General features: G+C 48.1%; 1 protein-coding gene across 3 annotated transcripts; it reads right to left on the bottom strand.

Annotated features, from left to right (window-relative positions):
* Positions 1 to 24,397: 24,397 nt before the first annotated feature.
* ETS1 (ETS proto-oncogene 1, transcription factor) lies at positions 24,398 to 127,404 on the bottom strand. Of its 3 annotated transcripts, none has more exons than XM_077304909.1 (10): positions 127,254 to 127,404; positions 118,663 to 118,743; positions 110,073 to 110,217; positions 45,864 to 45,983; positions 44,845 to 45,045; positions 40,020 to 40,097; positions 38,336 to 38,584; positions 36,141 to 36,401; positions 25,884 to 26,002; positions 24,398 to 25,196 (listed from the first exon to the last, which is right to left on the bottom strand). In XM_077304909.1, the coding sequence occupies exons 1-10, from the start codon at positions 127,374 to 127,376 to the stop codon at positions 24,981 to 24,983; spliced, it is 1,593 nt and encodes a 530-aa protein (XP_077161024.1). In that variant the 5' UTR covers positions 127,377 to 127,404; the 3' UTR covers positions 24,398 to 24,980. The 3 variants fall into 3 exon arrangements, with proteins under 3 accessions (XP_077161024.1, XP_077161025.1, XP_077161026.1); XM_077304910.1 differs by having other exon boundaries at positions 38,336 to 38,545; XM_077304911.1 differs by lacking the exons at positions 110,073 to 110,217; positions 118,663 to 118,743; positions 127,254 to 127,404 and adding an exon at positions 79,026 to 79,599.
* Between the last annotated feature and the right edge of the window lie 16,775 nt (positions 127,405 to 144,179).

Genomic DNA, 144,179 nt, shown 5'->3' with positions numbered 1-144,179 from the left:
AGCTTCCCCTGCCCAGACCACTTTTACGACTCAAAACAGTCCTGTGGGTGCCATCTGTCTCATTGGGGGCTACATGTAGGCTCACCAGGGCTGTATTAGAGGAGGAAAACGGCATAGGAAGAGGTTGAAGCTCCTTCCCACATGTGGCGCTTGCAATCCACATTGGACGGCCACATACTTGTTGCCCCCATTTTGTTCATTTCATTACCAAGCTGCACCTCCAGAGCAAATCCTCAAGCCATGGAGCTAAGCTCCTCTTAAGGTGGCCAGCCCTGTGGCTGCTGATTTGTGGGTGGAGCCTAGGGAAGAGGAAGTATCATGCATGCTGTGATAACATTTCCTGGTGATCACCGGAAGTGATGTCACAGCCTTCACAATGCTGTAAGAATTCTCCCATTCTCTATGGCAAAGCCCATACATTCCTAGACTGTCATGTGCATGGTAATGGCCCCCCCTTTCCCCCCCCCACTCCCACTGCTCAGTGCATTGAGGCTGAATGCAAGAAGTGAGACGTTCATCTCTTAATGGCTTCTGGGAACTAGAACCCACCAGGGTCCTGCCAAACTGACTCGCCTGCAAGAGCGGTATAAGGATTTGCAGGGCCACTAGCACCAGAACTAGTTTAAGGATTCACAAGGCCCTAGCAGAGTACAGTTGTAGCCAGAGCAGCCAGATTGCTCGTAAAGAGGGGAAAGGGTAAGGAGAGAGGCTACAATCCTGATCCATGGGGGGGGGGAGACATCTTGTGGGGCTCCTGGGAGTGTGGGGCCCATAACATGTGCTGCATGCACTAGATAAACCAGCCCTGCTTGCCTGCCACTTTCAGAGCCTTCCAACGGCAACCCTGTGCATTCTAACAAACACAAGTACCCATTCTTCTTACTTCTCTTTTCTGATGAATCCAGAGCAAGACTTGCAGGGCCTAAACAAGAAGGGAGGGGAACCTTTGCATATTTGTGCTGCCCTTTCATTGCAAAGGCAGGGTTCGAGCCCCCCCCCCCCCCCCCCCGGTCAGGGCGGGTGTGTTTGTGTGTAGGTGGAAGAGCCTCTGCGCTGCTGTTTTTAAGTATTAGTCCCATAAATCATTCCAAGCAATTCTCGGAACAAGGCGAGGGGACCTCTGAAATTCACAAGGCGACTCAAGCACGTGGGGCGGTCACAGAAGGGACAGACACAAAACTAGCCTGGAGCCCGGGAGTGGAGTAATCATTTTCCTCCGTACACAAGGAGTTATTTTTGGCAGACCTTGCCTCTGATTTTGCCAGTGGAAGGGACCTCCCATGATGCCTGGTGGAATTCTGGAAAGTTCAGGAAAGGGAAGGAGGCATGGGAGTCAGCAGCAGCTATTTGCTGTTGCTTTATTACGATAGTTTCAGATGAATGACCGAGAGTTCTTATATTCAGATTGCTTCGGATACCCTAAATGGAAAAGGAATTCTGCTGAGTAAGGAAGATGCCCTTGCTGACCTGGGCAGGCTGTCCCAGAAGGGTGTTGGTTTCTCGGGAGGGGCAGAGATGCTGACTCGGCTTTCGGGTTTGAAAAACACTGTCCTGCAGCATAACTGGTGGTGGGATCCAGGCGAATCATAGAATCATAGAATAATGGAGTTGGAAGGGACCCCCTGGGTCATCTAGTCCAACCCCCTGCACTATGCAGGACACTCACAACCCTATCGCTCATCCACTGTAACTTGGCACCCCCTTGAACCTTCACAGAATCAGGTGAAGATCAGCCCCAAGCCATGGCTTCCAAGTAAGGCTGCCAATATACTTTCTATTACAATTGAGTTCCAGATTTCCAAGGTCAGTTCCCCTGGAGAAAACGACTGGCTCAGAGGATGAATTCTTTGGCATCATATCCTACTTAGGTCCCTTCCTCCCCCAAACCCTGATCCCCCCAGGCTCCACCCCAAAAACCTCCAGGTATTTCCTAACCCAGAGCTGGCAACCCTGCTATCATGTGCAACATTCCAAAGATACCAAAAGGTCTCTGCAGAGGTTTATAAAATGATGAAATAACTAGCAGATTCAAGTGTCGAAGATGTTAAATCTGCGGGTTGGGGAGACACAGACACTGTTCTTTGAAAGCAGCTCTTATTAACTCCAACTCCAATCAGAAACACCAAGCGAGGAACAGAGGCACAACGCAAATTTATCTACAATTTGGCAAGCATATGCTGTTGAAATGTTGACCTATGGATTATACCACACCTGGGGTTCATCTTTAACTCCTCTCTGTGGAAACATGTGGTTTTGACCTTCTGCTCCTTTTGGCCTCTTTGGCCTTCTGCTCCTTTTGTACCTCCCAATTTATTCCACCCACCTATTAAGCCTTATCTCAATGTAAGCAAATTGAGGTTGTATTTACCTGCCATCACACATATAACTCATGTTGGCCATGATGGTCTATTTCTATCAGCAGTATTTCAACAGGTGTGTTTAGGTTTGCTTTAGTGAATAGACCAGACTTTCTCAATCAGGGTTTATGTCTCCTGCACAGCAACCAGGCAGCTCTAGCCAGTACTGCTGGGATGAGAATCCAAGTTTCCTTTCTTTCTCCTAAATAACCCACGTTAAGGATGCCTGTTCCATCTCCTGGGAGCACCCTCCCCATCCCTAAAGTCAACTCTCCCTGGCTACTGCCCCCAAATCTCCAGCTGGTTTCCAGGCCAGAGTTGGGAACCCCACTTGCACAAATGTTACAAGCATATGAAAATCTCACACTTGCCTTGTGGCATTCCGTTTCGCCACTCCAGAACTGCGTTGAGCAATACAGAAAAGTATTTACGCCCTCTCATTGACTAAATGCTGGCAAATGTTAATTGCTGTCCAATTTCGGCTTGACTCTAGTCATTACACCTCCTGCCCCCACTTTTCATCCTTTAGTTTCTGCTCTATAATGTCAAGGGAAGGCCTGGGGGAAGGGGTAGGGATATGGGTGGGGAGAATGAGAGAGAGGTGGTCTAAATATAGTGGAGAATCTTCTGGTCCACTGAGCCCAGGCACCCATGAGCCTTAAGAACTTAAGCAGTGGTGAAAATGGATTCTGACAGTGGGAGATTGATCGCCCAGTGGTTTGTCTCGAGGGGATGCAGACACTCCCTCAACAAAGAGCGGTGGAGCAGAGTAGAGCTGGCATGGTTGCCACACCCAGAAAGGAAATTATCGCAGTGCTCTGTCCTAAGGGATCCGAAAAGCTCTCCCTGACTGCACATCCATTGGCAGGAGCGAGAGGCACAGAGACCTGACATTACAGTCCTCTTCGGTGACCCAATCCAAATCACCACTGCTGGTTGGCCAACTTGCCTGCCTGTCCCTCAGGAGTAGTCAACCTGTGGTCCTCCAGACGTCCATGGACTACAATTCCCATGAGCCCCTGCCAGCAAACGCTGGCAGGGGCTCATGGGAATTGTAGTCCATGGACGTCTGGAGGACCACAGGTTGACTACCCCTGCCTCAAATGACCTGCTGATTCTCGCTCTTCTCCCTCACTCCCTGCTGATCTTGTTGATCTAAAGCAGGATCAGCAAGTGGGGTGAGGATGCCAAGGAGGAATGACCCAGCCATTAATTTTTGAACAAGATACACAACATCCTTCTCCTGACCTACCAGCCCACTTTCCTTGTGTGTGTGTGTGAATGCATGGAAACTGAAGCCCATGACTTCTTTGATGGAGTCAATCCCATTAGAACTTGGAATCTAAGCAAGGAAGTTCTTGGCTGGGAGACCACCAAGGAAGTCCAGGCTCAGAGGCAGGCAAGAACAAACCAGCTCCACCCATCTCTTGTCTTGAAAGCCCCAGGGGTCACCCTAAGTCAGCCATGGACTGACAGCCCTTTCCTCCATCCTGCTAAGCATTAAATACCTCTCACCTCTCATGGTCTTTCTCTCCTTTCAGGTAGGAGGAAGGGTTCTTGGTGGATTCCCATTGCTTCCCATTTCTGCCTGAATTCCCTCCTGCATTCCTGAGAGAGCCCGCACTGCCCAGTGCCTATTTTTGTCCCCCAGGGCTGGCGTTGAGATCAAAACAGCCTGGCTGGGCTGGGCCTCTCAGGCATAACAAGAGCCTCCCTCCCCTCCCCACAACACCCCAAAGGGAAGGGTGGGTGAGCTTGCGATGCCAACGGTGTTTATCATGGCAAAAGGAAGCCTGGGCCTGAGCAGAAACGGGCCATGCCAGGCAAGCTGACCTCGGCGCTTTCCCAGGGACTGGGGGGCAGCTGTGCTTATTGCTGAGTGCAGCAGTTTCCCTCCTGCCCTCTGTTTGCTTTCGAGGCCTTGCGATGAAAAATGAGCCTCCAGCGATGCTGGGCCGCTGCAGCGTTCCCAGTGATTTACCGAGAACTTTGCTCTGACAGAGTCTTTCCGCTTAACCAGACCAGGCGGAGGGGGAGGCGAGAGGACCGTAAACTGGCAGGAGGATTGGAACCAGATGTTCCCAGTGTTTGCTCAGAGGGCCAGGCGGAGCCGTTCTGCCAACGTTGGCACAACGGGTGTGCAGGGGAGGGTTCGCCCTGGCAAGGCATCCCATTGGCTACCTGTACGACTCGGACATTTTCCACTTGCCTCTGCCTCGATTTAACATTCAGGGAAGTTTCTCAGCGGGGCAGGGACTTGGATGGCTTCTGGTCATCGGGAACAAGCACAGCTGAGCCCCAGGATCTCTGACAGTCCCATATGGGTCACTTGGCACGGGTCCTTCAGCAGCTCTGATGATCAGGGGGAAGAGGTGGCTCAGAAGCAAAGCATTTGGAGGAACCCCCAGGTTCAATCTTTGACATCTCCAGTTAAGAACTGTTGGAATATGCAAGGAGAGCAGAGTGCATGATTGAGCAGAATATAAAGAGTGTCCTGCAGGGGGCATTGGAGGAGATGTATATTTAGCATATTTAAAACAGGAACTTCAAATCATCTCCTCTAGTGTCCTGATTGGCTGAACGGGAGACATTTTTCTCCTTTGAGCATCCTTTCTCTCTGCTTGCCTCCTAAACAGAATAATGACTGCAGACAACAATTAGAACAGGTAGTTAGTTCTCTCCTCTCCTCTTTCTATACATAGTCACTTGCCTTCTTAGTAAAATTATGTTATGCTTTTAAGCAGACCGGTGCTTTGCTGCTCTTGGCACATTTAAACCCCAACCCCCCCAGTCCCATCGGCCATTTTGGGAGGGGTGGGTTGGTTGACATGTCCGTATATGTTCATATCACCCGTTCAAGAATCCCTTCTATGACTGTCAAGAAACCCTAGGATTTCACAACCACCTAGATGAAAAGTCTGGTGTAGACAATCGAAGGGGCCGTGGTTCAGTGGTAGAGAATCTGCTTGGACCGCAGAAGGTCCCTGGTTCAATTCCTGGCATCTCAAAATGACCATGTAGAGGTGAGGTGAAAGACCTCTGCCTGAGGACCTAGAGAGCTGCTGCCAGTCTGAGTAGACAATACTGACATAGATGGACCCAGAGTCCAATTCAGGACAAGACACTTCCATGTGATTTGATGTGAAGACTGAACTTGATGGACCAAGAGTTTGAGTCCATTTAAAGCAGCTTTATGCACATCCGTGTGTGATGTCAGCTAACCAGTTGTGTTCTCCCAAACCGTTGCCGATTTGCGGGAGGCAGCAATGGGCAACATCATTACTTAGGATTGCCAACCTCCAGGTGGTAGCTGGAGATCGCCAGGATCAACAACTGATATCCAGGAGATAGAGATCCATTTACCTGGAGAAAATGCCTGCTTTTGAAGGGGGACGCTGAGCCATTTCACCACATGATCCCCTCCCCTCTCCAAACTCTGGCTTCTTCAGGCTCCACCCCAAATTCTGCAGGCATTTCCCAACCTGGAGCTGGCAATCCTTGGGATGTCCTTTTAATTTCCTAGTCTACCGCTGCTGTCCTACCTGACTCAATTCCAGGCACAAATCTTCATCGTAAGCCCATTATCTTTTCTTTACAGCCATGCTATTCATGACCATAATGGAGGAGAAAAAGGGGAGAGCAACTGGAGGGGGGGGACCTCTTCTTTGGTCCCTTCCAATTTGGAGTAGAAGAAAATACTCTGTCTCCTAGATTGGATCACCAATTCTTTTTCAGCGGTGTCTACATATATGTCTCTCTGGAAACTTGCAACTGTTTCTGACTGGCCTTCCTCCAGCAGCCAGATGTGCCGAAATTCAGTAGCCAAACCTTTTCCTACCGGTTAATCCCAGGCCTGTTAATCCTTCACCTGTTTAACGTCTGTGTCTGTCCGCTGCACAAGTATGGAGGCACGATGAAGACAAATAGAAAAGAGCAGGTTTTCTCTGCCCTAGGGAGTCTCAAAGGAGCTGACAATTGCTTTCTCCTCCTCTCCCCATGAAGGGCACCTGGCAAGGTAGGTGAGGCTGAGAGTGTCCTCAGACAACCAGGACTGGCCCAAGATCACCCAGAAGGCTTCATGGGGAAGAGGAGTGGGAAACCAAACCCAGTTCTCCAAATTAGAGTCCGCTGCTTTTTACCAAGAGTGACATTCTTTGATGGTTTTGATAAGGTTGCCAATCTCCAGATGGGGACTGGTGTTCTCCTGGAATTATAACTGATTTCCACACTACAGAGAAAGGTTCCCCTGAAGAAAATGGCACCTTACAAGGGCAGAGGGTGGATTCCATGGCGTCACATTCCTTCTGCACTCCCTTCCCTCCCCAAACTCTACCTTCCCCAGACCCCAGACCCAAATTTCCAGCAATTTCCTGCCAGGGAGTAGGCAGCCCTAACTAGTTTAGTCACTTGTTATACTTGCTTCTGTGCACTTAATTGCTGAAAGCCAGCTGGAAATGAAAGTGCTGGAACCTGGAGATGCAATGGATGAGAAAGAGAGAGAAAAGAGAGGAAAAGAGAGGGAAGAGAAAGAGAGAGAAACTGTGAGAGAGAGCTTCACTGGCTGAACTTCTGCCTGTCATACAGGTTTTAAAGGCCCGGGGTGGGGGAGAAGAAGAAAAAAAGGCACCACAATTCAGGTGGAAGCCACTTCCAGTTCTGAAGACGGGAGAGTCATTAATCTCAAATGTTATCTTTTTGCAAGAGCATCTATCCTGGCCTGCTGTGGGGTCCCATCGTGATACAGCTCCACTTGAAGCATATCGTAGGGCATTCTGCATGTTCTCAGGAGCTGCTCTGCCTGACCTCCGAAAAGGCACCGCTAGAACAATCTGTTCTTGGGAAAGATTAACCACCCCCCCCCCCCCAGTCTCGTCATTAGAGAGCTGTGCCTTGGGAGTCAAAGCAGGAGCTCCTCTCCCAAATGTCTGCTTTCTTATACCGTTTTAAAATAATAATATTTGCACTTCCGTCTTCAAGCTCCCGTATTTGCCCGGCAGTTCAAAGACTTCTGCATGTGAAAAGCCCAGCCGGCTTCCACTCATTCCTCATTACCAAGAGAGGTGGGAGGGAGCCAAGGGAAAGAGCTTGAGAACGACATAAATAATTAGCTGGCTAAAGGGATTGATTAGAGCAGAGTTCAGAGATGATTAAAGAAGGGCCTGGGAAGACCTTGTGGGCATTCTCTAGAGCAGGGGTAGTCAACCTGTGGTCCTCCAGATGTCCATGGACTACAATTCCCATGAGCCCCTGCCAGCAATACTGGGTCCCTCCCTGCCCCAAATCCCACCCACTCCTGGCTCTACCCCCAACGTCTCCAGGTATTTTCCAACCCAAAGCTGGCAACCCTATGGCCCTAGCACACCACCTCTGTTCAACTCTTGGCTTAAAATCCCACGAGGGGTCAACTCAATATACGTTGGCCATGGAAAATATGCCATTTTCTATCCTCACTAGCTGAGGCAAGCATTCCTTAGCAGTATGGCTGGACCATTGGATGAAATGAAGCCTTTGCCACAGTAGCTGCCCCACCACAGGGTATGCCGATGCTGGTGCTACATCCAGCAATGGCACCATCTACTCTGCAGAAGAGGCACAAAATCCTCTGTGTTTGACTCCTCCAGTCGATGAGCGATAGGGTTGTGAGTGTCCTGCATAGTGCAGGGGGTTGGACTAGATGGCCCAGGAGGTCCTTTCCCACTATGTGACTCTATGATTTCTTTGCTGTCTTTTGCCTACTCAAGTCAACGTCATCCCCTTTTACGACATTGCAAAAGATGACGCTTCTTCTTTCCCTTCAGTGGAAACGATGGTATCTCACCTTCTCTTGTCTTGTTCACTGCAACCTCCTCATTTCTGGTCTTCTACTTTGTGGGGCTAGAGTCCCCAACTTCCACTTGGGAAGTTGGACACTGGAATCCTGGAAGTTCTCCAGCCCCCATCTGGAAGATGACAAGGCTAGCTGGTCCTTGGCCATCCATCTTTCTCCAGCACTCTCCTGCCAGAACGATTGACCTCTTTTTTCTCAGTCTGACCCTGTAATACCCCTTCTTAATTCCCTACACGGTCTTCTTGTCTGCTCCCAGAACCTGCACAAAATCATCATCTTCACAACAGTCTTTGGCCTGCCCCCCCCCTCCCACGTTTTCTGTTCTATCAGCCTATGGTAGTGTTGCCAACCTCCAGGTGGCAGCCGGAAACTTCCTTGGATTACAACTGATTTCTTAACTACAAAGATCCATTCACCTGGATAAAATGCCCGATTTAGAAGGTGGATTGTATGGTATTGGACCCCACTGAAGACCCTCACCCCAACCCCCCACCCTGCTTAGGCTCCAGCCCCAAAATCTCCATGTATTTCCCAACTCTGAGCTGGCAAGACTAGCCTGTGACCCTTCTGCCCCCAGCTCTACCCCTTCCTCATTTATCTGTAGAACAGCTTCCAGTCATGAATGGCAGAGATGGTCCATGTCTGAGGCAGTGGAATGACCTGTACCACTTTGGGGGGGGGATGATGGGGTAGGGTCATACATATCACACTCTTCTATAATTTTTAAAAAATAAACACATCTCAAGTTAACAATGACTAAACCTGGCTTCAATTGTCTTGTGTTTCTAGTGTTACATTGAGAAGGAATTATGAACCGGGAGGGGGTTTGAAATATGTGCTGCCACCCCCACCGTCAACAATGGCACACCTCTGTGGAATCTCATTCCGTGGCATGTTTGCTAGGCCTGTCACTTCCTTCTGGGGTTATTGACCTCAAGGTGGGGCCTGGAGTCCGGCTGGAATTACAGCTGCTTGCCAGACTACAGAAATCAGTTCCCCTGGAGAAAACCACAGCTTCTGAAGGGAAACACAGTGGGATACTGAGCCGGCGTGACATAGTGGTTAAGAGCAGTGGCTTCTACTCTGGCGAGATGAGTTTGATTCCCCACTCCCCCACATGCAGCCAGCTGGGTGACCTTGGGCTCCCCACAGCACTGAGAAAGCTGTTCTGACCGAGCAGGAATATCAGGGCTCTCTCAGCCTCACCCACCTTACAGGGTGTCTGTTGTGGGGAGAGGAAAGGGAAGGCAATTGTGAGCCACTTTGAGACTCCTTTGGAAAAGCAGTGAAAAGCAGGGTATAAAACCAACTCTTCTTCTTCTGTACCATGTCCCCCGTTTGAGGTTGCCAATCTCCAGGTCAGGCCTGGAGATCTCCCAGAATTAATGTTCATACTACAGAGAAGCGTTCCCTCAGGGGGAATGGCTGCGTTGGAGGGTGAACCGCTGAAGCCTGGAACCTCTGCAGACTCTCTCCTTCCAGGCTTGTTCATCCCCATATCTCCAGGAATCTTCCGAAGAGGTATTGATATAAGAGAAACTGAAATTTTTAAATAGAAGCATAGTTCTAATAGGTACCCTTGTCTTCCCAGAATTTCACCCACCCCAGGTACCTTCTGCAAAAGTCCAGGAATTCCCCATGCTGGAGTTTGGCAATGCAAATGCCTTCAGATCTCTCCTCAAAATCTATCATTTCCCTTCAACCTTTGTTTGGACCTTCCGTTTTCCTCCCCTTTCTTGCTTGCTTCCCTTGTGTCGGGTTTGTGATTGTAAGATCCTCAGGGCAGGGACCCCTTGTGCCACAAAGATGAACACTGCGGTAGTAATCTAACCCTTCCCATCACCCATGAGTCAGAACTCATGTGACGATTCTTCAAGGCATGCAAGTATCTATGAAGGTTATGAAACAACCCCACCAAATTGGATTCCCTCCGCCCTTCTGCTCTTGAAGTCATTCTCGAACAGGCCTTTCAAATTTACTGTTGTTTTTCTTCTTTGCTCTGCACATTCACACACACACACACTTTTCAGCAGGGGTGGGCAAACTGTGGCCCTCCAGATGTCCACGGCCTACAATTCCCATGAGCCCCTGCTGGCAAGGGCTCATGGGAATTGTAGCCCGTGGACATCTGGAGGGCCACAGTTTGCCCACCCCTGCTTTTCAGTATCTATTGCAAAAGTTCCTCAAGAAGTTAAGACTTAATTTCTTTCTGACTGCCGAATCCACTAATTTTCTTTCTTCCTTACTGATTTCCTACAGTTCTGCTGCGAGGCGCACCGACGTTTAGACAAATCCGTTGTTCGTTCTCCACCAACGCCCCCCTTATTTTTGGCATGCCTGTTTATGAATGGAAAAGCTTTCTGGCTTGCGCCTTAGAAAAAGGGAGGGGTGGAGAGTAAAAAGCAAAGCACGGCAAATGCAAGACATGTTGGTTTTCTTTTTCAGACTATCCCCCCCCGGGGGGGGGGCGGGGGCTGCGGAGAAGAAAGTCTGGCAGAATAGTGAACAAAGTCAGATGCTGATCTCACAAATATTAGCACCCCATCATCTCCCACACATTCTGGGAATCGAGGTGTGGTTGGAGTCCAGCGGGCCTTACTCATGAGTAAGTGTGTTTAGGGTCACTGCCTTGACCATGTGGCTTGGTGGTTCCCAGTGTTCTGTGCTGAAACCCGTGATGGGGGCTCAGTCTCCGCCTTGAATGAATCATGGTTTCCGTGACGTTGTCCAGTTTGTGTGCTGGTGTATCTCATCCCGCTCGGTCGCCTTTGGGGGCACGCTGCAGCTGTCCCTGAATGGCCTGGGGTGTGACTCTTTCTTGTCACCTGCCTGGGATTTATCAGGAAAATATTTATGGTGAAAAAATGGGGAAGGATGGCCCCATTCCAAGCTTTGTGGTCTGGCCCGGAGGATGACAAAGCTTGTATCAAGAATTTAAACATGCTGGAATTGGCTGGTTGCCTGAAGAAAAATGCTTTGGCCAGAATCTTTTGCGGGTCTGGGCCATTATAAAACTTATCACAAGCTTGTCACTGGGTGAAAGATCCACGGCCTTCAGTGGAATTACACTAGGGTAAGATTAGTTGCTGAATAATCTGCCTCCCCTGATCATAGAACTTTGTGTTTGTGAGTGTGTGTGTGTGTAAGCTTTTAAAAATAGATGGGATCATTGTTTCTATTTATGCATTTGTTCATTTCAGATTTTCCCCCAGCCCCATTTTACAGATAGAGTCATAGCAAACTCATTGGGACAAGCTTAAAATCATAGAAATCTTAATCAAAATATCCCAAGATATCCTGATCTTCTATCATGACATGACTGTTGCTAAGGTGGATGGTTACAGGCAGCTTTAATGAGCCTGATGAGAATTTGTACAGAAGGACAGACCACTTGTGAGAAACCACTTGTGTAAAGTGCTATGGGCATCTGGAGAGCCACAGTTTGTAGGGTTTTTGAGGAAAGGAATCAACAGAAGTGGATTACCTTTGCCTTCCTCTGCAGAACAACTCTGGAGTCCCTTGCTGGTCACCCAGCCAAGTAGTGGCCATGGCTGACCCTGCATTCAGTGTGGGATAGTGGTTAAGAGTGGCAGCCTCTAACCAAATGCACTTTGGAAGTAGATTTTCCTGTTCTGCACAGGAAAATCCAGCTGCAAAAGCACATTGAAAGTGCATTATCCAACATGTGCACAATGGGCCCTGAAGAACCAGATTCAGCTGAGTAGCCATGTTGGTCTGAAGTAGCAAAACAAAATTCAAGTCCAACGGCAACTTTAAACCCAACAACATTTTATTAGAAGAAGAAGAAGAAGAGTTGGTTCTTATATGCCGCTTTTCCCTACCCAAAGGAGGCTCAAAGCGGCTTACAGTCGCCTTCCCATTCCTCTCCCCACAACAGACACCCTGTGGGGTGGGTGAGGCTGAGAGAGCGCTGATATCACTGCTCGGTCAGAACAGTTTTATCAGTGCCGTGGCGAGCCCAAGGTCACCCAGCTGGTTGCATGTGGGGGAGCGCAGAATCGAACCCGGCATGCCAGATTAGAAGTCCGCACTCCTAACCACTACACCAAACTGGCTCTCTTCCGAAGAGGTATTAGTGGTGTGAATTGTCATGATTATCATGCTGCAAATTTGTGGGTGCTGTTTACTAATTTACTAATATTTTACTCTCTCCTTATGACTCTTGTTCCGTTGTCTGAGGAAGTGTGCATGCACACGAAAGCTCACACCCCGAATAAAACTTTGTTGGTCTTAAAGGTGCCATTGGACTCAAATTTTGTTGTGGAGGACCGGGTTTGATTCCCCACTGCTCCTCCTCATGCAGCCAACTGGGTGTCCTTGGGCCTTTCACAGTTCTCTCAGAGTTCTCTCAGCCTCCCCTGCCCATCGGGTGTCTGTGGTGGGGAGAGGAAGGGTAGGAATCTGTAGTTAGATCTGACTGGGTAAATGTCTTTAGCAAAATTATTTTTGCTAAAGACTGTGTAAATGTCTTTAGCAAAATTATTTTTGGTTCCTTTGACATTTTTGAGACAGGCAAGAAACTCCACACGCTTCTAGTTCAGCAGTGGAATAGGCTGCCTAAGGAGGTGGTGAGCTCCCCCTCACTGGCAGTCTTCAAGCAAAGGTTGGATACACACTTTTCTTTAGGATGCTTTGGGCTGATCCTGCATTGAGCAGGGGGTTGGACTAGATGGCCTGTATGGCCCCTTCCAACTCTATGATTCTGGGCAAACTTTGGTTGCACATGTAACTTACTTTAATTGGCAATTTCACTGTTGTGGCTTGAAGCCCCCCTCCCCACTCCTGCATTCCTCCCTTGAGATAGCTGAGCATTCCTTCTAGTTTCTGGAAAGACCAACCTAACAAAGTTTTAACCTCTGATGTAGTTACTGCCCCAATGTTAAACAACCATTATATTGTGCCACTGGTTGAAAGATAAGGAATGACTTCATTTAAGGCTCCATCTAAACAACACATTCGCAAAGGGTGTTCTTGGCTTATACAAGTCAGGGCTTTAATTGGCTGCTTTAGCAAATTAAATGATTAGTCAGTGCTGCAGAATCTCCCGGCTATTTGGTCAAGGCTTCATTTGAGCCAGAGGCCGCAGGGCCAGCATCCCCAGTAATCCGACTTGTTCCCAGAAGCTGTTTCCAGTGCCAGGGCTAAGCCTGGGAACTTGTGGGAAATGAAAGCAGGGAGTCTAGATAATGGTGCAAAGCTAGTTTATTAATTATCCATCATCCTTGCATAAGTTGTGCGGCTACTACCATATACAGCCTTAAAAGGGAGTTAGACAGGTTTTATTCTACTAGCCAAGGTAACTGAAAGGATCTTCTGTGTCCAGAATAAGGGGGGCCTGTCCCTAGTGCCCCCTAGAATTATAGCTCATCTCCAGACTGAAAAGATCCATTTCCCCTGGAGAAAATAGCAGCTTTGAAGGGTCGACTCCATAGCATTATACAAATTTGGGGTCCCGCCCCACCCAAATCCAGCCCATTCCTGGTTCCACCTCCAAAGTCTCCAGGTATTTCCCAACCCAGAGCTGGGAACCCCACCAGATGCATGGCCTTTGAATACTTTTTTGGGGAGACAATATTGGGGGGGGGATATTAGCTTTATATACTGTTTCTTGGTCCACCGGGGCAACCAATGCCAGAGTGGTATAGTAGCATCAGGCAAGGATCTGGGAAACACAGGTTCGAATCCCCACTCTGCCAAGCAAGCTTGCTACATGACCTTGGGCCAGTCACACACTCTAATCCCCACCTAGCTCACAAGGAGCCTGTTGTGGGGAGAGAAAGAGATGTTGATTGTAAGACACTTTGAGACTTTTTTGGGTAAATAAAAGTGGAGTATAAAATCAGCTCTTCTCCTTTATTCAGGTGGGTCACCATGTTGGTCTGAAGTGGCAGAACAAAATTTGAATCCAGAGGCACCCTGAAGACCAACAAAGTTGTATTCAAGGTGCGAACTTTCGTATGCACACACGGATCTTCAGATAGAGCAAAACAGCAGATCCTCCACCAATACATATAGGTAGAGAGAGGGCAAATGGTTAATTGCCAGGAAGCGGTGAATTGTTCTGTGTTCTGGATCTCACTCATACATCCTATTAAACCCATGGGTTCAGACACGGACACTCAGCTCCAACAATCAAACTTCAATAGAACCAGAAATATCGAACTTCAACAATCGGAACTGTAGAACTTATATACACATTCACAACTTCCACCAAGGCACGTGATTGGCTATTAACAAAGGCCCATGATTGGTCCTTGAGTCTGTTCACTGATTGGCTGTGAACTGAGAAACGGCAAATCCCTAACAAGAGCTCTGGATCTCTGAATGTTCACAGACACAGCTTATCCCATGAAAAGGGCGCCTGTGGACCTCCAAGAAAACCAGTCTCTCTCTCACACACACACACTCACACTGCCACATGTAAACAGAGGATCACCCTGTCTCTTCCCTTGGACCTCTGTGAGAATGGCCTGCTCCCCCACATGCACCCACCCTCCCACCCACATGTCTCTTCTCCATGCTAATCCACTGACGTGCAGCCCTGAAGAACAGCTCAGCTGGAAGGCTCTGTCAGTCTCAGACAGAAATTCTCCTTGAACCAAGGGACACACGCACATACCAAAGCAAAAAAAAAATAAAATAAAAATAAGCTGCTTTGTTTGACCCGAAAGAGGCGTTTGGCACAATACCCCATTGTGCGGGAGGCTTTAATGGAGGACCAGTTGCTTTGCTACGCGTAGGACGGAGCAAAGAAGATGAAGGCAAAAAGGGGGGTGGGGTGGGGTGGGCTGGAAAGTTTCTGTTGGATGCTGTTCAGAAGCGTTTGCCCAGCAGGAGAAAACCCAGCATGGAAAGAAAACAGCGTGAGCCTTGGAAAGTGCTGATTCGGAAAGCCGACATTGGCACTGAGCAGGCAGCCAGTCACCGGAGCCACCTTGCAGCTGTAACAGCAAGCGGGCTCCTCTCCACAAGCCGGGCCATGGGAAGGCCTCTCCCACCTCCGGGCTGACGCACGAAGCACAGCAACTTTTGCTTAAGCGAGAAAAGTTTCCATAGTAACAGGAACCGGTGAAGGCCCTGCAGAAGCCCTCTCTTAGGAGAATGACACCCCAGAGAGTGTGGGGGTGGTTGCCAGCTCTGGGCTGGGAAATCCCTGGAGATTTTTTTTTTTGGGGGGGGGGGAGTCTGAGGAAGGCCAGGTTTGGGGCCTAATACCATAGAGACCAACTTCCAGAGCGGCCATTTTATGATCTCTGTTGCCTGGGAAATCCCCCATAGGGGGAGAGCTGCAGTGACCACAAGAACCCTTTTTGGGGGGTTCTGAGAAGGACGCCCTACTACTTGGCCAAATGAAGCAATCTGTGCCAATTGAAGTGATCAGTGCCACCCCAGTTTTCTAATTTTGAAGGTAACATTGGAAACGTTGAGGAGAAGAAGACCATGGGACTCCTCTGGATACCTGCAGCATGCACTGTGTTTGGCCTTGACTGTACATTTTCAACTAAATGACCCAGTCCGGTGGCCCATTTATATCCAAGATATAAGCTTTTGTGCGCATGCACACTTCTTCAGATAATTTGTTGATGGAGCCATGTTTCATTCTATGGGGTAGAGCCCCATTCTGTTGATCTTCCAGTGAGTCTAACTCACATTTGGCCCAACGCCCTTCCAGTCCAGGGGGAGGGGCATCATGACAGTGCCTCCCAACAGGAGGCAAACATAAACCAGATCTTGAAGCATCTCCATTGACTGAGGCCATTGAGTAGCCGCTGAAAGGCCACAACCCCCCCCCCCATGGGCCTTATCAGATGAAGGTGCCCTGTCTGAACTTCCACAAGAGCTTGGCCTATGTGTGAGGAATTTGTTAACATGCTCCAAGGAGAGATAAGGACATCTGGCATCGAGCTGACGATTCAAGATAGGAACCCCAGGATGGAGAAGCAAAAACTTCTAGCAACATGGGTGCAATTGGGTGAAAAGGCTGGTTGGATTCAACCCTGCGGAAAAGTCTGAATAGCCTTGTCTTGATTCTAGAAGAAAATTAGATTATTACGTTCAAACATCTTTAGTCTTCGACTATTCCATGAAGGCACGTCACCCTGGAGCGTGACGTGTTTCCAGTGTAGTCCTTAGGCAATGCTTTAAGTACCCATAATGAAGATGGTGTGGTTGTTTAGCTAGGCAGCGGTGACTCAACCTAATGATTTTCATGGCTGGATAAACAAGAAAGAGCTGGGTTTTAGGAGCTGAAGTCTCTGATTGGAGTCATGGAGGCCTGCCAGAGTTTTACAGGAGCTGTCCTATAAAATTTCGCAAGCAATTTTGTTTACAAGGCGCTGTTCCCATTTTCGGAAAAGCCGATCCTTTCGCAAACCCCTTAGCACGGACAACTAGCAAAACAACACTCATGTAAAATGGCAAGGGATGAAGGCTGCTGTGTTCCCACAAATCGGATCATGGAACTTAATAAGTGTTCTCAAAAATACAACGGACATACGAAAGGCAGAAGAAAAATAAGTTACAAGGCGAGCCTGAGAGAACCTAGAATATAAGAAAAGCCCTAGTGGTCCATCTAGTCCTGCCTCCTGTCTCACGCAGTGACCAACCAGTTCTTCTGGAGGGCCAGCAACTGGGCATGGAGGCAAGACCCTGATGTTGCCTCCTGGCTCTAGGATTCAGAGGTTTCGTGCCTCTTTATATGGAAGTCCCTCTCCGTCACTATGGCTAGTAGACACTGAAGGACTTCTCCTGTACTAATCTATCTAATCCTTTTTTCAAGCTGTTTATTCTGGCGGCCATCGCTATATCCTCTGGCAGCAAATTCCACATTTTAATCACACTGCGTAAATAAATATTTCCTTTTGTCCATCCTGAATCTACTGCCCGTCAGCTTCACTGAATGTCTGTGAGTCCTAATATTTTGGGAGAGGGAGAACTCTATCCACTCCATGCATAATTTTATAAACCTCCATCATGCCCCACATCCAGCTGTGAGCCTTAGGGGAGGGCAGTATACAAATGCAATGAATGAATGAATGAATGAATGAATGAATGAATGAATGAATGAATGAATGAATTGAAAACTTCCAGTTTTTCAGCCTATTTGTAAAAGTGCTCCTACCCCCTAATCACCTTGGCCACTCTCTTCTGTACTTTTTCCTTCATACTAACTCCATGGCTGCTATGTAATGCTAATAAGCTTACCAGCTCCAGGTTGAGAAATTCTGGGAGAACTGAGGCAGAGAGTCTCAGTTTGTGGAACAGAGAGAGCTCACCAGGGACATGATACCATATAGTACATCATCTAAAGCTACTATTTCCTTCAGGGAAACTGATCTCTATCGTCATAGAATCATAGAGTTGGGAAGGGGTCATGCAAGTTATCTAGTCCAACCCCTTGCTCAACGCACGATCAGCCTAAAGCATCCCTGATAAGTATCTGTCCAGCTGCTGTTTAAAAACCGCCAGTGAGGGGGAGCTCACCACCTCCTAAGGCAGCTGTTTCCACTGCTGAACTACTCCGACTGTGAAAATTGTTTTCCTGATATCTAGCTGGTGCCATTGTTTAAACTCATGACTGCAGGTCCTATCTTCTGCTGCCAGTGGGAAACTTTCCCTGCCATCCCCCAAGGGACAACCTTTCAAATTTTTCAAGAGAGGCATCATGTCCCCCTCTCAACCTCTGCTTCTCCCAGCTGAACATTCGCAAGTCCCTCAGCCTTTCCTCAGAGGGCTTGGTCCCCAAGCCCCAGATCATCCTTGTCGCTCTTCTCTGAACCCTCTCCATTTTGCCCACGTCCTTTTTGAAGTGAGGCCTCCAGCTGTGGTCTGACCAATACTGTATAACCTGTAGATCAGTTGTAATTCCAGGAGCTCCAGCTTTATTGGCCACCATAAAGTATAAGATCAGTGGGGCTATTTGCAAGGGAGAAGCAATAGATGAAAACCACATTTAATGCTTTCTTGATTTGCCCTGATTCTTCCTCGAATCTCCTTTGGCTGGACATTTTTTTGTTTGTTTGCTCCCTTAGCCCAAACTGGAAATTATAGCAGCTACGCTGCTTTCACCCAAAATGGCAGGCCTGTGTTCCTTCCTCTCTCCCTGACTATCCTATTATCTTACTCCCCTATCATAATGCTACTAATGCAAAATGTGCATCTTCACTCTCTGAAGCTCTTACACCATTTCATTGGCGCATGGAATTCCATAGCATGACGAAATCACAGGACATGTTTCCTGTTAAATGACTGGGAAGGAGGATGGAACGAGACACATGTCAGCGAGTTCCTCTGGCAGCCCCACATCTGTCAGAACATCTGGTTCTGGCTTGATACGGTCTCGTTCCTGCTTCGGTACAACCGAGGGCCAAGAAAAACAGACGTGACGTGTCTTTGTGAGTTTTTTTTTCTCCTTTTAATTTCAAATGGTTTAAAATACAATATGAATAAGGCTACAATATATAAAAAAAACTCTCCAGAAGAGTGATGTGCCAGCATCAGCAATTAAGAGAAATCCAGCTCCATCCCCTAATAGTCTTCAGTGTGGGAGGGGCTGGTTTGACGGCTTCTTTTCAAAACACACACACACGCAAACACACAAGACAACAGACATCGCTACATCTCTAAGCTACCTCACTTGAGCTTGGTTTTTCTTTTTCTTTTCCTGAAAAGCACCTGCTTTTTTCTTCTTTTTTTTTTAAAAAAATCCTGCTTTTAAGGTCCCCCCCCCCACTTTTATAAAATATAAATTATACGAAAATACAAGTTGGAAAATAGTTCAACAGCATAATATAACAATCTTTTTTTTTTCTTCTTCTTCTAAAATTATCAGCTTAAAAAAAACAGGTATAAAAACAGTCAAAAAAGAAATGCACACACTTTTTTTTTTTTAAGGGGGAAAAAAAAACTTATTTCACTGAGGCAGTTATTCCTGGAGATATTTCTGTGGTAACATATAGGTATACATCAGTTACTTATTCAAACGTCTTTGGAATGTAGAGAATTGTTCAATGGATCTCTATAGACCCCATCAGAAACAGTACAGGGGGAACGGATTGGCAAATTCTGCAGCGCCTTGACTGTATTAAGAGGCAGGTTGCCTCAATGAGATACATTCCAGGCAGAGTAGACCGAACACACTGCGTTTTTAGGCATACACATCAAATGGCTAAAGAGTACATCTAAAACAATCATGTGCAAATGTGGTAACAGCTATTGTACGGTTCAAAATGGGCTGCAAAGAATCATAGAGTTGGAAGGCACACTATGGGTCATCTAGTCCAACCCCCTGCACTATGCACTTCTATGGCGGGCATATACTCCATCACAAAGCCGGGTTTCATTGCTACATCATTTGTAGAACTGCTTGTATGTTTATTCTCTACAACAGTGTTATTAAAAAGAGGCAAAAGGAGGTGTCTTCTATATTTCAGACGAATCCTGGAATCATAGAATCATAGAGTTGGAAGGGGCCATACAGGCCATCTAGTCCAACCCCCTGCTCAACGCAGGATCAGCCCAAATCCTGAACGAATCCTTTACAAAGATATCTCTAGCACCCTCCCTCTCGGTTTTGTGGTTGACCCAACTGATCACAAGATAGAAGATTCCCGTATAATGCTAGTCCCACCCTGCCTAAATCTAATGTTAACAACCGCTTGATTTTTTGGGGGTAAAGAAGATATATTGCCTCATTTGTTAGATGCCTGTTTGATGCATTCTTAACTGTCATTGATGCTGGAGTTGAACATTCCCTATCAAAACTCTGTAAATTTCAAAGTCTCACAAACGCCAAGTAAATCTCAGGAATCTCAAATCCAAAAGAACCAAAAATGTGCCCCATTTTTAAGAGTGTTTTTAAAAGAACTGTTAACATTGTGAGCACAACCAAGACCGTTTATGCACTGGAGGTTTCATGCCGGGCTGCAGGCTGGAGTTTTAGTCGTGGAGGTTGTCCCACCTCTTCCTGCACCCACATGGGGGAGCATGTGGCCTGGTGCACGTTGTCCGCCCTGGATTTGTGTTCTTGCACAGGCGCTGGAGCAGTGAAGTTCCCAGTGCATAAATGGTTTAAGAGAGAACATTTCCTGCAGGAGCCAATTGGGATGAACGGCAGGAGTTAGGATCACATGAGCACAAACAGAAGTTGCCTCTAAAATTAAATCTAGGCGACCAAAGCTGTCGATATGTGCAGCAATCGTCTTCACATTTCCCTTCATAAACTCGATCTTAAACAAAACCAATGGGAAGTGTTCACCTTTTGCAAACTCCCAGTTTATAATGGGTTTGGATGGATTTGTGTCCATTTCTCATTTGAAAAGGAAGAGAAGACAGTGAGGAAAAAAGCACGTGGCTAAGGCAACAGACGCATAAACACTGATAAAAGATGAATGCCACAGATACATACTACCATGCACCACTGGTGGCATCTGGTTGGCCTTCAGGATCCCTGAGAATGCACCTCTGGACTGTGAATGCTAAGTGACCTGGACATCATTTTTGAATCATGAAAGTTGGAAGGGGACCAGCTCCTTACCTCGTGGAGCAAAAACTTGCCTAACAACAACACATGGTGGAAACCACAAGTTCTAGATCAGGGGTAGGCAAACTGTGGCCTTCCAGATGTCCATGGACTACAATTCCCATGAGCCCCTGCCTGGCAAGGGCTCATGGGGATTGTAGTCCATGGACTTCTGGAGGGCTACAGTTTGCCTACCCCTGGTCTAGACCATAACATGTCACAAGGAGACAAGGAATGATCACAGGAAGGAAAGTGTATGGCTCTGAATAACGGAAACAAAATAACCTGCTGTTTGGGGGGGGGGGAATCAACCTTGAAAATGCCCAAATATTCTCTCATCTACTTACCCACTCATATTGATATGTCACACTGAAGACCTAAGAACGAGGGCCCTTCCAACCCCAATTTTTTTTTTAAAGTTTCATTGCCTGGTCACTATCAATATTCCGGCCTTGGAAAAATAGCCAAAGCGAAAGCAGATTGGAATTTAAAAAATCTTCTCAGCTTGGTAGATCTGGAAACTAGTGCCCATTCTGCACTTATTGCATAATGCGCTTCTAATGTGCTTTTTCAGCTGGATTTTCCTGTGCAGAACTGGAAAATCTACTTCTAAAGTACATCTAAAGTGCATTACCTAATGTGTGCACAACCGGCCTAGGACTCCTAGGGGACTCCTACATGTTCCTCATTTCCCTAGGAACATGTTACCGTTTTTAATGAGGAGGCTGGGGTCTACAACAAAAAGGTAAATACAATAAAGTTCATGGGAATAGTAGGAAGATACTGGATTTTACCTTAAGACTAGACCCAAAAGTATCCTTCCATGCACAGTACTCTTTCTGTGATGGCAAGGTCATTGTTGGATCAAACCTTAGGGCTGGGATCAAACCAATGCATTTTTCTTAAGTGAACGAGGACTTGCAACAGACTGCCCTACACCGACGTAAAGTCTGAGTGAGCAAAGAGAACTAGTGAGATTTTGCTGTTTTTTTCTAGGATCACCTAGGTGGAATATTTTCCCCACCATTGAGACCATGGATGGACCTTCTTGAGTAAAGCTTTGACAAGTACGTTTTCTGGGGATCATCTTTAAAGAGAGACAACGATGTAACTTTCCAACATGATGCGTATGGGAGCTCTACAATCCACTGCATGTCACCAATGCAATGTTAGCCCTCCTCAAATGCTCCAGCCTGTGCCCTTCAAAGGATGCCCCTGGCTCATCTTAGAGTGACGCTGACTGTGAACTGCCCACCTGAATTTGTTCTTGCTGCTCATTTTCAAGGCCAGTGTGATGGCACTGACATTGTTCCTGAGCTGTGGAAATAGGAACAGTTGATGCCAACACCCCAACAATGTCAGAATTGCTTTCTGTTTCTTCTCACTCTGATTCTGGCTGTTTCAGTCCATGGTTGGGGTGGCCTGTAGACACACGTCTTCTGTACTTCAAGCTAAAACCACCATATGCTACAGAGGCTAGGCAAGAAGTCCTTTGGCTTTAGGGATACATTCTCTTCTACCTCCACCAACCTTTCTTCCGTCCTTCTCCATCCTTCCCTCCCACACTCTTCTTTGTCTCTGCTGGAATTAAATCTAGCTGAGCCCTAGGTACTGGCATCTTGACTTCTATTCCAAGAACATCTACCCAGTAACGGTTCTTGGCTCACAAATCTTCCTTCTGCCTCACCCCAGAAATACTGAAACTTGTCCCCACCAACCAAAGCCAAGATCTCCAGCCAGCATTGCATAAAAGCATGGCAGTGATTAATTGTTCACTGACACATAGTCTGATAGGTTAGCTACCAAACACCCATACTGGAAAATCTGAGGACATAGACTTATGCTGCCAAACGTAATTGGATGCAACACCTCTTTCCCATGGAACTAGGCATCGACAACAACATTTTCAGCATTGTCAATGAACGACACTTCTCAAGATTTCTTGGGCATGTTAGTTGAAATGGCACAAAACAGATACATAGATATGCTCAAAGAGGCTATTTAAATCTTTGGATCAGTAAGAAGAACGATCGAGCATAATGCCGTGAGTCTGCTTCATTATGACCAGCGGATCTCAACTTTTCAAGAATAGATTCATAACTTTGTTGGCCCACTGCCAAACTGCAGAGACCTTCTAGCTTTGCCGTATATCTATGCCTTCTGATAAGCCCACTTAGAGTGGCGACTTCAGACTGTCTCAATAGTTGAGACAGACAGCAATTTCTCTTGGCCTGTTTGTCACAAGTAGGTCAGAAGGTAAAACGTGCATTCGAATGGCATCACCACAGATCAGAGGATGACAAACTCTTCTGTCCTGACACCCTCCCTCTCCCCAAAAATATATATTCTCTACACATTAAAACATGGTTTGAGCTAGAACTAGGATGGAAATATGGGATCTGCACAGACAAAAGCCATGTGGACCAGAAGCTCCAGTAAGGAGGGGAATTGGATGAGATTCTGTGAAACAGTTGACTGGATCCAACACATTATTGGCTCCATTTACTCAAGAGTCAAGAAATACAAAGCTGAGCTTTTATCTCAGTCCTGTTTCCAATTGGGCTGATGCTTCATGGATGGAGTTCTCTTGATTCTAGCTCTTGGACTTGGGTAGCTTGCTCCAAGTTGGGAAATCCTTGGTGATTTTAGGGGTGGAGCCTGAGAAAGATAGGTTGAAAAGGGACTTCAGTGGGGTATAATGCCACAAGGTCCACCTTCCAAAATGGCCATTTTCTCCAGATGAACTGATCACTGCCTCCTGGAGATCAATTGTAATCCCAGGAGATCTCTAGTCATCAATGGTATGTGTGTGTGTTGGGAACCTATTTGGACTCTTGAAGGCCTCCATTATTATTACCCCAAACTCAAATATCATTGTGATGCTTCCAGATCATATTCTACACAATTGTGCCACTTCTGTGATTCTTCAAAGCCTGAAGAATGTTTCGGGGGTTTCTCAATAGTAAAGAAGTCAAGAAAGGCTCTAAAGTATCCTAGGAAGGACTGAGAAATGTGTAGAAAAGCTCAATAAACATCCCATTTTAGGAATGAAACTGGAGACCAAAACGGATAAGGGAAACCGCTTGACCCTTAGGCAGACAATATGGCTTTCTTGCCCAGTATCGCCCACGCGGACAGGTAGCAGCTTGCCAGAATCTCAGGCAAAACCCACCTCATGGGATTCAACAAAGAAGTTGAATCCAGGGCCTATTCTGCACACACTAGATAATGCACTTTCAATGCACTTTAGAAGTAGATTTTCCTGTTCCGCACAGGAAAATCCAGCTGCCAAAGAACACTGAAAGTGCATTATCCTATATGTGTGGGATGGGCCCAGGACTGAATGCATGCAGTGCCTGTGCTTTACCACTGAGCTACAGGCCCTTCCTCCAAATCCAGACCCACTGGGTCTAGCGATGGGCATACAGTAAAGTGCAGGAGGCCCCAAGGTTAAACAGCCATATTCTTTCATCCCCTCCTGGTTTGATCTTGATTGTCTATCAAAGCCGTTAACCTCTACCTGTTTCTGGTGGGATCTGACATCAACTCTGTTATCTTTTCCTCACAACAGATAAAACCTGCAGCTGTCGTAACGAAAACAAACACACAATATTGCAATACTGAGACCGTCTTTGAGCTTAAGACTATTTAAAAAAAATACTGGCACAAAAATTAATAAAATATTTTTTTTTTTTACAAATAATAATAAAAAAAAAGATTTGGTCCCTCCTGATGAAAATCTGCCTTTTTTTCAAAAAAACGCAAAGTTAATGAGGACCGCAGTTATTGGCTACTCCAATGAGTTTTCCCTGCAATACAGAATATTCGGTGCCCTTACGCTATCCCCCTTCACGCTCCCAAAAATCTTTCCTTGGGAGACTCTCAACCTTGTGGATTGTTGGGTAAGGATCCCAGTTTGTGGATGATCAATAAATGCATTACGTAATGGCAACAGGGTGGCTTGAAAAACAAACAAGGCTTTTAAGCACTTTTCGGTCCTCCCGACTTCTGAAATTTCAACCCTCTTTGAGAACATTCACCCGCGAAAGCCCTTTCTTGCTCCTCCCAGCCCCCATGTCACAGCTTTGTCCAAATGCTTGGCATAACCCACCCCTGTGCCACCCATGTAAATGCTGAGTTTCTCTCCAATAGAAAACCATGGCAGTGAAAGAAGGGAGGAGAAAGTCCAACAGGATTTCTAGATGGATGCACAGAATCTTCGGCAAGGGTCTCTTTTGCAGTCCCCGTCTCCCATTCATTCGTCGGCATCAGGTTTGACATCCAACATGGCGTGGAGTTCTTCGGGCGTGTATCCCAACAAGCTCTGCAGATCGCACACAAAACGGTACACGTACCGCTTCCCTGCTGTCTTGTGAATGATGTTCTTGTCATAGTAATAGCGCAATCCACGACTCAGCTTCTCGTAGTTCATTTTGGGCTTGTTTTTCCTCTTGCCCCATCTCCTCGCAACCTGGGGAAACAGAGCCCACCAGCCAGAAATGAATATACATTAATTTGGGCAGAGGAAACAGAACTTCCCTGCCTTCCTCCCTCTCGCTGCACCTAACGGACTGACCATCCCGAAATGCTGATGCCGGGAGATAGCAGGGCATGTAGGGAATGGCATGTAGGGAAAACTGGGCACATGCAGGAGAAGAGGGAAATGATGCCCCTAGCTGGAAATCTGGTCTGCATCTAGCATCACATGACGATAGTAGACCTGGAGGACTGACGATCATGGTCAGAGACATACCTTGTGATAATGCCTTCTACCCTGCTTCTTACTCCCTGGGGGAGTCTCAAAGCTGCTGGCAATCCCCTACCCTTCCTCTCCCTACAGCAGACACCCTGTGAGATAGGTGAGGCTGAGAGAGCTTGTAGATAACTGTGACTATTCCAAAGTCACTGAGCTGGCTGTATGTGGAGGAAGAGTGGGGAACCAATCTCAGATTGCCAGATTAGAGGCAAGGTACAAAATGCCCGTGGAGACCTTACACAGAAAACGAAGCTGTGCGGTTGAAGAGGGAAGCCAATGAGGTGCAAGTTAAGACATAATTTAGCTCCTTTTTAATACAGGGGGAGTCATTTCCCTTGCCCCCCCTTAATCCATGAATACAGACCACACAGAGACCCCTATCACCCCTAATACCACCCGTACCTCGTCAGGATCTGAGAGCTTGAATTCCCAACCATCGCCTGTCCAGCTGATAAAGGACTGGCAGGACTTGTCCGTGAGAAGCTCCAGCAAGAATTGCCACAGCTGAATGGGTCCACTACCTAGGAGAAGAAAAGGAGCACGAGTAAGCAAGGGAAATGTGACGGATGGCGTCTTCTACACAGGCAACCCACCCCTGCACACACACACGTATCCCTCAATTTCAATGACACAACTCCATAGGCAACTCAGAATTATCCATACCACCCATCCTGTCCTTCTTCCATGGAGTTTAAGGAAATTGCCATGGTTCTCTTTTGTTCCCCTTTCTTCTTACAATGATATCATGTCGTAGGTTAGGCTAAGCGAGAAACTGACCAACCTGGGATGTTTCATCAAAGAAGGGGATTTCAACCCATCCCCAACCCTATTCTAACTTGCACTGCTAACTACTATTCCCCCACCCCAGCTGGTCCCAGCCATGATGAAAAGCTTTGCAGAATCCCTGGCAGAATCCCTGGCAGAATCCCAGAATCATAGAGTTGGAAGGGGCCATACAGGCCATCTAGTCCAACCCCCTGCTCAACGCAGGATCATAGAATCCCAGAATCATAGAGTTGGAAGGGGCCATACAGGCCACCTAGTCCTACCCCCTGCTCAACGCAGGATCATAGAATCCCAGAATCATAGAGTTGGAAGGGGCCATACAGGCCATCTAGTCCAACCCCCCTGCTCAACGCAGGATCAGCCCCTCATTGTGCTGCTCTTTGGGATTCTGATAAGCATTCCCCCCACCCCAAAAAAAAAAGAGAGAAAAGGGACCCGAGAAACCAGAGTAAAGAGTTAAGATTTTAGAAAAAATGGGCTAGCATCCATCCAAAGTAGCTGTTAATAAACAGGAATGTTCTCCTTCCTGGAAAGAGCTCAGGGTCAAAATAGATATGGCAAGAGAAAGGAGATCGGCCCTTCAGGGTGCCCTTTAGGCTCTCTCTTCGGTAGCAGCTAATCAAATCAATCTATGATGCGAGGACAACCGTGCAGTGGAGGTGATGTGAGGCGGAGTGAGGCAACATGCAATGACGTCATGTCACATCACGCGTGGCGGGTAGGCCAGCCCGGGGGAGAGGGCATGCGAGGAGTTGAGCAAGACTGGAGTTCTTCGTGGAAACTGTAAGGGACGTTTTGCTAGCAACTTTTCAGCTCTAGTCCTCAGTCGCATAAACAGGATTCTGTTTTTGGCACTCAGGTCATGAGATGCTCCAGACATGAGAACACCGTTCCCTCCCACCTGCCAGAAAGCTCTTGGCCACAGCCTGACCCCGGGTGCGCTCCTGCCCCCACGCCTTGCCGGCTGCCTCCCCTGACCTTGACTTTTTGTTCCCTGTCTGTTTACCGAGATGTGATAAAGAGGCAGATAGGTATGAAAACCATTTGGCCTCCTTCCAGGGGCGTGTTGTTGCAGGAAGGAGCTACCAAAGCTTGCCGAGAATGAAACCTCAGGGCCGGTGAGTCAGCTCAAGGGCTATTCACAGACCCGGAGGCTGAGCCCGGTGGAGGTGGGTGTCCAGAAAGGGGACCAAAGGTGTATCACCTCACCGTGACTCAAGGACAGCATCGCCCACCTTTTCCAGTCCTTCCTTGATTTCCGCACTCACGCCAACAGCCTGCATGTTTAAGAAACATCTTCGTGCCCTTTAGTTGTCCATGTGGGGCAGGCGGCTTTTTAAAGCTCCTGTTGGCCCTTAAAATAGACCTGCGCTGCTTTTTGACATTTGAGAATTTTGAAAAAATTCAAAGTGGTTTTCTCTTCAAGTGGTCAGATGGCGTGTCTTTTGTCACTCTTCTCCACACACGCACACATCCCCCCACACACACACATCCCACACACACATTTACTGAATGTAAACCTCACAACAAGAGCTCACCAATGTTCATTTCCCTCCCCCCCCTCCCCCCAATGAGGTATCTAAACAAGCATGGCTGAACTGGTCAGAAATCATGACCAAGAATTCAACAAGAATTCCGTTTTGAGTTGCTGAAGAATTTAACTGAGGGAAAGCCAGTTTCGAGACCAACAAGATGTGGGGTGGAAGGTAAAGCTTTCCAGAGTGTGACCTAGCTGTTCCACTGTAGACTAAGGCAGCTACTTACTGAAGTTATGTACATCTGCTTGGCTTGCAGAGGATCCTGGTTTGGGCTTTTGGCTTCTTCACTTAAAAGAAAGTTGTGGCAGGTAGGGGGTGTGACAGGCCTCTGCCCCAGAACCCGAGAAGCTGCTGCCCACCAGAGTAGACAATACTGACCTTGACAGTCAGTGGAAGGGAATCTGCTTGGCGTGCAGAAGGTCCCAGGTTCAATCCCTGGCATCTCCAGCTAAAAGACCTCAGCCCGAGACCAGTCTGAACAGGAGTAATGACTTTGCTGGACCAATGGTCTGAATAACTACAAGGGAGCTTCATGCATTTATATGTGAGTGGACAAGCTGAGTGGACATGCTGCTTGATTTCTCTTTGGGATGGGTTGTTTTAACGGCTTCTTTGTGATGTTTTTATAAGGTATTGGCTTTCCTGTTATTACCCAGCCTGCATTCTGAGGGGAAAGGCAGTGCCTGCAACTGTTTCAGATAAGCAAATCGTAAACTCTCTGTTGCAATCCCTCCAAATTGCAAATCTGCCCGCCAATCTCCAGTGAAATAAAGTTTGCAAAAGGCACTTGGCAGATCAAAAGGATATCGAATGTGGCTAACGTAACGTCGGCAACAGCAGCAGCAAGCATCCCTCATTCTGCTAGCAAATGTTGTCTCCAGTGAATTTAACGAAGATTTTGCTCACCTGCTTATTTTGCGGCGTATGAGGAAAGCAACTAAATGCTTTGTTCTCTGAGCATCTAACTAAAACAGAACACGCCGTTTTAAACTGAAGTCTCAAGAGACCTTTGTCAAAAAGTTTGCACACTTCTGACTTTGACTGTGCAGCAAGCCTGGAGACTCTGCGGTTAATATTATCTTCTCTGCCTCTTTCAGACTTAAGGAAACTACAAACTCTATCAAAAGAAGAAGAGCTGTTTTTTTGTAACCTGCTTTTTACTTCCAAGGGGGCCTCAAAGCCGCTGACAATCCTCTCCCCACGACGGACACCCTGAGAGGTAGGTCAGGCTGAGCGATCTCTGAGAGAACTGTGACCGAGGTCACCCAGCTGGCTGCATGTGGAGGAGTGGAGAATTAAACCCAGATCTCCAGACTACAGTCCACCGCTCTTACCCATGCCCCCAAACTGGCTCTGCAAAGATTGCTGATTTCCCTACATGGCAGTCCAGATTCGAGGAGAGAGACACACTAAGCACAGGCTCTCGGTTTGTTCACTGTGGTGCCAAACTATGCCACAGATGGAGCCAAAAACCTGCCAGATTACCTGTATGACTGGGACCACACCTGTCTACTGCTCGGGGCAAACCTTTCCGGAAAGCTAGTGACAAACACAAGGCAGGGAGCGATTTAAAGACTGCCAGAGAAAGCCATGCAAGAAGCGGGAAGAGCATTGCTGGGCGCACCAGAACATACAGGACTGGGAACTTGCTGTGTCGTACCTCTGAAGACGTCAGCCACAGTTACTGGTGAAACGTCAGGGGCTAAAACTACCAGACCACAGGCCCAAAGCCTGGAGGACCCACCCCAGCCGATTAACTCAAGTCATGAAAGCCTTCGACAGTCAGGGGTAGTCAAACTGCGGCCCTCCAGATGTCCATGGACTACAATTCCCATGAGCCCCCTGCCAGCGAATGCTGGCAGGGGGCTCCTGGGAATTGTAGTTCATGGACATCTGGAGGGCTGCAGTTTGACTACCCCTGGTTCATATATTTGAATCCTCGATGGTAACAGACGGGGGTTTAAATTTGGATACTGTATAAGCAGCAGATCCAGCAGGAGGTTCTGGCTCTCTCCTTTTTGTTAATGGAGCTGAATTGTATAATTGATAAAAGAATGGAGTATTTAATTGTTTTAATGTATGCATTGCTCATGGTAAGTTGCGGTGAGCAGTATGCATTTCTCTTTTCTCTAATTGTTTTGTGATGGGGAAAATGTAATTACAACGAATAAATGCAATAAATCAGTTTGTTTCAATAAAGGGACAAGGATGGTACCTGGGGGCTCTAATGACCCCAACATTCATTCCTACAGAGCAGTCTTCCTCAACCAGGTTCTCGGGAAACCTTGGGGTTTCTTGACATGCCTGGCAGGGTTTCCCAAATGAGAAGGGTGTTAATTAATTTTAAATGATTTTTTTTAATTTGTTAAACATTTTTCGGGGGATAACTGCCCTCCAATGGCCAATGATGGACCTGTAAGGGATGGGAAGGGGAAGGGGCCCTGGGTGGGCATGTCCACATCTCTGCTTCCCAACCATATTCTGCCTGATCATGCCACTTCTGGGGTTTCTCGAAGCCTGAAGAATGTTCCAGGGGTTTCTCAACAGTAAAAAAAAGTTGAGAAAGGCTGCTAAAGAGACACACCACTCTGCTGATGTCTTGCTCATGCCCTTTTCAATCTGTTTGGATAAGGATTCCATATGCTAAAATCAGAGTCCAGTAGCACCTTTAAGACCCGCAAAGATTTATTCAAGGCGTGAGCTTTCGAGTGCAAGCACAAGAGTGCTTGCACTCAAAAGCTCACGCCTTGAATAAATCTTTGTGGGTCTTAAAGGTGCAACTGGACTCTGAATTTATTGTGCTACTTCAGACCAACACGGCTACTCATTTGATTCCATGTGCTGCAAGACAGGCAGAGGAGGCTCTGCAGCTCCCAGATCATAAACTGCATTTTTTGTGACGTGACCCTTGGAACCCACGGTCCTCCTCAAGAGATCTGGAGATTTTCGGTACAAGCAGAACGCACGCAGCCCACTCAGTTCAGTTTCGGAGGCAGCGGCATCTCCACCCACCGGGGCAAAAAAGCCAGTTCTGGGCTCCCCTTGAGCTCAGTCTGCTGACCTTTGGCCCGGGGAAGGAGGGAGGTTCTAAGAATAGAGCCAGTCAGAGGGGGACTCACATGCTAAATGCGATTCACAATGAGCAGCCTTGTCTTGCCTTCCTGGTAGTGAAGGGAGCCCTTCAGCAGAAGCTGGTCGCACAGCGTCACACATTAGGAATTCTCAAGCATCTCTAGGAAAATATGACTCTTACACAAACGACATCGTGACTACAGTGGGAACCCTGTTCTAGGAAAGCCCCTTTTTAGAGCTTGTGCAGGGAAGGCACACAGGACACCGGCCCATTTCCACAGTTGTATTAGCAGCCTCGTAGGCTGTTAACCAATTGCCAAATGTCCCTTCTTCCAGATACGCTTCTACCCTAGGCAGCTGTTGCATGAGAAAGGTCACCTATACCTGGTCACCTGTCCTTGGTGAAGTCCGCTCCTCTTTGTGGGGGATTCCCTTGTTAAGATTTCAGTAGCCTGAGCAACCTGTTTAGATCATCTTGCAGAGTTTATCCCTCTCCCCCCCCCCCCCCCCCCCGAGCCATATTTCTAGAAATCAAACATGTAAGGGAATCTGTAAGTCGGTATACTTTGGATCTTGTTTTGTTTGCTCGGGGTTGATCCGGCCCCCAGCCTGCTTTTCACACTCACAGCAAAGACCGTTTGGAAAAGCGCACCTTCTAAAGGTGACAACAGCAGCAGCCAACTTTTTCTCGACGCTCTCTGGGTTTGTGGTTCCAATGTGACAAAACACCAGGATGTGGATCGCAAAGACACGGCCACACGTGAAACAGCCTGCAAGGCGGGGAGTGGCAAGACGAGCTGAAGTTCTTAAGCCACAGAAAGATGCCATCACCCTACCAACCTTCACATACCTGGGATAGTAATTAGCATGCGTATCAGCGGCCGGCCTGCCAAAAACCTTCTCTAGCTGGTGATCCCCAGTCTCTATGCCCAAAATCTCCAGATATCTCCCAACCCAGAGATGGTGACCATAGACTTAGGACATCAAGAGTGCCTCTAGTTTCACGTGGTTGGTTCCTGATTACATCCACAGCTGTGCATAATTAGGAAGCAATTTCACAAAAAACTTGGTTTGAAACTTAACTATATCAGGAAGACTAAAACAAAAGGAGCCATTTTTCTCTTTGAAAGAAAAGGAGGACAGCCATTCACCAACGTGCCTAGGAGGCTTCTTTGGTGGCCGTACCTGGGAATGCATTGCTGCAACCTCATGGAGGGCCTCCCACTGCAGCTGAGTCCAATTTTCAGGCCAAGGAGAGCCAGAGAGAAAGGGCACCAAAGATCGGCTCTCCGAGGGCACAGTTTGGTAATATGATTTTGTTCACAGCTTTCTCAGATAAACCAAGGCCATTAAAAAAAAAACCCACAATAAATTGGAACACTGGCCAACCATGAACATGAACAGCTAATTTTGTTCTAATTTGCAAGTGTCTAGCAGGTGGCTGAAGTCGCTCATGCATCTCGGAGACCTGATCCTTGGCTGTCTCTGCCACCTAAAGTTCAGCGAAAATTTTATGTCGCACTTGAGTTTCAGTGCCAAATACTTCTACGGGGATCCTGTGTTAAACATCAAGGACGCCCTTGAGGTGTATAAAACAAAAACCACCCAGATGGTGACCAATGGCTGAGATGAAAATTGCAGCTCACAGTCCTCTGGAAAACTCATCAGAACCAGAGAATCTAAGAATCTGAGACCTCGGCCCATCTTTGGGTTTTCAAACAACTGATATTGTGCGCTTTTTTTTAAAAAAAAACAACCTCTTGTGGTATAACTTGGGAGGAGCCCTGGTTTTAGTCTAGCCCACACAATTATCACACTCGCACACTCGTTTCTGAGTTACTCTAGTGTGGGGGTGGCCATATGGTGGCTCTGCAGATGTCCATGGACTACGATTCCCATGACCCCCTGCCAGCATGTGCTAGCAGAGGTTCATGGGAACTGCAGTCCATGGACCTCTGGAGAGCTACTGCTTGGCCATCCCTGCTGTAGCACATGGGACTTGTCTATCCCCCTCCCCACAACATTTGTAGGGGAAGATAATGAAAAGACTGCATCCTAACATTGGCTGCTTTGGGTTAATTTCTCCTCTGCTCCAACTCCTAAAGGTCACATCAGGAAGGCCCCCTGGGCTTGTTGACAGTGTGCCAGTTTCTTCTGGTTGGCTGGGTAGGATGGAGGAAGAGGAGAATATGAGGGACAAGAACAGTCCCCTGGAAAGCTTCACTTTCTATCCTGGAGCTATTGTTTTCCTCCTAAACGGGCAGACCTCTCGCTTTGACTCCCAACTACCTGGCAATCATGATCTGGCAGCAACTGGGGAGGGGGGAGGACATGTTTGTCCCCAACAGGAGTCTGAATGTTGCCCCCGTGCTTTGTTCTGGGCCACTGGTGGGCAAAAGGGTGGGTCATTAACTTATGAGCGAATCAATGGAAACAGAGGAGGATCTGAGCAGGGTGAGGACATTTAACGTAAACACTGACTCAATCCTAGCTCAACGGTGTTTTTCAAACCTGCATGAGAGCAATCCTGAACTGGACATCCCCAGTTAGCGTGACCTCAGCAGAACTTGGAAGCTAAGCAAGGTCAGCCATGGTTAGCACTTGGAAGGGAGACCACTGAAGAAGTCCAGGCAACAGCAAAAACCACTTCTGTTCATTGCTCTCCTTGAAAACCCTACAGCAGGGGTAGTCAACCTGTGGTCCTCCAGATGTTCATGGACTACAATTCCCATGAGACCCTGCCAGCAAACGCTGTCAGGGGCTCATGGGAATTGTAGTCCATGGACATCTGGAGGACCACAGGTTGACTAGCCCTGCCCTACAGGGTTCCCTTCAGTCGGCTGCCACTTGGCAGCAATACCCATGACTGTTCATTCTGAAGGCCCAGAAAGGGCATTTACGAAGCTGTGCTGAAACCAAGGAGGAAAATTGTTCATGGAGCTGATGTGGAAACCCTGGACTCACCCAGTCTCATCTGACCTCTGAAGTTAAGCAGGGTCAGCCCTGATTAGAACTTGGATGAGAAATCACCCGGGAAGCACAGAGTTTCTCGTCTGATCCAGGCAACAGAAAAGGATCTCTGTTCCTTTCTTTCCTGGAAAACTCTGCAGGGGTCACCATCAGCCAGTTGTGACTTGATGGCCAACCCCCCCGCCCCCCCCCCCAAAAAAAATCAGCGATCCAAGCAAAGGTGCAGCCCCCTCTTTTATCTCCCCGCCCTCCCAACCCAACAAGACATCAGGCTAGTGTTCTCCAGCTGCCTGAGCTGCTAAGAGCTGCCCTCCCACCCCACTGTGTGGAAATCAGTTAAATGCTGTGAGGTGCTGTGAACCCTTGTGCAGTTAACATTCTTGCTCCACAGATAAGAGCACACACACACACACAAAAGTTGCCTCAACCTTTCTGAGCAACCATGGCAACTTGTTAAATTAGGTCAAGATGCGGGGGCAGATAAGAGAGCTCGGAAAAAGCGGCTCCTTTGTCACCCAGCGAGGGAGACATCAAAAGCCGAGCTGGTGAAAAGCATCACCTTTTTCAGCTACTTGCAAGATAGCATCGGAGAGTCTGGCCGGGGTGGGGATTATCAAAACAACAACCCCCCCCCCCCAACCATCAAAGGTTGTTTTTGCTCTCTCTCAATTCAGCGCCTCGAGATGGACCCAGGACTGTTTCAGACAACTTGACTCAGAGGGTTTTTAAGTAATAAGGGAAGGCATGGATCAGGCTTTTTGTCAACCAGGCTTTCGTGAAACCCTGGGCTTTCTTGACGGCCCTAGAGGGTTTCTCCAATGGGCGAGATTTAATTATTTTTTAAATATATTTTTAATTTGTTAAACATTTATCGGGTGATGTGACCCTATATGGTCATATTGACCTGGTCTTCCTCCCAAAATGGCCAATGATGGGCCTGGAGGGGGTGGGAAGGGCAGGGCCACAAGTGGGCATGTCCACAGCTGTGCTTCCTAACCATGTTCTGAACGATCGTACCACTTCTGGGGTTTCTCGAAGCCTGAAAAATGTTTCAGGGGTTTCTCAACGGTAAAAAAGCTGGGAAGGGCTGTCATAAATGGTTGGAAGAAGACCACTGTCTGTAATGTGGATTTCAAACTTGCCCCCTTCCAAAGGTTTGGAAAGAAGGAGGGAAAATATGACAATTTTTAATTATTTTTCCCTCAAGTCACAGATGACTCCCCAGGGTTTTGGAAGCCAGGCCAGGCGAATTTCCCGGGGGGCTGGGTCAGCCAGCAGACTCATACCCACAGAGCGAAGAGCCCTTTGGGGGGGGCATAAGGCGATAAACAGTCCCTCAGATAGGTAGATCATCTGGGCTCAGAACACAGCTGAGCAGAAAGGAATAGGTACAAGCTTTCAGATTCCCCAGAATACGTCCCAAGGCAGGTTGTTAAAAAAATAAATAAAATGTGGGGAAGAAAAAAAAATTCAGGCTCTCTCTTGTCCAGTACATTTTGTCCATTCTTTGACATCGAACACGATGAAGAGATCTGCCAAACAACAGCTTGTGTGCTGTTTGTTTTAGTAGATCCTGATACAAGTGACTGTGTGGCTTAAGTCTGGATTCCTCCCCCCCATGCCCGGACTGATTGATATTATCAATTCTAATTTCGCAAAACTTTGTATCTGCAAAAATTATATACCACCTTTCTGCCCTCAGAAGGGCCACCAAATTAAAACACAGTCAATAAAACCAGTTTTTGTAACTCCTCCAATAGAGCCTCTTGTGGCGCAGAGCGGTAAGGCAGCAGACATGCAGTCTGAAAGCTCTGCCCATGAGGCTGGGAGTTCGATCCCAGCAGCCAGCTCAAGGTTGACTCAGCCTTCCATCCTTCCTAGGTCGGTAAAATGAGTACCCAGCTTGCTGGGGGGTAAACGGTAATGACTGGGGAAGGCACTGGCAAACCACCCCTTACGCTAGAGGGCGTCACCCCAAGGGTCAGACATGACCCGGTGCTTGCACAGGGGATACCTTTACCTTTACCTTTACTTCCTCCAAAGGCATTAAAACAATAAAACCAGAGGTAAAATACATGAGAAACATTAAAATGCCCACTAAAAATACTGGGCAGGTAGGACAGATCACCAAGGGATTCTCAAAGGCAGAAGACCTGAAGCCAACAAGAAACAGCACCTTGCAATACTCAGATGCCACACACAGGTCACAATCTCAAGGGCGTGATTAACGATAGATGTCCATCAATTTCTACCAAAGAGGATTCCCAGAGTCCAACGCCCCCCAGCGATTTACCTGTGTAGCCAGCCAGGGCAGCAGCAGGGATGACTGGCTTGTCCTTGTTCATGTCAGCTCGGTCTCGCACATAGTCCTTAAAGGTGCCCTTGGGCTTGTGGTTTGGCAGGGCCACCGGGTAGTCCTCCGAATCGAAGCTGTCATAAGAGGGGACGCGCTGAAGGCTCTGGAAGGATGACTGGCTGCTCCAGGACTGCGTCAGCCGGTCGCAACTGTCGTAGCTCTCTATGCTCTCAAAGGAGTCCTGACCTCCGAGTTTACCTGTGAGACCAGAAGGAAACAGCTTGGCATCCATAGTGTCTGCAGAAACCACCGGGGGGGGGGGCTTTTAAATCTGAACTCTACTGCTTGGGCTTATAAAGCTCATGTTTCTAGTCCTTATTGTTCGGTTTTCCTGATCGGCAGGGAATACCTGCACCTGGCTGGGAAATGCAGACCCCTTTGTCCACCTCAAGGGCCGGCGTTGATCTAGAATTGCCTTCGGTCTACATGGTGGCCTTTCCACCAGTGCTTAAAGTCAGTCTCGGGTTGGTTCACGAGAAGTGTGCAGGTTTTCTGCCAGCTAATGATTATGAGGGGACATGGCTGAGTGGCAGAGTGCCTGCCTGGCATGCTGAAAGTGCCAGGTTCAATCCCAGGCAACTCCAGTTGAAAAGGCTTGGGTGATGTTTTAAAAAAAAGAAACTTCCCTGCAGTGCTGTTACCCATCTGAATAGAACTGACCGTAATGCAGGGGTAGTCAACCTGTGGTCCTCCAGATGTCCATGGACTACAATTCCCATGAGCCCCTGCCAGCATTTGCTGGCAGGGGCTCATGGGAATTGAAGTCCATGGACATCTGGAGGACCACAGGTTGACTACCCCTGACCAAAGGTCTGATTCAGTTTGTGTTCGGGTAGACTCCTCTTTGAGCACAGAACTTCAAATGGGATTTAAAAAAAAAACCCAAAAAAACACTTGCACGGCACTTTCCAAAATTCCTCAGTCAGGCTATTGCTCAACCGTTTGCTCCTTTTACTGACAGCTTAAGAGCGTAATAGGATCATTCAAGTTCACTAATTTCCCAAGCTGGGCTGTAAACAGCTGCTGGGGATTGTGTAAGACCTCCTAGAGAAGTTTCCACTGGCGGAGATGCTGGCAGCCCAAGTCCAGAGAGGCTCTCTCCAAAAGGGAATGGGGAAGGAGCTTTGCTGCCTTCGGATTTAACAACTCCCTGCAGAATACAGGTGGGGGAGGGACGGCATGCCTGAATCAGCATCTTCAAAGGCCAGAGAGCCGGGTTTTTAAATCTTGCTCATGCCAGACAATACATCCCCTGGGAGTGTAAAAGGAAGAGCCTATGTCCTAAGGAAGAGGGGTGGAGCACTCCTTTGGCACGCGGGAAGTCCCAGTGTCAATCTGCAGCAAGGTTTGTTAAAGGGAACTCTCATTTAACAAATCTGCAAAAGGCATTGTTCTTCCTGAGACCCAGAAGGGGCCAATGTTGCAACAGTATCTTAGACTAGAGGCGGGAATGCTTTTACCCCTTAATTGACTGATATCCCAAGAGACCATTCCCCTCCTCCCAAAGCTTTCCTCCGGAGTCACTCCCCCAAAATAAATAGCCACTTTCTTGGGGCTTAATGAATGTAAAAGGAAAGGACCCAGCTGGGAAGTAATGCTAATATCCCTGAAAAACCTGCTTCCTAATTTCAGAGATGTGGCAATTCCCCACTTTTCCACATAGGGCCAGCTGGGTGACCTTAGGCTAATCAGTTCTTTTACAGCTGTTCTTGCAGAGCAGTTCTCTTAGAGCTCTCCCTGACCCATCTACCTCCCAGGGTGTCTGTTGTAGGGAGAGGAAAGGAAAGGTGTTTGTAAGGGGGACCACTTGGGCATGAAATTGCGGTCGCTGTGGGTAGGCAGGTAGCTGTGAGTTCCTGCATTGTGCAGGGGGTTGGACTAGATGACCCTGGAGGCCCCTTCCAACTCTATGATTCTATAAACCATTTTGGCACTCCTTCAGGTAGCGAAAAGCGAGGTATAAAAAAACTAGCTTTTCTTCTCTTATTCTACATACGAATTAAATAAAATACATAAATAAAATTGAATTGCTTGGAGCGACTTAGATGCAGCCACAGGTTGGTCAGAAACATGCTGCTGTGGATCACATACACATGGGAGACTCAGAGCCATGGCGTCTTTTGAAACCTTACCTCGGCTGGTGCGCCCCATGCACATGTTGTCTGGTGTCACCACTTCCTGCTTGATGGTGAAGTAGTCTGTCTGCAAGGCGTCCATCTGCACGGGGTCCCGGAGGAGGATGGGCGGGTAGTCGTTCTCGTATTTGAGGGACAGGAGCTCCTCCGAGCTGATGGGATGGAGGGTCTGGTAAGACTCTGTGATGAAACTGGGCTCGGAGAACTCTGAGGGAGGAACACACTGAGCATGCTCAATACCATAACCTGCAAGCAGAACGAACGGCATGAATTAAAGGACCAATCGAGGAAGGACCGGAACGGGGGAGAAGGAAGCAGTGGCCGCAGAGAAGGATCTTCAGGGGGTGTATGCAGAAAAGCCAGAGCGGCTGACTCAGGGCTGCCCTGGTCTGAGGAATGATTATTATGACCAGAAGTAGCCATAATTCACTGCTCAGTGAGCTGGGCCCATACCCTGTTGTCTCTTTGTAGCATTTTGACAGTAAAAAAAAAATGCTATGAACGCAACATATTACACTGTGTCCCCAACATCTGACCACTCCAGAACAACTTCAGCTTCGATGGACATCTTCCTATTCTATATTGATTAGCTCATCTTAAGGATTTGATAGTTTCGTCCATTTACATCGTAAAGTAATCCCGCAAGGAAGTGGTTCGGTCCACCTAGTTGATTTCATTTATTAAAAGCGTTTCAACCAATTACAGTGGTGCCTCCTGGGTAACACATTTATTTATTAGATATTTATATCCCACCTCTTCTCCCCCCCCCAAGGAGGTTCCAATTAAGTATTTCTAACACCACTATTTTAAAACAATGATCAGCTGCAGGGTGGCAGGCTGTTTGATTAGGATCTTTGGAAGATATGGTTTGAATCTCTACTTCAACCATGGAAGCTTGCTGGGTGTACTTGGACTGGTTGCAGATGGTCACCCTAGCCTACCCCACAGGACCGTTGTGAGAAAAAGGAGGGGAGGAGAATGGTCTAAACCGCTGTCAGTCCCAACCGGGAAGAAAAGCAGATGTAAATACATAAAGACACCAAAAAGGCATTTCCATTCTTCAGTAGGAAACAGAATTGCCCCTTCCAAGCTGCTGCCTAATTCAACATATACAGGCATTAGCTAAGCCTATGTCTTTTTCTTTAAAAACATCCATTCTATTGAATCTGCAACAATTGGCACAGAACCCCGGGGTCAGCTAAAAGTTGTACAATGTGATCAATGCCAATTCCTTTCGCTGGGTGGGTGGCAACCCTGGAAGAGGCTTGTTCTCTTTGTACCGAAGGGTGAGGGTTGCTAAAGGCATTCAGGAATTTATGGCTGGATGGCCAGTTCTCAAGTCATGGTTGACCCCCCCCCCCCGCCCCCCGTGGGTGACATAGCCCCTTGTAGATTTCAAGTGGGCAGCCAGCTATTAATGGAGCAACTCCACAATACCGTTACAAATCGTTCCTGACCGTGAATACTTTTTCCCTGAATGGGAGAAAAGATTCCGGCTTGCTCTTGGAGCTGAGCTTCACGAGCCCCAAGTTCACATTCCAACCCTCGGTCCCAATGGACAGACAGACCGCACGGCTCTCGTTTCCAGTGTCCTGTCCAGGAAGCAAAACAAATCTCGCCTCCAAACTGTTGGGCACTGAACTCTGCCTACGGGTCTAAAGGAAAACAAATGCAGACTTACTGATGAAGTAATCCGATGAATAGCGGGATTCTGGATAGGTGGGGTTCACGCCGTTGGTTGGGTATGGCTTGGCCTCCTCTGCCCCAGGGGAAGAAAAAAAAAAGGCTCGTTACATGAGAATATTCACACAGTGCTTTTCAGGCCACTTCGCCGTTTCCCTCCTTTATTCTCAGAACAAACCCTGGAGGGAGGTAAACTGCAGGACTATTACAGAAGAAGACGAAGACGAAGACGAAGACGAAGACGAAGACGAAGACGAAGACGAAGAAGAAGAAGAAGAAGAAGAAGAAGAAGAAGAAGAAGAAGAAGAAGAAGAAGAAGAAGAAGAAGAAGAAGAAGAAGAAGAAGAAGAAGAAGAAGAAGAAGAAGAAGAAGAAGAAGAAGAAGAAGAAGAAGAAGAAGAAGAAGAAGAAACTGAAGAAAGTGGTTCAGGAATAATCATCTCCCTAGAAGCTAAAATGACGAAGAAGAAGAAGAAGAAGAAGAAGAAGAAGAAGAAGAAGAAGAAGAAGAAGAAGAAGAAGAAGAAGAAGAAGAAGAAGAAGAAGAAGAAGAAGAAAAGTTGGTTCTTATATGCCGCTTTTCTCTACCCGAAGGAGGCTCAAAGCGCCTTCCCTTTCCTCTCCCCACAACAGACACCCTGTGAGGTGGGTGAGGCTGAGAGAGCCCTGATATCACTGCTCGGTCAGAACAGCTTTATCAGTGCCATGGCGAGCCCAAGGTCACCCAGCTGGCTGCATGTGGGGGAGAAGAGGGGAATCAAACCCGGCTCACCAGGTTAGAAGTCTGCACTCCTAACCACTACACCAAGCTGACTCTCCATGACTAAGGGCCACTTCCAAACAAGAATTTGCTTCTTACATGGGCAGCACTGAGGCCCAAACGAGACAAGGTGGCATCCCTGGGAATGCCCCAAAGATATCCAAGTTTGACCCTCAAAAAATAGCAGGAGAGCTATGTGTGGTGGCAGCAAAAAGTGCCATCAAGTCACAATCAAATAATTGATTGATTGATTAGATTGTTATACCGCCCTCCCATACGGCTCTGGGCGGTTTACATCTACTGTCACGGGGTGATACATGGAACAACCTAAACGTATAACATAATAAAAAGTAACATCAACAATAATCCAACATTGGTTCTAAATCAACACAATATCAATGGTTTTGATCAAGACCAATAGAACTGAACAGTAACTTAGATAAGGCCCCCAGAGAGGTAAGACTGGTTCAGGCCAAGGAGTGGATGTCTGAGTGGGGACCTGTGGATATTATTGAGTTTGTTCGGTCTCAGGCAAATGCCAGGTGGAGGAGCTCCCTTTTTTGACAATCCCATTGGGTTTGCCACTGCCATTACCTGCCTCTGTGTGGCCACCCACATTGGTGGCCTCCATGCAGTAACCAGGCTGACCTTGCTCTGCTTCTGATGAGGTCAGTCTAGTCTGGCCCATCCAAGTCAAGGCGACTAATTCAGCTGTGCTCTTCGATGCTCATTTCCCAAGTTTCTCACCGTGACCCTTGAAATCTGCTTGGTCAAATTCCCCAGGAAGGATCTTTTCAGGAGCCTAAGAGCCATTTTGCCCAGAAACCAAAAGCCTGACAGTATATAGTTTTATTCTGTTCCTATTTTTGGCAGAAGTGACTCAACTTACCACAGGCTGTATAACAGGGACAAAAATGGCAGTAGATGGAGGGGGAGGGGCTCTTCACCTTCACGTATCTGGCTATTTTCGAGCTTTCTTTTCAAACTGCCTTCCCAAAATAAATCCCGCTTCCCGGCTGTCGCCGATGCCCTCTGCTTGACTGCAAGCCTTAGTGGAAAGCTGCTGAAGGCAACCTGATCGCACCCCGACCCTGTGGTTATCCACTCTGCACTTTGGCAGACCTCAGGATGAAGGAGGGGGGAGGCACAAAAGTTCCAGCTTTCTCAGTTCACACAAGACTTGGCTTGTGGTGGGTGTGCCTGTGTTTATTTCCCTTTCCTTAGTCCCTGGGAGAAGCCAACATTGAGGTACCTTGAATGAGCCTGACTTCAGCAGAAATACACATTACAGCCATTTTGTTTCCAAATGACCTCTCCAGAAAGGAAATGCAGGAAGGGAAATCATGGGAGAAGAAAGGGGCTTCCGCTGGAACCAGGAAGAAGCATCTCCATGAAAAACTGCCAAGAGCATCCCAATGGCACCTTATCAAGGGCCTGCCTTGCTCCTGAGACAATACAGCCCCCAGGAAGGCAACAAACATGGCCGGTTTATTGAGTTTCTGGTGGGATTCATTTGGTTTGGGGAGGTCAATGATACAAGCTTGGCCAAGACCTTGATGTCCTGAGCTGGATGGCCCAGTCTAGCCCAGTCTCGTCTGGTCTCAGAAGCTAAGCAGGGTCGACCCTGGTTAATACTTACATGGGAGACTACCAAGGAAGTCCAGGATCACTACAGGAAGGCTGGCAATAGCAAATGACCTCCCATTATCTCTTGCCTTAAAAACTCCTTGAAGGATCACCAGAGATTGGCTGTGACTTGATGGCACTTCCCACCACCTCCATGCCAGGGGTAGTCAAACTGCGGCCCTCCAGATGTCCATGGACTACAATTCCCATGAGCCCCAGGGCTCATGGGAATTGTAGTCCATGGACATCTGGAGGGCCGCAGTTTGACTACCCCAGCTTAGACGGACATACTGATCTTCCATTAGAAAAGCTTCAGAGATGTCCAACTCATGCCACACGAAAGTCATGATGGAGCTGTCATTGGAAGCAGATTCCCTAAGTTCGGGTCATTTCAGTGCAAAGTTTGAGAGAACACCTGAGGTGGACTGCATGACACTCAAAGTACAGGTGCTCCCGAAATCACATTCTTGACATCCTGGCCATACCTTTTTTTTTTTTCCCACTTACGAAAAATCAGTCGCCAACACTGATGGGAAAGAGATGTTTGAAACACCCAGAACGTACCACTGCCAGCCAAGCAGAAGGGAAAGACAGCTGCACTTCCCACAGCTGAACATGTTTACCTTCGGAAAGCCGCAGGTGGCGATAAAATAACATATGCCTGTCAGTGGCTTTCTGGGAAGGAACAAAATGGCCCCCTCCCTTTTCTGTTCCCCAAAACAGCACAATAAGGCTCTGTCTTTACAGACGATAGTAGCCTACAAAATGGTTGGCAAACACCTCAGCGGACGGACTCTGTTTACAGTTGGTTTGGCATGTCCTCGTTTTATTGTCTGGGCTTGAGTTTGGCTCTGTTTTTCTCCCAATGTGTCAGTGTGTGACTCAGGAATAACTGGAGGCTTCTCATGCCTCCCCCCCTCCTCACCCCCCCTTTTTTTTCTGAAAGGAAACTCAAGTAATATCCACATTCTCACACATCAAAATGTTTCAAGCACATCCACCCAAAATAGTGGGTTTTTTGAAAGGTGGCACCCCACATGTGCTCCATCAACACAATAGGACCACCCCACACCCATGATCTAGTTCAGGGGTAGTCAAACTGCGGCCCTCCAGATGTCCATGGACTACAATTCCCAGGAGCCCCCTGCCAGCGTTCGCTGGCAGGGGCTCCTGGGAATTGTAGTCCATGGACATCTGGAGGGCCGCAGTTTGACTACCCCTGATCTAGTTAGATCCTTTTGAATGATGCTTCTGGGTACTCATTATAATTTTAACTTTTAACTCAGATGACCTCAAGGGAAGAATTACGAGCATCCCCAGATTCACCTATTTCGCAGCCATATGAAAGGCTGCAGAACCCAACCAGGGCTCCCCGGCACTACAACAGCAATCAAGTTAATTGCCAGGAAGTTTGCAAGGAGGGTGTGCCGTGCTAAACTCTGAATGCCTGGAATTCAAACAACTTTTGGTTCTCAGAATGTTGGGGCTTCTTATAACGGCATGAATAACATCAGGGGAAATGCCAAGCGCTCTTGGGATGGGAAATGCTTGTAGATTTGGGAGGGTGGAGCCTAAGGAGGGCAGAGTTTGGGGAGGGACTTGATCAGGGTATAATGGAGACTTCCATGAAACTCTAGGGTTTCTTGACAGCCCTGGAAGGGTTTCCCAAATGGGTGGGGGTTAATTTTTAATATATTTTAAAATTTTATTGTTTATCGGGTTGTATGACCATATATATGTCAACAGGGACCCCCCTCCCTAAAAATGGCCAGTGATGGTCCAGGAGGGAAGGATCCCGAGACAGAGATGTGCACAGTTCTGCCTCCAACCATATTCTGCACAATTGTGCCACTTTTGAAGTTTCTTGAAGTCTGAAGAATATTTCAGGGGGTTCTCAATGATAAAAACGTTGAGATAGGCTGGTATAATGTTTTAGAGTCCCCCCTCCAAAGCAGCCATTTTCTCCAGGGGGATAGACCTTGGTCATCTGGAGATCCACTTTAATACTGGGTGACCTCCAGGTGCTGCTCTAAGGTTGGCAACCCATCCATGACCCCTTCCAATGTTTCTTAACCAGGTAGCAGAATGTTGCAGCTCCTTCCAAAACAGATTGGACACAGATTGCTCTGTTGTGTGTTGACTAGAAATCCATAGGGCAGCATTCTATTTTCCCCAGAGGCTTAATGTTCCATTCAAACAACCTTTGAAGAATCCTCTTTGTCACAGAGACTCTTTTCTGCCGCCTCTTCCAAGGTGAGAACAGCAGTAAACACTGCCAGGCTAAATCGATGCACTGCAGCATTTAGAACACTGAGTTCTAGACGTGGAGACCCCAGATTATCTCAACAGTGCTGCACAGTGCCTACCATGTCTCTAACCCAGCATTCCAGATGTTTACTTGGACCCCTTTCCCTGTACCCCAGACCTCTTGAATTACCTTTCTGCAGGATCTCCAGGTGTTCCCAGAGAATATCTCCTACAAAGTCTGGTGCCAGTTCAATGAAGCAGTCCTTTCCCAGTCCACACAAGGCAGCTCCGTTCATGCAGAACTTCTGGAAGTCCACGCCCTTCAGGCTGAACTCGTTCACTGCCCACATCACCCAGTCCCGCACGTGGCTCTCGGTCCACTGTTGAGGATCTGCACCAAGAAATCACAGAGCAAGGGATTTAAAAGGTAGATGTCCTCTTTCCCATTGAGTTCCACAGCATCTCATTTGACAAGGCTGGACTAAGAGCAGGGGTAGTCAACCTGTGGTCCTCCAGATGTTCATGGACTACAATTCCCTGCGTTTGCTGGCAGGGGCTCATGGGAATTGTAGTCCATGAACATCTGGAGGACCACAGGTTGACTACCCCTGAACTAAGTGATATATTACCCTGTGTGCACATTTTACAGAGCAGAAGAAATCCCCACCCCACCCCACCCTTCCCCCAAAAAAGTTTACACTGTAATATCTTAAATAAAGCAGAGGGCAGCAGCAAACAGGGGAAGAATAGGCAATCATTCCAGCTGCCATAGGGCAGTCATTCCAGCCCTTTTCAACCTTTTGACCATGAAGGCACGGCTGAAATATTTTTCCAGCTTCAAGGTACCAGGAAGTGATGTCAGCTGGCCATGATTTCTTGCCATGCCCCGCGGAAGTGAGAGGACAAAGGTTTAAATGACCAAGGCCCCTCCCCTTCCCACCCCTCTGGTCCTATCATTGGCCACTTTGGGAGCGGGCAGATCAACCTGCCGAAATAAGGATAGAAATCTGTCTAACTGGGACTGTAGCCAGGCCCGTCTGCATGCACAAGAAGTGCCTTCTCTCCTTCCCATGAGAGCAGCCATTACGCCAGTCTGCCGCATGACAAGCTGTTGAAGAGACAGTTTCAGAATTGCTGGGCCATGTCCCACCATCTACCCCATCTGAGACTTCTTTGAATACGGTGTTAACACACTGGTGTGTCAAATACCTTTGGGGATTCCCAAGCGTTGCTGTTCTTTCGTGAAGCCACTGAAGGTGGCTTTTAATGCCTGGGACATCATCTCTTTGCTGCTTGGAGTCAACAAAGGCACGTCCGCACATTCCATGTCTGAAGGAGGTAAGAACAAACATGCATGTAGGCAAAGTTGATTCAGAAAGGGGATGCATCAAGGAGTTTAGAAAACCAGGACAAATCAGCACGCGCATTAGGCCCTCTGCCTGGCAAAAGGTCAACACTCCAGCAGAGGGTTGAAGGAGATCATCTTCAGAATGTGATTTTTGCAATGGGATTCTTTGGTTCTGTGAAACCAAGTAGGATCCCTCCCTTTATTTTGGCAGGATATTCCTACCATCCGAATAAAATTCACCTGAGCGACCTATGCTCTACTCCAGTGGTTTCGGGAAGCTAAAATAATGGCCCTAGGTATTGGCTTCCACTAGGACTGCCAGTCTTCAGGTTGTGCCTGTAGATCTCCTGGAATTACCATGATCTTCTGACTATTGATCAGTTCCCCTGAAGGAAATGCTTTGAAGGGTGCACTCTATGGCAGGGGTAGTCAACCTGTGGTCCTCCAGATGTTAATTGACTACAATTCCCATGAGCCCCTCCCAGCAAATGCTTGGAGGGGTTCATTGGAATTGTAGTCCATGGACACCTGGAGGACCACAGGTTGACTACCCCTGCTCTATGGCATGCCCTGCTGAAGTCCCTTCCTTCCTCCAACCCCACCATCCCATAGCTCCACCCTAAACCCCCAAAGATTTCCCAAGCAGGAGTTGGCAACCCTAGCCTCCATCCACCGTGGCATTCAGGTCTAATCCGGACAAACAACATGGGGCTCTGGTCCTTGAGTCACTCTGGAATCTGCCCCCCGAGACCAACATTTTTGATTTCTAAAACCATCTCTCCATAATCTCATGCTGATTTACTGCAGGGAACATTCACATGTTCCAAATGCTTTTCGTGTTTTGAAGATGCACTTGTTTTGGGTCTGAATCTGAGTACTCCATTAGGGACAAAAATAATTCATCTGCAATGGCAGAGTTGCCAACCTCCAGGTGATGGCTGGAGAGCTCTTGGGATTACAACCGATGACCGGGCAACAGAGACCAGTTCACCTGGAGAAAATGGCAACTGGGGAAGGTGGACTCTATGGTATAATACCCCATTGAAGTCCCTCCCCCCCCCACCTCCCAAATCTCCAGGTATTTCCCAACCTAGATCTGGCGACCCTAATGTAACTGGATGAGAGTGGAATAGGCAAGGGGATGAATAAGTGTGCAGAATGTACCCTGTTGAATATATTAAGATTCAGTTTCAAAAAATGCATTTGTTAGTAATTTTGGCCTCATTATCATCAGAAATTGGAGTAGGAGAGAGATAGCAACTTCCCCACTGTTTCCAAAATGATATTTCTGAGCTTGGTCTCCCCAAGTGCCCCCATTTCAAGTCATTTACTTAAATGTTAATTAAATAAATACCTTACTGTTTTACATAGATATTGAAAAAAAATCTCAGGAATAATCAAACTAACCACTAACTGATAACCAAAGCTGGCAGGATACCTTCATAATCTGAATACAATATTGAAGGATTTGCTAGAACAGAGTCCATTAAAAAAAGAAAAGAAAAACAGGAATCTTGAGACACCTTAAAGAATAACAAGATTATATCCCAGCGTCAACTTTCATGGGCCCACATACCTGCGACAAAGCGGACTCCAGGTCACTATTACCCAGATATATAACCTTGTTATTCATTAAAACCTTGTTACTTTTTTTGCTGCCGCCAGAACAACACAGGAAGCCCTCTGGAATTATTAAAGCTGCACGCAAAAAGGCGAAAGAGTGTGGTTGTCTTTCTTCTCTTTTCCCAGGGAGAAAGAAAAGCTTGTAGAAACCGTAACCGAATAAGTAACCGATTCCAAGGCATGATTTAAAGAGCAGTCACTGAGAGAGCTGGAAGGTTTTATTAGCAGGGCTTTGGAGAAATAAACATATCCTGGAGCTATCTCTGCAATCCATCATCCCCTTTGAGATAACACCCAGAGAAAGTGGCCCACTACACCTTTCCCCTACCTAAAGCAGCTTGTTGTCGTTTGATGCTTGGCTCTGTGTGCTCAAAAGTTACATGAGACCACCCAGAAGCTGCTCAATCACTTAGGCAATCTGGTTCGAGGGCAACTGGGTGGCTATGGGAGAGTGACTTGGATGCAGCTGGGAGAGGGGGAAGGAATCTAGCCTGTTTCCATGCTTAACCAACCTTAAACAGACTTGCACATGTACAAAACAAAATGTGAGTCCAATGGCAACTTTAAGACCAACAAAGATTTATTCAAGGCGTAAGCTTCCATGTGCCAAGCTCACACCTTGAATAAATCTTTGTTGGTCTTAAAGGTGCCATTGGACTCACATTTTGTCGTGCTACTTCAGAACAACACGGCTATCCACTGGAATCGATCTTTATGTAAGGCACAAGTACAAAGCAGACCTTAAGGTTGCCAGCCTCCAGGGGGGGTCCTGGAGGTCTCCCAGAATTACAACAGATCTTCAGATAACAGAAATCAATTACCCCGGGGGGAAATAGCTGCTTTGAAGAAGAAGAAAAAGAAGAGCTGATTTTTTGCACCCCATTTTTTTAAAATTATCTGACGGAGTTTAAAATTGGCTCACAAACAACTTCCCCTTCCTCTCCCCACAACGGACACCCTGTGAGGTAGGTGAGGCTGAGAGAGCTCTGAGAGAAAGTGTCACTGGTCCAAGGTCACCCAGCTGTCTACATGTGGAGTAGGAGTTGGGGCTCAAACTCAGTTCTCCAGATTACAGGTGGCCACTGGCCGCTCTTAACCACTATACCAAACTGGCTCTATATCTTGTGAAGGTCAACGGTGGATGTGGCATTATATCCCTGTAGGGCAGGGGTAGTCAACCTGTGGTCCTCCAGATGTTCATGGACTACAATTCCCATGAGCCCCTGCTAGCAGGGGCTCATGGGAATTGTAGTCCATGAACATCTGGAGGACCACAGGTTGACTACCCCTGCTGTAGGGTTTCATTCCTCTCCAATTCCTGCCCTCCCTAGGCTCCACCTCCACCACTTTCCAGAGATTTCACCTACCCAGGGCTGAGTTCAATAGGACTTCCCACGAAATGCATGTGGGGCCATGCAGCCCGAGAAAGAAAACTGTAACCAGATGAGTGGCACGTTAAGAGCTTCACTGGCTACTCTTGCCTAGGTAGCCGCTATTAACAGGCATTATCTATTTGATTTTGGCTTTCGGATCCTCTCGGCCTGGATCCGTTTTTCCTCTTTGATCCCTTTCATCTCAGGCGCTATCAGCATGCCTCACTTCTTAGGTTTTGCAGCCCATCACTAAAAAGTAGGATCAAGCCCACGCTTGCAACGTTCCGCTTAGACCAAAGAGCTTCTTGCAGGTGAACGGTTTTATCTGCATAATCTAATAGAACTATCGAAATGAAAACAGAGACTGCACAGAGGTAAATGGATGAAGACCATGACCTGGGTGGCTGAGGATACGCTGGTTTTGCCAGATCTCAGAAGCTAAGCAGTCAGCCCCTCGGTAATACTTGGATGGGAGACCACCAAGAAAGACAGGGCTGCCTGGTGCTTCCACACTGTTGGTAGGGGAGGGGGGCACTCTCCAGGACCATCCCACCCCCCAGCACTTACCTGAACCCAGAAGAGCATCTGGTGTGCTTATGTCACCCAGAAGTGAGGGCATCAGAGACATTGAGTGTGATACGCTGGCTTTTGGGGAAACTCTACAGCAAAAAAGTGATCACAAACCATAGTTTCCCCCCAAAACCAGATCATTACCCCCTGACAACCCCAGCATGCCGACAACAATTCTGGGTGACATCAGGACATTTTTCCTGGTCCTGGTAATGGGAGCAAGGGGGGGGGGTAAGGATCACTGCAAACACAGCTGTTTTGAGGGGGATTCCCCCCTCCGCTTTCTGAAATACCACTGCAGGGGAGCCATGCCAAAGCAGGGGGTCCCCCCCCATCCCAGTGGGGATCTGACATCCCTACCAGGGTTGCTACACAAAAGCAGGCTAGGGCAAATAGCTTCTGTTAATAACACTTGCTTTGGGGTCACCACAAGTCGGCCACGAATTGGCACCAGATGGGGAAGAACCGCAGAGCACAATCCGATGCATGTCGAATGAGGTTTACCAAGCCAGAAAGCAGATTGGGGCCTTTTGCCATGCAGCAGCCTGGAGTCTGGCATCCTGATCCCAGCCACGTTTACTTAGAAGGAAACCCTATTGGTTTCAGTGGGATTCACTTCCAAGTTGGGAAATGTAGAATTGTACTGTAAAGTGCCGGGTGGTGAAGAAGGACATGGCCTTTGACAAACATGATGGACTTCAACTGGAAGGGAGGCCATATTAAAACATTTCCGCTAGTTTTACTAGCCCGCATACAACATCCAGTGCCTGAGAGTGATACTCATTCAGCTATGTGAGAATAACTCTGCATTTTATCAAAATCCACTTGGCAGTACAGCAAAAGTACATTTTAAGAATCGAGAAATCGCTATCTTGAACCCAGGACACTGCTCAAGGTAAGACTGGATAAAAGCAATTGGTAAAACCTCCGAATAGCAGCAAATTAGACTAGAGATAATAAAAGAGTTGAGCAACAGATGTGAAAACTAAGTGTGAGTCCAGGAGCAGCTGTTGTCTGAGGCAGGATCCTCAACTAGACAGAATATTGATCTGATTGGTCGGATTTCCTTGCAGGGGAGGTTTGTCTATATAAACTGTTTAAACAAATAAGAAATTTTTTACAAACAGAAAGCCATTTGACTCGAAAACATTATACCGGCTTCGACAGGATCCGCTCTGTTGCAGATCTGCTTATTTAAACAAATGAAATCGTAATCAACACACAGAGGTTAGAAAAGAGAGAGGGCGAAGACCCCCACATTCCTCCATCTAGGTTCCCCTAAAGCAGGGGTAGTCAAACTGCGGCCCTCCAGATGTCCATGGGCTACAATTCCCACAAGCCCCTGCCAGCATTCGCTGGCAGGGGCTCGTGGGAATTGTAGTCCATGGACATCTGGAGGGCCGCAGTTTGACTACCCCTGCCCTAAAGAATCAATGCCAGGAGCCATCCTTGTCGTTGGCGATCACAATTCCAACCCACATTTTCATCATCATCAGAAGCTCCTCCCGGTGCCCTTTCACATCTACCCACCATCCTGCACAGCAGTGAGGCCAAACCTGATGTCCTGATTGGTCATGGCGGAGGAGGCTGACCTTGTTAGCCCTGTCTGCTTCCCCTCCCGGTCTTCCGGATCTGATGGATGGACAGGAAGGTCAGAGACCAAGCTCACGGTTGTCTTCAGCAGGACCAAGATATCGCCCTCTTCCGCCTCCATCCCTGCCCCCACCCCAGGCTGCTCAGGAAGGCCGGCACTATCCTTATCACGAGGGCTAGAAACAAAGCCATCTGGTTGACAGGCCCTTGAAACAGCAGGAGGAGGAAGCAAGGAGCACACCGTACCGTGGGCATTTTGCCACAATCATTTATTAATTCACCATTGGGGAGACCCATACAATTGCCATGGGAAATGCCATGGGAGAGCCAGTTTGGTGTAGTGGTTAGGAGTACGGACTTCTAATCTGGCATGCCGGGTTCGATTCTGCGCTCCCCCACATGCAGCCAGCTGGGTGACCTTGGGCTCGCCACGGCACTGATAAAACTGTTCTGACCGAGCAGTGATATCAGGGCTCTCTCAGCCTCACCTACCTCACAGGGTGTCTGTTGTGGGGAGAGGAAAGGGAAGGCGACTGTAAGCCGCTTTGATCCTCCTTCGGGTAGGGAAAAGTGGCATATAAGAACCAACTCTTCTTCTTCTTCTTCTTCTTCTTCTTCTTAGTAGCCCTCCATATAAGAACTGGCTAGCTGGAACTAGAACGGCCAGCAGGTATCCACAAGTATGTTGCTGTCACGGCTAACCAGCATTGGTGGATCTAACTTCCATGAAGGCATCCAAAGAATTAAAGTGAAATCAAGGGGGGCCTGTCAGTGGACAGACTTTCAGAGTTTGGTTCCCTTTCAGTGAATGGAGATTCAAACATAAACAGCTTTGCCTCGAGCCTCCTGTGGGAACCGGTTGACTTATTACCGGCTGTTCCCTCCCCACAAGTGGGGGGCTTGCAGGATTTCTGGCCTCCAACCTGAGGCAACTTGGCTAGCCCCAGACACAGGCCTGAGAGGGAGTTGAGTTTTCCAGGTGGCAGGCTGGGGGAAAGAGGGGGTGGTGGTGGGGGAGACGACTGTTTGAGCAAATAAACCCAGCTGAGCCCCCAATTTATTTAGGTGGGATTAGCTAAAATTTGTCTGCACTTTTGAACTGTTTTCACAGAGGCCTGCCTCTCACTCCCACGCAGGAAGCAGGAGCCAAGACGGGCTTGTTCCAATTAGGACTCCCAGCATTTTGTGCATTTGGGCTGGGGAGGCAGAAGAAGGAATATCCAGATGTTGGCTGTTTTAGAAAAGGTGAGGCTGCCCCTTCTTTCACTTGTGCGGAAGTGCTAACAGCTGCATTTTCACTGGCCCTGCAGCCTGGTTTTGTTGAATCTTGTTCTTGTGCCTTTACCAGCAAGGCTAACACACACTCACACACACACACACACACACACTCACATACACAAATAGCAGGCACAGATTCTCCGGAAAGGAGATTGTGAGTGACACTATTTCAGCAGGGCCGATTTAAAGGACTTTACAGCCCTGCAAGGTAGATTATTCTTCTTCCTTTGCCCCAGAAGGGATCTGAGATGGAGAGATGACAGCCTGCATAAGAACCACCTCCTGTATTTGTGTGAGGGAGAAGATTTTAACTAGGGGACAATTCTTGCCCTTCTGATGCTTTACAAGCCAAGTGGTAAGGGGGGAAAAATCACTAGCTGCTAAATTTCCATGCAAGGCCAACAAGAAGTCCAATGCATGAACTGGAAGTGATGTCATCATGTTGCCAACATCGCAAGTACACTCTGGCATTTGGGTAAAAACTCTCTGGTAAAAATCTATCAGAGAGTTTTTGACCAAATATCAGCGTTCTTACTGATGACTTCTCTTCTGGTACATGCCAGAAGTGATGTTGATTCATCATCAGCAATGCCAGCCTAAGCCTCTCTTTGCTACCAGAAAGACCCCCTACTTGTTGCCAGGCATTACCTGGAAATCCTGAAGGCCAGCAAGAAAAGATGATAATAATCATGTTACAGTATGGCTATCATTTGTGAGTCCCCAAACCATTCAGCAAGCTGGTATGTGTGTGTGGAGGGGAAAACAGCTGGAAAAAAACTTCCACCAGCAGTATGATGTCATTTCTGGGGTAAACCCCAAAGTGATGTCACACCACTCTAGGATTCAGCGGAAACTCTATAGCCAACTCAAAGAGTATCCCCTGAATCCTAGAGCAGAATGGTTCGACCTCTAGGTTTACCCTGGAAAAGGCATCATGCTGTCAACACAATGGCACCCTCCAATTCCTTATCAAGTGACAACTACCATCTGGCAATCCTACATTCTTGGAGTGTAAGACTAATAATTGTGAATGCAGTTCATTCTATTTTGCCATATTTATGTGTCACTTTCTCTCTAATGGGAATCCAAAGTGGCTTACTCTCACAACAATGATATGGCTATCCACTTGAATCTATGCTATGTTCGGTAATTCAGAATTTTGGCCCCGCCTCTGGCATGAGAACATGCTTAATGATTAAACCTGGGAGGCGGGACCCTGCTTTTCCATTTTTATGGCCAGCACCATCCTTTCCTTGAACCTCAGATTCTGCTTGGCAAGGAGGCCGCTAACACTGGCCACCATGACAGTTCAGTCGTCTTTCACGCTCTGAGCTTTTCAAATGAGCTGTGATCAAACTGCGGTGGGTAAAGTATTGACACACCAGACAAGTTTCCTTCTGCTGCTGCAGCCTCACTTTGATCTCCAGGACAGATAGAACGGGGCTGGTGAAAAGCGGAAACTACGAAACAAGAGGAAACCGAGCCAAAACAGGGTGTGTTTTTCCGTACCTAATGAATCCTTGATGCAGCCCTTGATTCTTAACATGTGTACTAAGAAATCACAAAGAACTGAAAGGCAAATAATAACCAATGCTACTTTTAGTCACCTTCGATCTTTTTTTTTTTTTTTAACTTGATTATAAGCTTTTCTTAAAAAAAAAATCAAATAACAGGTTTGGCACTTTTAGTCTATCGGAATCCCAGAAAACATGTCAAAAAGGTCAAAGGCAGATGACAAGGATCAACGCCAAACTAACCAAATGAAGTTCATGGCTGAACAACTTAGCTGAAAGAAACCACACCAAGGGTGTGTTCAAAATTGCCTATCATAACTTGACCTCTGTTGAGAAAGCCAGAAAAACAAGGCATTAACAACTGGAAAAGATTAGCTGGAAAATGTTTCATCCATTGCATTCCCATGCACGACACACAAACCAATGGCCTCATTTTCACAAAGAGCAGAAAAAGTTGCAAACTTGGGTCTACAAGAGAATATGCACAACGGAAGACTGCAAGCCAGAAAGAAATCCTATAAAAAAAAAAATCAGGTTGAAGAAGGTTTAGTTTAGAACCCTTCTCCCAGTTGCGTTATTTTCTATTATGCTCCGCCATGGCTAGCATAAACCATGATTTGTTAGATTAATTAATCCATGTTAAGAATTCTAGTTACTTAAACCATGACAATGGATGAATTCTAAATGCTTGTGCCTTAAAGAATTAAGTAGCCTACCTCTAATTACCATCTGTAGGGGTATGTAAGAGGCAGGGATGGGCATGTGCAGAGATAAGGCGATTCGGACCGTTTTCGATTCGGCCCAAATCAACTGACACTGAATCAATTCGTCCAAATCACTGTAGTTTTGCTTCGGACAAATCAATTCAGATACAGTTGAACTGATTTGGTGCAATTGAAACAAAAGGCGCATTTCAAGTCTATGGGGATCGAATTGAGAATGCCTACTCAGGGACTACGGAATCTATGTTTTATTCACATTTCATCTTTTCTCAGTCTGTTGTATTTGCAAATGCAGTGTGTGCTTCTTATTTCCTTATTAAACTTCTTTTCATTTTAATACAGTCAGGCTGCTCTCTGTAATGCATGTTAAACTCCTGTTCAATATACACATACCACAGGTGGAAACAATAGGCCACAGGAGTTAATCTCTACTCCCCTAGTAGGTAGCAAGTACAAAAGGGGATGGAGACGCAGACAGAAACTGCAAAGTGGCAGAGAGGGCTGAATTCAAACAAGGAAATAGAACTCCACCTTGATGGTGGCGGCATTTGAGAGAAGCAGAAAGAAACAAGCCAGAGTGTCATCGCAAGAATGGTGAAACCAGAGAAATGGAAAGCTCCAAAATCGAACGTGAGAACGTGATGTCAACGCTCTGCATGTCAGAAGACGCAGAAGGTCCTGGGAGTTTGTTCTGCTTTCTAAGCCCTCAAGTGCCTGCACCATTCTGAACTGTGCTCTTGAAGAACACAGTCATCTGTTCTGTGGAATGCTTTGAAACTGCTGCATGGGCAAAACATTTATCATGACTTAACCAAATCGGGGTACCCAAAGCAGAAAATACAACAACATCCATCCAACCAAACTCCTCAAATTTCCATTTGTGGAAGTAAATTTTGCCACTTCCCTCCTCCTTTGGCACATCCCTTTTGTGGGTCTAATTGGACAATGCCTATCAAGCTATGCACAAGAGTTTTTAATTAGATACTGACGTAATTTTGGTGTGTTATTCTGACTGTATAAAAATCTGTACCCAGGGTGGCTCTGGGTGGGCATTGAATTTTAGACCTGAGTCACAGCGTCCCCATTTTTGATTCCTGCAGCTATTAAAATGGTATCTTAAAAGCATTCTCTGGTATTATGGTATTGGATCGCTTCCCACAATGGGTAAAAACGAACCTATATTCACTAACAGTGGCCGTATCACTCTTGCTTTTAAAACCAGTTAAGATTTTGGAACGGAATGGAATTCCAAACGGAAATCCCAAACTGAATATGTGATTGTTGTTGTTCGCTATGCCGTGTTTACTGCTGGCCATTGGAGATCTGCATTCGTGTCTTACTGAACCCACGATATAAGAAAGAGGTTTCCTTGGAACCTCTTATAATGATGCCTCAAGTCATTCTCCTCTGTAAAAGCTTTAAACCTCTCTCTCTCTTTTACTTTTTTCAGCAGACATCCTCCCCTGGGAGAATCAGCTCTAATCCCTGCTAACCTCTTTGCTAAATAGCTCTAATCCTTCCCAAGGATAGTCTGAAGAGGAACAGGGGGGAAGGGGTCATCCAGGCTTGTAATGGACTCCAAGACCAGAATTCAAGGGAGGGGGTAAGGTGGGAGAAGGAGCGCTGATTGGGAAAGAGGCTGCTTAATAGTCTTTGGAAGGGAATGAGGACAGCAGGGATCCCCAGCCTTTTAGAGTCTGTGACCATTTAGTATGGAAGAGGAGGAGAAGAACAAGATAAAGAAGGAGGAGGAAGAAAAGGAGAAGGAAGAGGGGTCTTTTAGACCTCGCTTTTCACTACCCAAAGAAGTCACAAAGCGATTTACAATCGCCTACTCTTCCTCTCCCTACAACAGACACTGGGTAAGGTAGGTGAAGCTGAGTGAGCTCTGGGAGAACTGTGACTGACCTCAAGTCACCCAGCTGGCTGCATGTGGAGGAGTAGGGAATCAAACCCAGGTCTCCAGATTAGAGGCTGACACTCTTAACCACTACACCAAGCTGGTGAGTGCCGATACAAAATGGCTGCCATAAAATGGCTGCCGCAGGTCAAGCCGGCTACAAAATGGCTGCCGCAGCTCAGCTTTAGTTCTTGTGCTGAGATGAGAGTGGCTGCCAAAACAACAGCCAGCATGATGTTGTGATTAAGAGTGGCTGGCCTCTAATCTGGAGAACTCAGTTTGATTACCCACTCCTCCTCCACAGGCAGTCAGTTAGGAGACCTTGGGCCAGTCAAAGTTCGCAGAGCTCCCTCAGCCCCACCTCCCTCACAGGGTGTCTGTTGTGGGGAGAGGAAGGGAAGGCGAATGTCAGCCACTTTGAGACTCCGTTGGGTAGAGAAAAGCGGCATCTAAGAACCAACCTTCTTCTTTAAAAATGTGCACAGACAATCAAATCTGCAGTGGCAAAAGCCCCACCTTGCCTTATCCACTTTCTAAGAAGACTTCGCACCAGGAAAGGAGCAGTTTGGGTGCCCTGGTGAGGATCTTGGGGCTGCAGCGTCTCCTAGTCCAGGCTTCCTCAACCAGGGGTTTATGAAACCCGAGGTTTCTTGATGGCTCCAGAAGGTTTTCCCAAATGGGTGGGAATCAATTAATTATAAATATATGTATGAAATTTGTTAAACATTTATCGGGTGTTACAGCCATATACGATCATGTTGCTTCGTCTCCCCTCCCAAAATGGCCAATGATGACAACTGAAGAAGAGTAATGAACTAGATTACCCTCATATGATTTCTGGACTCAAAACGTTACTGGAACACTGCAGGGGAAAGCCCCAACAAAGCTGATCATGTTGGAAATACTGTTTTGAAGCATTCAAGTTGTCCATTGTAATGAAGTTTTCCTTTCCCTATTGAACCTCACAATGACCCTGCGAGGTAGGTTAGCCTGGGTGCTTTGTGACTAGTCCAAGGCCATCTGGTGAGCTTCAGTGCAGTCCAGGGATTTAAGCTTTGTCTTCCAGGTGCTGACTTACAACCAAGACGCTAGACTACTCAGCCTCTCACTAATTCTTAGTCATTCTCCCCCAAAGCTAATTGCTCTTTTACCTATATATATACACACACAGCTATTCATTTGCTCGCTCGCTCACTCACTCACCCATCTGGGCATGGAAATTCCCAGCAGCAAGCTGAGTGAAAGCCAAAGATGTGTCCGTGTGTGGGGTGTGTGTCGCCCCTTCACTGAAGTGATTCGCCTCCAGCAAAGTCAGTTGTTGTGTAATGCTAGAGACACGGAAACAGCATTAAAAGGCCAAGAAATACCAGATGGAAAAGGCAGAACCTGCGAGGAGTTAGCCAAGGGTCTCCAACACGAGTGGCATTTCTGATCTTGGTGGGAGAAGAGACTGCAATGGAAGGTGGGGGGGGGAGATTCTGTTGAAGATTTAAAAGATCATTCCTATACGGCCTACCTCACAAGGGTGTTGTAAGAATAAAATGGAGAAAGGGCGAGCCGTGTGTGCCGCCCCATATTCCTTGGAGAAGGGCAGGTTAATAAATACATTGTTATTAAGTGACAATGACAGATGAACAATGATTGGATCACAGGGAAAGGAGTCATGCCAGGTGGTCTGAAGAACAGAATGGGGACTTGGTGCTCCTTACTGAGGGCCAGTTTCTTTGGCCTCGGAAATCAGCTTTTGTTTTCTGAGGCTGAGCAAAAGACCCAGATCCCCCGTTCATCTGCCAGTCTGGATCTCAGGCCCCCGGACATTCGATCTGTAGCGTTGGTTCTGCCAAGCTGCGGAGGCCGCTGAAAAATTCTGCTGCGGCCTCCGTTGGCTTTGGTCCGCCAGCGGTTGAGAAATCCAGAGTCTCGTAAAGGTTCTGACGAAGGCAAAAAATGTGTGTCTGTTTGTGTGTGTGTGTGGGGGGGGGGGGCTTCTTGACCGCCAGTCAGGCGGGCTCTTTTCGAACAAACTTTTCCAAGACATGCCGTGAGATTCCTCCGGCCCCTCCTTCCCGAGAGTTTGCTCAGCTCGGCTCCCGCTGGCTGATTCAAGAGACAGTAATGGGGCTGTTTCCTCCCAGTGAGTAACCGAACTGACACGGGGAGTGGAGCTCAAGAAAGCGGGGATAGATGAAAGGGCAGGCGGCGGGCCGGGAGGCAGAGCACCCAGTGGAATGACTCCGCATGCCTGGCGCTTGGAGTCAGAGGAGGAGACGGCCCGGATTTGGCAACCTCCTGGCCGCGGCTGCGTAACACACTGCATTAGTCACTGGATTAGCAAGATGCATTTTCACACAGGCTGGCTTGCAGCCACATCTGGGCAACAGCAGGCTCGACGCCTCATCCTCTCCCTCCCCCTCCCCCTGAGCAAAGATAAATTCCAGTTTGAAAATTCAGGCTAGCAATTGGTAGCCCTTTGAATGAGATTTGAGCGAGTCAGAGGTCATTTCCGTAATGCACAAGAGTGCTTCGTCAGGTGTTCAGTGGCGTGGAGGAGAGGGGCTGATAGAAAACCAAGATTGCCCGGCTCCAGGTGGTACCTGGAGATCTCTCATGATGGAACAGTGCCGCACTCACCTATCACTTTTGTTCATCGAGGTGCCTTCTGTACGGATGCACATTGGGAGTGTGCTTGCACAGGCCAGCCACTGGAGGTTCTCTTGCAGCTCCCTGGACATTGCTTTAACTCTCCAAGGGAAGCCCCTGACCTAAAAGCAGCTGTCAAATCAACTTGTCCCCTCCTCTGGTGCAAACTCACCAGAGGGGAGAGACCTTAGCAGGGTACAATTCTATTGAGTCTGCTTTGCAAAGTGGACATTCCCCCTCTCCCCCAAGAACTGACCTCTGCACCCGGAAGGTCAGTCATAAAAACAGGAGATCTCCAGGCCTCACCTGGAGGTTGGCAAACCTAGCTGGGATCAGACTTACTATTCCTGTGGGTGCAACACCTTCTCCTCCCCCCTCCTCCCACAGCAGCCCAAAAGGCTACCCAAAATGATGTCCCCAGGAGGGAGCGGGTTCCCTCTCTCTTCTAAGAACCAGGAGGGTGTGCATTTTGGGTGGCAGCAGAAGGAAGGAGGCAGGGAAACGTCACTCTGTGGACAGAAAAATTTGTGCCTGAGGAAGCGTCTCATTTGCATCCACTGGGTGAAGAAGAGATCACAAAACCCCCCTGGTGCCAGATCCTTTGTCCCACTCCCAGGCAGAAACCCAAGACCCTCTTGGTGGGGTCCCGTGGGAGAAGCCGAGTCACAGAGCTCCAACGCCAAGCACATCTGGGCTCTGAGCTACAGTTAAGTAAAGGCCTCGGGTTCCTCTGGAGGAGCTCTAAAACCTCTCGATGACCGATCCAAAGCAGCGCAAGAACATAAGCAAATACGACATGCAGGGATTTGCACCGGATAATTTGACATGCAAACTGGGGACAGGGCTGAGCATCAAAGGCTGCATCCTTTGGGGCATCTGATGGGGAATGTAATCGGAGAAGGTTTTGTTGAAACAAATAAAGGTCTCTGTGGATTTCGGTCCAACTTCCCACAGATCCAGGCAGTGTCCTTGTAAAAGTGTGTTCTTGACCAACTGGAGGCCCATAGGCAGGACACGCCACAAGCCACCCCTGCCTCTGCTGCCCGGCAACAGATATTAAAAGTACCCTCCTGTTCTGTAATCATGGTAGCCACTGGAAAACGCTGCCCCATCTCATTGCCTGCTGCCCAGATGCATAATTATGAACAGTCTGCTTTCTGCCACTAGCCGGAAGTCCCAGAATCAGTAGGGGATGCGCCCTGGGGGTTGCCGCCTAGGGCTGCCAACCTCCAGCCATGGCCTGGCGATCTCCCCAAATCATAACTGATCTCCAGCCAACAGAGATCTGATCTCCTGGAGGAAATGGCTGCTTTGGAGGATGGATTCTGTGACATTGTACGCTGCTGAGGTCTCTCCCTTCCCTAGCTACACCCCCAATATCTCCTGGTATTTCCCTACCCAGAACTGGCAACCCTATTGTATCTTCTCACTCCCAGAAAAGGTCCTGAGGAGAAGAAGGATCTTTCTCCTCTACCTTTCTATTCTGACAAATCTTATGAAAGGGGGAAAAAAACCCTAAATTATTTCAATTATAAAAAGATTTGTGTGTTGTCGTGTGTTGCTGCTGACCTGTAGCAAACCCAGCAAGGGGGCATTCAAAGGAGAGGAACTTTTCCTCTGCAGAGTCTTTCTTGGCAGTCTCCTATTCCAAGTACCAACTCTGCTTAGCTTCTGAGATCAGACAGGATAGGGCTATACCACGCGTCCTCCCCTCCCAGAAGCTGCAACACAAGACACAAAATCCACTGAAAAGCACTGCTGGGGAGAAGATGCTCAGTCCCTACAGTAGCCTCGTTTCCGTTTTAACTTCATCAGTGAACTTTTTCAATATAATGTGTTATTTCTTTAAAGTTGGATTCTACAAGGATGCTAACAAAATTAGTCTTCAGCAAGCAACCTGAAGACATATATCTTGATATTCAAATTCTCTTTTATACTTAACATTTAATATCTCACAGCAAAGGGTCTACTAATACCTGTGGTCCAACAAGGTAACCATCCTTTAGGAAATCTTAATGGACTTGAAGAGCTGTTGGGCCTGCAGAAATCTGCCCTGGACAGAAACGTTTCAGAGCATGCAGATCAACCAAATCCCCAGGCTAATGTCTGCAGATCCAGGTGAAACAAAATCAGAGACCAGTGGCCCCTTTAAGACCAACAAAGATTTATTCCAGGTGTGAGTGCTTGCACTCGAACGCTCATGCCTGGAAATAAATCTTTGTTGGTTTCAAAAGTGCCACTGGACACTGATTTCACTGTGCTGCTTCAGACAGGCTAACACGGCTGCCCACTTGGATCAATCCAGGTGAAAGTCACGGAAGCAGGATCTGTGTTTAGATCAGCCACAACAGCTTGGGCAGCCCTGGCTGGAAAACGCTGAAAACATCCCTAAAAGATCACCCAGGTTTTATTTATGGAATGCGCTTTTGTGTGCATGCTCCCTTTGTCAGAATCCTTAAAGGTATATGCTTTCATGCACAGGCATACTTTGTCAGCTATCTGGGAAACTGGGCATGCACACGGAAGCATATATACCTTGAATAAAATGTTGCACGTCTTAAAGATGCCCCTGGACTCAAACTTCATTCTCAAAAGGACAGCAAGTCAACTTTGGGAAGCATCCTCTACGATTGCGCAAAACCCCCAAACAAACCCCAAAACCCAGCCCCCTCAATAAATATCCAGGACATTTCATGTTTAATCATTTGACATGTTGAAAATTAAAGGAGGGGGACAAACCACTGACCCCTTTGGGCCTCCGTGATGAAGCCTACCTGGAGCCCAGCACAGTTTGCCTCTTGCCCCTAAAAGTTCTAGCGCACCTGGGAAAAATGTGAGAATCCCCTGGGATCGATAAATATTTATTACGCCGTCCACAATATTTGGACTGTGAATGTAAGCATGGCCTCGCGCCAGCCAAGTGAGAAATCTCTTGGCCTGCCTCACAGACCGATTTAACTTGATATCTGCCTGCTAAACTAAACAATGAAAGAAAGTGTGGGGAGGGGCGCACTAGGGCAGGGGGGGGGAGAGGACCAAGTAGCCAGCTCCAGGCAGCCTTGCTGGGAGAAGCGAGCCCGGGAGCAAAGACACAATGTGGACTCTGTCTGGCCCTGAAGAGATCTTTACACCTTTGCTAGTTTGATCTAAACTTGTGAAATTATACCTAGCAGCATGTGCACACATACGGTACTGAAGGAATAAGATGTGTTTGGGGGGGGGGGGCAGGGGAAAAAATAGAAATAGCATTCAGATGTTGGAGTGAGCTTTCTGTTTCTCTGCCCTCCTCTCCTCACATGGCAGGGATCAATACGCAATTTCCATTTTTTGTTTCGTTGTTCCATCTGGACTGGAAAAATGATGGGTCACACTTGCCCTTCCAATGAAGACAGAAGAAGAGTTGGTTTGTGTGCCCCATTTTTCACTGCCCAAAGGAGTCTCAGAGGCTTATAATCGCCTTCCCTTCTTCTCCCCTGTGAGGCAGGGGAGGCTGAGAGAGCTCTAACAGAACCGTTCTGTGAGAGGAGCCCTAACAGGACTGTGACTACTCCAAGATCACCCAGCTGGCTGCGTGTGGAGGAGCGGAGAATCAAACCCATCTTGGCAGATTAGAAGCCGCTGTTCTTAACCACTATACCCCGCCAGCTCCTCCAGGTAGCAAAAAGGGTTTTTCAAGGCAAGCGAGAAACAGAGGTGGATTCCCTGGCAGAATCTTCCCTCTTGTTCTTCCGTCCACGTGTCAGCCCTGCTTGGCTTCTCAGCACTGAGGGCATTTGGTTACACCTTGCCTCCTTCCCACCCCGCCCTGTGTCAACAAAAACAGTGGTTGGCAGGTTGAAAGCATTATGCAGTCCCCGTCTGCTGCTAAATTTATTTTGCTTTTTGGTTTGGGCAGTAGGTTTCACGCTATAAGGAGAGACCCTTAGATCCAAGGAGAGTCTGCCTGGTGATCAGCCAGATACCTCCAGGAAACCCTCAAGCAGGGCAAAAGAAGGACACTAGCTCTCCTTTGCTGTTGTCTCCCCACCGGGCACCAATTCAGACCTTTCCTGCCTGGGGACCTCTTAGCCACCATGGCGCTGGGCGGCTGATAGACTTCTCCTCTGTCAATTGGTCTAATCCCTTCACAAAGCCGCCTAAAGCGGTAGCCCATACCCCATTGTCTGGCAGTGAATTGCAGAGATTGTGAAGTGTGAACAAGTGCCTTCCTTAATCTCTCCTGGATCTACCGCCAAGCGATTAGGCAGCCCCGGAATTCCAGCATTATGGGGCAAGGAGAAAGAAGTTTTCTCTGTCCGCTTCTTCCACCCCATTAATTTTCCGTGGCCTCCCTTACTCATCTTTCCCTAAATAAATGTTCTTTGGATTTTTTTTTCCTAATTGGGAAGATGTTCCAAAAGCCTTGATCATTTGGGATGCTTTTCCACATTTTGTTCAGCTCTATCATTTTCCGAAACGGGGAGACGACATTCCACGTGCAAATCTTCGAGCAGGGCAGGGGTAGTCAACCAGTGGTCCTCCAGCCAGTGAGGACCACTGGTTGACTACCCCTGGAGCAGGGCATAGCTGTTGGGCTGATGATCCCTTCTCAAATAAATAGCCACAAGAGTTGACGTCGGGGGTAAAACGCCAGCTTCAAATCCCCACTTTGCCGTGGAAGCTCACTGGGGGAGCTTGGGCCAGTCATTTTCTTTTACTCTCATCTACCTTGCAGGGTTGTTGTGAGGATAAAGAGGGAAGAAGATCCTACAAGCTACTTCCTCATTGGGGAGAAAGGAAGATTAGAGATACCCATATAATCAGGCAACAGAGATCAGTTCCCCAGGAAGGACAGGTGCTTTGGAAGGTGGCCTGTAAGACACTATACCCCATTGAGGTCCCTCTCCTCCCCCTAAAATCACAAAGTCCACAGGTACTCCCTGGAGATCTGGCCCTCCCACTCTTCATCTGAGTTCCAATATAGCTCCTTGAGGAGATCTCACTTTCTAAATTCCTTTATCACAAAATTGTTCTTTTATTCTAGTATCTTTCCAAAGGTTCACTTTCCAAAAGCCAATTTCTTTCTTTCTTTCTTTCTTTCTTTCTTTCTTTCTTTCTTTCTTTCTTTCTTTCTTTCTTTCTTTCTTTCTTTCTTTCTTTCTTTCTTTCTTTCTTTCTTTCTTTCTTTCGAGTAGCCGTGTTTGCATCGGAGCTCTTGAAGAAGTCTTGCCTGCACACCAATAACTTATTCATCTTGTAACATGTCAATTAGACTTTTATCTCTTCTCCCCCATCGTTCTACAGACCCCCACCCTGGGAGGGAACTATGCAAAACAACAAAGCCCATTTCCTTCCCCCTGAAGCCCTGCTCAGCATCCCCTGCCCTCCCCCCACCTTTCCTTTTCAGAAATCCCCCGCCCTTCTCTGAGCACCTTTGAAGTTTTCATGGTGAGAAACGTGCTGAGTTCTTTGCTCTGTATTCCCCCCTACCCCTCCCTTGTTTGCCTAGTTGTTCATTTAGACATAGAGACTTCATGTTTCTTCACAACAAGACCCCCAAAGGACCTTGCAACATTGTTCTCATCTGGTCTGTTTTATCCTCACAACAACATCCCTGCGAGGTAGGCTCAAGGCCAGTCGGTGGGCTTCCAAGGCAGAGTGGAGAGTGGAACCAGGGTCTCCAAGTTCCTAGTCTCAACCTCTAACCAGTAGCCCAAACCCACTCAGTAATTTTTTTAAAGGACCTATTTGGTCATCAAAAGTGCCATCAAGATGAACTGGGGGGGGGGGGGTTTGCCATTGCCTGCCTCTGCACAGCAAACCTATACTTCCCTGGTGGTCTTCCATCCAACTACTAACGAGGGTTGACCCTGCTTAACCTATGAAATATGACAGATAAATACATACATATGTCTTTCTTCTTGTCTCCTGCCCTTCCCAGTAGCTCAGGGCATGTGACAACAGGAATTTAAACACTCAGGGTTATATAAAAACCAGCCCCATTCAGTAGAACTTGGGGGGGGGGGCTTCCAGATCTTTCTGGGAGGGGGGCAGATGAGACCAGGTTGTCCTTGGCCATCCCGGCAGGGCACAAAGGACCTGTTTACCATCAACGGAACTAAATAACACTGACTCTGAAGGAATGTTATAGAGTAGTCAGGAATGCACAAGAGCTTTATGCAGTTTGTCAGTGGTAACAATGCAGTTAAGAAACAGCTACCGGTTAAGCCTTTTCCCAGAGGTGTGACAGGTTGCAAAGTGCTTTAAGTGGTACAGGGCAAAATAATGCATTCTGTTTGAATGGGCAGCCACAGGAGCTGGTCCGACAGCCGGAGACGCCCTCCGAAGCCAAGAAGCCCCGAGCATTTTAGCAAACCACAGTCTGCGGCAAATCAGAGCACGATCCGTGTGACTGCACTGCAGTTGCATAGTGATTCCACACTTCGGTAGAGTCTTGCAAGGCCAGTCCCAGCATTGGAGAAAGCCATCAATCTCACACAGTTCGCCTGTAGATCTATGGTAATCAGATCCCACAAAAAGACAAGAGTTGCAGCACCTTTCACAGGATCTTGCAAAAAGTATTGTGATCAGTGACCTTTGTCATGGGCTAGGGCAGGGGTGGCTAAACTGTGGCTCTCCCGATGTCCATGGACTACAATTCCCATAAGCCCCTGCTAGTATGTGCTGGTTTATGGGTCACCATAAGTCGGCTGTGACACAATGACACTTTCTACCACCGCCACTACTCCAGCTTCTTGAGGTCAAACAGATACTTTTGTGAAGTCCACAAGCAAAACATAGAGGCCTTCTAGCTACCTTCAATTCGGCGGGTTCCTACAGTTGCCTAGGAACCAGGAAACCCCCTCTCCCCAGTTTTCCTTCAACAGAAGCTGGATGCAATAAAAATTGCAGGAAATGCATTTCACTCCATGGGTAGATTAGCAAGAAAGACCTGCTAACTTCTGCATAACAAGTTGTCATTAAAGATACTGGTACAGAAGTTGGGTTGTCTTTTTTTTTTTTTATAAACCCAACTTGTGGTCAGGCCTGGTTTAGAATCATCAAGGCCTCTGTGCCTCTCAGAACCTTCCTCAAAGTCCCAAGAGGAACGAGCGTAAGGGAGAGAAAAAACCCCTAGAACTCAAAAGTCTAGCTTTGCATGTGAAGCCACTATTTAAATGACACATCTAGCTAGATTTGTTTGTAGAGTCCAGAGCAGATGTTGCCTGTAGTTCTAGGAGTTTACTTATGAAGTCAAAAAACTGGTTCTCTTAAAATGAAAGCAGACCTAATCAAGATGACCCAAAAGCCACAAGAATCCATGTCGAAAGTCTGCCTTGGGGTGGGATGGTACCTTTTTCTTCCCCTTCTTCAACACCATTCACATCACAATGGTCCCCGAATCAAGAGGTCCCACTTTCTGAGCTTGGAGATGTTACTGAATTCCCACCTCTCATGTATCTGTTCAAAGGACCAGGAACGCTCCTAGGGAAAAAGGTTGTGGCAGTATCCAAAGGAGCCTTGATAGAGAACTGGGAACCTTTCATAGAATCATAGAGTTGGAAGGGACATCATAGGTCATCTAGTCCAACCCCCCTGCATTATGCAGGACAACCCTATCACTCATCCACTGTAACCTGCCACCCTCTTAAGCCTTCACAGAATCAGCCTCTCTGTCAGATGGCTACCCAGCCTCTGTTTAAACATTTCCAAAGATGGAGAACCCACCACCTCCAGAGGAAGCCTATTCCACTGAGAAACCGCTCTGTCAGGAACTTCTTCCGGATGTTCAGACAGAATTTCATGAATGCCCATCATACAGAACACATCTCAGACCCATATGGCTTAAATGTTGATTCTCTACTTCATCAGCCTGGTTTGATACTCAAATCAGCTTATCAAAAATCACACATCTTGAACTTCTGCGAGGGAGTCAATCTCAAGCAAAGTCATGACCCATAACACAAGGCACAGTTTTTACCCAGTTATCAAAAACAGAAGGCCATCCAAAACACGAAGAGACATACACAGTGGTACAGCCCTGTGAATCTCCCACATCAGAGTACTCCACAGAGCTGTTGCCCCCACGGAAAAGACCCTGTCACGTGTCACCAGACCACTAAAATTAGGAGCAAGAGCTCTGAAAATGATGTGGCATCCAGGGTGTAACCTAGGGGAGGAAGTGGTCCTTAAAGTATCTTGGTCCCAGGTACCCCAAGTCATCTGATCATAATTGATCAGAACTTCTTCATCATTTGACAAAATATGGCACAGATCCTCTTAAAGCAAGAAGGTGGCTGGCTCAGGGCTGGAGCTCCTGATATCCATGTAGGTTGACCCAAATTCAATCCCCGGCATCTCCAGCTAAAGAAACTCAGTTAGTGGTGTTGGGAAAAGCCTAAAAATCTTGGAGAGCCACTAGCAGTCTGAATACATGACAACTAGGTCAAACATGGATCAATCATTTCACTGGATGTCAGACAGCTTCCCATCTTCAGTCCCACAGGATTCCCATGGCAATTCTGCAGATGACAGTGGCCACGCCATAAATACAGGCTTACAAATTGCACAACCTGTGATCAATTTAAGCTGGATGCATGTTCCAGGGGGGAATGACAACCCTACTACTCACTGCTCCCTAAACAGACATCTTGGACATTGTAAGGACAAGCTCTTACAAAGCTTCCCTCTATATGGATTTGGGGAGGGGGAGTTCTTTAGAGATGCAAAGTGGCTATGCAGTTGCTGGGGGCTTCCCCTTTACTTGCAAATACCCTGAACGATTTGGCTGGGAGGCCCAATTGCTTTGACACTAAAGGACATGGAGTGCAACCAAAGGAAATGACCTGGCCACGGAGGTGCAGAGTGTTAATTAATGACCCACGCTGAAACCAGTCAAGACAGCTCACCATATAAGGTATGATAAAATCAAAGTCCAGTGGCACCTTTAAGACCAACAAAGATTTATTCAAGGCGTGAGCTTTTGAGTGCAAGCACTCTTCTACTGGACTCTTGATTGTATTGTGCTACTTCAGACCAACATGGCTACTCATTTGAATCTATCCATATAAGGTATGGTTTCTGTTGTTCTTGGGGATGGTCAAAGGATGGGGTGGCGGGCAGGCTTACTCCCAATGTCCCCCAAAACACAGGGTCATCAACAAGTGGCATTTCTTTGATACAAAGAACATGATATGGCTGGGTGCAATCTGGAAGGAGATGATGGTGATGCCGAAAACAATTTAAGAGAGCTGCTTTGCTGGCTCCGGTTGGGAACTGGAAGCAGGATTCATGCACCCTTTTGGGAGGAGGAGGGGGAGAGGGGGGGCCTTGAGCCCTGGGGGAGGGAAAGAGGAGTGTGCTGGTGAGAGAAGCCAGGTAACCAGCAGCCCAGCATGCAGCCCCTTAAGAAAATCCCCTTAAGAAAATCTGCCCCTTAAGAAAATCCCCACCCCAAACAGCAAAAATAATCTGGTTACAGGGCAGGGGAAGGGGAAGAATTCAGACCTATGATCACAGTGTATTGTTTATTTACGAACAGCCTCATGTGGGATTCTACCTTGTAGTCCGATGGTGGCCCAGCTGTGGCTCTCCAGAAGTCCCCAGAGGACAATAACTATGAACTCCTGGCAGCCTATGTGTAGGGCAGTACCATCGCTTCCACCACCCAACTGAGCCCTGGCAAGCGGCATCCCTTCCCCACCCCAGAATTTAAATGCTTTGTTGTGTTTCCCTTGCATTTTTTCCCTGTGGGAAACCCCAGTGACGTCAAGCCCCGTTTGGGAGAAATTTCTCTCCCAGCGGCTCCGAGTCCCAATTACGCCTCCCTACGAGCTCACCCTCTGCCAGAGCTCTCTTTTTTTGTGCAACCACAGAGACCAGCCTGATCCTGGCAGAGACAAGACACGTGGATTTTACTCAGGCCTTCCACTGGTTTGGGGAAGGTAGTTTTGCATACATTCCAGCCATCTCGATTTCTTTGGGATGGTCTTTAAAAAAAAAAAAAAAGCAACCCAAAACAGGAGAAGACTTGCAACGCCACTGCAGACAGAATGAGGCCTGCAGCACTATGCAAACCGGGGGAGATTCTTGGTGTACATTATTGTGTAAACCGCTACACCACGAGAGCCAGTGTGGTGTAGTGGTTAAGAGAGGTGGACTCAAAACTGGAGAACTGGGCTTGATTCCCCCATTCCTTCCCATGCAGCCAGTTGGGTGCCCTTGGACCAGTCACAGTTCTCTTAAGGCTGTTTTTGCAGATCAGTTCTGTCAGAGCTCCCTTCACCCCACCTACTTCACAGGGTGTATACTGAGGGGAGAGAAAGGGAAAGGTGTTTGTAAGCCACTTCCTTCAGGTAGTGAAAAGCAAGGTATTAAAAAAAAAAAGCTCTTTTTCTTCTTCTCTAAGGTGCTGGTAAGCCACAACCAACTACAGTTTTCAAGACAAGACACAAAACAGGTTGTGTGCTGTTCTCCACCTTTGTGTGGATTCTACAGCACTGTACCTCACTGAGGTCTCTGTCTACCCAGGCTCCATCCCCAAATCTCCAGGGGCTTCCAAGCCTGCATCTAGACACCCTAGTCCCCCGTTCCCTGCCGGTGGCCCAGAGGGACTTGAGAAATCTAAGCACTGACTTCATGGCTAGTCTTCTTTCTCTGGGTTAGACCTCCCTCCCTGGAGGACATTGGCCTCCTGATCCCAAAGTGGCAGTTGGCGCTTCCCAGTCGGCATGCAAGAAAGGGCCGCAAGAACCCAGAGCCAACCTGATCCCTTCCATCTGCCCAATTCTCAATCTGCCCCATTTCACAGAACCGGCATCTCTATCTAGCCTCTGTTTCAAAACTTCCAGAGGAGAAGCCACCACCTCCAGAGAGTTGGTAGACCTACTGTTTCCTCTCTGGGGGGTGTGACCAGACAGAAGGACACACAGTGATGAATCCCCAAAAGATGCAGCAACTGTGAGAAGCATCTAAGTGTTCTTTCCAAAATGAACTGGGGGGAAAGGGATTTAACCCCCCCGCCTTGTGGCACAGAGTGGTAAGGCAGCAGACATGCTGTCTGAAAGCTCTGCCCATGAGGCTGGAAGTTCAATCCCAGCAGCCGGCTCAAGGTTGACTCAGTCTTCCATCCTTCCGAGGTCGGTAAAATGAGTACCCAGCTTGCTGCTGGGGGGTAAACGGTCATGACTGGGGAAGGCACTGGCAAACCACCCCATATTGAGTCTGCCATGAAAACGCTGGAGGGCGTCACCCCAAGGGTCAGATATGACTCGGTGCTTGCACAGGGGATACCTTTACCTTTAATCGAATAATATTGACCTCTCAGCCTTGCCACATGACTTCATCCACCCCAAACAGAAGCTTCTGGGACTGAAGTTGGTAAAAAAAGGGGTAGTGGGGGGTTGAGAGCTGTTTCGGGCAGAGGTTGAACTTTCAGTCAACTTTAAAAAGGCCCTGCAATCTTCCAACACACAGGAAGAATCAGATTTAAACTTTAATGGCCTTGTTAACGGGCCTGCGAGAAAGCGGATCTGAGGAAAACCTGGGCGGGAAAGGGCCTCTCTTTCAAGCAAATGCCAAGGAGGCTTTCTGATTCACACCCCAGAACCCAAGTAAACAAAAAGACACTTGAGGGACCTTTCAACAAGCTCGGCAAAGCTTAAACCGATACCTGGGTTTGATGGACAAATCAAATCTCCACAAGCTCCACTTCCCCTTTAAAATAAAATAAAAAAATCCATGCGCTATTGAGTTTCTACCCTCCAAGTAGCACCTAGAGATCTCCCACTATTGCAATGGATCTCCAGATGACCAAGTTCAGAGCCACTGCACTATAGTGGTTAAGAGCCATGGCCTCTAATCTGGAGAACAGGATTTGATTCCCCACTCCTCCTCCACATGCAGCCAGCCGGGTGACCTTGGGCTCGTCACAGTTCTCTCAGAGCTCTCTCAGCCTCACCCACCTCGGAGGGTGTCTGTTGTGGGGAGAAAAAGCGAAAGGCTTTTTAAGCCACGGTGGGAGTCCTTTGGGTAATGAAAAGCGGGGTCTAGCAAAACCACCTCTGCTTCTTCGCTGGAGAAAATGGCTGCTTTGGAGGGTGGACTCCAAGATGCCCTACTGAGACCCCTCCCCAAACTCCAGCCCAGCCATAGCCGATAACCCTGGTGCAAACGCATGAAGGCGTCTTATACTGAATTAGACTCTCAGTCCATCAAAGTCCGTATTGCCTAGTCAGACTGGCAGCATCACTCCAGTCTCGGGCTAAAGTTTGTCACATCACTTGGTCCTTCTAACTGGAAAGGCCAGGAATTTAATCTAGGCCCTTCTACAGATACTCTGGAATATCCTGTATGGGTCGTGGGAAATCTCTACCCTGTGGTCTGTTCTCAAAGAGTTACCCCTCTCAGCGTGGCATCAACATGGCTGAAGCCCAGATGGCGAGGACACCGCAAGGTCTGTGTGCGCCACCGAGCATATCTTATCTCCCCATCGCCGCGTGTGCAGACGTGCCCCAAGTAAGCTATTTCTTAAATTTTTATTTATGACGTTCTCCCTTCTGCATAGAGGCAACCCAAGGCTGTCAGCAAAGCCTGCTTTTAGTGCAAAAGGAGACCTGATGCATGCAACAGCAGCAGCAGCAAGAAGAAGAAGAATGGTAAGAACCAGTTCCATTTAAAAGAGCCAAAGCTGCGTTAAGACTAAGGAATCTGTCCCCAGAAGGATGAAAAGAAAGCTTGTCGCTAAAGGAACATCGGCCAGCCTGCTGACCCTCCGAGATTAAAACACCCTTGTATCGTGGCTGGTTTGGCCTCCATCACCCCATTTGTGAAGTCTCCAGTTGCCAGCAATATCAGGAGGTTTTATCGAGGCCCTGGGGGCAGCGATCCTCCACGGGGCACCTATGCTCTCCCTGCCCAAAGAGCTCATGTTGGCATGCCTCTGCTCTGTCAGATTAGAAGGTGGCTCAGAAGAGCCAGGAGGCACTTCTGTTGGGTCTGCAAGAAGGAGGACCTGTTCAGAATTAGCTGCCTCCAATACAAGAAGACACACAGCTCGAAACTGCTGACATTTTGGGACTGGCCTCGCCTCCCAGGCCAGTCCTTTTGTGGTTCCGCTGACTGCCTGTCCTCAAAATCCCCCAAAGTCCACCAACCCAACCAGCACGGATGCTAAAAGAGGAGCTGCAGCTCAGTCAATGGCAGAGCATCTGTTCGGAATGCAGGAGGTCCCAGGTTCAATCCCCGGCATCTCCACTTAAAGGACAATAAAATCAGAGACCAGTAACACCTTTAAGACCAACAAAGATTTATTCAAGGCATGAGCTTTTGAGTGCAAGCACTCTTCGTCAGACAGTGATGGGAAAGACCTCTGCCTGAGACCCTGGAGAGCCAGGGGGTTACGGTAATTGTAGTCCATGGACATCTGGCCAGGCACAGTTTGGCCACCTCTGCCCTCGAGCGTCAACAAGGCAATTTATATGAATCTGATATATCACAAAGTTTACAGGTTTCCTTTCCCCAGGAAACTCCTTTTATATCAGCTATAACCAGGCAGGGCCTGTTAAGTCCTCCAGTAGATTTGAGCTGTTTTTTAAAAAAATATTTCATGGCCTCGTTTTGAGATTCCTAGCTTGTTTTTCTGTTGGTCTTGTCCTGTTGGTTTTTAATGGCTGCTGGATCAAGGCTTTAAAAAAAACGCCAGCCTAAACTGATTCGCTATGTTGGGTTGAATTTGGATGTTTAACTGCTGTACTTGCCCTGTGTTGTAATTCACTTGGATCGGCTTCTCCGGAGAGGCAGCATATAAATCTCCTCAATAAATAAAGGAAAGATATACACAGAGGGCAGGGCCTCGCTGGACCATCTCCAAGGACAAACAGAACCAGAGTCATTGTCCCCAAGTGATGCTGGACCAAGGGCTTGCAAGGAAAGCAACGTCATCTCAGACAGAGCTGAGATGTTTACTGGAAGCCAAATACATCTGATCCTAAGTCAGTGGAGCGTTCTAGTGAGATCCCCCCCTTTGAGGCAACATGCAAAGGAGAATTTAAAATGCCAGAGGATTTAATGCCGCTGCTAGAGGCTACTGGAATTTTAAAAAAGAAACAGCTTAAAAGGGGGATTAGATATGTTGGTGGAGAATAGGTCTGTAGTGACTGAGGAGGCAACATCAGGGCCAGGTGGCAACATCAAGGGAAGGCCCCAGCTCCTGTGCCCTGTAGTTGGCCCTCCAAGGAACTGGTTGGCTGTTGGGTGAGACAGGAGGCTGGACTAGATGGACTCCTAGGCTCTTCTTATGCACTTAAGCATATAAGTCTCCCAAAACTCACGTTGTTCAAATTGTTCTATGACAGCAACAAGTCAAATGAGTTGGAGAACTTCCACAACCATTAGAAAATCAAGACTTTGATTTACACAGATCTGTACGCCGGCATAGATTTGTATGCGGAACATACCAATGACCCCCGACTGATTATGGCTAGATCTAGGATCTGGGTCTCTTTCTCACTGAACCCCTTTGTCCTGCAAATGCCTCTAGCATGATGTACTTGGAGCACGTAAATAGCCTTTTGTTGGCTCTGGAATGCTTAAAATTGCCTTTGAGAATTAAGAGTTATTTGTCTGTTCATTCGTGTCCCGTGTCCCCCCCCAAAAAATCTCCTTGCCTGATTTTGCTAACCCTGTAAATGACTAAGCCCCATTTTGAGACATGAATTACGTAATTTATAAGGCCCTGTAATGTAGGTTCAGAAAGGGAGGGGCTGAAAAAGAACAATGGCTTGCCCATTGGCCATTTATCGAGTATCCAAGGGCTTGGGAACTGGGGTTTTCATCAGCTGACTGCCTGGCTCGTTCTGTGTAGTCCGTCTGTACGTTAGCTAGTCCAGTCTGGATGAAGCCCGTTCTCGCAAGAGTCTACAGTAAGGCCTAACTTGGCACATCCTTTGAGCCTGCCTTAGAAGTCTGCTTCACATCCTAGACTGCCGTTCTGCCCACGAGCCCCATGCTGGCTCTCCCTGAGAGCACAGACTAGAACGTAAACTGGTTTAAGGCACTACAATGTCTCTTGTGCAAAAAATAATGTGCACAGAGCTCAGGGGAGCTAAACATTCTTTGTACAGTATGCATCCCTTTTCCTAATATCTGGCCTTATTAAAGGAAGATTCTTACATAAACCATCATGAAGTAGGACTCAGGCCCTACCTATCTGCGAGACCGCCTATCTACTTATGCCCCCCACAGGGCACTCCACTCTGCAAGTATGAATGTGCTAGCTGTCCCGGACCCCCGGGACATTCGCCTGGCCTCAACCAGGGCCAGGGCTTTTTCGGCCCTGGCCCCAACCTGGTGGAATGAGCTCCCGGAAGAGCTGAGGGCCCTTTTGGAGTTGTGAGCTTTCCACAGGGCCTGAAAGATGGACCTCTTCTGCCAGGCATATGGTTGAGGCGAGGGGGAGGTCCTTCAGTGCTGGTTAGATCAGGACCCTCGCTCCTAATGAGAGAGCTCCTTGAGCGTAAGTGGGACAGGGGGTGAGAGTTTAGAACTCTATTGTAGCACCATCTTTTGATGTGTTAAGGGGATTTTTAGAGGTTGTATTATTCTTATTGTTTTATTGTAAACCACTGCGAGACAAATTGAGAGTTGTGAAATATAAATTTGAAGATGGATGGATGGATGGATGGATGGATGGATGGATGGATGGATGGATGGATGGATGGATGGATGGATGAATGAAGACACCGTTGGCTATTGGCTTTACGCCTGAGCCTGTCCAGGAACTAGGGCTGGCGGAATCAGCAATGACAACTCAAAAATGGATTAGGCCGATTGAGAACTGCAGTTCTTCGTGCTCTGTGAATTTGTTCTTCCTCGTGTCTTGACATACTTCTCCCCACCCCCCATTCCCTTCCCTCCTTATCATCTGGCCTCACCTGCTCAGAGCTTTTACTCTTGCTAGAATGAATGCCCATTCAACGGAGGTTATAAGTAGCTGCTTCTTGCATCTTTCCCTGCTCTGACAGAACTTGCTCTTGTTCCCTTGGTAAAATAGATGCCATCATTCATAAGGAAGGTCCCTGTTATTCTAATCTGCCATTTTATTCTGCTGCGGCTGGTGAATAGAAACCATTTTCATTCCAGAAGGCTGGTCCCCTTCCGACTCTCCGATCAAAATCCTCATATAACCTTGGGCATTGCAAATATATATATAATAATTTCCATCTTTTGAAAAAAAAAAGATTATAAATGACATTTCAGGTGGTCATACTGCTTAAGGCATTGAAGCACAGAGTTTTTTATTAGAGAAAAGAAAGGAACAGCCTTGAGATCTTTTAGGAGCCCGGGGCAAGACTTGTATTTTGACTTGTCACTTCTAAGCTCTGGCTTTCCCTTCCCCTGTAGTAGTTCTAATAGCTCCAAGTTGCCCATTCACATGAGAGCTCAAAAGTGTAGCTGGGCCAGCCCGGATTAGTAGTTGGATGGGGAACCTCCAAGGGAGTTGAAGGCCATTACACAGGCCAGGATACTGGCAAACCACCTCTGCTTGACTCTTGCCTTGAAAACCTCCTCAGCTGGAGCTTCACAGTGTCACCAGGAACTGGCTGCCACTGGACCAGCATACTTCCAACCCCTTCCCCATGTGCCACCTAAAAGTCACATCGGCCGACCCAAGCCAAAGGCAGGCTTCACTCTCCTCAACCCTTGAGTGCTCACTCCAAATCATGGTAGGCCACGCCGATGTACAAAAGCAGGCTCCAGCTCATAATTATAATTTATTTCCTTTCCTCGTATCCAGCCTTTCTCCCCAAGGCAGCTTACAGTGTCCCCTCTGTTTTAGCCTCACGACAACCCTGTGAGGTAGGTTAGGCTGAGAATGTGCAACTGGCCCAAGATCTCCCAGCAAACTGCCCATGGTTGAGTGGGGATTCGAACCTGGGTCTCCAAGATCCAAGTCTGATCCTCTAATCGAGGCTTGCTGAACCAGGGGGTTTGTGAAACCTTGGGGTTTCTTGACGGCCCTGGAAGGATTTCCCGAATAGGTGAGTTAATTTAATATATATATAAATACATATCAGGTATTATGTCTATATATGGTCATGTTGACCCGCTGCCCCCTCCCAAAATGACCAGTGATGTGCCTGGGGCGGGAGGTCATGGGAGGGGCCCCTATGGGCGTGTACACAGCTCTGCTTCCCAACCCTACTCTGCACAATGGAAATACTTCAGGAGCTTCTCAATGGTGAAAACTTTTGAGGAAGGCTGCTCTAACCACTACACCAGGGGTGGCCTAACTGTGGCTCTCTGGAGGTCCATGGACTACAATTACCATGAGCCCCTGCAGGCACTGTTGGGCCACTCCTGCACTGCCCATGCTGGCTTTCTAGAAGAGCATCATCAGCTAAGCTCAGGGGTTGTCAAACTGCGGCCCTCCAGATGTCTGTGGACTACAATTCCCATGAGCCCCTGCCAGGGGCTCATGGGAATTGTAGTCCACGGACATCTGGAGGGCCGCAGTTTGACTACCCCTGAGCTAGAATAAAAATGTGGTGAAGGCACCACAGGTTCTTCTATTGAACGGATAAGCCCAGAAATCAGACCCAGAGAGCAGAGTGCCAGCATAATAAGTGGGGTGGGGGAAGAGTTAGAAGGTTCTGAATTTAACCCACTCTCACCCCCCACCCCCATAAGTATCAGAGATATCATAGAACAGGATCATAGAGTTGGAAGGGGCCATACAGGCCATCTAGTCCAATCCCCTGCTCAACGCAGGATCAGCCCTAAGAATCGCTGCCCCCCCTTCCCCAGAAGGCTGGAAGGTTTGCTTCTGAATTCTGGCTCTCAAGTCGTCTGAGGTTAGAACGTCTGTAGCAGCCTAGTGGGGCTTGCTTCGCGTAAACCACAGGCAAGAGCGGCTCGAAGTTAATGATGGTAACCGTCACATAGCAACATGTTACCGAAACCATCTCTCAAGATAACATCAGACACCCGCCTCCCCCTCCCCCTCCGCGCACCGTTTTCCCAGCCCTTGGGTGGTGGTGTGTGCATGTAGGGGGTGGGGGGTGGAACAGCTTAGCAACAGCACCCTAGAATACAGATAAAAATCTTTGATGAGATATTTAAAAACTTTACACAAAGTGGGAGGGGGCGGAGGATGCTGAGCTGACGGTAGCACTTTCTTAAAGGGGACAATCACTCTAGTTCTCCTAAGGTCCCTCACAAAGGGCATTCGTTTTTATTATTTGAATAAAGACTCCAGACTCTTCTGGAGGGAGGGTCAGGAGGACTCTGGTTTTGTGTGTCATTTTGCCTCATCAAAAATCCCCCCCCCCATTTATTTATTTTTTTGCTTGTGTTTTGAAGTATTTTTTTTTTAAAAAAACATTATTTTTCTCTCTCTGTTAGGAACGGAATATAAGAATTTCATCTCCTTCAGATCTCTCAGGAGTTCATAACTGGCTTTTCCCCATACATTTATTTATCCTGTCATTATTAATTCCTCTTTCTCCCACCCCACCTTTTTCACTATCTTAGAACGGCACCTATGGGGATACACTGTCCTCACAACAAGCCTGTGAGGTAGAGTCAAAGGCTGCAGAGTTTCAAGGCAGAGTGGGAGAAACCTGAAGACCTCCGAACCGGCAGCCTCAGGCCAAGCCTATCCACCTCCACTGCAAAAGTAACCTGGAGACCAAAGAGTTAAGCAAAAGGCGCTCATTTCAGCTTCCAACTGAACCAACATAAAGTCAGGAGAAGGGCCAATAAAGTGATCCTGGAGGCAACAGTTGATTCTCACTCTTTCTCGAAATCCGTTCCTTGGCATCACCAGAATGTGCTGCTTTCAGCAAATCTCAACTGCCATTAAAACACACATGCACACACCACACACACACACACACCACACACACACACTGTATGCCTTATGGGCCCAGGGGAATGAGAGAGAGGTTAACTTTCAGCCCACACAACTTCCTTGCCTCTCTCTCCCACGCGCCTGGAAGTACCATACAGCTGTGCGTGCAAGTAAATGAAGCAGACCCATGGAGGGGTGGGGTGGGGGGCTTTTGTGGATTTCCTTAGGGCCAAGGGTTCCAGCCAAGGGTCCCCCAAATCAGTGACCTCTCCCTAAGTTAGTCGGGCAAACTCCATCTCCCCGAAGGCGATATGGTGGGAAACGGGGAATTGGGGGGGGGGGGAGGAGACCCACAGGAATTCAAACATACATTTATGTTTAAGCTCCCTTCCCCCTATAAAGCCAAAATGAACACAAACGCCTTAGTATAACCCGACCTTCCATCAGTAAGGAGGGAGGAAAGAGCTTCATTGGCAGATCAAAGGATCCGGCAAGGAAAGCAGCCGCCGCCTCGATTAGGGGTCACCCAGCAGTCATCGGGATAGATAGAGAGTGAAAATGTTCCCGGGCGCTCCTGTCCCGGGAACGAGAAGTATCCAAAAACATGGACGAGAGATCCGGTAACAAAACTGAACAGCTCCTTGGCCGGAGGAAGCACAGCCCGGGTGAAACTGACCAGCCTCTTGTCCGAAGGAGCCCCCAGTCCTTGTGAAACTAGCCAGCACCTCGCCAAAGCAGCCCCCAGCCCTTGTGAAACTGACCCGCCCCTTGGCCGAAGGAGTCCGAGCCCTTGTGAAACTGACCAGCCCTTGTGAAACTGACACCCACAGCCCTTGTGAAACTGACCAGCCTCTTGCCCGAAGGAGTCCGAGCCCTTGTGAAATTGACACCCGTCGCAAAAGAAGCCGCGGCAAGCGGAGCGACGTTCCTCCTGCCAGCCTCCCCCGGCAAGGATGGGAAGATGCGAGCGGCCCGACTTACCCGGCGAAGGGAAGGGATCCGCGTCGATTTTTTCCGTTTTGATGAGGGTCAGGGTGGGTTTCAGGTCCACGGCCGCCTTCATGGTGAGCTTGTCCAAGAGACAGGGGGGCACACGACGCGAACGACGGCCTGGGACGGATCGGGGGGGGGGGGGGGGCTCAGCTGGGAAAGCGCCCCCGGCCCGCGCGCCTCTCCTGCGCGCAAAGTTTGGGGTGGGAAGGAAAACGCGGGTCCTCCGCCTGGCTCCCGCCGGTCTCTTTCGCTCTTCGCGCCTCTTTCCGCGGTCCCTTCGCCGCCGCCTTCTCCTCCGGCACGGCCCGACGGGCTCTGGATCGCTCCCTTCCGCGTTCCCCTCTTTCTGCTAGGGCGTTTCTCGCGCGAATCGCCTCGGCGCGCTGGTCCTGCCCGCCCCCCCTTCTCTCGCAGCCCAGTAGCGGTTTGCAGGGTGAGGAGATCTGGGCTGCCGCCGAGGGGAGGAGGGAGAGCGGGGCCGGCCTCTGCTCCGTGACAGCGGCCGGGGGAGGGACGCGCCTCCCTCCGCCCAAGCGGCCTGTTTCAAAACCCCAGTGACCCGCCAGCTGCCCCCTCCCGCCCCCGCGCCCGGCGCGATGCTGGGGGAAAAACAGAACATAAAGCGGGGCACAGCTAGGGCCGTCCACGCGGAATCGCCTCTGCGCCCCCCCCCCCCAGATCCTATCAGAGTGGAATCCGATCTATACCAAAGGCAAACAAGGCAGTTCTTCTACTCCGCGTTAATCCGGAGTAAGAACCACTCAGCTGTCACTCCCACTGTCAAACATATGGCGGGGGAGGATAATGGAGGCGGGAAGGACAGGGATCCGCCCTTTAGCCATCCTGATTTGCGATCTTAAAAAGAGTATTGATCTTGTGAGGAACGATGCTCCCTCCCAATCAGGATGCCTTGTCGGTCCAGTCTGCTTAAAAGGAAGTCCCAGGGACTCCTCTGTAGGCTGGAGCAGTTGGCAAGCCCACCTGAACTAAACCCCTGGCTGTCACTCACTGGCTTCTTTGCCAGGCTGACCTGAACACTCAAGTCTTACACCGGCCTCTTTGAGCCCAGCTTAAGTGTGATGACGCCTTTCAGGCCAACACATTTTAAGTCAAGGCAGAAACTTTTGTGTGCAAGGACACAAAAGCTTAAAGCAGACTTTTGCAAACTTAGGAGCCCCCAAATTATTTTTCAGGCTTTGAGGAGCTCCAGAACTGGGCTGGAAGCGGTGCCAGCCAGCCACACCTCCCTGCCACGTCCAAGGAGGACTGGGGAGGGGGTCTGAGGCAGAGGTAGGCATCCAGGCTTCACTCACTTTTCCCAGGGGTGGTAGTCATGTGAGAATGCCACCCCCTGGTCAATGGAAGTGGCCATTTCCTGGCTCTCCCAGCAATGCCGGGAATAGCTTGTGGCCGAGTCCATTAAGGCAGGATGTAGGGGAAAGGCCCGGAGGCCTGGGAGACCCGGTTGGGAATGCCTGCTTTATACCTTGAACAAAGGTGCCGCTGGATTCAAACTGGGCTCCTGCAGTGCATTATAATACTGGATCCCAAGCTTGTTCTGCCCCTGTGGACCAACACAGATCCCCACTTGGATCTCTATGACACGACACTGGTGGTGGTTCCAGTGTCAGATGTGGATTTGAGACACCCCAGTTCTGATCCCCAATAGTGCCATGGAAACTTGCTGGGGGACCGTGGGCCAGGCATATCCTCCCTGCCTAGCCTACCTCACAGGGCTGTCGTGAGGATAAAATGGAGGAGAATGAGGTCGGCCTCTGTGGATGTCCGCTGGGGTCGAAGGCAAGCTAGAAATACAGTAAATAATCCTGACATGCAGTTTAGCCTGGCCGTGGCTGGATGAGATGGACTCTGTGGGACTGACCCAACAGGACTCTTGTATTTTACAGGAGGTGGGGAGCAGATGGTTTCAGTGCCATTTTTCTAGTTCAAATCCCGCTCAACTTTTATCCCAGTGGCGTTTAATTCCCCCACTCCTCCTCCACATGCAGCCAGCCGGGTGATCCTGGGCCTGTCACAGTTCTCTCAGAGCTCTCTCAGCCTTAGGTGACTTTAAAAGGGGATTACACGAACTCATATAGGATAGATCTTCATCAACAGGTACTACCCATCGAGGTCAAAACTGTCTACCCAGTCTGACAGCAACATTCCATTGTCTCAAAGAGAGGGTCCTGGACATCATCTACTGCAGGGGTAGTCAACCTGTGGTCCTCCAGATGTTCGTGGACTACAATTCCCATGAGCCCCTGCCAGCAAGCGCTGGCAGGGGCTCATGGGAATTGTAGTCCATGAACATCTGGAGGACCACAGGTTGACTACCCCTGCTCCATATGTCCATGGACTACATTTCCCATAAGCCCCTGCCAGAGCTTGCTGGCAGGGGCTCATGGGAATTGTAGTCCATGAACATCTGGACTACCCCTGATCTACTTGACTACCCCTGATCTACTGGCTGGTCCTTTTAATTGGAGATGCCAAGGTTAGAAATGTTTAAATAAATAGTTTGTAATGGAAATCCCATATGTGATGTTATTTCTTTTGCACTTGCAGTTTTGCGGAAGAAGGGCGGGGGGAAACACCGACTGAATAACAGCCAAGACATTAATGACACTACAGAGAAATGGCCTGAAATTATCAGGACTCTACTCTGGAGAACTGAGTTTGATTCCCCACTCCTTCACATGCAGCCAGCTGGGAGACCTTGGGCTAGTCAAAATTCTCTTATAGCTATTCTCCCAGAGCAGTTCTTTCAGAGCTCCCTCAGCCCCACCTCCCTCACAGGGTATCTGTTGTGGAAGGGAAGGCAATTGTAAGCCACTTTGAGATTCCTTCTGGTAGTGAAAAGCAGGGTATAAAAACCGACTTGTTCTAATATACATCAGGGGCCTCTAACTTTTTTGAGCCTACAAGCACCTTTGGAATTCTGACATAAGGCAATGGGTGGGCACACGCACAAAATGTCTATCTCCTCCCTCGCTCTAAAAGCCTTTGGCAGCCCCAGGCACCATCTTGGTGACCCCTGATCTCAAGACACACACACACATATCCCAAATCAGTGAAATGGTGGCAATTGTTGTTTTGTTCCTTCAGGAGGGGCGACTCCCCCTCCGCTCAAAGACGCAGAGCAGAGCGTGTCATGCCAAACCCAACTTACAGTTTGCAAGTCTTGTTGCAAAATCTGTGAGATCTGCATCACACCTGCACATAATGAGTACCACTGCTGGGGGGATGTCTTGGGTTGCACATCAAATATTTTATTGTCACTGAGACCACAAACGGCAAAACACAGATAGGAACTTATGACTCACAAAAGCACCAATTACTGGCACCTTCTTAAAAAAAAAATTATAATAACCTGGTGTGTGCGTGCATGTGTGTGTTTCTTCCTGTGGTTCGCTCACAGACAGAACCTTACCTTTTCACACCATTTGGGCAGGCTGGTTTTGCTTAGCTAGTAAATAGGTTTATGTATGAAACTTACATGGCTAGCGTATTTTGTATAAAATCCCGTTTTATAGTTTTGTATATAAAAACTTGCTTTTGTGTGTACAGGTTTCGTTTCATTCCATCCATCCATCCATCCATCTTTTTAACTGGAGATGCCAGGGATTGAACCTGGGGGCTGCTGTATGCCAAGCAGAGGCTCTACCGCAGCACCTTAGCCCCCTCCTCACCAGAAGCCCTTCTTCCAGGGTTGCCAATTGGCTGCAACTTTCACCACCGTGCCCTGCCAACATCCAGACAGCCACTTTTGCTGCCCTTTTCCTTGCAATGTTAAGTTGCCAGGTGTGGAAACCGGTCTGAGAAGTATGTATGGATTGTTCTCAAAGTCTCGGAGAACGAGATTAGTCTATGAGTCTTGAACTCCAACTTACTTCTCACATCTAATTTCCAGCTGTTCACAGGTCTTCCCAGCTGTTTGAATCCAATGTCTGTTGGATTTATCACCCAGTTACTTAAGCAGCTTGACTCTGACTAGCCCTTCCTAAGCAGCTTCACTCTGACCCGCCTCCCCCATATCTAAGGCTGGTTCAGATATCTATGCATGCAAAAGCTGGCACCTAGAATTAAATTTTGTTCTATAGACAGACACCGAGACTTCCAAATATCAGAGGAAAGCAGCAGCATTCCAGTTTCCAGGGAAATGGGGGCATTTGGAGAATTAAGATGTCACAGTTTCCTCTACATTCTCCCCCTCTCTGTTTTCTGATCTTTTTTTGTTCATAGCAGTGCAGGAGAAAGTGGAGCCTGGGAGAAAGGCAGGTTGGTTTGAGTAGAACATTATTCAGAAGCAGGTGACTACAATTAGGAGTTAGCCTGGCCCTTTTCAGCAACAGAAAGTTAGCAGATGAACGCCTCCCTCCCCCAAGCATACACCTGCATAATGGGGGGGGGGGGGATCTTGCTAAATGTCTGAGTGTCAGAATGCCTTTTTAATGTGAGTTTGCCAAACTGTCCTGAATAAGCCTATTTCCAGGCCTGCCGAGAACGCTTATTCTTATTTGAGATGCGTAGGTGAAAGGGGAAAGCGATTCAGGTTTGTTTGTTTGTTTGTTTAAAAAAATAGAGAGAGAAACAAGAATTTGGAATGGAATCAAAGAAGGATCACTTCAATGAGATCGCCTCCTCAGGGCTGGGTGTCAGGGACTATCTAAGGCAGGGGTAGTCAAACTGCGGCCCTCCAGATGTCCATGGACCACAATTCCCAGAAGCCCCTGCCAGCAAATGCTGGCAGGGGCTCCTGGGAATTGTAGTCCATGGGCATCTGGAGGGCCGCAGTTTGACTACCCCTGATCTAAGGATTTTGTTTGCATGTCTTTCACGTTCATTCACTGGATGCTGTTTGGTTTCAAATAATGTTGTCCCGCCTCTCCCCACACACACACACCTTCCACTAGTCAGGGTTTAGTGAAGTCGGCAGATGGGCAGGGACAGCCAAGAGATAAGAGCTTGTAAAGAAAGGGGTAAGCTCCACAGAGCTGCCAACTTCTAAAACTTGCCTGTGCCTCTGTTCCTCTAACAGCAGACAGGCCAATGTTTTTTGACTTGAGCGCCCTGCTTCTCTCCACGCCGTGCAAAGAACCCCCTCCTTGATTCCCGCAAATCAAGAGAAGTGTTTTGAGACCCGGGAGCAGAGCGGCCCTCTTTCCTTCCAGCCACTTGGCAGAATTGCGAAGAAATCCTTCCCCATTGAAAATCAGGCTCAAAGAAACAGCTGCCTTTAGGCAGGACTCATCACACTGCAAGCTAGGGAGGAGAAAGCATGATGCAATTTCCACCAGCCAATCGTCTTCCGCTTCTAAAAAACATTGCGTTGGAATGCTGTAACTTCCAGGGCCGTGAATGAGCACTTATGCAAACCCACAGGAGCATACACACACTGCCCTTCCTCTTGCGGACGGCCAGGAAGGAGGGGGAGATCAGGTGGGCCTGGGTGATGGAGCCACCTGCGGCTTCTATATGAGAAGTCCAAGTGCATCTGCGGTCCCAGGAGCAGGAACAAAGGGCCTGGACATGCCTCAGCACTCAGTGGTGCTCTGGATGGGACTCTGCCCCACCTCCACCCCCGGCCAGCAAATAGCAACGCTCAGGGCAGAAGACAAAGCCCAGGCCTCGGAACCTTGCCTGTCCGACAGCTGAGCGGTTGGCCTGGGGCTGTCAGCAGCGCCCCCCTCCCCAAGAAGGTTCTCACGGAAACAACTGCCAGCAAGCACAGGCGGAGAGTCCAATGGGAGAGCGCGCGAAGCTGGAGTGGCAGGAAGGAGCGAAGATCAGGGCCAGGGAGCTGAAATCCCCTGTCTCTCTGTGCTTCTCGAGAAAGATTGAACATTTGCAGAAAACTGATCTCTTCCAACTCTGGAGCTTGAATGCACGCTGAGGTCTCTGTCTTTTTAATGGTCTTGCTGCTGCTGCTGCAGGCTACTATTTAACATGAGGACCTTTTCCTATTGTTTAGCTTCACGCATGGAGGGGGGAAATTTTGGTAAATCATGGCAGGCCACGTTGCAAAAATATGAGGTCACCTGAACTCTTCTGAGGAACCTGCTGATCCAGAGAGATGGAGGGAAGTCAGCATTCAGAGAGAGAAAGAGAGAAAGAGAGAAAGAGAGAGAGAGAGAGAGAGAGAAAGAGAGAGAGAGAGAGAGAAAGAAAGAGAGAGAGAGAGAGAGAGAGAAAGAGAGAGAGAGAGAGAGAGAGAGAGAAAGAGAGAGAGAGAAAGAGAGAAAGAGAGAAAGAGAGAGAGAGAAAGAGAGAGAGAGAAAGAGAGAGATAGAGAAAGAGAGAGAGAGAGAAAGAGAGAGAGAGAGAGAGAGAGAGAGAAAGAGAGAAAGAGAGAAAGAAAGAAAGAAAGAAAGAAAGAAAGAAAGAAAGAAAGAAAGAAAGAAAGAAAGAAAGAAAGAAAGAAAGCCTTCGTACAGTCATGTTACCCTGCCCTAAATCATTCCTTCCCTTTCCTCTGCTCTTGATATCTTGTCAATCTTATGGGTCTTGACGGTGTTATTAGACTCGAATCCAGCTCTTATATTGCAGACCAACACAGCTACCCACCTAAGGCTGCTTCCAGAGGATGCCCAGCTGCAGGCTTTTGAAGACCGCAGCAGGAAGAGAATTCCTTGAATAATGGAAATGCCTTTAGAAGGCTGGCTACTGTTCATGCTATAGGTATCTGTGCCCCAAAGCAACCTGCAACAGCCCAGAACCGGGACCTTCAATCACCCCTGATCACCATTTGGGGTCTATTATCACAGTGGTCAGCCATACCAGGAATTCCCTGTAGGTACAAGACACCGTTCTGCTAGGGGGCCTTGAACTGTGGGCTTAAGAAATGCTCAGTTTGGTTTCAACCTTTGCACCAACGAATAATCGCAAGAGGGAGGGACCTGTCATGTTAATAAGGAAAACTCTTTACGGTGATAGGCCAGAACTGGTCATGGGTTGCTTCCGGAAGCCTGTCAACAACAACATGTCAGGCTTAGTCACTATTTTGCACAATGTTCATGCTTAAGTTGCTCATGTTGCTCACCCTGCCCCCTCTTCCCTTCTCCTGCTTTCCCCACCCTGACGTTAATGGAGTTGACTACCTCCCCTGCAGTGCCTCTCCGGCACGCTATCACTGCCTAGATTTCATCTTAATTAGCAGCCCTTTCCAGAAATCATGTGTCTCCCGCTGAGCAAAAGATATCAAAATCAGGACCAATTATATTCTTCCAAGGGAAACAGCTACAATAAAGGGCTTGAGCACAATGAGGCCATGGATGGAAAGAGCAGTGGGGAGAGCTCAGAGGTGACTGCTGGGTGTGGATCCACATTGGCAATGGAAGGAAACAAGCAAGTGGATGTAGGAATACTCTGGGGAGATACCTTTCCGGGAATTTGAAGTCAGATGAGAAAACACATTCAGGTGGGTAGCCCTGTTGGTCTGAAGCAATAGATCAACGTTGGCATCCTTCAGCAGTGTGTGTGTGTGTGTGCACACAAAAGCTTATTTCTGATGCACACGGAGGTTCTATTTAGGCATCACAGGAAATGCACTGGAAAAGATTGCAAGAAGGATGGTTGTTCTCCAGAATTGGTACATTGTCTCCACACATGATTTAATTCTTGGTTATGTCCAAATAGCCCTTCATGAACCATTCCTGCTTATTACTCTTGGAGTAAGCAGCTCAACATGCCTGGACATTTTGGTGGGGGCGACATCACTCTATGTGTATATAGGTGTTATTTCCTTGAAAAGGATGCCTTTCTTTGCCTGTCTGCCCTACAAGGATTTCCCAACACCTGGAGAGGCTTTTCTTTCTTTCTGGGATAACCCACTGCCACTGCCACCTGACCTTTGTAAGTAATTGCCCGCTGGGAGGGTCAGGGCTCTCATCTGACTTTCCCAGATCTGAGGTCTTGCCTCTGTGTCTCCTGCTGTCCAATGTCTGGTCACCATATGGGCAGATTACTGCCTTGTGCATCCTAGGAGGAATAACCACTTGCCAGCTGTAAGCCTTCCCCCCTAACATTCCTTTTCCAATAGCGTGTCTGAGATGGTGGAGGTGTATGTGGTACAGAGAACCCCTACCAGCATCCAAAGTCATAAAGCATTTATTTAAAAGAAAATGTTCACAAGCGTACTTTTAGTACAGCACCAGACTGAGCAAGGGGTTTAAAAGAAATGGGGAAAATGCAATTCCATCACTTTCTTTATACATGCCCTATTAGATGGCAAAATATAGAACAGCCTCCTTATCTTAGGAAGTTGTAGATCTCTGCAGATTTTACATTACTTTGAAGATTACTTCAGCTGTCCAGGCCAACACATGGCTAATAGCCCCTTTTTCCAGACCTCGGTTAAGAGTTCTGTATGCTCTGATGAAGTCAGTATCAAAGAGGCTTTGCACCCCCAAGTTTTATCACCTCTGCTTCTCCCCACTGCCCAGGCCAGGGAGGCGTTTCCTTCCTGAAGTATCTCCCAATCTTTGTTCCCTGTTTGAAGGGGGAAGGGGGAAGAGATTGACTTTACATTTGCATGAAGGTAGGCTGAGGGAAGTCTGGAAAGCAACTGAACTGACTCCCCCTCCCCCCTTTCTGCATGTTCTCTGTCCAGAGAAGACAGGAATTAAAACTAACAGTGGAGCTTTTGCTCAATTCAAACCTCTCCCCACCAAAAAAAAGTATGTCTTCACAATCTTATTCCACCTCTCCCTGGAATATGCTCCTTCCATCCATCCTTTCCTTTCGACTGCCCTGTTTCAAAAGCAGGTCAGCTGCCAGCATTCTGAGCCCTTCCCCAAGCCTGTTGGTGGAAAGTGGAGCTGAGCCTGAGCGACCCCATCAGGTTTTCAAGGCAAGAGACAAACAGAGATGGTTTGCTGCTGCCTGCCTCTGCATAACAATCTGAGACTTCCTTAGTGGTCTCCCATCCAAGTATTAACCACAGATGACCCTGCTTAGCTTCTGAGACATGATGAGATCAGGCTAGCCTGGGCCATCCAGGTCAGGTCTCCAAATCCTGACGAAGGGAGCTTTTGACTCTCAAAAGCTCATATTCTGAAAATTGCACTGGTCCCTAAGGTGCTCCTGGACTCGAATTGAGCTTTTTCGCTCTACGCGTCCCATTCTGCTCCCATTCATCTTCGGGGGAGAGGAAAAAACACAGCCTCTCCCGACCGCCTCCGTTTGGCAGCTCCGCTTTTCAAGGCTAAGCAAGACTCGCCTCGACATGCGTTTGGATTTCTTGGGGTGGTTTTCTTGGACGACGATCCTGGCGGCCCAACAATGCGACTCCTGTTCGGCTTGCTACGCTGCGGAGCTGCCCTGAATAGAATCCATCTAAAATTATAAGCAGGGGCAGCCCCCTAGGCTCAGAGAGATCACAGACCCCATGCTTGGCCTGAACAAAGACTCTGCTATTTCCTAACAATTAGTCCTGGCTAAAAGGACATCTATCTCCTTCCATTAGAAGCACCACGTGCCTCCGAGCCAGGGCATTGCACAGCTAATTAAATAACACGCCTCTCTCCCCATGCCGGTCTCCCGATTAGCTTTTCTGCATCCTGAGTCTTTGTCACAGCAAATGGGAAGGAGCCAACCAGCCCGTCAGCTGCAGCTTCCAAGTCCAGCTGAGACCTTACCAATAGTCCCTCTGTTTTGGTTGCCAGCTATTTTCACATCTCTAATTGCAATTTTTTAAAAATGTGTTGAGTGATGATCCACATCCTTAAAAAAAAGAAAGAAAAAAAGGCACAAACGCACACACAAAGTGCTGGAGGGGTATTCTATTCTCCCGTCAGGACTGACCTAGACCAAAAACAAAAACAAATAAAATCCAGGGGAAATGCAAGAGAAGAAAAGGAAAGGATCCATGCTCTCTGGGATGGAAAGAGTGAGCACTGACCAGGAGAAAGTTCTTGCACATCAGAACTTGAGAGGACTCTAGTCTTTGGAAGCAAACAAAGCATGTGGGGCAATTGTTAGGGAAGAAACAAATATTGTTAAACTTTTTACATAGACTTTCAGCTCTGGCCCAGTCCTTCTGGGTATGAAAACAGTAGTTGTGCATGTCAAAGAGATGAAGCCCAAAGTCTGGCCTGGTCAAAGGTCAGAGGCCATCAGTTGCTGGCCATGATGACAGTTTAATTTGCTTCTCCCCCGAAGCTTCAGCTGGGACCAAGGGCCCCTGTCTTGCCCAGGGGTTCCAGCATTCAGTGTAGAGGATCCAGTGTAGCAGTGTTATGACCATGGGGAGGGGATCACGCAGAATCTCTCTGTTTTTCCCCAGGCAGGTTGGAGGGATGGTAGCTGTTCTCCAGTAGATTGTGTGATGGTATGTTGTGAAGATACTGCTTGTTCTTTCCTGTTCTGTTCTCGCATTTGTTGAAAGTACTCCAAGGAACTACTCAAACATCTGATCAGTGTCCTCTACTGAAAACAGAAGCCGGTCGAGTGGGAAACTCTCTGAACTGGGTTTCTATGAGGAAATCAGCCTTCTTGGCAAAAATTTCCACAAGAAAACTCAAGCCAACCCTGCTCTCAACTGGAGTTGCTGAAGCAGCAGCAGCAGCAGCACAACTCTCTAAGCTGCGGGTTGCTAATCTTAATAACAAGGCCTCCTCCGACAATATTGTCAACCTATCACAGCACAGTCTTCACCCCACGGCGGAATCGGTTCTTTCATGCGGGCTTTTGTTCTGCCCCACGAAATCCACACCGATGATTCAGTCCTGCGGGGACCTCCAAGCCTTTTCCCGTCATCTAAGCCTGAAGGAGTACTTTCAACGCACGCAAAAAGAGAACCAGAAAGAACAGGACACATCTTCACAACATACCCACACACCAATACAAGGGACCTCTGCACAGGATCCTTTCGCCACAGGGTCCAAACTGCTCTATGCTTTAGCTGCATCGGTTCTTGTCCTACAGACAGAGATTCTAACCTGAGGGATCCACAACAAACCTTTTTGGACTAAAGTATCCACCTGATGAAGTTGAGAAATAGATTTGTTGTTGTTATGTGCGAAGTTGTGTCCGACCCATCGCGACCCCATGGACAATGATCCTCCAGGCCTTCCTGTCCTCTACCATTCCCCAGAGTCCATTTAAGTTATCACCAACTGCTTCAGTGACTCCATCCAGCCACCTCATTCTCTGTTGTCCCCTTCTTCTTTTGCCCTCGATCGCTCCCAGCATTAGGCTCTTCTCCAGGGAGTCCTTCCTTCTCATGAGGTGGCCAAAGTATTTGAGTTTCATCTTCAGCATCTGGACTTCTAAAGAGCAGTCAGGGCTGATCTCCTCTAGGACTGACCGGTTTGTTCGCCTTGCAGTCCAAGGGATTCGCAAGAGTCTTCTCCAGCACCGGAGTTCAAAAGCCTCAATTCTTTGACGCTCGGCCTTCCTTATTGTCCAACTTTCACAGCCATACATTGCAACTGGGAAGACCATAGCCTTGACTAAACGCACTTTTGTTGGCAGGGTGATGTCTCTGCTTTTTAGGATGCTGTCTAGATTTGAAGAAATAGATTACCAAAGCCAAAATGGTACCCTGGGACAATGACAGAATACCACTAGTGGCCATCTACAACTCTCAAAATAGTTCAGGGCATCATCAGCGACTTACAATCTTTATTGGATAATGACAGTTCCCTTTCACAAGTACTGGAGAGGCAAATCATTTCTTGCACACAGCCCCACAATCTCCAGCAACTCCTCACCCTCAATAATACAACATCTAATATTAACATGGATGCTGGTACTAAAGCTTGAAATAAATCCAAATGCCAACTATGCATCCACTTGCCCACAGAGAACACAATCAGGGGAACTAACAACATCAATTACACCATCTCAGGTAGTCACTGATCATCTTCTAACATTGTATATGCCATTAAATTCAAACAATGTCCTTCAGTTCTCTACAGAAGGCAAACAAGTCAAACCTTAGACCAAAGGATAAATGGAAACAAATATGACATCAAGAATCACAAGCCTGAATAACATGAAGGAGAACAGCCTTCTAGAAGAATCAGTGGGTGACCTCAAGATAGTTGTTTTATTGCAAAGGAACTTCAGAAAAAGACTACAAAGGGGAATCGTTGAGTTGCAAATTATTACAACACTCAGAACAATTGAATCCCCGGGACTTAACTGGGATATTGGTTTTTTATGTCACTATATGTGCTAAACTCATTCAATCCTTGTATCTATATTCTCACCAATCCATCAGAAGGACATATATCCTCTTATATTTTATTTCTTATTTGCAATAGTAGGTTATAAAGGAATATATTCCTCTGATCTGGGGACAGGGGAGATCACACAGCACAGCCAATTGTCCCACATCAAAGAAGATTGTTCTATAAGGTAACCCACTTTACTTAAAGGAGACGGATGGAGAATAATAGCAAAGTTAATTACCCTCAGCAACCCACAATTAAGGATACTTCTGCAGATCAATCTCCAATTTTGACATACTTCTTTCCTTCTCTACATCTTCCAGGGAAGCGAATCCAAACAAATGGCAGCCATATAAACTAAGCCTTTTATTTTTGTTTGATCCTTATTGTTATTGTTATTAGATTTATTTCCCGCCTCTCCCGATAGGCTCGAGGTGGGTCACAACAACTAATCCCATTAAAATTCCCATTAAAACATCAATCTACTAACATGACGGCTAAAAATCCCATCCCTCCCCCAATTGAATCTATTAAGCATCTTCATCATGTTGTACGCTAATTTACTGCTCAGCCTCTACCTATATTTATGGTAATTGCCATTTCATTGCATCTGACAAAATATGTGTGCACACATCTTGAGTAAAACTCTGTTGCTACTTCAGGCTGACATGCCCACCCACCTTAATCCAGTTGTCGATTCAAAAGAATTCCTAATTCGTTACTAATTTAATTCACACTGCCCCCAGTGGTCACGTGTGGGAATTCCACTTCTCTTATAAACGTTATTAGGGACAGGTTGAATCAATGCATTGTAAGAACTACAGCAAGTAAGAGTTGAAGGCTTGTGGGTCTCTAAATCTTCCAGGTATAAAGTCCTTCCCAGGGTTGCCAACCTCCAGCTGGGTCCTAGAATTCTTTACAGAATCCCAAGGGATTTCCAGATAGAGTGATCAGTTCCCCTGGGATAAAATGGCAGCTTCTGAAGCTGGACTCTATGGCAACATATCCCTGCCTAGCCCCCTCCCCTTCCCCAGATCCACCCCCAAACCTCCAGGAATTTCCCAGCTCAGAGCTTGCAACCATAGCCCTTCCCTATTTTTTCTTAAGCTTCCAGTTCCTTTCACTTACAGAGTTAGAAGGTCAGGCAGACTGACAATTTTATGCTAAACAGGCTTCTTCAGTCTGTGGGTTCAGTAGACACAGACTCTTGAGTCCTCTGAAAACACAGCTTTTTATTGAAGTCAACACCAACCAACACCAGCAATACCGAACAAGGAACAAGGGGGAAATCACAGACTTATATACACTTGGGTCAGCCCGCCAAGAACCCTGATTGGCCAGCCCTTAACGAAACACTCTGATTGGTCCATAGGGTCCAAGAAGTTATTAGCACTATTCAGTCCATATGGGTAACAAGACTGTGGCCAGCATTTGGCAGGGAGGCCACAACGCAGATGCAGTCAATAGCAAACCAGTTCTGAATGCCTTTGGCCACACTGGCTTGCCATACGTTAGCTGTGCCCTGAGAGAGGGGAAAAAGAGACTGAGATCCAGACCGGAACTCTCCATGCGGAAGTGTGCTTTTGCCCTAAACAGAGCCCCGCCTCAGTGAGGTACCAGCATCATCTTCGGAATTCCTCCTTTCCAAGCCCACGTTCTTTCTCCTGAGGCCTTTATGGGAGCCGGCGAAATCCCAGAAGCCCGAGAGGCAGGGGAAAGACCAAAGTTTATAGAGTCCTCCTTTCTCTAAACTCCCTAAGTGCTTTTCAGAGTGGCCGCCTTGGAAACTCAAACTGGAAACTAACCAGGCCGCCTCTCTCGTATACAAACAGCTGAAACATTAATGACCCCAGGAGCCGAGCGAGGAGCAGGCTATAAAACTTCGGCTGGGAAGTTGCACAGATATGGCAGCAATTTTCACATGTTCTGTCCTGAGGAGATAGTTTCCACCATGACTCATCTGCTGAGGGACAGCTAAGCATCTGATGGAAGATGCTGTGCGCGTTGGGGAGGAGCCTGAGGCCACGTCTGAGACTGTCTGCTAAGATTGGCCCCAGAGGTCCTATGTACGTGATCCTCCATGCGAGGCCTTTTCTATAGTGGTGACACAAGGGAGGAATGTCCTCCTGACGTTGGTGAGCCGAAAGACACTGCCCCCCTAGGGCCATTTCAGATTGGGAAAATAACACAGGGAGAAGACCTCAGACCCCTCTCCCCACGCTCTTGACACCAGTCTATGCACCTCTGGGGAAGGGCCAGCCTTCAGAATATACCTTTCCACCCAACCTCCCCCAGGAGCTAGAACCCTGGGAAGAATCAATTAAACCAGTTCCTTGCCCATGGGGCCCCCCTCCAGAACCTGAAGCTGATGCTGTTTTCAGGAAGCTTCTTCCACTGAAGTTTTTCTAACAAACATTCAGGGAACTAGTGAGAACCTTGGAATACTTTTGAACACCACTGGTATCCAGTGAGAGCCTGGAGTAAACCTCCGTCCTGCTGCGTTTGCAGCTTCCGACCCGTTCTCAAGCTGCCTGTGAACGGTTCCCGTAACAAAGCCCATTTGATGGCTCCCTCGTGTCCTACAAATAAGAAATCCCTCTTCCCAAGAGTTCGGACACAACCCCAGTTTCTCAGCCTACTGGAGATGCTGGCGCTCCTCGCTCACATCATTGTCTCCAGCTGCAAGGTCAGAAAAGTTCACTGAGAAATACATCATGATTGATCCAGTATGGGGCAGGGGGAGGGCTCTGGATATACATTTAAGGCCCATAGGAAGAAGGTCGTTCTGGAACGCTGAGAGGCCATGAGTAATCGCATTGAAGCATCCTGCTCTTCTGCATGCGTTTTTGCATGTGTCCGGGACATGGGAGAGCCAGGCTCAAAGGACGGATCATCTTTCATCGACGGGTGAGGATGCTCCAAGCATCCCGCTGCAGAGAAGCAACAGTCAAAGGAAAAGGGAGCAAGGCACTATCGAAAGCTAGTAAAACACACTGACTTGAGGGCACGCCTTAGGGAACGGAGCCAAAAAGACCGTCGTAACTGCATGCGTGCATGTGAGTTTGTTCTGGCTCACCTTGATATGCTCTCCCTTTTGTCGGCCATTCATTTCCACCCTGGCCATACATGGTAGATTTGAACCCTTTCCTTAGTGACAGATGTCTTTGGTAGTTGGCCATGCAAACAGGTTCGGGATGAGGGCAGGGATTGGTAAAGTGACTGCTTATTTCACACGGGGTGGCTCCTTGAAGCAGGATGACATGAGCATAGGGGGAACTGCAGAAAACCCTGTTTCCATCTCCTTTCTCAAATTAAAATAGAACCATAGAGTTGGAAGGGGCCCATACAGGTCCGGCTCAGTGCAGGTTCTGCCTAAAGCATCCAGGATAAGTATCTGTCCGGCCGCTGTGATATCCCACCAGTGAGGGGGAGATCACCACCTCCTTAGAGAGGCCATTTCACTGCTGAACTAGTCTGACTGTGATTTTTTTTTTCCCTGATGGGTTAAACCCATTCCTGCAGGTCCTCTCCTCTGCTGCCAACAGGATCCACTCCCTGCCCTCCTCCAAGTGACCACCTTTCAAATATTTAAAGAGAGCCATCCTGTCCCCTCTCAACCTCCTCTTCTCCAGGCTGAACATTCTCAAGTCCCTCAGCCTTTCCTCAAAGGGCTTGTTTTAACAGCGATAAAGGTTTAATCTTATTTCTCCTGATAAAGAAATTAGTCCTCCTGCATTCGCCTACTTGGGAGTAAGTGGGCACAAGATTGCAGCCTTTAATCTGTCACCTGCAACATGAATCAACAATAAAAATTACTGATCCACCTTACAGGGTTCTTGTAAAGACTGCTAGTCTGAACAGTTTTAATGGGTTTTTATGGGATTTATTGTACTTACGGATTGTGTAAACCGCCACGAGACATTTGAAAGCAGTGGTATATAAATATAAATAAATATTTTCCTTGATCAGCCATGCCACAGTCTTATCCGAGGCCTGGTGCTCTTCGGCTTGCTCTTGAGGCCCTTCTGCCTCTTTGTTTCACAGGCCCAAATAATTCAAATAGTTCAGATAAGTTTTAGATAAAGGTCTCATCTGCTATCTGATTGGAAAAGCAACTGCTAGCCTTTCTGAGATTGCCCCTTGCATGTGCCTGCACCCACCATGCAATCAGGATTGCGACATTGCCCCCCCCCCAAAAAAACCCAGCAATTAGTCAACATTTTGTTCACACAAGTTGCAGGCTTGAGACATCCAAGAGTGTATGTGCATGTGGGGGAGGGGGGTGTTTGCTGAAGGCGAGCATTGCACAAGATCTGAAGGGATGCTCGCTGGCCTTGCTCCATAGAAGCCACTGGGAAAAGCTGGCCTCTTTTGGATGCCACCCACATCAGCACATGGGATAATGTCCCCCTGCTGAGATGCTCAGGATTGAACAAGTATTCATTTAATTCATTTATACCTCCCCTTTCTCCCCAAAGGGAACCCGAAGTGGCTCGTGTCATTCTCCTCTCTTCCCTTTTGTCCCCACAACAACCTTGCAAGGTAGGCCAGGCTAAGAGAATGTGACTGACCCAAGGTCCCCCAGCGAGCTTCAGTGCCACAAGGGAGGATTCAACTTGGGTCTCCCAGTTGCTCATCTGACACTCCTAACCACTACGCCGCACCGGCTCCGATGTGGCAGCAACAGCAGTGAAAAGCGAGCAGAGCCTTGAAGGGTCAGACAGGGGTCCCCCAGTCTATGAGCACCTTTGGGATACTGAGAAGGGCACCACCCCAAAAATGGCTTTTGCAGGAGGCAGAGCCAATCAAGTGGTTCCCCTCTTCACACCACATGGGAAGAAAGAAGGAAAGGCTGAGGGGAGCCAGAACTACACACTGGCAAAGGAAAACTCTAGTGCAGGGGTAGTCAAACTGCGGCCCTCCAGATGTCCATGGACTACAATTCCCAGAAGCCCCTGCCAGCATTTGCTGGCAGGGGCTCCTGGGAATTGTAGTCCATGGACATCTGGAGGGCCGCAGTTTGACTACTCCTGCTCTAGTGCTTGCTAGTCCTTTCATCTGAATGAAGACAGCCAATAACCAGCTATGCCTTACTATGGCTCCGCCCCCATTCTGAAGGGCTCTGTGGGTGCCCATGGGCAGCACCTTGGGGAACGCTGGGTCGGACCATTGCCTGATCCATCAGCAACCAGTCGGATGTCTTCAGCATAAAACTAGGTAGTAGCTTTTGCTGTGTTGAGAAGTTCTGCGCTATCTCTCCTCCAGGTTTGAACAAGGATTAGAATCTTCTCACTCACTGCAGGTGCCAATAGCTCAGCATCACCCAGCCTTTGCAGATGGTAATTTGTTCTGCTTACATGTCACACACACACACTCGATTAGATTTTATGTTTGTCCTATTCTTCTTACAACCAGGACCGGTCCTCGCCTGCTTGAAATAGATTGCTTGCTCTTCAGTTGGCTATCGCTTAGAATCAGCTTCTCCTTGTAACGTCTCCTCCCTCCTGCCTTCCTGATATTTCTGTGTATAAATATTGCTCTCATGGATGCAAACTCCAGAGCATCTGAAGAAGTGAGCTATGACGCCAAAGCTTTTGCTGGAATAAATTCTGTTAAAGAGGAAACTGGACTCCGGTTTGTTTCCACTAAAACTAGATAATGCATGTAGAGAAAAGGTGGCATGGCCTAACCTGATCTTCTTGGATCTGAGAAGTTAAGCAGGGTCGCTCTTTGGGTGGGAGACCACCAAAGAAGGTTCCACAGAGGAAGGCAACCGGCAGCAGTTTTTACAGCCCAAGTTTTGTTGAGAGGGGGGCAGCTGCAGCGGCAAAAAACAGGCAGGCAGTCAACAGGATAGGTTTTCTATATGACTGTGCCAACCTTTGCAGCCTCTTAACACAGCTCTCTGCTCATACAAAGCAGTCAGGATTTGGCTGTGATGGAAAGAGGATTACCAATCTCCAGGTGAAGGCTGGAGATCTTCTAGACTTGCTATGAATCTCGAAAGACAACATATATCTTTATTGATCCCAGATGGCAATGAGGCACGCACTGCAGCTGTGACTCTCTCTGCAAATAACTTTTATCTGAGCTCTTTTACTGGTTTAAACAAGATTTTTTTTAAAAAAGCTAATTGTTGTGCACAGCTTCTAAATCAAATTGGCCTCCACAAATTGTGATTAGCTACTTCTTTATTCATTATTTAAGACATTTATTCTTGTTGTCTTGCAGAAAACGGCTGCTTTGGAAGGTACACTGCACAGAAAAGAGAGAAGAGCTGGGGGTGTTTTATACCCCACTTTTCACTACCTGAAGAAGTACCAAAGCAGCTTACAAACACCTTTCCCTTCATCTCCCCACAACAAAACACGCTGTGAGGTAGGCAGTGCCGAGAGAGTTCTAAGAGAACTGGCCAAGGTCACCCAGCTGGCTGCATTTGGAGAAGCAGAGCTTCAAACCACTCTTAAACACTACACCACGCTGGCTCTCTCTACCTTACCCACGTCCCTCCTCTCTCTAAACACCACTCTTTCAGGCTCCGCCCTCTAATCTCAAGGCATTTCCAGCCCAGGAGTTGGCATCCATTGGAAGAAGCCAGAGGCTGTGCAGGGACAAACAAACAAGCAGCCCCTCACTGCAATGCCTGGTTGGCATCCCCAGGGTTAACCACGGAGGAGTCCTGCAAAGCAATGGCTTCTGGTTTATTTCAGGAAGGGAAGTGTGTGGCTGCCCGATTAGCCTGATGATTTCCTCTTTTCCCATAACCTTCAGACCCCCATGGCCCAAATGTTTACTTTCTGAATTCTTTTTTTTTAATCTGCTTGTGTTTCTCTTTTCTCCCCCCCCCCCTTTGTGCATGTATTTTGGAAGGGATTTGCAGGGAGGAGAGATTAACTGAATGAGACTAGGGGGGGGGCAGGTTACACACACCTCACCTCCGCCCCCCCTCCAGCCTCACTACCCCCCCACAAACACACACACACACAGACACACACCACCAGCCCTTTTCCAGCTGCACTCTCTGAGCAGAGATCTCTAGCTTCAGGTTAAGAAACAGCGAAAGATTAATGAGTGAGTCTGGTCTGCTATAAACACAGTGAACATCTGGCGAGAGAACTCTTCCGCGCTGCCAAAAAAGAAGGGGAGAGAAACCCCGGCTATGCTCAGCCCCCCACATTCTCACTGGGCCGCCCCCTCCTTTTTGCTAGCTTGGCACGTAGCGAACCCATCAAACTAGTTCCGCTTAAAGATAAACTCAAGAGGAAGGCAGCAAAAAAAAAAAAACCCCAAGATAAACTGGGACGTGAGACATCATTACCAAGGCTACAATCTCCATGCACCACATTGGGCATCTCTTACAAACACCAGGCAGCTGCTTCTTGCAGAGACTCCTACTGGGGTAAGGAGAACCCATCGTGCTCCAAGCTCAATACGCGCTCATGTGCGGCACGCACCTGGAAAGTACCTAGGAACGCTTGCGCATAGCAGTGTGCCAAAAGTCAGTGCTGCGCACCAAGATCTGATTAAACCCAGTTGCTGCCAAGGGGATCCATGCTGGTGTCCCTGGTATTGATTTTTCTCCCTGGGATTTTCAATTTTCAGACGGAACTCAGGGCTCCGCAGAGGCCTCTGGCTGCTCAAGGTGGGGAAGAGGGGGTTAAATAGCCCTTTGGCATTTAGTGCTTTGTGCGATCAGCAGTCTGTAGTTTTTCACAGCTCAAAAGAGAGCCCTAATGGAAATATCGCAGGGGTGAATGAATGTTCCATTGTTGAGTTTCTTGGGGGAGCTGTTCCTATTAGTCAATTGATAAGGTTCATTTGGTAGGCTTAAACCCAACCTTTCTCTAAGAAATTCGGGGCAGCCAACATGATCCTCCTCTCCACTTTTCTCCACAACAGCCCTGTAAGGTAGGTTAAGCTGAAAGTAGCTGACTGGCCCAAGGTTACCCCTCAAGGATTCAGAGATTTCCCCTATCCTACTTTAACACGTCAACTCTTTCCTCAGTATTCTGTGCCTTCTGCCATGGATCCTGGAGATGTTGGTTTTGAAGATTTATTGGTCTTGTGTCATTTTTACGCCCCCTGGACACTGTGTAAATCTTCTGCCCTTCATGTATGTAATACACACGTCATTAATTTAATGGCACACCGCATGAAGTTGAAAAATTCATACATTTCACGGGAAAGATGCCAGGCAATGAAACAATAATAAAGACTCGGAGGTTTGCTTTGCACAAGGGAGAAACAATGTCAAAATGGGGAGGGGGCGGTTTCCACAGGGTCGAGAAACCGGACTGTCCGGAGGCCGGCTCGATTTGGAGAAAGGGGCAGTGTGAACCGCCATCCAGACCTCCAACCGGGAGAAGCCGCAAAAGGAGGGCGACTGGACCGTCGTTCAGGCCGGGCACCAAAGCAGACTCTTCAACAGTAGCTTTTGTAAGCAGGCGTATTGATTCACGGCCAAAAGATGATGTGCGCGACCGAAGCAGAATGGAGCCATTCATTCTTTCATCTGCTCCCGGGCATCAGCCTGACAGGCTGCTGGGCGCAGGGTGGTCGGAAGGAGAAAAGACGGCGGAAGAGGAGCGGAAGTGATGGGCCTGCAATTGGGCGAAGGAGTAGGCAGCTGCAGGGCGGGATGCTATGCAAATGCACTTCCACTCTGACGCGGCCAGTTGGCTGCCATGTTGGAATTCATGTCTGTTTGTTTTCTTGCTCTCTCTTCTGTCTCTCTCTCCCTTTTTCTTTATTCCACTTTGGCCTATTCCCATTTCTTTCTGTCCCCCCTTCCCCTCCACACACACTTTTTCTGTCTCATTGTAACCCCCTGCCTGTCCATCTTCCCATAGCTTTTTTTTCATATTCTCTTCCCCTTTCTGGAAATAGTTCATGCGTGATAGAAAAGGGGGGGGGATGAGAATGCCCTGTGCATGCCCACAGCCACTTTTCCCCAGCCCACGCACCCCCGCCCCCGATCTCTTGGGTCTCTCTACGTCCCGAGCAGATGTGTTTTCCTGTGAGAAAAGAAGCCCCATTCATCTCCTCTCTGAAGCCATGCGGGGGTGGCTGTGCTCGAGGGGGGGGGCAGTAGGATGTCAGAAGGGGCTGAGAAAGGAAAAGAAGCTGCAGTTAAAAATAGGATGAAAGAATGCGGAGGGGGGGGTGGAAATGCCGAGCATTCTCTTTTAAACGGGGCTCTGAAAATCGGCCGCAGCTGGAGAAGCCACTGGCCTGATCCGCATAGGGCTTCTCAACACACACGCACGCACTCCGTGGGTCCCCCCCCCCCCAGCTCCAAGACAAAATCTGGAAGGGAGCCCAGAAGCTGCACACAAAGGGAGCTTTCCTCCAGGGAACTCCACCAGGGATGGAGCATGAATGGGGAAATGCAGTCCGGTTAAAGACCAATTCCAGAATGAGAGGAGGAAACGAGAGCTGGGATTGCAGACGTGGGAAGGAGAAAGGGACGGCTCCACTCCCTCCCCACCCGCAAGCCAAATCCAGACAAAAGCATCTTTGGTCCTGTACGTCAGTACCAGGAAACCCATCCATGGCTCATCCTGAAGGGGAAAGAAACCTGGATTCTACAACCTCACTTGAACAGTGGTATTATTAGCAGCTGCTTAGGGTACAGCCTGTCAAAGGCTCAGGTTTTCAAAAACTAGTCCAAGCGCACAAGTTCTACTCCTACTCCCTGGTGGTTTTAGTCAGCTGACTGCACAGAATCAGGAAAGGTGCAGCCTCTTAGCCAAGACAATGAACCAGACCCTCCATGTTCAGGGGCAGTCTACCTCTAAATACCAGTTGTTGAGACCAGTCACACGGGAGGGCTGTTCCTTTCTCGTCTGTGAGCTTCCCCGAGGGTTGCCGCATACATGAGGCCAAAGGTGGATCCTAGTTGTCCATTTCTTACCTGTTCTGTTAAAAAACCTGCATGGGTTTCAAATATCATCCCGTTCCCAAAAAATCCAGCATCACTCCCTCCCCCCCAAAAAAACAATTACTGTGTCTGTGTCCCTGTAAGCACAACCCACTTCTGAAGTCTTTTTTACGGCTGCAATACCTCACTAGATTACCAGATCAGAGAAACTATGCACCATTTGTGTACATGCTGTGCACTGATGGTCTTTTAAACCAGGTGGTACTTCACAGGGGCTCCGGAGAGGAGAGCCTCCTTCCCTGTGGACAGGTGGAGGTGTATCCTGCCAACATTCACACTTGATCTCTTGTGATTCTCCTCCCCAATGCAGCCAACGTTCTATCCTTGGCTTTGTCTATACCAGAACTCCTCCACCCTCGTGCACCAGGGGGCGCTATTGGGATTCGAGCACAGGGCGGTGAACACAGCCACAAAATGGCTGCCGTAGCTAACTTTCAGTCCTCGTGTTGAGGTGGTGTCAAAGCAACCCTTTTGCAAATCTGCCTTGTTGTTAGGTGCGAAGTCGTGTCTGACCCATCCTGACCCCATGGACAATGATCCTCCAGGCCTTCCTGTCCTCTACCATTCCCTGGAGTCCATTTAAGTTTGTACCTACTGCTTCAGTGACTCCATCCAGCCACCTCATTCTCTGTCGTCCCCTTCTTCTTTTGCCCTTGATCGCTCCCAGCATTAGGCTCTTCTCCAGGGAGTCCTTCCTTCTCATGAGGTGGCCAAAGTATTTGAGTTTCATCTTCAGGATCTGGCCTTCTAAGGAGCAGTCAGGGCTGATCTCCTCTAGGACTGACCGGTTTGTTCGCCTTGCAGTCCAAGGGACTCGCAAGAGTCTTCTCCAGCACCAGAATCCAGCACCAGAAATCTGCCTAGCTAATCAAATTTCCAACGGACAGTCAGAAGCCAACACACTCTCCCCACCCATCTCCCGTCTATGCAACTCTCAACACATAAGTTTTGGCATGGTTCAATGATGGCTCTCCCTCTCTTCTTTGGCCAGTGGAAAAATCTAGCAGGATCCAGCACATGACTGGACCATGAAGGATCGTTCACTGCAGAATCCACTGGATTTGACTTTTGTGTGTGTGTGTGTGGGGGGGGGGGAATTATGGCAATTTTAATGGGAAAGCATATGATTCAAGGCAGTTCACCGATTATGTCTTCGTTCTAATATACAAATCCCAGATCCTCATTTGGGTTCCAGATTTAACCTAGACAAAGAGGAACCGGAGAGGACACCAAACCCAGCCTCTTTCTGGACAGTTATCTGGAAAGAGAAGACCGAACGTAACCTAGACAAAGAGAAACCGGAGAGGACACCAAACCCAGCCTCTTTCTAGACAGTTATCTGGAAAGAGAAGACCGAACGTTTTGGTCTGGCCCACCACTTGATATTCCTGTGCTTGTACGTAAGTGCTGTCAAATCACAACTGACGTAAGGACACAACGAGAAGGGGGTTTCGAGGCAAGTGAGAAGCAACAATGGGTTGTCCCTGCCTTCCTTGGTGGTCTTCCGTCCAAGTCCCAACCCTGTCAAGCTTCTAATAATGAACGTAGCGACCCTGAACTTCCTTGTTGGTCACCCATCCAAGTACTAACCTGGGCTGACTCTTGCTAACTTCCAAGGGGCTAGTCTGGCCTGTTCAGGCTGCTACTTCTCAATCATCTACTTCCCTACCTTCTCTATCGTCTACCCTCAAATTACAGCTAACTAATGGCCAACCCATTAGTTAGCTGGAACTAACGACAGAGAATGAGGTGGCTGGATGGAGTCGCTGAAGCAGTCGGTGGGAAATTAAAAGGACTTTGAAGAATGGTAGAGGACAGGAAGGCCTGGAGGATCATTGTCCATGGGGTCGCGATGGGTCGGACATGACTTCGCACCTAACAGCAACAATGGCAAACCCATGGAGTTTACACAGCAAACGACCACTAGACGTGGTTGCTTGCCTCTCCATTGTGACCTTGGGCTTCTTCAGTGATTCCCTTTCCAAATATGACCAGATCTGACCCTGCTTAGCTTCCAAGTACTTCTGGCCAGACCGTGCTATTAGGGCTATCTAGGTTAGGGCAATCTATCTATGATGCATCTTTAAAAAAAAAAAAACTACCTGTCCTAATCACACTTAAGAAAAACTTGACATGATAAATCCCCAAGCCTGCCTATTCATAACCTGACTGCTCCAGATTGGGGCTCTTTTAGCAGAAGTCTGGAGGAAAGAAGCACCCTTTTCTGGTAAGCAGAGGCTTGGCCACAGGTTGCAAAACACACGATGTTGTCAGCTGCAGAGTTTTCGCAATGCACCTCTCCTTCCCCCTTCCCCCCCCCCCACCAACCCCAGGCTGCCTTCAGGCAGTTTAGTATCAGAACGGGAAGGGGAAAAAAGTTTTTGATTGCTTCAGGCATTGCAAAGAGATCCGAAGCCCCAAAAGTACAATCTGTACGCAGAAGAGATTAAGGGTGAGGTCTTGAGGCTGGGAGGTACTTTCATGCAAGGTGAACTCAGCCGGGGTCACGACAATTTGGTCTGCAACGTGAGAGGCAAAATCCTGCGTGAGCCATTCACGGTTACTTCATGGGATGTGCTGTGGTCTTGTTGGCACAGTGTTTACCCGGCCGTCCTGAGCAACCGACACGGGGCACGTTCCAAATTGCTTTCTGGAGAACTTCAGACATCTCTATTATTCTAACAATATCAGATTTACCTAAGTAGATAGATTTGGAGTGGAGGAGGAATGGGGTTGACCTCTAACAACTCATGCTGGAGTAATTTAAAGGACGGCTGTGAATTTAGGCAGATGGTGAGCGGGAGGAAAGAAGGGACTGTGTCAGTGCTTGGCTCTTGTGGCCCTTTCTTGCAGGCCCAGGGAAAGGCCATCGATACTTTGGGATCGGGAGGTGAATTTCCTCCAGGCTGGACTGGCCAGGGATTCTAGTGGGGGGGGGGGTCATCATCTGGCCATGGAATTGGGGTCACTGTCAGTGGGCGAGTAGTTGTTAATTTCCTGCATTCTGCAGGGGGTTAGACTAGATGACCCTCGGGGTCCCTTCCAGTTCTATGATTCTGCTGGCATTTCATAGAATCATAGAGTTGGAAGGGACCTCCTGGGTCATCTAGTCCAACCCCCTACACTATGCAGGGCACTCACATTTAGAATGCAAGTTTGCCCTGCAGTGCAAGAGGGAGTTGCAGCTGTATTAACTGGAATGCCTTCGATACTAAACTCATTGGGGTTGCTGCAACCAAAGGAAGGATCTGTTTTGTAAGATTTTGCAAATGGACTGAATTCCTCTATGCCAAAGGCCATTTTGCAGTGTGTGCAACAGGATTCCAGTGGGGGAAGGAGTCACAGAACATGCAATTGCTAAAAGGGGGTCTACTGGTTCTCAGAAGTTACAAAAGGCCCCACATACACAACACGTGTGCATAAATCCCGCTCTCGTGTAAAGCAAACAAAACTGGATTGGGTGTTGTGCCGGCTTGCAACGTCCTGATCCTTCCAGACACAGTCCTCTGTCAGCATGTGTGAGACGTATCCAACAGAAGACCCCTCAAACATGATTCTGGACAGAACAGGGCTTCACAATCACTTCCTGGTTTTCCAAGAGGTTCCTGTATACTGCTGAGCTTCTTCAGCTATAATGAAGGAAAGGTAGGGAAGATTACGGCACCCCCATTTGAGAAAATGATCCCAGCTGTTTAACTGCACACAGCTGTGGGCAAAGTGCAGATCAGCTGCTGATGTCAAAAGGGAAGCCACCAGCATGGAGACCACCTTGTAGAGCCAAGACCTTTCAGGAACATCTGGCTGACAAAAGTCCTCCATGCCTACCAGCTCTAGTGCTTTGGACAGTTCCTTAAATTAACCAAAGGAGGACCTATCAATATGATGGAATATGGCTGATTTTCTTTCTTTCTTTATTAATTAATTAATTAAGAAATTAAGTATTAATTTAAAGAAATTAATTAATTAATTAATTAATTAATTCTTATTTTATTCTTATTTATAGCCTACCCTTCCCTGAGGGCGCAGGCTGGGTAACAACGTATATATAAGGAATAAAATGCACAACATGATAATTATCATTATAACATTAAAATCATAAATTAGGTATCCTAATTAAAACAATTCTAAAGCTGCCTCATCTCCTGTTGTGAAAGGGATGTCGTTGTTAGTTGCAAAGTAGTGTCTGACCCATCGCGACCCCATGGACAATGATCCTCCAGGCCTTCCTGTCCTCTACCATTCCCTGGAGTCCATGGGGATGATATACATATCATTTAACAGCTTGGTGATAATTTGATTGGTGGTTTGATCAGGGAAGTCAGAATTCACATACTATCTGGGCTCAGCCACAGGTCTGGCAGAAGAGCTCTCTTTTCTATCCTAGGTCCTCCAGGGCCACATTGAGGTCACTTTATTCTCTATGAGGCCTTCTTCTGCGTAGCCTCCCTTGATGACCTCCTATCCAAATACTAACCAAGCCAACCTTGCTTAGCTTCCAAAATCAGAGATCAGGCTCACCCAAGGTATCCAGGTTAGGGCAATAGCAGAGATACCTGCCATCATTCTTCAAGCGGAAAACAGCTGCCCACAGTACTGACTGGCTAGTTTCCATAACTGCCAGGAAACTCTCCAGTCCTTAGAGAAGTTTTCCACTTCTAAGAACATTCCATTCAGAAATCAATATCACGCTGAACAAATGTGCAAGCGCATTAATGTCCATCCAGCGCTTTTAAGAGGGGAAAGGGTTGGCAGCCTACCTGAAGCACTGGGGCCAAACCTCATGACCAAGACACTGTGAGACGGGGATTATAGTGTCAGACTAAATTCTCGGAGACCTGGGTTCCAATCCCCGCTTTGCCACGGGAGCTTGCTGGGCAGCCCTGGGCCTGTCACACACTCTCAGACTGATCTATGTCACTGGGTTGCTGGGAGGATAAAATGGTGGCAAAAAGAATAATTATAAGCTGCTTTGGGTTCCCACTGGTGAGAAAAGCAGGGTACAAATGAAGTGAACAAAGAAATGATTCAATGGTGTTAGCACATTTGCTTATTTCCGTAGCAAATGTGGAAGGAAAGCATGCTTACACTGAATTCTGGGAATCCACTGTGAACCCTTTCCGTCTGTCATTCTTACAAGGTTCTAGTCCTTATGGTTGAAGAAACCATATACAAACATGCCGAAAGCATGTTTGAAAGCCAGGAGGTGAATAAGCAGGATTTCCATGGATAAGGGATGGATTTTCACGGCTTCCATCCCTTAGCCACCACGCAGGTCTGCGGCAAGCGGAATAAACTGGGGCAGAATGAGAAAACCACAAATACACTTGATTTGCACCATTTGCAAATTTGAGTTACTAGGCACAGATGTGTTTTTTTCCCCCCTTTTTGGTGGAAAGCACATGGTCCAACTTTCGGACACGCTGTCTCCACTACCAGCTCTTAACATCCCAGCCGTGTCAGCTGTTCTTAATTTTGCCTCTCCTAAAAAGATCAAAGCAGGGGTGATAAACTTGAAATGCCTCAATCCTGTGCATGAACCTCTGCTCCTCAGTTTTTCAGGAACAGACTTTTTTGGTGAGTTTTGCGGCTGGAGATCAGGTATCTCTCTTTGCTGCCATTGAAGCCCAATGGTTCCTAGCAGAAGCAGAACCAAATTATACACTCCCCCCCACCTTCCAAGTATCATTGGAACTCCAGGATGATGACGATAAGAGTGGAAGCATCTCTCTCCCTAAAAGGGCCCAATGTTGGTCTTTTACAGCCCAGTGAAGGTCGACGTTATCCTCTCCTTGGTTCACATTGCTGTAAAATCTTATCTGACACGAAAATCATCTTGCTTTGCAGCATCAAAGGCCAAGACGGCTCTGGCAATGCAAGCACTGCTCCCAAAAGAGAAGTAACCTTTCGATTTTCAGTTACAGAGAGTCTTGTTCTTTTAAAAAAGCACCCTTGTAATTATCCTTTGTGGCTAATGCTTATGACAGTCAGGGCCAAATGCTGGCTTTGTAAAAAGGAAAACCAGACGGGGTCCTTGTGAGCAACGCGCATATGCGCAGCTAGAGCGGAACCGAAAGCCAGTACCTGGGGGCTTATACAAATGAGGGATTTCTCTCCTTTGTTTAAAATAGAAACTAGGCCCTGCATGAAACTAAAGACGAGTGAAAAGACTCAAGTTAAACAGTGGCAAAGGGAAAAAGAGACAGACAGACAGACAGGCAGGCAGGCAGGCAGGCAGGCAGGCAGGCAGACAAAGAACGGGAAAGCAAAATTTCCTTGCAGGTCACTTGAAAACCAGCCATGGAAATCAGTTTCTTCATATTTAAACAACAGCACGGATGCTGTTTCGCAGTTAGGTGCTCAAAAGTCCCTGATTCAAATCTCACCATGAACTCAGTGAGAGGACTTAAATAACTGCTCAGTTTCAGGCTCTGCGTGTTCGCATCCCACTTCCAATCTGAATATGGAATAACAATTATGGTTGCCAACTCTGGGTCAGAAAATTCCTGGAGATTTCTGATGGAGTTTATGGAGGACAGAGTTTGGGGACGGGAGGCACCATCTTGGGGTATCATGACATAGAAACCATCCTGCAATGAATCCCTTTTCTCCAGGGGAAGTGTTCTCTGTCATCTGGCATTTGGCAACAGTAATACAAGTCTCTTTTAAAAAGCTATTAAAGAAGATTGGTTCATTTCTGCACTCCACTTAAAACTTTGATGTAAGTGCTGTTTGGACGGCCAGATCTGCTCATGGAATTACAATTTTTGGACCTTTACTGCCTCCCAGTTTAAAATATTTCCACCGTATTAGGTTGGTTGTCTCGGTTTCATGCGCATTTTGCACATATTGCTCAGTGTTCAATGGGGAATAAACCGGTGCGGATTTCCAGCTAAAAATAACACCTAAACATAGCAGGTTCCGAAATAAAGAGTGGAATGCACACAAAATATTCCACCCAAATGTTTTACGAAGAAACAATCCTGTGCTCCTTTTCTTTTTCCCTAACCAATCAGGAAGGCCGCAGCTATGATTGACGGGCCTGCTATCTCCCTTCCCGCACACACTCCCTCTGCTGTCGTACGGGAAGAAAACATGAGTAATACCCAGTATGAAGAAACAGCCAAGTAATGAAATGTTTCTGTGCAACTTTCCCCTTTTTTATTCATACGTTTTCTTCCTAGTTGGAAGTCACTAAGGCCATCAAAAACAGCTGATAGAGAATGCAACAATTAATTCATCTGATGTGTATAACTGATTGGCATACTTCGGAACTGAGTTACAGTTTTCCCCTGCTGTGTATTCCTACCATCTCTTATGCAGAAATCATCTGTGCTTTAGCTCAGGGGTAGTCAAACCTGTGGTCCTCCAGATGCCCATGGACTACAATTCCCATGTGCTCCTGGGAATTGTAGTCCGTGGACATCTGGAGGACCACAGGTTGACTAGCCCTGCCCACTTAGATACCTTACATGTCGCTAAAGCATCTCGGTTATTGGTCATTACCATGATATGTAGCAGTGAATTCCACAAACTACTAATGTACATCTTTAGAACATTTCTGTGCCATCCCTCCAGAACTTGCTCAAGGTGGCTTATAAGTAAAGCATGATTTTTTTAAAAAAACAGCATATCGACTGAAAAATGATTAAGAGATTATTATAAACCTGCCTTAACACCGTAAAATTAAAAAAAACGAGTCTCAAAACAGGCTAAATCAGACCTGAATGAAAAAAAAATGTTTTAGCCTGGTGCTGAAAAGAAAGCTCAGTTGCTGCCAGGTGCATTTTAAGGGAAGGGCATTGCATAGACAAGGGGCCACCACTGAAAAAGCCCCCACGGGCATGCACTTTATACAGAAGAACTTTTTTATCCATCTTGAATCTATTGTCCTTCCAATTCGAGTATTGCAGGAGAGGGAGAGAAAGCTCTTTCTGTGCACTTTCTCTGCACCATTCCTGAGTTTACCAACCACCATCACGTCTGACATTTTGCCAGGTAGCCAAGAAGAAAACACTAAGGGTTAATGAAAATGGGTTGGATCCTACCAGTTTGTCTGCTGGCACACGAGGCAGAAGACTGCCCTTCTAGCCTCCCCCTTAAACTCTATGCCGAGCATCATGGGACACCCTTTCCATGCAGAATGCAGTAAGGTGCCTCCAGGCGGCACCTGGAGCTCTCCTGTTGTTACAACAGATCTCTAGATATCCAAAATCAGTCTCCTTGGCAAAAATGGCTGCTTTGGAGGGGGGGGGGAATCCATGGCTTTCTCCCCTGATCAGGTTCCATTCCTCCCCAAAACCCACCCTCACCAGGCGCCACCCTCAAAACTGCCAGGTATTTTCCCTCCCTGAGTAAAAGCCATGCAAGATGCAGAGAAACTGGGCAAAATCAGCCTTCCTCCCTTGACATAAGCAGAAAAGCTAGAAGGATCCAACCGTTGTAATAAGCAGTTGTCAAAGTGGGCAGCCACATTAACCTATTGCAGCAAAACCTACTAGGAACCTCGAGGCTCTGGAAAGGTTAGCACACATTAGTGCATCAACAATCATGAGTCTTCGGCTTGTGAAATGGACAAATTGGAGTCATGCAAGTGTGTGCTGCAATAAAGTTATCAGGTAGAGCCAAAAGAGACTTTTAAAAAAAAAAGTTCCACCACGGCTATATGCAGGTCTAGGTTGTATGTTGCACAGAAGGGCATTCAAACTGCTTCACATATACTTCCTTGCTGAAATGTTCACAACAACCGTGCAGGGTAGGACAGCGTTAATGCAAGGAGGAGACAGCTCGTGAATGAACGACAGATGGGAATCGAATCGACTCAGTCTGTCAGCCACTGTGCTGCGCCCGCAAAAGTACTTTCTCTCGGAGAGACAGGAAACGGCTTCTCCATTTACAAACGCAAGGGAGAAAGGGCCCTACCTGTGTGGTGATAGTCTAGCCCCGTGGGCACTTCCTGAATGGCCGTCTCATCCCAGAGAGGATAGAATGCCCTCTGCTGGTAGCAGGTGGACTGGAACCCACAGGTCATCCAAGGATCTTCGTAGGTAATGGCATCGGCCTGTCTCTGCGTGCAAAAGAGAAACGCCAGATTACAAAGGTGAGGTTTGATGCAGAAGAATCACATTTTCTTTTTCACTACCCAAAGGAATCCCTAAGTGGGTTAGAAATACCTTCCCCTTCCTCTCCCCGGCACAGTAAGTGGGGCTGAGAGAGCTCTAAGAGCACTATTCTGCAAGGAACGCTCTAAGAGAACTGTGACTAGCCCAAGGTCACCCAGCTGGCTGCACGTGGAGCAGTGAGGAATCAAACCCAGTTCTCCAGATTAGAGACCACTGCACCTTAGCCACTTACACCAAGCTGGCTCACAGAAGGCTTCCCAAAACATGAGAAGTTCAAACCCAAACCAGGAAGGTTCCATGGACAATGTCATTGTACGTAGCGTGACTTTTACACATTACGTCAGGGCATCAGGGTGCTGCAGGACACACGCACTTTGTACGGTTGACAGAGTGGCACAATTGCCTCATTTCTCTGCAGCTATCCACCCTGTTTGTTGCCAAACACTGTGCTGCTGTCATTGAGATGTGCAAAAATATCACAAGGAAATAGATCTTGGTGCATTTTTATAGTAGTCATATAGATATACCTTTGCTGCCCAATGAGACAAGCTCTGAAAAATGATACGCTATGTCTAAACAGGGTCACAAAGCAGGGGTTTGAGTCCAGTGGAATCTTTAAGACCAACGCCATTCCTGGAGTTTTTAGAAAGTGGGCAAGGTCAGATGGTGGAGGAGGTTTTGCTCAGCAAGGCTTCCGATTGGCCACTGGAGATTTGATTAGCAGTGCAGGTTTCTAAAAACACTGTTGCCAACTTAGCACAAGCATTTTCACTGCTCAGTGGGAAACAACCCACAGCAATCCTTTTGTGGCTGGCTCCGCCTCCGGAAGCAGCCATTTTGTAGCCGTCATTGTGCAGCTGTGCCCATCATGTTAGAATCATAGAATCATCCAGCCCATCTAGTCCAACCCCCTGCTCTGTACAGGATCAGCCTAAAGCATCCAAGATAAGGATCCAACCAACTGCTGCTTGAAGACTGCCAGTGTTGAGTTAGAATCCCAAGGTGCCAGCAAGCTCAAATAGTTGGACACTTGCTGCATTGGGGGGAGGGTCCTTGCTCTCGTTAGCTATCGTGTCCCTTGCTGCCTACACCAGATGTCCATGGACTACAGCGTTCGCTGGCGGGGCTCATGGGAATTGTAGTCCATGGACATCCGGAGGGCCGCAGTTTGACTACCCCTGGCCTACACTGTCTAGGGACCATTTCTAACGGCCCACAAACAGCTGGTAGCTGAGAACTCAATTTATATATATATATATATATATATATATATATATATATATATATATATATATATATATATATATATATATAAAGAGACTGAATAATGATTTCTGGCCTTACAGCTGCCATAGCCTGGCCTTCTTTCTTTTCTTTTCTTTCACCTCAGAGCTCCTGCTTTCAAAATGGAGGCCGGTATCTTCTCAATCACATTCACATCCTTCCACGACAATAGAGACACCATCTCACGTACACACTTTTTCACACTCCAAAGAGCGAAGAAAGGCTTGCTGAGCCACGACAGGAAGTGACAGGAAGGCGAAAATAATTTTAGGAGCACATACAGACGACACCACGAACAATAGTTCTTAAAACAATTATGTGGGTTTAAATATAGAAACATCTCTGGCTGCCCGTCAAAGCAAGCTCTGGTAAATGAGACAAAAGCAGAGGGTTGAGTCCATTGGCCTTTTTAAGATGCAGGAAATTTAAATCTGGATAAAAGCTTTTACGTGCATCAAACCCAGCTCGCTGGATTAGAAATCCACACTCCTAACCACGACACCAGGGGTAGTCAAACTGCGGCCCTCCAGATGTCCATGGACTACAATTCCCAGGAGCCCCTGCCAGCGAATGCTGGCAGGGGCTCCTGGGAATTGTACTCCATGGACATCTGGAGGGCCGCAGTTTGACTACCCCTGCACTACACCAAACTGGCTCTCTTAAGGAGAAGATGGACCTCACCAAAAAATGACTTATGTGGGGAGCCAGTCAACAGCATGTGGCTGCCATAGTGGCTGAGACCAGCCACAAATTTTGGGAAGCACGAAGCCAAGCAACCTCCTTTGGTGGAGGCAGCTAAAGGCAACCATTTCCTGCTCTAGGGAGAGACTTCCTGTTGAGCAGTATCCGCCCCCACTGCTGCTCTGTACAGTGATGAGGAAAGATCTCAACGTCATTTCTGTCATCTACGCAAGAAGTGACATCAATGTGTCAGGAAACACTCTAGGACTCCCTGAAACTCTATGGATTTGCCATAGAGTTTTTACAGAATCCTAGCATGTCACTCCGATGCAATGATGTCACTTCTAGGTCCCCAATGAAAGGGATGGTGTGGTGTTGAAGCAACCTAGGGAGCTGTTTCTCAATTACGGTTACCAGGCTGAGCCTGACAATCAACACAAGGGTTGTGGGGCAGAGATATTGGAGGGAGGAAGATATTGGCAACATCCCTCACATCACTTCCAGGTACAACCATAGAGTTTCCAAGGATTCCTACAGCTACTCATTTTAACTTCTGGGCTGTACCTGGAAGTGACCTATCTGGCTTCCCTCCATCTAACTGGAGGATGAAGTGCTTCTGAAGAGTCCAAATTCCCTTGCAGGGAAGATCTACTCAGAATAGGTACCAATTGCTACTGTTGCAGAGAGTTCCCAGGGGCCATCCCCCTCTGCCCACGACAAGGCCCTGCTCATGCTCTCATGCCCGCCCACTAATTTTCATGCCTGCCATCAGCCAGTTCTGACTCCTTCCCTTGCTTGCTTGCAAGACTGCCCACCACCCATGCGCATAGTTGCCTAAGCTGCCTGCACACTTTCCCTGAGCATTTGGTAGAGCATGAAAAAGTGAATAAGACGAGGGTGGTAGCCATGAGCCCTCCAAGGAGCCCCAGGCTGCCCTACCACAGTGTATGCTGTCACCGGCCCTGATCTCAGGTCTTATCTAGACAGCTGGCCCAAATTTACACACAATATCAATGCAAAGGCAGTTATCAAGGAAGGACTTATAGATGAAGTAGGGTTGCCAGTCTCCAAGTAGGACCTGGTGATTGCCCACAATTACAACTCATCTCTCAGTAACAGAGTACGGTTCCCCCCCGGGGGGGGGGGGAGATGGCATGTTCAGAGGATTGATTCTATGGAAGAGGTAGTCAAATTATGGCTCTCCAGGTGTTCATATGCTACAATTACCATAAGCCCCTGCCAACTGGGCATGCTGGCAGGGGCTTGTGGGAATTGTAGTCCATGTACTTCTGGAGTGCCAGAGTTTGGCCACCCCTGAGGTCTCTTCCCCAGGTGCCACTCCCAAATCAACAGTCATTCCTGATCTGGAACTGGCAATCCTAGAAGGGAGCATCTTAGGCTAAAATAACAATCTCTCCTTGCCTTCTGACTTCTAAATATCTGGGAGAAACTTTAAGGGGGGCAAGCTGAGCTGGGCCCAACCCACCACGCATTCATTTTATCCCACTTGTCATATACGTGGATACCCCCATAATCCTTTGATATATGCCCGGTTTGGTTCATATATATTTCACCACAAGGAACTTTAAATGCAAGCAATTTATATCGGCCTTATGTCAACAGAAACACCCTGAACGTTCTCCGGGCCCGGCGTGCCAAGAATTATTAATCTACCTCTGACTAATGCTTATAGAACCGTTTCCATCCCAGCTCAGCTTCCATCAGTATCAGAAGCTATTAGGATCAAGCGTTATAAATACAATATGCGAAATCCTAGCTCCCTCAATTCGACCACAAGGCTCCCCAGGGCGAAATAACTAAGAGTGTCTACATCTTCTCCTCCACCTCGCATCTTCAGCAAAATCGCCAGAAGTGGTATTAAGTTTGGCTACAGTTATCCCTCCGTGAAATGCAGCGACTCGTCTGGATGTTTTCACAGGCTTGTTGCGCTGGGGCACTCTTGAGTATGCAGCAGATAGGGCACAAGTGAAACAGGAAAGCCATTAGCAAATCTATGACTTCAGCAGGGATGGCGCTGCCCTTTGGAGAAATTGTCCCAAATTGGCCAGTTTGGTTTTGGGGGTCGAACGACCCTATCACAGAGGTCGTAGCAGGGCAAGCAGCTTGGTGGGGGGGCACCGCCACTGTGGCCGCTCCTCCTGCAGGCGCCCACGCTCGGCCACCAGCTGCTGCAACAGCTCCAACAGCTCCCCCCCACGCCAAAAAAATTATATACAATCATGAAAAATGGATCTTCACGCCATTGGTCAGGTTCGGTTTAATTTCTGTGAAAGAACCCCCAATTTTATGGTTGGGGATCACCACAACAGGAGGAACTGTATTAAAGGGTCGCAGCATTAGGAAGGTTGAGAACCACTGTGATAGTCATTGAAGAAGCAGGCCAGAACTATGAGAAATAATGGGTAATAAAGAAGCCATTTTGCACAGCAGCACACACACACACACACACACACACACACAACTCCGGAGATCTGCCAGAATGCTAACAGCTGTGGGATGGAGACAGGAGAAAGCAGCAGATACTGAACAAGGGATAAGGATAGTACAGAATATGGCGTTCATGGGGAAAATATTTGTCCATAGGAAGTCCTGGGATGGAGACAGATATTCATAGGGTATGTTTGTACAAGTCTGGTCTCCTTCATTACTTTCTGGAACAGAAATAAATCTAAAGCATGAGTCAAAAAAAGATACGGTCAAATCTTATTGCACGGATATTGCATTATAACAGTAGTATTACGTAGCCTTCGGCACACCAGCCTCCAGGTGGGACCAGAATTACAGCTTATCTGTAGAGATCAGTCCCTCTGGAAAAAATGGATGCTGGGGGGGGGGGGGGCTCTGTGCCATTGTACTCCACTGTGGTCCTCAAGCTCTACTCCCAAATCTCCAAGAGTTCCCCAAACTGGACCCGGCCCTCTTCCCCTCCACAGGTCGCCATGGGAAACCTGGTAAACTGATACAATCTCATGGATTTATTCTTTTCCTAAGATGCTGAGTTCAGCCCAAAAGCTTGCAAGAAAAGGTTTAATTTAAAAAAAATGTGTGCACACTTGCATTTTAAAGTTCGCTTAAGTCTATTTAAGTCGTTTTTAAAAGTGAGAAACGACTGACTAACTGCTGCCCCACAGCTTAAAAATACACCCCTGAGTTTTAATAGAAACGGCAAGGATGCTGGGGAAGTCTAGAGAGGCTGCAGAGGAGAAACAATAAGCCCAGCCCTGCCCTTCTAAATCCAGCCATATTAAACTGCCATCATGAAAGATAAGAATTAAGAAAGCCAGGCCTGTTTACATGATTAGCTTTTAATCTGGCTGCAGCTGGGTGGGCTGCCGTGAACCTGCGTTCCTCGAGAACTTTGATCTCCTGACATGGAATTATACGTCTCTTTGTTATGTGGAGGGTGCTTGAATCAACTCACTGTTCCTTCTGCAGTTACATCACGGCTCACGTTACAAGAAAACACCTTTGAAAGCCGAACGTGCCTTGGAAGAACTGCCCGCTTGCACAGACAGCTCCGTGCTTTAGGATGCTTAGGGCTAATCCTGCGTTGAGCAGGGGGTTGGACTAGATGGCCTGTAAGGCCCCTTCCAACTCTATGATTCTATGAATGCTCCTCGCCCAGTGATCTCTGTCGCCTGGAGATGAGCTGTAATTGCAGGGGATCCCCAGGTCCCAATTGGGAACTGGCATCCCTAGTTTCGGAAGGTGGAATCTGTAGGTTTCATACCCTGCTGAAGTCCCTGTCCGCCTCAAACCCTACTGTCCCCAGGCTCCGCTGCCAAAATCTCCAGCTATTTCCAACACAAAGATGGCAACCCCAACCACTGATCTAGATTGCAGAGGGGAGGCTTGATTTCATACCCAACTACTTCTCTACCCACCACAAAGACAGTCCCCGAGCTTCTAACGCGTAGCTTCTGATTGCTAGCAAGTATTTCAAGACCGGACATGAACGCTCTCCTGCCGAAAGGAATGCAGGCGCCATAGTGGACAGTGAGTGAGCACAAAGCTGGACCTCTGGCAGAAGGCCTGAGGACTGTTGAGTCGGCAATAAGTTTAGGATAACAGGAAAAAAAGGACTTCCTTCCTTTGAACTCTGCTGCCTCTAGGCCCGGACCCAGCCATGCAGTGGCAGTGCATCCGGATGTTTCTCAGCCCATCCCAAGCTGTTTCCTTCTTGCCACCGTTCTATAGATGGCTAGATTCAGCTGGCTTAGAATTCAGTTTTTGTTCCATCCCAGACTTCTGTGCTCTGCCTCCAGTCCGCCCCAAATTACCAGGCAATTGGGCTCAGATGTACCCCAAACTATGATCACAGCTCCCCTAGGATTGTCACCTTCCCAGTGGGACCTGGAGGTTTCCCTAAACTGCAACTGATCTCAAGATGACAAATATCAGTTCCTCTGGAGAAAGCGACTGCCTTATGGCTTTATACTCCTCTGAAGTTCATTGCCTCCCCAAACCCTGCCCTCTCCAGATTCTACCCATAAATACCCAAGAATTTCCCAACCTGAGCTCTGCCCCTTGGTTCCACAATAGAGACCTGGCCTCTAGTGGTGGAAGGGAGCGCAGGTTGCCAACTCCAGGGACACATGTAGTAGTTCTAGATTAGAGCCAAAGACAGTGTCTGGGAGCAGGACTGGGTGAACAGCAAGCACCTTGGAGTGAGGCTGTGGGGAAGACCAGCGGCTTTGGGTGAATCTGTGAGGCAAAGTAGTCAAGTAGTTTCAAGTTGGTATGGTCCATGGGGGTGTATCCAGCTACTTGCACTGGGTCTGGGAACAAATCCAACAATCTAGAGCAGGAGTCCCCAGTCCTTTTGACCCCATGGATACCTTTGGAATTCTGACACAGCACAGCCTCAGGATGGCTACCACAAAATGGCCGCCAAAGAAGGCAGAGCCAGGCACAAAATGGCTGCAGCAGCTTACCTTCACTCATGCAGGGAAGATCCTTGTGCTCCACCAATGATTTTTTTGCACAGCCAATCAAAGCTTCAATAGTCAAGTGGAAGACTTGAAGGATAGATGCCCCACCTGGCCCCCCGCCCCTACCACTATTTGGCTGGTACCAGGAAAAATATATGGGCACCATGTTAGGGAACTGTGGCCTTCAGTTTTCTGAAAGCCCAGAACAAAAGCAATCTTTTTGCATAAGATGTATAACTTTTTTTACAAGAAAAGTTAAGCTTTGACCCTTGCTTTACCCCAAAGCAAAGAAACCAGACAACCAGGTTTTTCCCTCCTTGTTTATGGGAAATATCAAGTACAAAACTGTCCCCTCAAGGTCAAATGCCACAGAAATGTCCTGTTACTCAAGATCATTCTGCAGTCTTTTAGTTGTGAGGCATCAGGCAGAGAAGTTGCGGTAGAGACTGGAAGCAAGCTTTGGACTCGCTTGTTGTCCAGCGCAACGCACATTCCCATGAATATAAATGAGACCTGCATACGTGGACCGTTCTAACATATGCGCACGGGGGGATCACATTACATGTGGCGCAGTCGTGAGCTGGCAGTCTTAAGGGAAGGACCAAGAGCCAAAAGCTTGGGCGATTGAAGTCAGGAGGAATGGGTTCATGAAATTCACGTACCGATTTGGACGAAATACCCCTGTCCGGCTTCCAGGACGCTCTAGATTTCTCTAGCCCCAGCTTCCCCCTAAAATTTGGATTCTCTGAATGACTTCCTTTCGCTTCCCTCTCTTCTGGCTGTTTTCTCTGATGCTTATCCAAATCAAAGTGCTCTCAACGCCCGTGTTGATTTCATTTTGGCAAAACATTTAAGAAAGAAGTCAGTAATAAAGACATCAAGTTTAAAGTGGGTGGGGGGGAGAGGGAAGGGTTTCCAGCCTTCATACACAAGGGCTTACTGAAAAAGTTTCAGAGGGCAGCCAAGCTGGTCTGCAGTAGAGCAGTTAGATTGTTTATAACAGAGGTAGTCAAACTGCGGCCCTCCAAATGTCCATGGACTACAATTCCCATGAGCCCCTGCCAGCGAATGCTGGCAGGGGCTCATGGGAATTGTAGTCCATGGACATCTGGAAGGCCACAGTTTGACTACCCCTGGTTTACAACACCCCTCTCACCTTCTGACTGAGATTAAAAGATCCATAGATCTCCACCCCTACTCAAGTCTGACCAAGGGAGCTTTGACTCTCAAGACCCTGAATCTCCTGTGGGTCCCTAAGCTGATAGGGAACTTGAACTATTTTACTGAAAAAGTAAGACCTAGTGGGTTCAACAGGTATAATTTGCTAAGTGTGCATAGGGCTACACCCTATATATTTTTTAAAAAACTTGAAATATGAATTGATCTAATATCAGCTTTAATAGGTTCATCCATCACCCCATGGTGGGCCAGTGAGGGTCGGAGCTAAATAATTTCAGGTTTAGCTTTCCTTACCATGACGACAGGACGGGAGAGAGGATAAGGGGCCGGATTTTCAACCACTGTGTCCATGTAGTAACTCATCATCTGAGATATCTGCAGAAATGGGAAAAGAGTCATAAATACCTTCCTGAAATTATAGAAGACATGCTTAATGCCCTGCACATTTTATGTAAGATTCCAACTTGGATGAGATGATGTCGCCCAACATCTCAAATAGAATGTCTCCTAGTCATGCCTCTTCCACATTCTTAGTTTCATTGGTCGTGTGTCTCTATTGCAGGGATTTCAAACCAGGGAGTCTATGGAGCCCTGGGGGTCAAAGGTCCACAGCCTTTCCCATCCTGCCTTAATGTACTTGACCACAAGCTAAGGAACCAGCTGCTTCCATTTCTCCCCCTAACATATGTGAGTTCTCTCGAGGTTCTTTCAAAGTTCTCGCTTCAAAAAGAACATGGAAAAAAATTGAGAGGGTTCAGAGGAGAGCAACAAGGATGATCCGGGTCCTGGGAACCAAGCCCTAGGAGGAAAGGCTGAGGGACTCGGGAACGTTCAGCCTGGAGAAGAGGAGGTTAAGAGGGAGCATGATGGCTCTCTTTAAGTATCTGAAAGGTTGTCCCTTGGAGGAGGGTAGAGAGCAGGTCCTGTTGGCAGCAGAGGATAGAGCCTGCAGTAATGGTTTTAAACTACATGTAGAATGGTACCAGATAGATATCAGGAAAAAGAAATCCACAGTCAGAGTAGTTCGGCAGTACAATCGGCTGCCAAAGGAGGTGGGGAGCTTCCCCCTCCCACACTGGCTGCCTTCAAGCAGTGTCTGGACATCATGGAGGCTTAAGGCTGGTCCTGCTTTGAGCAGGGGGTTGGACTAGATGGCCTTTATGGCCCCTCCCGACTCGATGATTCTATGAATTCTATTCTATTCTAAACAAGTTCCCTGAAAAAAGCCCCGCCCTACCGGGCAGGCCCAAAATACTTAACTTTTATTAGTGCCATTTTTAATGACCAGCTGACTTCTCATCCTTTCTATCCCTTCATTCATCCTGCCTCCTTAGAAAGAAACTGGGGAGTGATTTCTATGGAAAGAGCTCAAGGGTGAAACAGATTGCTATTTATTATTATTACAAATTTTTAAACAAATCCTTCTGGCTGATTGCAACATAAAACAGCTGGCAGCGCCAAAGGCAGAAAATGCCCCTTCGAAGGAACTGGCAGCTTTGTTCCTCTCTCTGGGAACAAAAAAAAAAGTCATCTCAGTTAAGTACCCAGGACTCCCCTGTGATTGATTTGATCTGATTCTTTTGGCTAAGGAAGTACTAAAGAAAACTAGCATATGCTATGACATGTGGCCAGCTGCCCTTTGTAAGGGGCACATATTTGAAGTGGAGTGTTTACTGAAGCACCCAGAATCCCAGATTCAGTTGAAAAGCAAAAGAGGAAAGTGGTTTAAGCTCCAAAATACAGCCAATTTCTCTCTGCCCAGCTCACAAATCCTCAATTAAACAGAACTGACACCTTTCTATATTTCCAGGATATGTATCTTCGGTAACAATAGGCAACATCTCCACATTCAACCTGAAGCTGCAAGCATTTTTTCTCCATCAAGCATCCCTGTAGATTAGAACTCATGAAAATGCCCGACAGGCATTTGTTAACGTTTGCCAGGATTCTTGCAAAACTTATCCATGCAGGCACACAACCTTTCCCCTTCCCTCCCAGGAGGATATATCCCAACTGCAATTAGCCTTCCTATGAATTACTCTTCCCGGCATAGCCTTTTGTGACTGAATCTGAATGGCAAGTAAACTACAGTTCCCATCAAGCTTTGCTATTCATTAAGACTTGACTGTGCCCCTATATGATAGCACAGAGGTAGTCAACCTGTGGTCCTCCAGATGTTCATGGACTACAATTCCCGTGAGCTGCTGGCAAGGGTTCATGGGAATTGTAGCCCATGAACATCTGGAGGACCACAGGTTGACTACCCCTGTGATAGCGAACACCACCAACGCATGGAAATAACTTCAAAACACTCCTCATTTTCAACCTGCGTCCAAGTCCACAATTTGAAAGTGTTCCATTTAAGAAACAAGCAGCACTCTGAGCTATTCAGACTTTGAATATGCTATCTGCAAGAACAGCAGCATTGCTGATCTTAAGCCACTATATGCAGCCATCACATTTACTTTGCACCCCGACAAATCCTTAGTCTCAAGGACCATTTTCTGCGCTGGGAACTTCACTGCCCCAGCTCCCATGCAGGAGCACAAATCAGGGGCGGATGAGGTGCCAAATGCTCCCAAATATGGGTGCAGGAAAAGGTGGGGCAACCTGACCCAACTAAAACTCCAGCCTGCAGCCCAGCATGAAACCTCCAGTGCATAATCTGTCAAGGACAAGCTAAGCACTATTACTTGTATAGCATATCTATTAGCCAGTGACCGTTCATAAAAGTTCACCAGTCCTTGCCCATAGACTCTCCATCCAACTACCACCTCAAAGACAAAATTAGGAGCATTAACATATAGAAAACCACACAGCAATGTGATCTCCCACAACTGAACTACAGACAGCCCATTTTAAATGTTTTGTCATTCCTGGAAAATCCTGGCCTTCGACTTTGGTGGATCTCCAGCCACTGGGAGCCCCACAGCTAAAGAGCAACCATCATGGAAGTCTTCTATTTGCCTTCACTCTTAATAGGTATATGGAGGGCACCACCAGAATGCAAAGTGAGCTTTGTCTCCTTTTTTTTGCCATCAAGTCACAGCTGACCTTTGGTGACCCCATACGGTTTTCAAAGCAAGAGATGTTCAGAGGTGCTTTGCCGTGGCCTACCTCCATGTCGAAACCCTGGAATCCCTTGGTGGTCTCCCAATGAAAAGCTAACCTAGGCTGACCCGGCTTAGCTTCTGAGACCTGACAAGATTGTGCAAGTCTACACTATCCAGGTCAGGCTTATTAACCCACAAGAATCAGGATGCAGAAGCATTCTCCAAATGCAGCAGTTGCCAATGACCTGACTGCCTTCCCTATTGAATATATGTGTATTTGTATGGAGAGAAGGGGTGAGGAGACAGAAATCCTGTGCTAAGGCAGTGGTGATTAATCTGAACATGTGAAGCTGCATACTGAGTCAGGCCACTGGTATTGCCCACTCTGGCTGGCAGTAGCTCTCCAGGATCTCAAGTGGAGAAAAGTTTTGTTTCTTTGTATTTCTTCCTGCGTTGTCTCCAAAGAGCTCTGGGAACCATGAGCCATGTGCTCTTCCTCTGCAGCATCCTGACAACAAACCTAAGAGAGAGTATGACTGCCTCATGGTTACCCAATGCATACCATTGCTCTGGGTTTCCTTGGTCTTAATCAAGCACTCTGACATGACTATCCAAACCCTTAAAGACTTTTTAAACTGGATTTGCCAAGGCTTGAACAAGGGGCCTTATCACTACATATTCCAGCACAGAGCCAGAGTCCTTCAACATGGCTAGCCACAAGGTTTGTGTTTTGGCGAATCCGCGATTTCCATAAAGAAAGAACTTGACAGAGAGCACTGATTGAAATCAATGGGACCCGGTTGCTTAACTAGCCTGCCTTTTAAACTAACCTAAAAGTGTTCCATACCTTATCATGTGGTCACCTTATGTGAATGGTTTATGGTACATTTTAACATACAAAGGGGGAAAGTCATTTCAAAGCAAGCACATTTTGGAATGGTTCTTATGCTGCTTTTTCTCTACCTGAGGGAGCCTCAAAGCAGCTTACATTCTCCTTCCCTTTCCTCTCTCCACAACAGATACCCTGTGAGGTGGGTGAGCTGAGAGAGCCCTGATATCACTGCTCGGTCAGAACAGTTTTCTCAGTGCTATGGCGAGCCCAAGGTCACCCAGCTGGCTGCATGTTTTAAACAAATCTTTTTTAAACAGAGGCTAGATAGCCATCTGACGGAGAGGCTGATTATGTGAAGGCAAAGGAGTGGCAGGTGACAGTAGATGAGCGATTGGGATGTGAGTGTCCTGCATAGTGCAGGGGGTTGGACCAGATGACCCATGAGGTCCCTTCAAACTCGCTTATTCCATGATTCTATGTGGGCGAAGGCAGAATCAATCCTGGCTCACCAGATTAGTAGTCCACACTCCTAACCACTACACCAAGCTGGCTCACACAGAATCACAACAGATCTCTAGACTACAAAGAAAACGGCTGCTTAAGAGGGTGGACCCCATGGCATTATATCCACCTGAGGTCACTTCCCACCCCAAACCCCACCTGAGTCAGGGCTGTAGCCACAAATCTCCCAGAATTTCCCAACGCAGGTAATCCTTTCAGCCTAACATTATGTAACCCTAACAAAGAGGTTTGTCATAGCTTCCCTGTTGAGATGTTGGCAAAGGTCAGATTCGAACCCAAGATTTCCTGGTTCCTTGGCCAGTCTCACAGGGTGCTACCAGACTATATACCCCCTGACAAGTGGATGCTTCTAAAAATGTGTGCAATACCATGAGTTCCAAAACACCCCCCTTGGTGTCCTTTTCTCCATTCAGCATCTCTATCAACCCGCCCCTCCTTCTGTCCAGCTGTAATTTCAGCCGAAATTCCGGATATGCTCCAGGTTGGGTCACGCTCACCAAATCATCCGGGTGTTGTTGTTTCCCACTCAGAATGGGGCAAAGCCTTCCTGAGCACAGAATCTCATATCCTGTCTTCATTAGCTTTTGATAGCATTATAGGCAGGGTCTATGAATGCATAATGAGACATGGCTAATATCACAATCCAAGGCATGGAAGAGCCGGTCCAGTAAATTGACAGGCAGGCCGGAGGTCAAACAAAGGGCATTTTAGCACTAACCTCAGAGCACTGCCGGTTTGGGGGGAGCATTAAGGCCACAGCAAGCTGTTCTGCTTCACATCTCAGAGTATAGCCACAATTTATAATTAAACAAAGATGTGAAGGGAAGGAAGTCATAGGTGGAGGGCTCTCGAGCAACTAAGGATTTCTTAACGAATTAATCATCTTCCTTTGATCCGATTAAGTTGGAACCAATGTGCATCATGCCAGAAGCTCACTTAAGGTAACTTTCTCAGATATTCATGAAAGCATAAAGGAGGTGCTAACTAAGCAATGGTTTCTGTCAAGAAGTAGGTAAGGAAATGAGCTGCAACCGAAGAAGTCACTGGTTCACATCTTATGTTAGGCATACAATTGCTTAGGGGCTATAGTGAAGATGTTATCCACCACATGGGGAATAGCATTAGCAACACTGGCCTACCTTACAGGATACTTGTGAGTGCTTCTGCTTTATGTAAAATGCCTCAAAATGAATGCATGATATAACACTAAGCATTCAGAATAACAGTTTCCACTTGTAGCTAGAAGAAACTCTCGATTACTTTTTTTAATGCTCTTAACATAATATTAGAGCCTCTTGTGGCACAGAGTGGTAAGGCAGCAGACATGCAGTCTGAAGCTCTGCCCATGAGGCTGGGAGTTCGATCCCAGCAGCTGGCTCAAGGTCGACTCAGCCTTCCATCCTTCCGAGGTCGGTAAAATGAGGACCCAGCTTGCTGGGGGGTAAACGGTAATGACTGGGGAAGGCACTGGCAAACCACCCCGTATTGAGTCTGCCATGAAAACGCTAGAGGGCGTCACCCCAAGGGCCAGACATGACCCGGTGCTTGCACAGGGGATACCTTTACCTTTTAACATAATATTGCACAGCAACTAAGAGATTCAAAAACATGCCCTTAATTCACTCACCAGTTCATCAACTTGATTAATTAACCAATTAATTAATTCATTCATCAGTTTAATTTATTCATGGATTATGCAGCCCGGATTAGATATATACACAAAACCAGGTGTAAAGCTAAGAACAGAACTAGACATGACGTCAATCATAGGGCTGACACCCAAAATGGCAACTCTGGGACAAGGCCCTTGTCCAGCCGTGACCTTTTGCTATAGAAACAAAAGCTGTGCTGTCCTCATGGTCATACATTTCCATGTTTCTATTCTGCTCTACTGACTGCCACTGAAAGGAAGAAGAATCCACCTCATGATGATGTCACATCCTGTTTCCTGAACTACATTATTCACAGAAAACTGGAAATTCAATCTAGGGTCGCTGTTTTTTGTGAACGCCTAAGTTTTGGGATCACATTTAGTTCTGCTCTCATGAGGATCAGTGTAATACAGAGGTATGAACTCTAGTTTGAGGCCTTAGAGACCCAGATTCAAATCATCGCTTAACCATGACGTTCATTCGGGAACCCTGTCAGATATTTTCTCTCAGCCTTAACTTACTTCATAAGTAGGATTGCCAACATCCAGGTAGAGCTTGGGAGTTCTCCAGAAATTACAACCAATCTCTAGCCTACATGCATCAAAACCCCTGTAGGAAACGGCAGCACCAGAGAGCTAACTCTATGGTATACCATAGATTCTAAGTGCAATCCTTTCCCACATTCTCTGCACCCTAGATTTCCATGGACACCTCCCCAGGTCTCCAGGAATTATCCAGGCCGCTATTGGCAACCCCACACATAAGGCTGTTGTATGAGGCAAAATGAAAGAGGAGAACCACGGATGCCGCCCAGAGCCCCAACCGGCAGGATAAAATTGGGACAACCAATTCCGTCTAACTGAACAATAACTATGGATATACACATCTACTCAAGAGCCACGAGTCAGTACAAATCTCTGCTCAAGTCAGAGGGGCTAGGCCTTTGAACATCTGCAGAGAGATTAGGATCATTTGTATACCGGCTGATGATTTGATCTGCTAAGATCACTGCCAGCTTCCTAGGCTTAATTGCCCACAAGCAATCTGTCTACGGACACCTCTAAGATGAAAGCGCCAGAGCTAAGAGGCATCCGTGGCTTAAGAGCCACTAAGCATGGACAGATTCCATTCCGTATTCCAAAGAACCTCTGGCTTTACCTGGGCTTGCTAATCCTTGAAATGGCAATGAATGGAACACACCGTCTCGACAACACCGTATTTATTCATTCTTGTATTTATATACCATCCTTTCCCTGGGAGGCTCAGGGGAGTTCACACAGAATTTGAAAACTGACAATGTTATAAAAATAGATTCAAGTGGGTAGCCGTGTTGGACTGAAGTAGCACAACAAAAATAGAGCCCAAGAGCACCTTTAAGGCCAACAAAGATTTATTCAACTCGAAAGCTCACACCTTGAATAAATCTTTGTTGGCCTTAAAGGTGCTCTTGGACTCTATTTTTGTAATAATGTAAAAAGTCAAACTTCTTTATTCCACAAATAATTAAACTGTGGACTTCACCACCAGGCAAGGTCAAGATGGCCACAAACATACATGGTTTTTAAAGGGGCATTTGTGGCACATACACTCATTACTAGCTCCTAGGCATGGAGGCTAAAGGAAAGGTTCATGTTCAAAGGCAGCAATCCCCAGATATGTACAAGTAAGTAGTATGGGAGGGTCTTGGCCTTTACATCCTGTTTAACGGGCAATGGGGGGGCCACTCTGAAACATTATGCCACTGGACTCAATGGACCACTGGCCTGATCCAGCAGGTTCTGTTTATATTTCTATGCTCCCCTCTCGTTGGACTTGAATAACAAACCCTGGCTTGATCTTCAGCATATGGTCCCAGCAAGAAGTGGTACTGAGGACTAACCACGTCAGAACCAATCAGTGCAACTACAAATTGTGGGAAGTGATTTGAACCTGTGCCCCAAACCCACACAGCGCTGCCCAGATTTTTTTGGTTCGTGACTTGGCTGCACAGAAAATGTGGAGCAACTGCAATACAGAAATGTCCACGAAACTCAAAGGCCAACAGACGCTCCTGTTTCGGCTCCTGATAATGAAGTCCCCTATGCTTTCGAGTCTTTGCCCTTGGTTTCTATTTCCTAATGCAGGGGTCTTTTTTCCCCTTATCAACCATGATGGGGTGGGCGGGTTTTAAGCAGGGGACTCCTCTTGGCCAGCATTTTTGCTCAAGAGTCCCAGGAACATTTTCCAAGACACTAATTCCAAATAATGCCACGAATGATACTACTACTCACTACTAACTCACTGCTAACTCCTAACTCACTGCTTCTCCCAATAAATTCCGCTGTGCATTGATTCCACTGAGCACTTACAGGTTACAGAACTCCTCCGGCTGAACCGCAAACATGATGCACAGATGAACATTTGCATCTAGCCTTATACTGAATCAGACCACTGGCCCATCAACCATGTCAAGTATTGCGTGCTCAGACTGGCAGTCGAGACTCAGGCAGAAGTCACGCATCTCCTGCCTGGTCCTTTTAACGGGTGATGCCAGGGATCGAACCTGGGACCTTCCGCATGCAAAGCCGCGGCTCTTACCCTGAGCCACAGCCTCTCCTAGATACTCCCCCCCCTCCAACGAAACCCCTTTTCGATCCCTGCGCTAAATACGGGCATTGCGCGAACCGCCTTGCTCCAAATGACAACCGCACTCCGCGCGATCTGCAGAGCGCGCAGCCCGGCTGCAAAAGTTCGCCCCCGCGCCTCTCTGCCCTCCCGCCCCCCGGTCCCGGGCAGGGGAAGGCGCGGCCTTCAATCCCGTGTGGCGCTCCAAGAAAGCGGACTTGCCTGGGGAGGCAGCAGAGGAAGGGCCGCGCGCGTCTCCGGGAGCTCTCCTCGCCCGCGCCGGGTTCCTTTGCGACTACCTGGCGGATTCCCCGGCGCCGGAGCTAAAGAGGATGCGAGTACCATAATGGTCAGAGTAGAGGCGCCCTGAGAATTGGAGGAGGGGTGTGGTCAAGGCGGCAGTCAAGGGGCAGCCGGGAAGGGAAGGGAAGGAAAAGGGGGGGGGGGTGGAGAACCCAACCGGCGCCCGCTGTAGGGGACGGTCCGCAAGGCGAGTGCCGCGCAGGAGGCAACTGGGGGGAGGGGGCGAGGGGCAGCGCCAAAGACCGCTCCTGCTCAGCCGTCACTCATTCCCATTAAATGGTGCCGTAAAACCACGTTACAGCCGCACGGACTTTGCTGGAGCTTTGGCTAAGGCTCCCGGTTAGGTTGCAAATCTCGACGCGGAATGAATTCTCCGTTTGCAAGCTCCGTGTCCAACGCGGGGGCCGGTCTCAGTAGCTCTCCTCCAGCACCAGTTCTCTCGTGTTTTTTTAGAGGGGAGGGGGTCCCTTGGTTTTATTGCCGTTTATTTGGACGTGTCTGCTTGAGCACCACTGATGTGGGACTGCAAAGGAAACTTCCGGGGGCGCGGGGGGGGGGGCAGTGGCGTTGCCATCTCTGGATTGGGAAATACCTGGAGGGGTTTGGGAGATGGGAGGGGGGATTCGGGAAGGGGGGGTCTTCGGCAGGGTAGAATACTGTGGAGTCCGCCCTCCAAAGTAGTTGTTTTCTTCTGGGGGGAAGCGGGTTATGTCCAATGGAGGCCAGGTGTAACCCCAGGAGGCCCCACCTGGAGGTCGGCCCATTCCTCTTAATGGGGGAAGGATGGTGACATAGAGAGATGCATTGGCTTTGTGTCTTCCGGCTTGTAGCCTAGCCAAATTTGGATTGGGAGCTCTTAGAGATCTGGAGTGGAACTGGGTGGGGGGTGGGGCTAGCAGGGCACAATGCCCAGGAGCCCCCCCCCCAAAGCTATTTTCTCCAGAGGAACTGATCCCTGTCATCTAAAGCAAGGGTAGTCAACCTGTGGTCCTCCAGATGTCCATGGACTACAATTCCCATGAGCCCTTGCCAGCGTTTGCTGGCAGGGGCTCATGGGAATTGTAGTCCATGGACATCTGGAGGACCACAGGTTGACTACCTCTTATCTAAATACCAGGGGTAATTCTGGGAAGATCTCAAAGGGACCCACCTGGAGTTGACAAGCCTAGCTGGTTCACACCCTGCAGGCATTGGGCTGCTACGCTTTACTCCAGAGCAGTTTATATAGTGCCAGCCATGGACCCCCCCCCAGCTTTCCACATTAGGGAAATTGCAGGGAGGAGCCTGGGAAGGGCAGGGTTTGGGGGAAGCCGGGTGGGGGAGAGGGAGGGAGGTCAGAAGTATATCTCAATATTTTTTTGCCTTTGAGAAACCCCTGAAATATTTTCCAGACTTCAAGAAATCCCAGGAGTAGCATGATCATGCAGAATATGGCTGGGAAGCAGAGCGGTGGACCTGGGGCCCACCTGGGGCCCCTCTCCTTCCCACGCTCCCCCTCCAGCACCATCATTGGCTATTGGGGGAGGGGGCAGCAGTGGGTCAACTTCACCTGATGAAATTTAACAAATGTTAGAATTGCACCAAAAATTAACGCCCACCGGTTTGGGAAACCCTTCCCAGGCTGTGAAAAAAATCCCGAGGTTTTACAGAACCCTGGCTGAGAAAGCCTGTTGTAGAGTCCACCCTGCAAAGCAGCCGTTTTCTCCAGGAAAACTAACCTCTGTTGGCTTGAGGGCATTTGTAGTACCGGGAGATCTCCAGGTCCTACCTGGAGTTTGGCAGCCCTAATGCTGCTGTTCCCCATGTTTCAGGGAAGTAGACTCAGGCCTTTCCCTCCCACTTAGCAGGTGCTGCTGGAGGAACATGCATGCCGCTAGGCTTCCCAAGGAGCAGGTCTCATGCCAGGGATGAAACCCCCAAGTAGAGCCTAGACAAGTCCTGAAATTACAGCTGGGGAACGGCCCAAGTGTTCCAGCTTACGCATGGTCCAGCCCCAATTTCTACACTGTTGAATCCCGTGGCAAAAAAGGGAACACAGATTCCTCCATGTTCCCTTGCTGCGGGGTAACTGAGGGGCCAAGTTGGACCAGGCCCAATTCCGCACATAAATTGTATTTAAAACCATGCACAAATGACTGGTGATCGGGGCCTAATCCATTGTGTGGAAGCAGACTTGAGAGAGCTCTGAGAAAACTGTGAATAGCTCAAGGTCAGCCAGCCGGCTGCATGTGGAGGAGGTGTGGGGAATCAAACCTGGTTCGCCAGACTAGAGGCCGTCACTCTTAACCACGACATCAAACTGGTAACTATTTCATGGCCTAATCTGCAAAATAGCATCAAACCATGTTGTTCAACATACATGCGTTGGAAGAAGGGCAGGACTCATGTGATCAAGAACCATGTTTGACCCCAGTGCACAAATTCAGGCAGCAGCCGGGCCTGTGCTGCCATCCCAGAATTCCAAGGGATTCTTACACATTTGGTTCATATATGCTGAAGGATACAAAAACGGGATCAATCTGCCTTACCAGCTTCAAGCCCACCAAGAGAACATATGCACGATCCCCGCGGCTATTTTCGTTCAGGAAATCATTCCGAAGGATCTGTCTGGCCTTTGATGCAAAATCTGAGCACCATAAGAATGGAGCTTGTCCAATATTTGCTATCTAATCTCGGCATCTCTGCAAACTCATCCTGCTAGCAGCTGGTAGGAGAAACACTTTGGAGGAGTTTTGCGGTTGCTTCCGTGATACGTGGGCCTTGGATAATCTACTGCTTTGGATAAACTTTTTAAATTACAGGCCCAGATCCTGCACCTGTTTGTTCCTGAGTAAATCTGAATTACAGACAGAGCTTCCTTCTGAATCAGGCTTTCTCAGCCAGGGTTTCGTGAAACCCTGGGGTTTCTTGATGGCCCTGGAAGGGTTTCCTGAATGGGAGGGAGTTGATAAATTTTTATTATGTTTTTCTTTTAATTTATCAGTCATATGGCCATATATGGTCGTGTCAACCTGTCTCACCTTTCCAAAATGGCCAATGATTAGGCTGGAGGGGGTGGGAGGGGAGGGGCCCCAGGTGGGCATGTATACAGCTTTGCTTCCCAACCATATTCTGCACGATTGTCATCTTTCCATCCAATTCTGGGCCCCCAAGTTGGTGAATGGTTTATTTATTCATTTTACCACACTTATAATTAAAAACAGGAAGAAAGGTCGATATTCAAACTGCCAGACAAAACAAAAAGTTCTTCATTCACTGGCACGCCACAATAGAAGGGGATATAAAAATGGGTATGGGCACAAACCGGCTCATAAAGTGATTTGCGAAGCTATGTTGATGGCAGGTCAACCGGCACAAACAAGCTATGTTATAGCCCTCATCCCAAAACTGCCTCTGGGCCCCGATCCAAGGTTACCATGACCTCCCTGATATCTACTGGAAGCATGAGCTAGAGCTGAGTTTCAGCCCTATATCTGTGATGACCCTGTCCAAATCATCTCTGGATGACCTCGCCCAGCGGTATCCTGTAGATGTTAAAGAGCATGGGGGGACAAGAAGGATCCTCGTGGAACCCAACAGGTCAACTTACTGAGCAGTCGCTGCCTAGCAGCAACTTCTGAAAACAACTTTTCAGGTAACGCCAAATTCACTTTAAACTGGTGCCTCCTTGTCCCACCCCAAGAAGCTGGTGCCATCAACGTTCTGAGTTGTGGACCATGTACATTAGGGTTGCCAACTCTGGGTGCAGAAATTCCTGGAGAGTCTGGGGTGGGCAGAATTTGGGAAAGGATGTCAGCAGAACAGAACATCCATGAGTCCTCCTCCAAACCTGTCGTTTTTGTCCCCCAAAGGAGCTGATCTCTGTAGTCTGGGGATGAGTTGTAATTTTCTACAACACAGTTGGGATTCAAACCCAGCTCTCCCAGATTCTAGTCCAACAATGTCACCACTACACCCTGCTGGCTCCCTAATTTCAACACTCTGGGGACAAATCGTACCCGCGGGCCATGATTGGCGGCCCAAGCTGTAAAAGGCCAAGGCAAACCTGAGAGAGCAGAGCTTCTATCATGACCAGGGACGGGCACAAGCATAAGGCCGTTGGTGCCACAGCAGGGTTCACCTCCGGAAGATTTTGTATTTCCTGCTGAACTGCCGCTGCACCCGGCTGTCCATTGCAGAGGAGGGCTGACCCAGAAGCAAAGTGGAGAAGTCTGTGCCCGAGGGGATGGAGAGAATGTCAATGGAACCGATTTCCTTGTGGTCTTATCTGGACTTTAATAGCTCCTTCTTCCTATCTCTTTCGAATCAAAGCGATTGGCAGGCAGCACATGGCGCACATGCTCGTCCTCTGCGATGCGGGGCCACATCTGGATGACAGGTGCCGGAGCATCTCCACTTGCCAGTAGCCCCAAGAAAGACGCTGGGGTATGTGGCGGCATGGCTTCCCTTTCTTCAAAGAGAGAGAGAGATTCCCTTCTCCCATTGGCAAAGCTGTTTCCCCCGGGGGTGCACTGCAGGGCCAGGATGAATCCCCGTCCAGTTCAACAGGATGCTCACAAGATCTGCAGCAGGAGTGAAGGACTACGAGTGATCTGTATGCTGAGGGGTGTCGGAGTGCTGTACACGGCAGTAGGAACAAACGAAGTCGTAAAAGGCTTCCAACAGCACTACTGCACTCATGTACAGGGGAGGGTGCTTGCTACAACTCTGCCTGAGTCACTGGTCTGGTCTTGCTTTCTTCCAGTCCATCTCCATTGGGAATAAGTTGGCTGCCTTTCTGTCTAGGTTGATTGGGTCATTCAATTGTAGGGGAGGGCGGAGGCTTGGCATGATGTGTCTCTGCATGAATCTCTGCTATCGTGTTACTTCTTTCCCGTGAAGAGGCCTGGTCAAAACAGCAGTATGCTGGGTAGGTTATGTTCCACCAATTCAGCTAATTTTGCCTTTCCCTGTGCTGTAAATATAAAGTTGGGTGTGTTTTAAGAGTAAACTGGGCCTCCAATTTTTGATGCAAAAATGAGTTCGTATTTAGGAGGCTGGGACCGCTGCGCAGAGGAAGGCAACAGCAAACCTCCTCTGCTCCTCTCTTGCCTTCAGATCCCCATGAGGTGGCGTTTCAGGGGGGTTTCCATGAATCAGTTGCCACTCAAGAGCACATATTAAGTTAGCTCTAGTTGAGTTTTCCTACTTCTACCAGAGCAGACTGTGGATAACTGGGAAGGTAAAAACTGAGAGTTCTCCTGGATATCTCAGTGGGGAAAGGGAGGAATTGCCGGGCAAACATAATACGGGATGTTCCAAAGGAGGAGACGCTATTACTGGAAGGCCAGAGACCTTCCGGAGTCCAATAACAGCCACTAATAAAGGCAATACCTTAATCACCACTTGCATTATTAATCCGGAGACCTCTGCTTCAAGTGGGAAGTGGAAATGTGTGGGGGAAGGGAGGGAGGGGGTGGGACTGGTGTTGCCGCTCCCAATCCGCAAATGTGCAATCAGGATTCTACTCCGAGCAGGTTTGCATTAAAGCGGTGCTGATTCTCCTACCTCTCGGGGGACGCTTTATCCTGGTGGCCACTTAGCTCCGGAAGGCCATGCATTATTCAGGGGAAGGGCACTCATGCTCTAACCTGCCCTCGTGAAGACCATCCCTTGGAAATTGCCTCCTCGTTCGCAGGCTGCTGAGGAAGCAAGAGGGGAGACGAGTTACCTTCAAAGCCGCAGTGTGGGTGTCATGTCTAACACAGGAGAGTCATTAGGTCAGGGGGCGGAAGGTAGGGTTGCCAACCTCCAGGGGTCTAACGGCAAAACAATATAGAGGTGTGTTCCACAGTGTAAGTCAGGCTTTCTCAACCAGGGTTCTGGGAAACCCTGGGCTTTCTTGATGGCCCTGGAAAGGTTACCCAAATGGATGGGAATTATTAAATTTTCAACATATGTTTCGCATTCATTAAACATGTATTGGGTGATATGACCATATATGACTCATTTCCTCCCCCTCCCCAAATGGCCAATGATGGTCCTCGAGGGGGTGGGAAGGGGAGGGGCCCCAGATGGGTGTGTACACAACTATGCTTCCCAACCCCAAAGTCCAGCCCTGACTGGACCATGGCTAGAGGGCAGGTGCAAAATAAGGATGCCATTCCCCAGGTGGGACCTGGGGATCCCCCAGAATTAGAGCTCATCTCCAGGCAAGAGAGAGAAAATGGGTGGAATCCATAGCATAATACAAGACGGCGGTCCCTCCCCACCCCAAGTCCCGCCCACTCCCAGCTCCACCCCCAAAGACTCCAGGCATTTCCTAAAGGAGCTTGTGGCTCACACATCACTCCCCCCCCCCGGTTTTTTCCACTCCCCCCATATTTGCACCCGCCAGCCTTAGGCAGCCCCCACCCAAACCATGTCCAGATCCTTGCTCTGCTTTCATGTCTTCTACATCAATGGGAGCTGTATTAGAGAGACTCTATAGGCAAGGAATGGGGAGGGGGGGAAGGGTCATTCTTGGGCCAGATGATGACATTCACAACACTGTCTGGTTAACGCCGGGTCGCCTGCCCCATCGGAATGGAGAATCCCCCAAGAAAGGGGCTCACAGAGCCGCCTGTGAATCGGATCCGTTATTCTGCAGCCTTCGGAGTGGGGCGAGGAGATCCTCTTTTTATCACTTGGCCATTTGAAAGCAGGCTATTTAAGAGCTGTCTGAAATTAAATAAGTCCCCTGACTCACGATTTTTCCATTCTCTTTGCCCCCCCCCTGCAATAAACAAGCCATTAATGCTGCCAGGGAGGGAGGAACTATATTTTGCTTTAGGACTCAAAGCAAAAACTTTTCCTTCTCCTTCGCCAAGGGACACTGCCTAGGCTAGGCTAGCAAACCGCTAGCAGGATTCATTCCACCCAGAACTTCAGAGCATCTCAAGAAATCCAAGACTTGTTGATCTGTATTTTGACTCTAATGCAGGGGTAGTCAAACTGTGGCCCTGCAGATGTCCATGGACTACAATTCCCATGAGCCCCTGCCAGCGATCTGCAGTTTGACTACCCCTGCTTAATGGCTGATTCACACACATGTTGAGAGGGGTGTTGTAAACCAGGGGTAGTCAAACTGCAGCCCTCCAGATGTCCATGGACTACAATTCCCGTGAGCCCCTGCCAGCTTTTGCTGGCAGGGGCTCATGGGAATTGTAGTCCATGCACATCTGGAGGACCACAGGTTGACTACCCCTGCTCATGAGGATCCACCACCCCCTCCCAAAATGGCCAATGATGGTCAGACTGACCATGGCTCTCCAGGGTCCCAGGCAGAGGTCTTCCACATCACTTACTGCAAGATTTCTTTTAAAACAAACTTGGAGATGCCTGAAATTGAACCTGGGTGCCAAGCGGGTGCTTGACCAGTGAGCCACATGCCGTTCTTTGCCATGCGGCATTTCAGTGCCACCACCTTTCACATACTTGGTATTCGATGGTCAACTTCCAGCCTCATGTCCCAGAGACAAAACCCACACTTGCACCATGGTCCCAGCAAGTGTGTGGAAATTCCAGTTTGCAGCTTAATTCAGAGTGAGCCACTGGGTGTTGAGTTTCCAGGAAGGGCTGATTAAGGGTAGCGTGGAAAAGCATAACGGCACACCTATCTCCATGACCGATCGTTTCCCCGGGCACTGAATTAATCAGCTCTACCAGGAAATGCTTTTGCAAGAAGGTTGGCATTAGTGATAACCCCCAAGGAGGTGCCAACCGGGAAGGCCTCTGCAAACGAGCCGGTTTCCACACTAGCCCACATCAACGACCCTTCGTCCTCAGGGCTTGGACTTCCTTTGCGTTCCAAAATGCCCATTTAATGACTCTCCTAAATGATGAGAAATGTCCACGGGTTTTCTTTGTCACAACATTTCCATAGGCTTTGCATAGCGATGCCCTGCGTCAGTTGGCCGTGGTTTCTCGCCCAAGCCCGGCAGCCCCCGTGCAACGGAGAAGGGGAATTTGTTTTCCTGCTCGATCTTCTCGGCATCTGTGAAATTGTGCAACGCTCTTGAATGGCTCAATAACTTCCAAGTCCTCCCCTAGGAATATGCCTCATCACCTTATGCCATCAAAAGAAGTGTCGTTTTACAATGCACTGGCCGGTTGGGGAGGGGGGGGAGAAGAATGCAGAGAAAAACAAACGCTACCCTCCCAACGTTGAATTCCCTCGCTGCTCGCTTGCCGGCCCGGGCCTTCAATCGGAGGAAACGTTGGGCCAAATATAGAACTTCCAACTTAAAGGCCAGACCCCTTTTTTTCCTCCCTCCCAGAAGTTCATACGACAGAACATCTGCCGCACAGTTTCCTATAACTGTTTTTGGACAGCGAATCAAAGAAAGGCGAAACAATGCCGCATTTTGGAAGGGGGGGGGGGTGCGCGATAAGTAGGCCTTCCTCTGAGAACAGGAAGACAGAGATGGAAATAGAAAAGAAGAAGTCCCAAAACATCTTGAGCCCAGACAAACGAGGCTTGCGCTTCAGGTGTCTTGGCTTCACCTGGAGTCTTCCTCCATTCACATTTTTCGATGCTTGAAAGAGGGCAAGGAAAGGACAGAGCGCAACGGAAGCCTCGCTCTGAATGAAAGCTCTGGGTGTTTTGTACGGGTGTCTTTTCTTTTGTTAATTGTATGAAGCCGATTTGAAAAGCTACATCCACCCGCAGCTGAGCTTTGGATGTTTAAGTATTTGAAAGGTGGTCAGAGAAGGGCAAGGAGCAGTTCCTGCTGGCAGTAGATGAATGGCTTTAAACTACGTGCTGAACGGTACTGACTAGATATCAAGAAAAAGTTTTCACAGTCCGAGTCGTTCAGCAGTGGAATGGGCTGCCTAAGGAGGCGGGGAGCTAGCCTCACTTGCGGTCTTCAGGCAGTGGCTGGACAGATGCTTATCCTGGGTATAAACTGCACGGAGCTTTTATTCCAACCCCAGATCGATTCAGTCCTTGCCCTCTACACAGAATGCGATTTCCGTTTGGATTTTGGGTGATTTAAATTTTCCTTCTGCAGCAAGAAGGATTGATCCAGAGTGACCTTACCTTTATTGTGCGATATCTTAGAGTGCTTTTAATCCTCAATATCCAGATTGGGAAAGTGGGAAAGAAAGCTCCGTGGTAGAGAACCTCTGATAGGCCACACCTGGTCATGTGACACGCTTGCCTTAAAGGAGAAGCGCCTAATTTCTCTCAACTTCTGTCGGTCCTGGATCTTTCCTCCCTCCTCTGCCTTTTTCGATGCTTGAGGCTGATCCTGCGTTGAGGAGGGGGCTGGACTAGATGGCCTGTATGGTCCCTTTCAACTCTATGATTCTGTGATTCTATGATTCTGTATCTGGGCAACTCAAGTCATATGGGCTGAAGGGTCAACATGAGTAGAGGCTGTTTTAAAACAAGTGATGGTTCGCACATGGCCACAGTGCGTCTAAATTTAGTCTTGCCTCTTCAAACTTCTTTAGCATTTTTTGTGACCCTCCCGTCCCTGTGGACCACTTGCGGTCACCAACCTCTGAACCTGAGATGAAATCTGAATTTGGAGAGTTACAGAAGCATCTTTCTTTGGCTTCTCCCTTATCTAGGGCATCTCTCAAGCAGTCACGGCAGACCTGGAACACTTACTGTTAGGAATGCCTTCACTGTTGGTTCCAGCAGTGCCAGACTAGAATGGGTGGCTCTAGGTTGGGAGAGATGTCAAGATTTGGGGGGTGGAGCTTGAGGAGGGTGGGTTCGGGGAGAGGAGAGGAGGGGCTTCAATGGGGTATAATGCCATCAGCTCCCAGTCCCAGAGAGGTTCGGCTGGCCTCGGCCAGAGTTAGGGCTGCCCTGGATCCTTGCTGGCGGAACATCAAGGCCCTCTTGGAACTCACTGAGTTCCGCAGGGCCTCCATACTGGAACTCTTCCGCCAGGCCTATGGCTGAGACCAGTAATCCGTTAAAATCTAAACCGGCCTCCCTCCTGCATTGCACCCTGCCCAGGCTGAGAGCTTGGGCCTTGGATGTCTGGTTTTAGACATTTAGATTTTGAAAATTTTGGTGTGGTTTTATTACGATGGACGGTATTACAATCTTTATGTTGCTCGCCACCCTAAATCTGCCTTAGGTGGAGAGGGTGAGTTATAAATATAATGTAATGAAATGAAATCAGCCTTCCAAAACAGCCACTTCCTCCAGGTGAGCTGATCTCTGTTGTCCAGAGAGTAGTTGCAATAGCAGGAGATCTCCAGTCTCCACCTGGAGGTTGGCAACGCTAAGCGAGACAGATCCATCCAGCTGGCCCCTCCCCTTGTTCCATCCCAAGGCACTCCACAAGGTTTATTTTAATGCAGCTGACTTCTGCCAGCATTCCCAAGGAAATAATGGGGCCCCCGACTTTAGCTCCGGCACGGCCTTTCCTTCGCTCCTGAGGTGGTGGGCCGCTTTCGTTTCAGCGGGCTCCTGCCTCTCCTCGGAATGATGCCGCAGCCACACCTCATGGGCTTCTTGGAAAAGCTCTCCCCGTGGCTGTTTCCTGCCAAGTCACAGGACGGAGTGACGGTGTGGCTGGGAAGACTTCAAATGGGAACAGAGACAATCAAAGATTGTCTGCTGGGCGAGTTCTAAAAATGGCTCTTTGGATTAAGACCAGCCTCTCCCCTGGGGCTCTCGCCATGTGAGCCGGGTTCAAGATCTGTGACGGGGAGCGATCTAATCTCACTTCCCGTGCGTCAGGGGGGGATCGCATTCATCCCAAACCCACTGACCTCTGGAAGCCTAGGGAGTTCTGGCTTTCTGGGGGCCAACAGTCGGTTTGCCGGCAAAGGATGATGGACCGGCTTCCAGGAGAGGCTGGGGTGGGGGCCTGGAGTGGAAAGCAGGGACATGAAATAGAAACAGAGTCACACATATCAATGAAAACAAAACAAACCCCCCCACCCCTTTCCAACTGCTTTAAAACCTGTCATGAGCTCGCCAGTCATTTTGCTGTTATGTCTTCAGGTGATGATTAGAGATCCCCTGGGCTTACAACGGACTGCCAGGTGACAGAGATCCGTTCACCTGGAGAAAATGGCTGGTTTGAAAGGCAGATTCTATTGGGCATTCTATGGCCAAACTGTGGCTCACCAGATGCCCCTCTTTCCCTGTCTTCTCACAGAGGAGCTTGGAAGGAAAGCCAGGGGGGATGGAAGAGGCTGGCTCCAAACTGTGTCAAATCAGCCTGATCCTGAGGCACACAATAATAGAAACCAGGCCTCTGCACGTGCCTGGGGAAAGGGTGAGCACAGGGAAAGCTTCTGCCTGAAGGAAGAATAGATCATCTAGTGCCCTGGCCTTCAAACTCCTCCTACCAAGCACGGAGTCAATATTACGGGGTAGGAAGATGCAGACATGAGACCGATGAAATCTGCTAGAGAGACAGGCTGTTTGTAGTCGTACAACTTGGGTTGCCGGCTCTGGATTGGAGAATACCTGGAAATTGGGGGGGGGAGAACCATGAGGGGGCCTCCAAAGCTGCCATGTTCTCCAAAGGAACTGGTATCTGTGGCCTGGAGATGAGCTGTAAAACTGGGGGATCCCCAGGTCCTACCTGGAGACTATGACTCCTCCTCCTTTGGAGAGGAGCCTGGGGAGATGGGTTTGGGAAGCCTAGATAGATTCCACACTCCGATGCAACCATTTTCTCTAGGGGTACTGATGGTTGCTGCCTGGAGATCAGTTCTGTATCCGGGAGATCTTCAGATCCCATCTGGAGCCTGGAGACCCTAATTACTGTGCATGCAAAGCTGTAATTTCACAACAGCAAAGGAGGCCCTGCCTTCACTTGGGGTCACCTGTGCCACTTCCTCCCCTTTGGTCTCTCCTCCCCATTTCTCTGCTCGGCTTCATTATCTGTCTCCAACACACAAGCAGGCCAGCTCTCGCTCCGGCGGCTTCTTTCTCTCCCCAGCTACGGCAGGGGCAGATTCGGTCATTCATTCATTCATTCATTCATTCATTCATTCATTCATTCATTCATTCATTCATTCCTTTCCCTTCTCCGCAGTGCTTTCTTTCCTGGCCTCGGCTGTCTTGGGAGCTGGCTGAGCATTCTGAAGATACCAGCAGTTAATATTATTCTCGAGTCACGATGCAGTGAGGAAGCAGGCAGGCCCCTCGCCCAGCGCAGCTCCCCTCAGCTCTTATCAGTCAGACTCTCTGGGAGAGGGGAGGGGACCCTTATCTCCAAGTTCCTTTTCTGGGATCGGCACCTTTCTTGTATCCCCCCTCCCCCCCACTACTTCTTTCTTTTGCAGGGGTAGTCAAACTGCAGCCCTCCAGATGTCCATGGACTACAAATTCCCAGGAGCCCCTGCCAGCATTCGCTGGCAGGGGCTTCTGGGAATTGTAGTCCATGGACATCTGGAGGGCCGCAGTTAGACTACCCCTGTTCTTTTGTATTGGCTTGAGTGGCTTGTTGCAAAGCCCCTCCTCTCAAATGGGGCCCTCGTGGCTAACAGCACGGCTGTACAATTCTCCCTTGCCTGAGAGCCAGCGTGGTGTGGTGGTTAAGAGTGGCGGACGGTAAAGCAGAGAACCCGGTTTGATTCTCCACTTCTCCATATGCAGCCAGCGGGGTGGCCCTGGGCTAGTCACAGTCCTGTTCTCACAGAGGAATTCTCTTAGAGCTCTCTCAGCCCCACATACCTCACACGGTGTCAGTTGTGGGGAGAGGAAGGGATGCCTTCTGGTAGTGAAAAGCGGGGTATAAAAAAACAGCTCTTCTTCTTCTTGTTACCTCTTCCTGAGTCAAGCAGACGGCGATTGCATGAAATGAAGGTTTCAATTCCCCACGTTTCACGGGAGGTGGTGTGTCATGTGTAGAATCCCCTCAAGAGGTAACCAGCCCAATGAATGTTGATGTGGCCTGTGGGTCGCCAACTCCAGGTTGGAGAATTCCTGGAGATTCTGGGGATGGAGCCTGAGAAGGGTGGGGGGACAGCTTAACGGGGCATAATGCTATAATTATGCCTTTCAAACCAGCCATTTTGTCCAGGGGAACTCCTTCTCTGTCATCTGGAGATCTCTGCCCCACTTAGAGGTTGGCAGCCCTATCTGCTCTACCCCTTGCAGAGCCCTGACTATAGAAATGGAAGTGTAAGCAGGAAACCCTCCTTGTTGGGAGGGGCAGAAGACATAAGAAGCTGGCAGATCAGGGCTTACACATCAACTAGGAGGTGTTCCTTTTGCCCACCCTGGGTTAATCAGAGTTTGTGGCCCAAACCACGGTTTATTGTGTGACTGCTCAATGCAGCCTCGGTGGCAAACCTGGGTTTGTTTCTACAGAATGTGAGGGATGGCCCTTAATACTATAACATCCCCCAAGCCAGCCTCTCTCCCCACCTCCTGAGCCCCAGGATTGCGATCTGCAGCACATAAAAGTAACCGAACCCATTGTCTGCAAAAGAGGGTGGGGGCCCTGCGGTGGTGGTGTTTGTCCAAGAAAGCAGCCCGTTTACAATTGCAGAGTCAAAACACTCCGAGAGTGGAAGCCAAGGTTTCCTGGGCTGATCCCAGTTGCTAAAATAAAAGACAAAGGAAAGAGCAATTAGATGCCATTAATTGTCGTGAATGGCCCAGGCGGTTTTGCTGCCAGGGCTTCTCTCCGAGCGGATGCAGTCCCAGAGTTACCCGGCCAAGCTGCAATAACATTCGTCTGCAGATTGTGTTTGTTTTAAATGCAGCCGTGCCCCCCTCACCGATTCTACCTCTTTCCTCCCCCCCCTTCCCCCGTGTCCTTTGTCTCCTGCCGATGGCCCTGGATGGACGAACACCATTAGCTCTGATGTTCGACGGAGAAAATCTGTGAAAATCAGGGTCCATCCTGAGAATCGTGGGTTTTATTTTAAATCAGGCTGATGCCTTGAGAAAACGGGGGTGCTGCGAGGACCACCCAATTAAGGACTGGTCCCTTTCCAAGCTTTCTTTCCACTCAGCCCCCACCCATCTCACCCTTGCTAGCTCTTCTGCCATACTGACTGCAAAGTCCTGGCTGTTCAGCCACTGTGGTGATCTCTGAAGGGTCTGTGGCTGGTTACAGGTGGAAACGAGCTGAAACTAGGCAGACAGGAGGAGCATGGCCGTGGCCGCAAGTGGACTCTGTGGCAGAGGTGCAATCCCGGGCTGTTCCTGAAGAAGAAGAATTGGCTTTTACACCCCACTTTGCACTACCCCAATGGAGCCTCAAATTGGCTTACAATCACCCCACAACAGATACCTTGGTAGGCAGGTGGGACTGAGAGAGCTGTGACAAAACTGCTCCACGAAGCAGCTTTAACAGGACTTTGATTTCCCCAAGGCCACCCAGCTGGCTGCATGTGGAGGAGGAGCGGGGAATCAAACCAGGCTCTCCAGATTAGAAGCTGCTGCTCTTAACCACGACACCAAGCTGGTTCTTGAAGCTCCCCCTCCCTCTAACTGGCAAGCGGCAGCTTCCCAGAAACCAACGCCTCCTGCAGAGAAGGCAGTGCCTTCAAAGGCCATTTCTTTTGGTGCAATAAACGGGAGAGACCCGCAGGGGTGTTTTGAATGCTCTGCCGGGTGCTTTTTGCCGAAGGTGCTTCTTCCTCAGGCAGCTCGACTCTGCCCCCTAGAGGAAGCCATGGGCAGCACATTTTTTGAGCCTAGTTGCCTTCGCATACCGGACCAAAGGCACTGAGTTCCTCCAGCAGGTGGGAGGCCATCAGTAAGGTTTAATCGAGGTTTGTTGTGTGATAACAAGACCCCTGGCAGCTGGGACTAACTTCTGAAGGTGGTTTGGAAAGCCTGGCTTGGCCCGTTCTGCAGAAGCCCCCTGCCCTACGAGACCCGGCTTGGTGTCATGGTTAAGAGTGGCGGATTCTAATCTGGACAGCCGGGTTTGGTACCCTGCTTTTGACTACCCAAAGGAGCCTGCTCAAAGGGGTTTGATTCTCCACCCCTCCTCCACATGCGGCCAGCTGGGTGACCTTGGGCCAGTCTCAGTTCTCTGGGGGCTCTCTCAGCCTCACCTCCCCCACAGGTGTCTGTTGCTAGGAGAGGAAGGGTAGGTGATTTGTGAGCTGCTTTGAGACCCCTTTGGGATTTTTGGTGGGATTTGGGGAGAGGGATGGTGCTCAGCAGAGCTTAACGCCATCAAGTCTGCCCTGCAGAGCAGCCATTTTCTCCAAGGGAACTGATAAAGCCATCGTCTGGAGGTCATTTCTAACTCCAGGAGATCTCCAGGCCTCAAAGAGGCCACCTTTCTCAATGAGACTCAAGGGAGTTTACAAAGTATCAATTAATGCGACTGATAGGACGAGACAGCTAATACGCAGGAGTCGGAATACCTATTCTGGTAATGAGCGGATGGAAACGTTGCAGCTGTCCAGCCATCCAGCCATCCGTTTGCCCAAGTTTCTTCTCCAAGATACCTTGAATCCAGTGGTTTGTACTGGAAGTTTGAAATTGACCTCTGAGGCAGGTAGTAAACTTTCCCATTATATAGCAATACACCCTTGATGAGTTCTTATGAGAAGGGGACGGGACCCTGAATCTCCCAGATGCAATATCAGCCTGCTGTAATCTGAAGAAGAAGAATAAGGCTGCCAGGTGGCCGGCCAGAGATTTGCATTGCTGGTTCAACCCGGAGCAGTTGTGGGAGATGATGAGTCAAAAGGAGACCGTTTCCAGTGGGGTAATCCGTTGCAGGAAGAAAAACCCTAAAAAGCAGTTGGGGGGCACATGTGCATTGGGGCAAGGATGCAGGATGGAGCTTTGAACTCCCCCTCCCCCACATTCCAGGTGGAATCATTTCCAGACTAGAGAGACCAGTTCCCCTGGAAAAAAAACAGCTGCTTGGAGGGTGGACTCCCTGGCCTTGTACCCCACTAAGGCCCTGTCCTCCCCTGGCTCCATCCCCAAATCTCTAGAAGTTTCCCAACCTGGATCCGGCAACTCCGTCTCCCCACCCCACACACTTCCCCCCATATGCCCCCACCATCCCGTTCACCATTCAACAAGTTCAGAGCGATGTTGAGTTTCTTTTCCTCTCTCCCCTAAACTCATTTTGAAAAGGGTGGGAGAGAGCCCTCTACTGACCGACATGTGCTATTGCAACATCTGAATAGCACAGCGCAATAATACCTTTTTTTGCTTTGTTTTCCTTTTTAGCACAGTTGAATGGCTCTCTGTCAAGCGTGCCAAAAGATCCCCTCCCCGGATCAAGGTGTTTGATAAGTGCACACAGGCTTTTAGCTTGAAAAGAGAAAGCAGACTGCTTGGGTTTCCCCTCTCTTCGTGATTTGCTTCCACAGTTTCACCTAACAAGGCTGTTTGACATCACAGGGCTACGGGTCGAGCCCCAAACACACCCTGATAAGACTGGATCAGCCATTAAGGTTAAGCTCCATGTTACATGAGAGGTCCATGACTGCACACACAATGCTGCCTTCTGCCAACTCAGACCGATGCTCTGTCGAGGTCAGTATGTCAGTTTGGCCCACTCTGACCGCCAGCAGCTGTTGGGGATTTTCAGGTAAAGGTTCTTCACATCATCTAAGATTTTGCCCGTTTACGTGCAATGCCAGGATTTGAACCTGGGACTTGATATCCACAAAGCAGATGTTTTGCCACTAGGCCACAGGCTAGGTCCTCTTTTTCTCTGCACCAAAAGTCTAGAAATTGCAATATTCTGTCTGCAAGCAACACTACATTGGATGCCACTTGTTTTCGTTGTTGTCCTTTTAAGTGAAGAATGGTTGTGTTTTCTAGCAAGATTGCCAAGACTTGAGTGAGTTTTGGAAGAGCATTTTTGGGGGGACTGAAGATACGTCTGAATTTTTTATGGGCAAGCT

This window comes from Paroedura picta, chromosome 12 (assembly GCF_049243985.1).
Source record: "Paroedura picta isolate Pp20150507F chromosome 12, Ppicta_v3.0, whole genome shotgun sequence".
In the NCBI taxonomy this organism is placed as follows: domain Eukaryota; kingdom Metazoa; phylum Chordata; class Lepidosauria; order Squamata; family Gekkonidae; genus Paroedura; species Paroedura picta.
Note: the sequence above shows the minus strand (reverse complement) of the source record. Positions and strands in the feature narration are given on the sequence as shown.

Excerpts from the sequence above, each read along its gene's own strand:
- ETS1 (XM_077304909.1), bottom strand. The coding sequence starts at position 127,376 with ATGGTACTCGCATCCTCTTTAGCTCCGGCGCCGGGGAATCCGCCAGGT. Across the intron at positions 45,046-45,863 it reads ACGCTTGGGAATCCCCAAAG|ATCCTCAACAGTGGACCGAG; the intron begins GTATTTGACACA and ends TTCTTGGTGCAG. Across the intron at positions 38,585-40,019 it reads TTCATCGGATTACTTCATCA|GTTATGGTATTGAGCATGCT; the intron begins GTAAGTCTGCAT and ends TTCTGCTTGCAG.